The following is a 144,179-nucleotide window of genomic DNA, read 5'->3' as shown; positions in this document are numbered from 1 at the left end:
TTGTGTCTCCATAAGATACAGCGCCCCCCTCCAGCAGGAAGTAGTAAGAGAAGCTATGCCCAAATTCCCAAATTATATGTAATTTTACTTTGTTAAGGTTAAAACCTTCCTTTTTGAAAAAAAAAAGGGGGGAAGTGCTGTGGGATGTTCTGTATGGCAAATGTGTTGCTCTGATTGGTCAATAAATAAAACACTGATTGGCCAGTGGCTAGGCAGGAAGTATAGGTGGGACTAACAGAGAGGAGAAAAGAAAGAACAGGAAGGCAGAAGGAGTCACTGCCAGCCGCCACCAGGACAAGCAGCATGTGAAGATGCCGGTAAGTCACGAGCCACATGGCAAGGTATAGATTTATGGAAATGGATTAATTTAAGCTATAAGAACAGTTAGCAAGAAGCCTGCCATGGCCATACAGTTTGTAAGCAATATAAGTCTCTGTGTTTACTTGGTTGGGTCTGAGCGGCTATGGGACTGGCAGGTGACAAAGATTTGTCCTGACTGTGGGCCAGGCAGGAAAACTCTAGCTACAGGAGACATTAACAAACATGATGCTCTGAAGTTCTGGTGGTTAGAAGGAACAAGCTTAAGTTATTTGAAAAAAATTTCCTGACACGGAAAACACAGGTGCCTAATCATAAGTGAAAAGTTTCTGTATCCCGATATCAAGCCTCTCCACTGATGCAGTAATCCAAATCAAACCCAATCAGACAGAATTAAGAATTAAAAGTCCAGGTTTAATGAGTAAAGTGCTTCCAGATGATTTCTCAGCCCCCAGAGAGGAGACAGGGAGAAGAAACCGAAAAAGCCATGTGTCCATTCTCTGGTGTGCGTGTGGGGCAGTTTAAGTACCCTGTAGGAGTAGTCTTGTGCCTCTCTTGGTGGGTCTTCTAGATGAGGCAGAGTTGGAGTGAAAAAGATGGGGGAGGGATGCGGAGGTGGAACAACATGAGAAGGGGGAGTCAGGAGTCAGTGGGCTCACACTCAGCGGGAGGTGTGGGTGAAGAAGCATCTGGTTAACTGCCATCCTGGAGACCTCAGGCCTCTGTTCTTGAGGAAGCAGAGGAGGAAAGTTGCTAGAAAAAAAAAGATTGTTAACACCTGCCCTATGAATGGGCTATCTATGGGAAGAGTAATCAGATTGGCCCTTCATTGAGACATCTTGGAAAACTGGAGGGTGGAGAGTCCCACTGCTGGACAGGCCATGTATTCTGAATAGATGCCCTCTTGAGCCTGAAGAGATGGTGCCAGCATGGATGTCCCACGAGCTTGGCAGCCAAAGGGGTGGTGAGGACCACAGTGTAGGGTACTGTCCACTGGGGCTTGAGAGACTTAGGAGCTAGCTGTTTGAGGAGTACTTGGTATGCCTGGGAAAGTGGGGCAGGCTCAAGGGCAATTGGGTCTGTTGGTATGGGGACAGGGAGATAACTGTCAGCATGTGAACAGAGAAGGGACCTCAGAAGGGAGAGGTAGGGGAGGTACCCAGCCAGTGGAGGAGATTGGGCTGGGAGGTGATGATTGAGGAGGAAGGTCCTTCCATACAGGAGCTCAAAAGTGCTCAGACCTGTAGGAGAGAGTGGGGTGGCCTGGAGGTGGGTAAGGGCAATGGGAAGGACCAAGATAACTTGAGTTAAATGGAGAGTTTGGTGAGCTGTTGTTTGATGAGTCCATTGGCCTTCTCCTTTCCTGGATTGTGGATGGTAGGGGATGTGGAGCTTCCAGGAAATGTTGAGAGCTTTTGACATGAACTCCATGACTCTGGAAGTGAAGGCTACCCCATTGCCCATTTGTATAGTCTGTGACAGGCCAAATCGAGGGGTGATGTGGTCCAGGAGTACTTGAGCCACCACATTTTCTGTTTCTTTTCAGATAGTAAAGGCTATCTATCCTATAAAGGTGTCAATAAAAGTTAGGAGACAATGGCAGTTTTTATGGGTGGGAATGTGAGTGAAATCAACCTTCTAATCCTTGCCTGGTTGGTGTCCGTGAAGCTGGTACAGAAGCTGGTGCAGAGGCTGATATATCTAGAGGGGCCCCTGTGATTGGACTTGGCACACATCTAGCAAGAGGAGTGAACCTGTAAAATACAAGCTCAAAGATGGGTGGGGTCAAAGAGGAGCCCTAAGAAATGGAACAAGGCTTTGGAGCCTATGTGTAAGGTCTAATGGATGTCCAGGCATGGTCTTGAGGAAGGATGAGGTGGTTATTTAAGTAGACCAATCCATCGTTTATCTGCATGGCCCCTTTTTTCAGGAGTTCATCCTTCTCTTCTGGTTGATAACAAGGCTGATAAAAGGTGTCAAAAACAAAATATGTTCTGTTGATCCAGAGGAGCTGGAGGCCAGTCCCCAGGCTACTGAGTTAGTTCTAGCATTGCCTAAGGCTACTGGGTCCTTGGAGGACTGGCATCCCCAACAATGAATTATGGCTACTTCTGCAGGGAGCTGGAGGGCCTCCAAGAGCTTGGCTATAAGGGGTTCATTAACTATGGGGATGCCCCCAGTAGTGAGGCAGTCCCTTTCCCTCCAAAGGACAGAATGGGTATGGGTTATTGAAAAGGCATATTTAGAATCAGTATAGATGTTAGCCCATTGACCTTTGGCTATCTGGAGTGTTCTAGTCAAGGTGATTAATTTGGCCTTCTGTGAAGAGGTCTCCATTGGCAGGCAGGTTGCTTCAACTGTTTTAGTGGAAGTGACCACTGTATATACCACCTAGCCATTTCCTGATCTGTCTATAAGAGAACTTCCATCAAAAAACAGGGTGAGTTGGGGGTTTGTAAGGGGTTGGTCTAGGAGACCAAGCCAGGGTGAGAGTAAGGCTTCCATAGCTTCTGGGCAGGAGAAGAAACACCAGAGAAGGAAGAGACAGGAAGGAGAGTTACAGGGTTTAGAGCAGGGCTGGAGGCTAAGGTAATTTGAAGGTTTTCTAGAAACAGTAAGTGAAGGACTTGGAGTTGTGAGGGTCCAAGGAGGGAGAGAAGAATGTCTCAGAAGGTCTGAGAGGTGGTGGATGGATTGACTAGAACAGGGTGATCTTAAGAGCCTTCTGCATGAGTTCAGCTGCTGCTGCTAGGGCTTTCAAGCATGGCTGCCATCAGCAGGCAGTGGGGTGTAGTTGTTTGGACAGAAATGTGATGGCCTGGTTCAAAGGCCCAACAGAACTCCAGTGGCCACTCCTGATCTTTCATCTGTATAAAGGTGATAATAAGGTCAGGAGGAGTCTGGAAGACCATTAGAAGGGCATCTCACAGTAAAGAGTAGTGATGGTGGACAGTGGCCCGGTGGATGAGGGGCCCCTTGGGATTCTCTCTGGCTGCCTGGTATTGGGGCTTGGCCATAATGGCAGAGTTAGGGATACAGTGATGGAAGATCAGACCCAAAAATGAGAGACTCTGATCTGCAGTGGTCAGGGGCTGTAAATCCCGCAGGGCTTGAACCCTGTCAGAGGTGAGGGTCTTAGACCCTGAGCTGAGTTGAACACCCAAATACACCACAGTGGTAGAGCATAGATGAGCCTTAGATGGGGAAACATGATATCCCAGGGAACCAAGGTGGTTCAGGAGCGAAGAGGTGGCCTGTTGGGACAGAGGCAGGGTTGCGGAAAAGGAGGTCATCTACATGTTGAAGGAGTGTGTTAGCACCAGGGTCAAAGGTGGAAAGATCCTGAGCTAAGGCTCAAAGATATGAGGTCTCTCCTGAAAGCCCTGTGGGAGAACAGTCTATGTAAGCTGTCCGGAGGACTGGGTGTTAGGGTGAAGGCAAAGAGGAAGCATGAGTCAGGAGTCAGGGTGTAGAGGAACAGTAAAGAAGGCATCTTTCCAGTCCAGGACAGTAAAGTAGGATGTGGTAATATTTTATTTGTGCACCCAATAAAGCTTATCTGGGGATAAGAAGATAAAGCCAGCCACTATATTAAACATAGAGGTCAGGCAGTTGTAGCACATGCCTTTAATCCTAGCAATCGGGAGGCAGAGATTCATCCTGGATCTCTGTGAGTTCAAGGCAACACTGGGAACAGAGCCAGATGTGGTGGCACATGCCTTTAATCCCAACACTAGTTAACCACAGAGGTCTGGAGGTCTGTACAGACAGACAGGAAATGATAGAGCTGGGCAGAAAGAGAAAATGATGTAGTTGGGTGGAGAGAGGAAGTGAAATGGCAGGGCACAGAAAGGTATATAGGCATGAGTATACAGGAAGTAGCTCTCTCTGGAGGCTGAAGAGTTGGTAAGATGAGGTTGGCTGTGGCTTGTTCTATTTCTCTGACCTCTCAGTTTTCACCCCAATATCTGGCTCTGGGTTTTTTATTAATAAAATTATTTAGCAATTCATCTTACAGTGAGAGGTATCAGGAGGAATGTTAGACAGGAGGTTTTATGGGTTGTTAGCCACTGGGTGTGTTGAAATAACTGCCTCATTAATGAGGCAGAGGTCTTGAACTAAATGGAAAGCCCTGGAGGGCTTGCACACAGGAAGAATGGGTAAGTTGAGAGGAATTAAAAGTCCTTGAGCTAAAAGGTGGGTGATAATAGGCTTAAGGCCTTGGTGATCAGTTTCAGAAATAGGAAACCTGGGTCTTGAAGGGAAGGAGGAGGGGTCCTTAAGGCAAATTAGAACTGGCTGGTGGTGAGTAGCCACTACTGGAGTGGAGGTATACTTGGGGATCTACTGGATAAGGGAGGGTAGGGATAGGACAGTCTGGGGTAGGAATCTGTGAGACTATTAAGGGGAGAAGGTGGGAATAAGGAGAGGGTATGGGGGCCAAGGTGAGTGTGGCCCCAAAGTGGCTGAGAATATCACAACCAAGCAGAGGTGCGGAGCAAGCAGGCATGACTAGAAAAGAGCGTGAGAAGAATTGTCCTGCAAGTGGGCACAACACAAGAATGCAGGGAAGTGATAGGGTCTTCAGTGGGAAGGAGGAGGGTCTCATCCATTTCTGTGACAGAAATTGTCGGGGGAACTGTGGGACCTGAGTGAGAGGTTAAAACAGAATAGGTAGCTCCCATGTCCAATAGAAAGTTAACGAACTTACCCACTACTTGCACCATCACTGTTAGTTAATTGGCAGTGCTGTGCCCCTACCCTGCAAGGAAATGTCACAAAACACGACAGAATCTGCTAGTAAGAGTTTTATTAAAGACAAAGGGACAGAGAGTGCACAGGCCTGTAGGAAACACGTATGTGGAGAAGAAGAAGAACTGGGAACATGGCGCTGGATTTTAAAGGCTGGGCGTGCACAGGTCGACATCACTACTCCACACAAGCGCATAGATCACATGGCTATGCTGCGCACCTACGTAGCCATGCCACATCACGGATCCTGGTCACGCGAGACGCCTTGACCCGGAAATGGCTATCTTGACCTGGAACTGACTTGGCGGAAGTGTCCAGGTCCGCCAGGCATCCTGGTCACGTGAGATGCCCTGACCTGGAAATAGCTATCCTGATCTGGAACTGGCAAGGTGGAAGTGTCCACCGGGCATATGCAAACATGCCCAACCATGGGGGCGTGTTGTGAACCCTTCATCCCTGATTCTTTCCTTTTAAAAAAAGAAAAAATTGTGGTTGACTGGGTATGGGGGCGACGTTTCTCTCAAAGACTGCTTCCAGCTGAATAGTGGGCGTTGGTTGGCTCTGGGGCGGGGGGATGAGAGGGTATCTTGTCAAGTCCTGGGATGATGGGGGGAGGTCCTGGAATGATGTTCTACTGTCCCCTCATTCTGCAGCTGTCCATCCGTGCTGTGGCTGGGAACCTTCTGTGCTGTGGCTGGGAACCTTCTGTTTGACAAGCTACTGTTGACATAGAAAAAGCTTAGAGAGAAAAAAATCATTATTATTTTATTTTGGAGTTGGCATTTGTCTGAGGTAGATCTGGCCTGCCCAGATAGAGACATGTGACATTTACCTGAGGTAGATCTGGCCTTAGTACTCTGCTTAATTTTTATCTGAGACAAGCCTTATTAGAGGTAGTTTATTTAAGGCACCTGTTTCCCTTATTAGGTTAGCATTTAGGAAACGCAGGTGATCAGTTGCTGAGTATTGAACAATGATAGATTGTTGTATTACATTATTCCTTACTGCCTGGATGGTTTTAGATGAGACAGGTGGACCCAGTGAGGAAAGCCCTTGAGTTTAGCAGCTGTGGGGGTTACAAGAATGACCTTGAAGGGTCCCTGCCACTTAGGGGAAAGGGGTGAAGGGTGCTGGCCTGGAGGGAAGAGAAGAACCTGATCCCCAATGTGTATTGGAGGTGGACAATTATTGTCACACGGCTGAGGTAATGAACAGTCTGCATAGCTCCATAGAATAGACCTTAGGTGACATAAAAGAGGAGTTAACAGGCTATCTGGAATAGTTGGAGGTTTGGATAAAAGACCTGGTGTTAGAACTGGCCTTCCATACATTAGTTCAAATGGAGAGATTGAAAGAGGCTTTTTAGGGAGAGCCCTGAGCCTAAGGAGAGCTAGAGGCAATAATCTTACCCAGTCGAGATGAAGTTGCTGTGACATCTTAGTAAGAATAGTTTTTAAAGACCGGTTGGTACGCTCCACCTTTTTTGAGGATTGAGGGCGGTGTGGGATATGAAAAATAAAATCGAGCTGCCAGTCAGTCCCTTGAAGGGAATCTCTAGCCTGATGGGTGGGAAAAGGCTGACTCCTGTACTTGGTATTGGGATCTGTTTTTTGGCAGATCTCACAAGAGGCAGTAATAGTTCTTAAGAACTGTAAGTCCTCAGAGGTGGGCTGTAGGTGAGCTTTTACAAATTGAGACAGAGCAAGATTATTAGGATGAAAGAGCTGGTGTAGATAGGACAGAATTTGTCTAGTGTCTGGAGTTCCCTGTGAGGGTGTAGGCTGTACAGTATGGATTCCCTGTGGTGGGTGAGGTGAGACTTGGCCCTGGAGGGCCGCTGTTCTGGCTGCCTGGTCAGCCCGGTTGTTTCCCTTAGAGATGATGGAGCTATCGGTCTGATGAGACCGGCAGTGGACAATTCCTATAGCCCTGGGGAGGTGGGAAGCCTCCAGCATGGTCATTATTTGGCCTGAATTAGATATGGATCCCCCTTTTGCTGTGAGACGGCCATGTTCCCTCCAAATAGCAGCGTGGGACAGGAGGATATGAAAAGCATATTTGGAGTCTGTAGAGTGAGTGGCTAGGAGAAAGAGGAGAGGAGCTGCTGGTGCATCTGGGATGAGACGAATGTGTGGAACGAAAGAAATGGATGCTCCTACCTTAGCTAGGAGATCCCTCCCCATTAAAGGTACAGGGCAGCTTGGCACCACTAAGAATGTGTGTGTGAGAGGGATGCCTCTGAAAATACAATTGAGTGGTGGTGTCTGATGAGGTAGATAAGGCTGTCCCCCAACCCCTACAATAGGGAGATGAGCAGGAGAGGTGGGCCCCCAAAACTCTCTCAGGACAGAGTAGGTAGCTCCGGTGTCCAAAAGGAACGAGATGGGGCGCCCATTGACTTTTATTATTACCCTTGGTTCCCTGTGTGAGATGGGAGTGGCTGGGGCAGAAACCAGGCAGCGTCAGTCCTTGCTGTAGGCCAAGCCTAGAAAGTCAGCTGGAGGGTGGTCTTCGTCTGGCATTCCTATGTCACTTGGGACATTAGGACAGTCAGCTTTGACTGTGACCAGTGACCCTTTTGGTAACACTTTAGACAATGCTTTGTCGGTGCCCTTCGTGGGCCAGTGGTGCAAGCCTGGGCCCAATGGCCTTCTCTCCCACACTTGAAACAGGGACTGGACGGCTTTCAGGGAGCCAGTTGGACGGTGCTTGCCAGCATCTGGCAGCTCTTTTTATGGGCTTTTTCATCTCTACCATGGTACACCTTAAATGCTATTGCCAGCATTATCTGCCTGTGGAGTTAGAGGGCGGTTCTCCAAACGTTTAAGTTCATCCCTAATGTCAGGGAAGCTCTGTGAGACAAAGTGGGTCATTAGCAGCTGCCTGCCCTCAGGGCTCTCTGGGTCTAAGCTAGTGAACTGAAGTAGAGCTTTGGTGAGCCGCTCTAAGAAGTGAGACGGATTTTCGTCCTTATCTTGAATTACCATTTTTAGTTTTTCATAGTTTACTGGTTTTAGGGCAGCCTTATGGAGACCTGTCAGGAGACAGGTAATAAACCTATCTCTGGTGAGACAGCCACCCAGGGTGTTATAGTCCCAGTATGGTTCTTGGTCAAGAACCGCCTCAGCTCCTGGAGGGTGTGAAAGGTTAGTTTGATGAATTTCGTCTGCATGGGTCCTAGCCTGCTCCCATACCCGCCTGCGCTCCTCAGGAAGTAAGTTATTAGAAAGTATCATGAATATATCATGAAAGATTGAGTTATATATTGAAACTGTTTAATAAAGGAAGCAGAATTAGAAGTATAAGAACCCAGCTTACTTTCTATCTGAGAGAGTTCTGGTAGAGAGAATGGAACATGAACTTTAACTGGAGGTTCGTTAGCAGGATCTAGAGTCAGAGATTCTGAAGTCAGAGAATCTTCCAGTTTAGGCATAGCTAAGAGCATATGAGCAAGAGAGAAGGAATCTAGAAGAGACAGTTTAGCACTGAGAAAGAAGAAAGCAACTCTTTCCATTTGCCTGCACGCTTACAGAAATTAGAGAACTCCCGTAAAATATCGGGATCTAAGGAGCCGCTCGGCGGCCATTTTTTGTTGTTTTCTAAAGCATACTTTGGCCATTTTTTAGAACATAGACGAGTTAGCTCAGGAATCTTTATGTAAGGCATTAAACTGAGAGGTTTTAATGCTTCAACAAGACAGCCTAACGGAGAGGAAGGACTAACAGGGTTGGAAGCCTTGTTTCCCATGTCTGCATCGGAGAGGCAGAAAAATAAAAAAAGAAACGTGATCCGGAGCCAAGGCCCCAGGCGTCCCCAAGGCCAAGGACAGATACCGGGCACAGGCTGCTTCTCGGCTCGTCAGCCAGGGAAGCAGGGGCCCCGCCACGTGAGGCAAGGATTCCCCGGGAATCCGGACAGCCTTTGCCGCTTCGAACGTGTCGGCCCTCACGTGGCCCCCAGGATGCACCCAACTGCGGTGGTCCCAACGCGAGAAATATCTCAGGCTGCAGACGTGGGAGATGGCTAGAAATTTTGGGCCTGCGATAGGGGCCGACCATATTCAATGAAGACCGCGGCCGGGGGTTTCCCGTCTCAAGAATACTTGTGAGGTGAAACCGCTTGCGCTGGCCGAAAAGTGGGGGAACTCACCAATCGGAGAAAGCGGTATTGGATGGAGTTTGGATGCGGTCAGGCGAATGGAGAGCAGTCTGTCGAGTATGGAGCAGAGTCTCCAGTTTGTGTAAAGCAGTCCTCAGTTTACGAGTTTCCAGGCTCAGGGAGCCCGGAAGCACCCGCTCGGTTTTCAACACCAAATGTTAGTTAATTGGTGACCCTGTGCCCTTACCCTGCAAGGAAATGTCACAAATCATGACAGAATCCACTAGTAAGGGTTTTATTAAAGACAAAGGGACAGAGAGTGCACAGGCCTGTAGAAAACACATGTGTGGAGAAGAAGAAGAACTGGGAACATGGCCCTGGATTTTAAAGGCTGGGCGTGCACAGGTCGACGTCACTACTCCACGCAAGTGCGTAGATCACATGGCTATGCTGCGCGCCTATGCAGCCATGCCACGTCACGGATCCTGGTCACGCGAGACGCCTTGACCCGGAAATGGCTATCTTGACCTGGAACTGGCTTGGCGGAAGTGTCTGCCGGGCATATGCAAACACGCCCGACCGTGGGGGCGTGTTGTGAACCCTTCAATCACCCTAGGCTCAGAGAGGGCGATGGGAGTTATCAAGTCCAGGCTGTATCAGTTGTCCACCAGGCTGAGGAGTTTGAAGGCTGAATGAGTCTCAGATGCTGGTGTTGGTGAGGTTGGATCTCCATGGTGTGGCAAAAAGGACAAGCATGCCAAGGGGCATCCCGATTTCCAGTGTCCAGGCTGTCAGCAGATGGGCATGACTCCTTGGCAGCTGAGGGTCAGGGCAGTACTGTGACCAGTGGCTGCATTTGAAGCAGGCTCCTGGCAGAGTTGACTTGGGCTGAGCTCTGGTGGGGTGGAGCCTTGTGGTCAACTTCCCTTATCTTCTTTGTGGGGGCACTGATAGTCTCAGGGCAGCTGCCAATGTGTGGGCTTGGAGCCAAGCCTTCTGCTGTAGCCAAGCCTATCAGAAAGACTCAGCTGCCTCTTCTCTGGTGTTAAACGCCTTAGAAGCCATTTTCACCAATTCCTGGGATTTGGGGACTGTCCTCAGCCTTTTTAATTTCTTTCTAATATCTGGCACTGACTGAGAAATGAAATGGGTGGCCATGGCTCCCGCTGGGAAGGCTGGGTCAAGGAGGGTATACTGAACCATGGTCTCTTATAATCGATTTAGAAAAATGGCCAGATTTTGTCAGCTCACTGCGTAATCTCTCAGACCTTATCAAAATTAACAACTTTGTCCAAGACCTCCATACCATGGAGGAGGCAGCAGACTATGACGTCTTGCCTCTGGCAGCCATTTGACGTGGTTCATAGGTCCAGTAGGGCTCTGTAGCTGGCACCAACATGTCACCCACAGGGACTGTATTGTCCACTAGGTGGGTCTGGTCTGCATTCTGTGTAGCTGCTGCCTGAACTCAACCTCAATCCTCAGGCATGAGAGTGGAGGCCTGGATGATGTGGAGGTCAGATCATATGCTTGGGAAAGATAATGAAACTCCTTGATATAAACAGAAGGATTAGCAGAGAAGGAACCTAACTGTTTTTCTATCTGTGAGAGCTGCTAGAGGGAGAAGGGGGCATGGGCACAAACAATTCCATTGATTCCAGCTACCTCTTGGAGAGGGCAGAAGTGGGCAGGAGTCTGCCAAGACTGGGTGTGAGAAAAAAAGGTCTGGGGGGCGTGGTTAGGCCAGTGTGTGGAAGGGCACGGGGTGTGGGTTGTGACATTGAAGGACAGGGAGGGGCCATGGGAGGGAGAAGAGGAGAGGAAGTCGGGTAAGGAGGAAGAATTTGGTCATTGACATTTGTCCTGGAGGGTGAAAAAGGGAGGAGGGGCGGATTGAGGGAGGAATGTGAGGAATGTTGGCTACTGAATGGAACTGTGGCAGCGCAGGAGGGGGATGGGTAGGCAGAGTTGGGGGAGTGGGGGAGGGGTCAGTGTCTCCAACAGCATGGTCAGGGCAGAATGTTCTGGGTCCCGGTTCCCAGACAGGTGGGACCCTAGCCAACAAAACCTGAGCTGTGGGACATTGGCTGTTGAAGGGAGGGTAGGAACACAGAACAGAAAAACTGTGGGTGTAGGGCAGTTCTGTCCACTTATCTCTATGCTGAAAAAATTTTCAAGATCATGGAAGATAGTAAATTCAAAAGTTCCCTCCAAACTGGGTGGTGGTGATGCATGCCTTTAATCCCAGCACTTGGGAAGCAGAGGCAGGTGGATCGACGCCAGCCTGGTCTACAAAGCAAGTTCCAGGACAGCCAGAACTGTTAAACAGAGAAACCCTGTCTTGAAAGAAAAGAAAAAAATAAACCCAACAAAAGTTCCCGCCAGTGGCCATCTTGATTGGTTATTAAGAGTGTATTGTGGCCAGGCCTTAGTGCACAGAGAAATCAGGTATTCAGGATGTTAATATTCTGATTCTGCCTCTTGGCACCACCCTGTGTCCTGACATAAAAGTCTCTTTTTAAGAAAAAACTCCGCCCCTTTTCTCTCTCTTCCGCTTCCTTCCCTCTCCTTTCTGTCTTTTCCTATCTTTCTCTTTATCCTTTATTATAATAAACCATTTCCATGTGGATGCAGCCTCTGGGTTGTGATTGTCCACTCGGCACCCTGCCACCATGCCTGCATGGAGTGAGTCGTCCATCAGTCCACTGCTGCACCTGCCCAGCATGCCAGTATGTTTCCCTGTATGCATCAGACACCCTCCGGATCCCCCCACATAATAATTCATAACACAGGACATATGGTATCAGATAGCCCTAATTTGAATAGATTTTGTAAAAGACACCCCAAGGGTGTTTGGGGATCTGGCTTAAGAGTCAGGCAGCTGCCTGTTTTCACAAGTCTGTGCTGGGACTTGAAGTCTAATGCAACATGTCCACTGCTATTAGGCTTTGGGTCAGAGAAAGGGGTGTGTGGGATATGCCCTTGAGCTGAAGGGGTCCCACGGAACAAAGGTGGAACTTTGCTCCAGTAATGGTCAGGGGCCTGGTGTGGCTGAGTCTTTGGCAGGACAACCCCCAAATCGGAGGAGGCCCTGGGCCTCTAAGGCAATGACTTGGAAAGGACAACTTACCGTGCCAAAAGCCAATCTAGTGTGGCAGAGAGCATGTGTAGGGGAGAGGGGTGTTTTCCCACCACATAACCCATGGCTGATGGGAAAAATCAGACCTCCTGAACAACATACCAGATGAAAATTTCCATACTCCGATATTGAGCCTCTCCACTGATGCAGTAATCCAAATCAAACCAAATCAGATCATATTAAGAATTAAAAGTCCAGATTTAATGAGTAAAGTGCTCTTGGGTGATTTTCCAGCCCCCAGAGAGGAGAGGAGACCGAGAGGAGAGACTGAAAACCATGTGTCTGTTCTCTGTTGGGGGGCAGTTTAAGTACCCTGTAGGAGTGGTTTTGTGCATCTCTGGGGGAGAAACTGCCATTTTGTGGGTCTTCTGAGATGAGGTATGGTTTGGAGAGAGAGAGAGAGAGAGAGAGAAAGAGGGCTGAGGTGGAGCTTCCACTTGAACAATAGGTTTTACTGTAACCAATAGGAAAGGACTCAGCATTGGGACAAACAGGGTCCCACCTGAGTTCAGGCACTAATTTGATGAAAGACCTTGAGAAGTCACTGGAATTATCTTACTTACCTGTCTCCTGAAGAGAATGGAGCACTTTCTCATTTTTTTATTTTTTATTTTTATTTTTAGCTCTAAGATGTTGTGATTGCTTTCAAACATTTCTAAAAAAGAGTGCTTATTGTTGGAACACCACTAAGCAACAGCCTGAAATGAGAGCTAGAAATGAAACGAAGCTCACCAGAGTCATGAAGAAAGCTAATTCCATCATTATTGAATGATTATAATGCACGACACTATGAATCTCACACTGTGCAAAACACAACATCACATTTTATGGCTGGTACATCAGAAAATACAAATTAGCTAAAGTGCACCACTGTATCAATACAGCTGTAATTTGGTGTGCTACTGTGTACTTATCACCATCAATATTATAAACTGCTATCCATCCTGGATGTACACTAGTATTTTAGAAATGATAAACATACTCATAGCATTTTTTTGCACTTGAAATAATTCTACTAGCATAAAATTATAAATAAAAGTATAAAACGTTATATTATAAAAATTATAATTCCATAAACCTGGTATTACTGTATCAACCACTGTAACCAGAAGTAGGGAATCCTCTTGTGCCATAGAGTCTATGGGTTCAATAATATGGAAGTGGCTAAGTAAATTATGACTACAAATCTTAAAAAATATTTCCATTAAATTATAATTACTGGCAATACGTAAAAATAGGAAAATGAGTATAATATAATATTAAATGGGAAAACAACATAAAAAAGGTAAGAAATATTTATGGATACTATGTACATTGACTGGAAAATAATCCTTAGAAAAGACATCATAGTACATGGAAAGGTGATTTTTTTTCATAATACTATTTGAATATACTTACTGTTAGTATTTTATGTTTTTGTTATGTTACACAGACAACAAAGTATACAATTGTCATTCTTTAAGAGCATATTCTCTGTAGATGATGTTTGTAGCTTACTCAATAGGCGTTTTCAAAAGCCTTCTTTGCTTGTCTCAAACACAAAGTGTTGAGATGCTTTGAAGATTTCCTAGCCCCCTTGGGAGCCAGTTGTTGCTAAAGGACCAAATCCTGGTCAGGCTTCAAGGGGAAAACCTGTTGGAATGTTGTGAAAAACAGACAATTCTCTCCTCATAATGAGGTAAGATCTAAGAAGAGGATATGTATGTGTGGTATGTGTATGTATGTGTGTGTGCAGGCCAGAGTCTACATTAGGTATCTTTTTCAATTTTCTTTTCACATCACTTTTGGGAAAGATGGAGTCTCTCATTGACCCTAGAGCTCACTGCTAGTCTGGCTGGTTAGCAAGTCCCAGGAATTCTCCTGTCTCCACTTCCAGGGTGTTGAGATTATGAGCACATGCCCTCATGGGTGCTAGAGATCCAAACTCAGGTCCACATAGGTGGCAAGCATTTCACCAACTGAGCATCTTCCCAGCCACAGAGGAGAATCAGTTCTGTCCATATCTCTTTTGTTCTGCCTTTTTACCTTGAAGACTGTGTCTAGATGTTGTGCCAGCCATCTTGTAGCATAATTAATTCTTTGAGAAGGAACAGCTGAAATGATAGAACCTTAGTACTTGATGGTATTACCCACTCATTGAAGGAACCCCAAGACCTTTTAATAACCACATACACAAATGTATTTATGGTTTGACCCTTCATTATGTTTTCTAATACTTGCATCTTAATGCATACTAACTGATATAGTCAGACAAAAATGTTAGCATATAGTGTTGTCCAAGGATAAAGAAACCACAAAGTGAATAACTATCACAACACATATAGATGATATCATAAGAGATGATATCATAAGAGATATCATAAGAGAGTGATTTTTCACTCTCTCCTTTAAAAGAAGAGAGTGAAAAATCACTAAGTCAGTAAGTACTTATTTGCTGCAAGTTTCCCTGAATTTGCTGATATTTCTCGGTACAAAAATATTACTTAATATTTCTAATTAAAATAAAACAAAGATCCACCTTCTTTGACTTGTAATCTTTTTCAAGTATGTATGCCTCAGGAAGCCAAATATTTTGTTTTGGTGCTGCTTTTCATTCTCCTTGCAGCCTCCAACTTTCTTTCATTTATTACTCAAGTATGTAAGTTTGAGCTGTCTGGGATGTGAGGATACACTACCTAGGGGGTGAGAATGTGATTTCTTTATTGATCTAGTGTTCTTCAACTCAGCTTCAATCTGTTCAGTACAAATCTGATTTTGAAGATGATAATGAGTTATTGAATTTGAGAGAATGGAATGGATTGCCTTGAAGGTTGGAGAAGTTGATAACAAAATAGCTTGTTATAAATGGACTCTATTAAATCCCACATATTCTATTTTTTCCATGAGTACCACCCAGGCCAGACCTAGGACTCACTGAAATCCATCGTAGAGTGCACTCTCCTGTTTTCATTTTTAATCTGAGGGTCAACTAGCACTATGTCATCGACCAAACCAACATGTGAATGGTAGGAATGATCCATGATACTGATCCATATGGTAATATCTGATGGCAGTACGGGGAGAAGTGCCACCATGCGTCAACTCTATGATGACTTTTGTTGGTTTGGATGCTCTGACTGGCTGGGAACTGAGGGACAGAGTGGTGAGTGGCCTCTAAGATCTTCATGAAGCTTTTTGGGAAAACAGTGTTAGTTAGAAACCTCTTCTAACTAACCCTGTTAGTTGAGATCACAATATCTTCAAGTCGTGGAAAACATACCTCAAAGTGTCATACACATATGTTCTAGTTTTTGTTGGGCTCAGTTGGTAAAAAAGACTGGCTGTATTTGTGAACATTCTAATATCCCTGTATACATGAAGCCCTGTGCCTCAACCAACATGGCTTTGGGTTGCTCAAAGCTCCAATGATGCAAATTAGTAAAATTCACTGTGAAGATTACATCAAGAGACTTAACGTCCTTTAGTTGAGCAATGTTAGTCTTTCACTTCCATGGCCCTTTCTCAGTGGCACCGATCACTTGTAGACCTGCCTTGACTGATTACTCTCTCTGAACCCGGCAGAATTTAGCCAGGTCTGTGGGGACTGCTTCAAAATTCCTTCAAGTATTGATATTTTGAGCTAACAAAATAATTAGGTCTTCATTCTTGGATTGAGTGCAAAATAAACTCCAGAAGAATGAAAACAGTTTTCTGAAAATATCCTTTCCTTCTCACAGGAAGAGCTTGGCAGTGTCCACTGTCAGCAGCTGTGATCGGGAGGTGATCTTGTTGTCCATGTTTGTGGTTATTTAGGCTCCATAGAAGTCATGACCTATATACCTAACTTTTATCCAAAAGAAACTCTCAAAAGAAAAAAAAAAAGGAAAAGAAAACAGAAAAAGTTTAACACAAAGAACTTCCTTAACTGTGTTCCAGAACTCATCAGCTCTCTTTATAAGAATGCATGTAACCAAATTGTATTTTTGTGGTTTCTGGATAATTCTCATAATTGAAAACACATTCTTTAAAAGATCAACAGACCCACCCATGTAGGAGAATCCATTTAGCTCTCCCCAGTTGGCTGCATCATGGAATCACTGTCGTACCCCTCCCACCCCATGGAGAGGCCTGTTCTAATATGCCTTATCATGTGGTGAAAGACTGGCTGGGCAGACCAGAGTACTTCTGTGTGCCTGAACTACTCAGTTCTGGAGGGCTGGCAGCTGGGTAATATTCTGACCACCCAGTGCTCCATTAACTTATTCAGAGAACTTAAAACAAAGCTGAGAGTTCTCTGCACATTAGGACAGACTGTTGGTCCACATCCTAGACTTTTGACTCAACTCCATAGGTTAAATGCATCTGGGGATTTTTCCATCCAAGTGAGGCTGAGGCATCCTGACCTTATTAGTTGTAGCTTAAATTCTCTTTGCTGAATTTCACAAAATATAGTCAACCAAGGGAAGTCTGTGCATCCATCGGAATTTTATCAGCAGTAGAAGAGCTTCTCTGATAATAGATCTAACATTATATAAGTGTGGGAGTGGATTGGTTGACAAGACTGCCTCTGAAGCTGGAGCTTGAAGTCAGTAAGTTAGGGTTACAATGTGTATAAAGTGGAGGAAGCACAGCCATACTAGAGCATATGAAGGTGAGGGGGAAGAAGGGGTGGTGGTGGGACCTCACCACAGATTCTTGTGTTCCTAAAAACCTCTCACTTCTGTGGTGCAGCTGTCTTTTGGAAGAAGCTGGCCATTGCCTCCCACAGAGGGGAGGAAAATTTGCTCCAAAATCACAAACACTGATGGAGAAGAGTGGTTGTAGCTAGAGTTTTCCTGCCCGGCCCACAGTCAGGACAAATCTCTCTTACCTGCCAGTCCCACAGCCGCTCAGACCCAACCAAGTAGACACACAGAGACTTTTATATTGCTTACAAACTGTATGGCCGTGGCAGGCTTCTTGCTAACTGTTCTTATATCTTAAATTAACCCATTTCTATTAATCTATAAGTTGCCACATAGCTCGTGGCTTACCGGTATCTTAACATGTTGCTTCTTATCACGGCAGCTGGCAGTGTCTCTCTGCCTCAGCCTTCCACTTCCCAGAATTCTCTTCTCTGCTTGTCCTGCCTATACTTCCTGCCTGGCTACTGGCCAATCAGCATTTTATTTATACAGAGCGATATCCACAGCACTTCCCCTTTTCTTTTTTTTTAAAGATGGAAGGTTTTAACTTTCATATAGTAAAATTACATATGACAAAACAGTTATCTAGCAAGAATTACAGTTACAATATCTAGTCTATTTATAATATCTAGTCTATTTGTATTTGGCAAAATTAAAGAAGATATCCTATCTCTCATATTTGTGAGTCTAAGGTTTCATATCTAACTTATCTTTTATCATAACTGAGGAACAATCTAGAACTACTCAGTTCTGGAGGGCTGGCAGCTGGGTAATATTCTGACCACCCAGTGCTCCATTAACTTATTCAGAGAACTTAAAACAAAGCTGAGAGTTTTGACCACCCAGTGCTCAACTACATCAAAGACCGCAGAAGGATATACTATTACCTGAGAAACAGGAGAAGGATGCAAGCAACTTTCAGGAGTCTTGCAGGGTAGACAGAGACAGATGGCACCCTGGACAGTCACCTAATGTTCCTTTGTAAAGTTGGGGCATCTGTTTTCAACCCACAGGCCTAGAGTCTCTCAGTCATTTCTCTCTGTGTCCTGTAAAATGTCTGGCAGTTTCCTCTGTGAAGCAGGAACCTGAAGGACCATTTTGCCATACAAAGTTCAGTGGTCACCTTTCTATGGGTCTTGCATGTCCAAGTGATCAAGCAGTCCAGGCAAGAACAGTTTCTTGCCCAAATGGCTATTTTTGCCAAGGTGATGATAAACTCCATATAGAGTGTCTTCGATGTTCATCCTCCTTTCTGAAGTAAATCGGTGCTGCCAGGAGCAGACATGTCTTATTGTCCAGAAAGTCTAAATTTTTAAAACATTTTAAATGCCATATTCTGTAGGTCTTTGAAGTGTTTGAAGATTACCTACCTAATTGAATTATATCTATGTATACCTAGAAAACTTAACATGACTATAAGTTTGACTATCATAGAAGACTAATTGTTAATCTGTATTTCTTAATTATCCATCACAATCTAAATGAGATACATAAACATAATACCTCAAATGAGAATAGAAATATATATACAGTATAACAAAATCAACTCTAAATTTGTATCAATAAACTAAAATCCACAACAAAGTAAAACATTTTTAAACATGTTGTTACTATTTATCCTATCATATCTATATTTTCTTTTCATAATAAATTCAATAATCTACATTTTGTCATTTTTACATCTTCCCCTTTTTCTTCTTAGAGTAGATTTAATTATCTACCCATTTATCTTATTATTTCTTTATTTTTTTTCTCAGAGTATACTCAATGATCTACCTCATATCTATATTCTCTTTTTCCTTTTTCTTTTTCTTTTGGGTTAATTGTCAAATTCTAGGAAAGGTAGCTATATCCTCTGTGTTCCCCAAAATATTGTGCAGCCTAATAAACTTATCTGGGGTCAGAGAACAGCCACAATATTAAACATAGAGGATAGGCAGTGGTAGCACATGCCTTTAATCCTAGCATTCCAGAGGCAGAAATCCCTCTGGATCTCTGTGAGTTCAAGGCCACACTGGAAACAGCCAGGCATGGTGACACTTGCCTTTAATCCCAAGAAGTGAGCCTTTAATCCCAGGGAGTGATGGTAGAAGGCAGAAAGATATATAAGGCGTAAAGACCAGAAACTAGAAGCATTTGGCTGGTTAAGCTTTTAGGCTTTAAGCAGCACAGTTTAGCTGAGATTGATTCTGGATGAGGACTCAGAAGCTTCCAGTCTGAGGAAACAGGATCACTTGAGGAACTGGCTAGGTGAGGCAGCTGTGGCTTGTTCTGTTTCTCTGATCTTCCAGCATTCACCCCAATACCTGGCCCTGGGTTTGATTTTATTAATAAGACTCTTTAAGATTCATGCTACAAGTGGTGGTAGCTGGAATGCTCTCTCATCATTTCCAGTGGAGCCCATCTCAGCAATGGCATGTGTGAGTGGCAAGAGTACCCTATGTCTGCACCAACCTTGTCAGGATAAAAGTAATATGACTATATTATTTCTCTTCTAAGTAAGCCAGTTGGGCAAGAAAGAGAATTATGGGAAATGTAGTCTCAGCCTAGCTAACCAACATCTACCAAAGAAAAGAAAGAATAAGGTTAACTGATAAGTTAATAAGTCAGACTTATTCATGATGACAGGAAATCAGACACTTTAACTTATTTAACAGAGAGTCTGAGATGGAACATGTGAAAGCTGAAAGTTTGGGGCCTGAAGAGATGGCCCAGCAGTTAAGAATACTTATTTTCACACAAGACCAAAGTTTAGTTCCCAGCACCCATGTCAGCTGCCTGTAACTCTAGTTCCAGGGGATTGATACCCTCTTCTCACATCAGACAGACATATACAATATGCATCATTAAAAAGTTAAAAAAATAAGAAAAACTTTTTTTTTTTTTTTCAAAACAGGGTTTCACTGTGTAGCCCTGGCTGACTTAGAGCTCACTCTGTAGACCAGGCTGGCCTCGAATTCACAGAGATCTGCCTGCTTCTGCCTCCCCAGTGCTGGGATTAAAGGCGCGCACCACCACTGCCTGGCAAAAAAACAAAAAACAAAAAAAGAAAGAAAGAAAAACAAAACAACAACAAAAAAACAAAAGAAAACAAAACAAATATACAAAAAACACAACTTTTTTTTAAAGTAAAAGCCCAGCAAAGAGAAAATTAATAGACAATTTGGGCAAAGCTAGAAATGTTAGTCATACATGAGTCCTCCTCAGGGAAGGAAGAGGCTTGCCGGAGGGTCTCCATCAGCAATGGCAGTGACAACATCAGCGGTAGAGACTAGGTGTTCACTAACACGGCTGGAGTGAGAAGTGGGAAGGCACTCCGGAGAAAACCTGGGCCGCTGAGGATTCTCCAACACCCCGGAGAGGCTAGCTCAGCAATCCTGGTTCTTTCTCAGTGTCCCTGAAGAAAGTACCTCTGCCACATGAACCAAGGGGGAAGGGTGATGTTTTGGACCATGGCCTGTGATAGTCATTCTATTCTTAGCAGCTTGGGGGAGGAGCAGAGATCGAGTTCTCAGAGAGTTCCTAGAATTTGTTTTTGTTTCTAGACATGGTTTCACTATGTAGTTCACTCTGGTATGTAACTTGATATTCTCCTGCCTCAGCTTCCTGAGTTCTGGGATTCCAGGCACATGCCATCATGCCCACTGGGTTCCTGGAATTCTTAGGACTCTCTCACATCTTTTGACTCCTATAACTTTCTCTAAAGGAAGCCAGCACCTTGAGTCATGTCCAGATGGGCAGAATGAACCAGTGACAGTTTTTTAAAGCTACCATGGTGATAACTGCTAATGACAGACATTCTGAAAAATTTCACATTGGAAGATATCTACTTAGGCTCATATCATTAAGAACTGTCACTTTTTCTATACCTCATTAGCTTATGCATTTTGCTAATTGCATGCATACGATCACCCCCAAATGCACTTATCCTTGACCTGCTCATGTTATAAATATTTCAGTGTTTCCTGTCTGAGAAGATTGTCCATCCCTTCCTCTATGGATTTCAGAAAGAAATTCATTCTGGGCAAAACTAGGAGTGCTTCTTAGACTCTGAGGAAGTAGAAATGTAGGAAGTATTGTATTTTAGTTTTCACAATATTTTAAAGGAAGAAAAATGTTAGTCTGAATGATATACGTGCAAAGAATGTTTGAAAGGGGAATTAATGTTATGAAAAAAGCTAAAGGGGAAAAAGAAAGAAATGCTTTATTTAATTGATGAAAAAACTGGACTGTAAAGAAAGACAATGTCTCCCTGGATAACTGCATTACCCTCAAAATGTTATTTTCTGTGTTTGGTAGAAAGGAATAAGTGCCACTTGGATGGACTGTATTTCAGTGCTGTGATGTGAACTAGAAGCATCTTCAGAATGCAGAATACATCAATATTTGAACAGCTCAGCAACAAAAAGTGTTGAAATTGCTTTAATGCATGTACTATAGTGCTTAAAGTATCCCACAGATTATCTCAAGACCTATATAGCTTAAATCAGTTTCTATCAGAGATATTGACACTGAGAACCGAAATTATATAACAGGTCACAAAGAATGGGGCCTTAGCTACTTAGGGTTCCTAAATGGAACAGAAGTGAACTGCGGCGAGTGTGAAAGGCCTTTGAACAGGCCCAAAGAGCCAAAGCAGTCTGGTGCTTTATGTGAATGATGGCCTTTTTCAGGATAGCTTTCTCTCCAGGACAGAGTACTCACAGTGACCTTAGTAAATTGGAGCCCTATAACACAGGTCAGTCTAGCACAGGCTCACCACCCAAAGACAGATGGAAGTTGGGGGGTCTGGGCATAGTCAGGTGAGGGACCACCTTGCCTCCAGATGTAACTGATTTGTGATTCTCTTTCTTAGGGGAAAAACGGATTTCTGATTAGAAAAGACATGTCTTCTTTCCTCCCCATAGGCTAGGAGAACAACATTTCTGTGAATAAGTGTCTGACCACTTCTCCTTTTTGACATTACCACCTGGATTAGTAAGACCTATTTCTCTTTTTCCTTTTTCTCCTACCTCATCACTAAAGAGTCTTAATGCAGATATAATCAATTATTCATTGGAATTCATTGATCAGTCTTGACTAGAGTAGAACAGATTTATCTCAGGGTAAAAAACCAAGACTATAACAGGCTATATAGCATCCTTTTCCCTGGCAAACCCCTTAAGAAGAACTGAAGAAGTACCTGCCCGATACCTGTGGATGCTGTGGGAGAAATGAAGACAAGGTCTTTAGAAAATTCCTTTGGGGACACTGATTTCTAATTGTTCCAGGTACTATATAGCTACTTGGAGGCCTAATATTGACAGAGACTTCCAATTTCAGAAGGAATCATAAGCCAGTGTGGTACTGGCAATCCTCAGTCAAACAGAAGGCTATGAGCCATACACTTAAGTCTCCTCAGCCTCCTGTAACTTTTGTAGCTCACTATAACAGGGTTTGGCCATGAGAACTAGATCCGACACAGGTGCCAAATACCCTCCAAGCCTGCTTTGGGGGAAAGAGCAATGAATCCCTTATAAGATTAATTTATAGCAACTTGCAGTAACTACAAGTGACCCAAGAGACACCAAATCTGCTTGAACTAATACTAAGGGCTAGGAAGGGGTGATCTGACAGGACATTGTTGAAGGAAGTGACTTAATATGTACATAAAGCCATTTTCTTATATTGCTTCAACAAGTTGAGACTATTCAAATAAACTGATTACCTAAAATGTTACCTAAATGTTTAATAGTTTAGTTTCTGCAGATTTTTAAATCCAGAGGTAAAAATACAACCACAGGCTAAAAGGAGGTAAACTGTGTCGATCTTTTCTAATACTATCCCTGAGGATGTTCCCTCTGTCCATAACAGGAGTTCAGGGCAGCCCAGGTCTTCCAACACAGTATGAGCAGCAGAGAACCCCAGCTCTGGGCTCCGCATGGTAAAGCTACAGAAGCCCCATTCCCTCCCTCACTTTAGTTTCCTCATCCAGTAGATGCCCACGTTGGTTCTGGATTCTTAATTATTTTAGATTTTCTCGTTGCTTGCTCATTTTTGGTTCAGAACTCGAACTTTCATAGAATCCAGAGTGTTTGGTACACATTGAATGTAGGTTAAATACACTTCAATTAAGTAATTCCCACATAAAGCACCAACTATGTAAACAGATTCCCTTACTCCAGGGTTTGTGCATTACTCTAGCAGTCACATTTGCTCTTTTCCATATTCCAAAGGGGAGCTAATAAATGGATGTTGGTGATGTATTAGGAGCCTGATGTGGTGGTCCCTGGGATCGGTCACCTGGGATCCCAGAAGGTTCTGTCTCCATCAGTGAATGGATCTTGGTCACCAGCAGCTGGTTTCTCCACTGCAGCTATTTTGACACCTCAGTAGTAAAGGCAGAGAAGCAGTATATAAAAGCCTGTAAGATAGCAAATCCTTTCAACATGCCTAATTTATATCAGAAGTTGGAGACTGATCCCAGGGCAGTGCTAAGTGACCAATGTACCAGAAACTGACAGCAATGACAAAACATGCTATGAAATCTGGACACAAAACAACAAGATCCTCAATCATGACCACACTCAGTGTCCTCCTTGGGAAATATGGATAAAGAAGAAGAGGCTGCCACCTGCCCTTCTTCCATCTTCTCCCAGCAAGGAGATCAAGCAGAGCCAATAGAAGATCTTCCAGAGAATAAAAAAACAGGTACTGAAAGAGTTGGGGAATGATGCCTATGGGGAGAAAGACTTTGACATAGTCTTGAAGCATCATGACAGGGCCAAGGAACTGGGATGTGCCAGCATGACTGAGAACCAGTCAAGCAGCTGTGCACTTTGAAAAGGACGACCACAACAAATTCCTGGAGTTTGTGAGACCATTGCAATGGGCAGAGAGGATCAAGAAGACTACTAACAGATTTCCAAAGGTGCCCAAATTGGCACTTCCTATTTCAAAGAAGAAAAATACAAAGATACTGTCATTTCCATAAGTCTCTGACATAGAACTGAACCCCAAATAGGCTCACAAAAGGCCAGCAGGCAGAAAAATTCCTGAAGGAGCAAGAGTAGCTGGCCTACACCAACTCTGACTTGGCATTGGAGGAGACAAATATGGGCAACAAATGCTTCCCAAAAGGGGACTATCCCCACTCTATGAAGCATTATACAGAAACCATTAAATGGATCCAAAGAGATGCCAAACTGTACAGGAACCTAGAGTTACAGCTGGTGTTCCAGGATTGTGAGGAATGCAGCCAGCTGAAGCTGACATTGATCAAGAGTTAGAGGGAAACAATTGTCCTGGGACCAGGGAAGGCTATACCCAAGCTAGGGATGTGTACCAGAGGGTGCTGTACTCCAGTGGTAAGGAGACAGTGGATGGTTAACAGCATCATATGATGGTGCAGTACAATTGACAGGATAGTTCAGAGGATGTAAAGCAGAAGACCATGGCAAATCTCAAGGTGTGGGTTTTTCTTGCAGTAGATGGGAACAAACACAGAGACCTACAATTGGAGAATGTACAGACAGTGAGAGACTTTGGAACACTCAGTCCTAAATGAGATGTTTTCATCAAAGCCCTCCCCTCAAGGTCAGGGATCTATGCAGAAGAGGAGGAGAAAAGACTGTTACAAGCCAGAGGTGGTGGATGACTTCAAGGAAAGAGTGTCTTCCAGACACAACAGGACTCATACACATATGAACTCAGAGATGGTGGCAGCATTCACAAGACCTGCATCAGTTCGAGCCCGATAGGGTCCTAATACTGAGACAGGGAAGTGGACACAGGCTTCTATCCCTAACCAAGAAACTATCTGCAACTGACAATGGCTGGCAAAGGAAAAACCAGTTTTCTCCAGTGAGTCACCTTAGGCATATTAACCATACTTTAGGGTAGGCTACATGCCCAGGAACAGTTGGCCAATACAAAATGAACTCAACGATAATTTTGTGAACTTTCTGTCTCATTTATGTGTGTTCCCATACATATGCCAGTGCACATGTGGAAGTCTGAGGACAACTTTCAGGAGTCAGTTCTCTCCTTTACATCCTTTGGGTCCCATGGATGAAACTTAGGTGTCTGGCTTGGTGGGAAGCACCGTTATCAGCGGAGCCATCTCTCCAACACAAATTCCTCCGTTAATCACTCTTTCTCTCTCCTCATTTTGTCCTTTTTTCTCACATCCATTCTTTTAAGATAAACCTCTTACTCTTACCTTAAATGTCTATGCTAATGTCACTGAGATAGTCTTATTACCTACTGTTCTAATAGTTGACTTTTTCTCATTTATTGCCTTTCCTGATATGCCCTTGCTGTGGTTTATTAACCCACATGGCTTATAAATTAGTATTGGGAGCCATGTTTAGAAAGTGTATCACACTTTCCCACCTGGTATGTCTGTATTTACTAAGCTGTGGAAGGATCAGTCTAGGCCAGTTTGTGCTTGCTTCTGTGGCCTAGGAGTTTCACTGTACTGGATCCTAGTGATTAAAGTCAATTTCTTACACTCTTGTTTCTTAGGTCTCTTTGTGCATTTAAGTCCTTTGGAGGAACTTCTAAAAGTGATAGGATATTCTGCCCTCACCCCAGGACAATCCCATTGGAATTTCTGCGGTGGGCTACAATTATTAGCATTTTAAAGCTCCCACATCACTCTAACGTGCAACTTAGCACAGACTGAATTAGGTCAACACCCCCTTAATAACACCCCACAACTATTTTTCAAACTTAGAAGTTTAAATCAAGACACATGGCTAGGCATATGGGCACATACTTGTGATCCTATTTGTTTGGGAAGCCTGAAGAAAGATTACAAAATCAAGGCCTGCCTGAGCTACAAAGTGAATACAAGAGCAACCTGGGCAATTCAGAGAGATCCTGTCTCATAACTTTAAAAGGGCTAAGTATGTGTGAATAAATCTCTTGTGTTCTATTTGAGAGGCCCAGGGTTCAGGACACAGTATCCCAGAGTACTGGGGGGAAGACATCAGCTCGTCCTTGGAATAATTAAGCTCTGAGACAAAGTTAAGAAAGCTTTGTGTTTATATGAAATAACCATTAACATGCGTGTTTTAAGACTCCAGGATCCAAACCCCTTTCAAATCAGATGCCATGCTAAGGTCAATAAGCTAGGAGTCCATTTTCCTGCTCCTACCCCTGGGTAATGGTTTTTTTTTTTGTTTGTTTGTTTTTTTTTTTTGGTATTCTTAGGAGAGAAAGATTGTCAATTTGCAAAATTTTTGCAGCTGGGAGGGTGGTGAGTGGGGCCTTATTTTATTTGGGGTTACAGTGGTGGCCCTGCAGGACTTAGTAGTGTTCTTCTGTCTTTATTTCTCTTTTCTCATAGTCTCCAGTGAATCCATCTACTCACACTATTCCTTACTGTGTGTGCTACATGTTGATCCCACAAAGCCTTAGTGATGAAGGGCTCCTTTAGTGGTGGCCAGCCTTGCCCCCATTCTCCAGGAAACCTGGGAGATTTCCCAGCTTAGAAGGCTTCTGGAAGTTGCGGCTAACAATCTCAAGGAAGCACCCTGGGAGAGCATAGGTTCTTTGAAGATGTGAAGTCTCAGTGGACAGGCCACTGGACCCCTCTCTCCAGGGAAGGGCAAACATGGACCCCTCTCCAGTGAAGGGCAAACATGAACCTCTCTCCAGGGAAGGGCAAACGTGGACCCCTCTCTCCCCAGTGAAGGGCAAACATGGACTTCTCTCTCAGGGAAGGGCAAACATGGACCTCTCTCCAGGTAAGGGCAAACATGGACCTCTCTCTCCAGGGAAGGGCAAACATGGGCCCTTCTCTCCAGGGAAGGGCAAAGCTGTCCTTTTTGCATCTGCTGGATGTGCAGATGCCACCTGCAGCTAAAGAGCAAGAAGTAACTGGACTGCTTCCCAAGGACTTGTGAACAAATTCTTGAAATGTGTATCGAAATGAACCCATAGGGTTTGCTATTTTCCTATAACACTAAAAATCCACTGATGAGTTATGAACAGCCTTAATTTTCACATTGTTCCCTCTACAGTGCCCCTAAGACCTTTGGCTGGTTCCTCATCATTTCTACCTTGGCAGCATTAATTTAAAATTTCAAATACAACTATGCTATTTACCCTTCTGTAAGAGGACTCAAATCTTTCCATGCTTGTTCCCTTCATTTCTTAATTATTTGCTTTTCTCAAAAGATATTAGTCTTTACCTTCTGTTTATCTTTATCAGTTTGTTTTTAGTCAGGCTTCTCTTAAGGTGTTTCTAGGGCCCTCTCCAAAGGCCCCACACAGTGATGAACATTAGAGTTACCTTGTCAGGAAGGATTTGGAAGGAGCACTCCAAAAGCACTCATATTCTCTTTATAAAACTTTTCACTTTCTTAAACTAGAACATACTAACTTCATATTATTTTAAAATATTAAATAAATAAAGTCACAAAGACACTAAAAATGTTAAGATGTTTGCAACCTCTTACCATGCAGTTTCTTATAAATGTACTTGTGCACATAAATAGATACACAAAATAATGTTTGTAAGGAACATAAGATACTCCCTAGAATATTGTAAATCCATTGTTTAGTAAATAAAAAGTTCAATATATGTGCTTTAAGAAAGGATGAGCATTAAACCTTTTCCAAAAGGAAATTCTGAGTGTGGAGTATACCAGGCTGCTTGTGCATAACTTCTGGTATTTTCTTTGTTCTAAGAAACTGGAGTGAGTCAGAGTCGAGGTGCATGCTGAGTTTAACTCATTCCATAGCTCAAACTGACATGGGTATAATTTAAAGCTAGCAGGCTTGCCCAAAGTTTCAGCTCTTAGTGGAAGTTGTCTCATTTTGATTGATGGCATAGGACCAGGGGTTCTGAACACTCAATGTGACTGGCCCAGGCTGAACACTGCTAGGCAGATGGTATGCTGCATTCCTGTGATTTTTATGATTCTAGCTAAAGCCCTTGGACCTGAGTAGCTCTTGTATCCTGAACTCTTCAGTTGCTTCTGGACCCTATCCCTACTCCTATGACCCCAACACATCTGGCTATTTCCTCAGACCTCAAATCTCAAAATAGACAATACTAGACTTTGAACAGTATCTGAGACTTGGGTCACATGTGAAATTGGAGGTGGGGACTAATCTAAGACTGTGGAGAATAGGAGACAGGGCAAACCAGGGACCTCTTGTGGGAGTAACCAACCAATATCTGATTCTATGAGCTGGAACTCATAACCAGCTTGTGTGGCCAAGAACCTGAGACTAGATAGGCCAGGGACTGAGGGGAAAACCAAATGGTACTGTTTTAAAGCAGTGGTTCTCAAACTTCCTAATGTGGCAACCCTTTAATATAGTTCCTCATGTTGTGGTGACCCCCAACTATAATATATTTTTGTTATGACTTCATAATTGCTACTGTTATGAATCATAATATAAATATTTTTAGAAATATAGGTTTGCCAAATGTAGGTGGAAGTGTCTCTTCCACCTGCCTGTTCCCAAATACCCAGCAGCTACTTCTTAAATAATTTACTCAGAGGCTTAATATTATTTATAAGTGCTCAGCTGGTACCTCAGGCTTATTACTGACTAGCTCTTACACTTAAGTTAACCCATAATTCTTATCTATGTTTAGCCACGTAGCTTGGTACCTTTTCTCAGTGCGGCATTCTCATCTTGCTTCCTCTGCATCTGGCTGACGACTCCTGGACTCCACCTTTCTTCTTTCCATCATTATCAGTTTGTCTTTCCCACCTAAATTCCTGCCCAGCTACCAGCCAATCAGTGTTTTATTAAACCAATTTTAAGTGACAAATCTTTACAGCATACAAGAGGATTATTCCACAGCATTTCCCTCTTTTTGTCTAATTAAAAGGGAAGGTTTTAAATTTTTTAATTTATTTATTTTTATTTTATGTGCATTGGTATTTTGTCTGCATGTATGTCTGTGTAAGGATCCTCTGGAACTGGAGTTACAGACAGTTGTGAGCTGCCCTGTGGGTGCTGGGAATTGAACCTGGGTCCTCTGGAAGAGCAGTCAATGCTCTTAACCACTGAGCCATCTCTCCAGCCCCAAAGGTTTTAAATTTAACATAGTAAGATTATATACAACAAAACAGTTATTAAGTAACAATTATAGTAACACTATGTGATCCATTTGCATTTGGCAAAGTTAGAGAAAATACTTAATTATCTATCTTATCTTGGTGAGTCTAAAGTTTTGTATTTAATTTATCTTTTATTATAACTAATGCAAACTATAACTATCTAGTCTTCAATTCCATCCAAGACCCCAGAAGGATGTAATATTACCTAATGGCAAGAACATCAGGCTGCCTGGACAGTCACCCAAAATTCCTCTGCAACATTGGGGCATCCACCTTCGGCCTACAGGCCTAATATAGCTGACACATTTATCTGTGAAGCAGGATTTTTGAAGGACTGTCCCACCTTGTCTTGGCAAAGTTCTGCAGTCACTTTCTTTTGTGTCCTGCTTGTCCAATTTGTATAGCATATTGCCAGCAATTGAAGCAAGGACACTTTCTTTGCCCACAAGACTAGCTTTTGCCATAAAGAAAACAAACTCCATATGGAGTTTCTTCAATGTCTATCATCCTCTCTGAAGTAATTGGTGCTGCCAGAAGCAGACCCGTCTCACTGTCAAGAAAAGTCTAAGTTCTTAAAACATTTTAAATGCCATATTCTGTAGGTCTTTGAAGTGTTTGAAGATTGTCTGTCTATCTGAAATATATCTGTTTGACCTTGAAAAAATACATAATAAGACTATAGGTTTGCTATTATAGATGACTATTAGTCTGTATTTCTTAATTATATATTACATTTTTAAATGAGCTGCATAAGCATAATACCCTAAACAAGAGTAGAAAGATACATACAGAATAACAAAATTAACTTTAAATTTGTATCAATAAACTAAAATCTATACTGATATAAAATGTATAAGGTTAACAGTTTTTTTATTAAAGTAGATTTAATAATCTACTCTTTCCCCTCATCATTTCTATATTACATGCCCCTTTCTTCTTTTAGAAAGAGATTGAGTATGACCAATAACAATTTGTAACCAAACCCCCTAAACAAAGACAAACATCCATAACCCATTTTTTTGGGAATGTGAGTGTAGTTTTCTAGGCTACTTCCTTTTGATTGGATGCACTGTTAATCTTATGGGGACCTTGAGAAAATTTAGGACTATGGTCAAGTCCTGACTGGAGTAGTCTGTGAGGCTGGATCATCTCAGCCAGCAGCCTTGAAACCTTTCTGGAAGCTGAACTCAGAGGAAACTGCAACAGAGACACTCTGAAACATTGGATCATCTGGGCCATCTGTTCTCATTAGAGATTTTCCAGGGGGTCTTCCTTGATCAAATCTGATTTTTCTTAACATAGAATGAATCCACAGCCTCTCATTTCCACAGAAATAAAAAGCATAACCTCTTCGTCAAAGTAACTTTTGACTTAAATTTTGAAGTCAAGGCATTTTTAAAATATATAGGTTGGATTAATCCAGCAACATTTATAATCAAATGTCTCTCAGCAGCTGTTGCTCCTTCCTCAGCAGTCAAACAATTCAAAGACAACACAATAACATACAGTGTCCTGACTCTGTGTGTATTTTCCATCTTTATGTGGCTTTTTTTATATTACTTTACTCCCTTTTTGAGGACTTTATTATTTTAAAACTATGTATTTCTTTTTTATGACTATCTGTACCCTCTCTTTACTCTCCCAAGCCTACACATATTTTTAAACACACTGTAACCCACTTAGAGGTTTTTTTTGTTTTTGTTTTAACCTGTCTTTACTGTATATCTTTATTTTTTTCTGACCAGATGGGCATTTAAGCTGGTAATCAGGCACGGCTAGGACTAAAGCTGCAGCCTTGGCAGCTGGCTCTGTCCCAATCCTTGGTTCCTTGAGAAGCTAGTCTCATGGCAGAGACACCTTTACTGCCAACTCTGAAAGCCATGTTTACTGCTCCAACTCTAAGAAGTTTTTGGGTCCACACTGCCACCGAGTAGCATGATATACTCATAAACTCCATTTAAGTGTTTCATAGCAGAGCCTCTTAAAAGCACCACATGGGTTTTGCTGCTAATGCTGAGTCAGGAAGCCATCTCTTAAAGGAGCCATGCCTCTGCTCACTGCCAGCAAACAAAGCCTACTGGAGAAAAGACAGTTACCAAGAAGCTGTGTTTGACTCTGTTTTTTTTGTGTTTAGAATCCCTTTTTTTAAGCTTTCTCAAGTATTATGTGGCAATTCTTGCCAAATGTTTGGGTGCCACATGTAGGCAGAAGTTTCTCTCCTGCCTGCCTGTTCCCAAATACCCAGCAGTCACTTCTTAAATAATTGATTTGGAGGCTTATATTACTTATAAATGCTTGGTTGGTAGCTCACGCTTATTACTGACTAGCTCTTATACTTAAATTAACCCATAATCTTATTAGCCACGTGGTTTGCTACCTTTTCTCAGTGCGGCATGCTCATCTTACTTCCTCTGTGTCTGACTGGCAACTCCTTGACTCTGCCCTTTCACTTCCCAGCATTCTTAGTTTGGTCACCCTGCCTACACTTCCTGTCTGGCTACTGGCAGTGTTTCATTAAAGCAAGTGACAAATCTTTATAGTGTACAAAAGGATTATTCCACAACAGTCACATGATTCGTGACCCACAGGTTGAGAACCACTATGCTAGAGGAATGTAGCAATAAATGACTCCTAATGACATTCTGCTATACTTATAAATCAATGCCTTGCTCAGCCATCATCATAAGCTTCCTCTTGCAGCAAATGGAAACAAATACAGAGACCCATAGTCAGATATCATGCAGAGAGTGAGAGACTGTAGAATAATCAGTCCTAAAAGGGATGTCTCCATCAAGCCCCTCCCCTTGGGGCTCAGTGAACCCAAGAGAAGAGGAGGCAGAAAGATGTAAGAACCAAAGGGGATGGAGGCTTTCTACATACAAGAGGGCTCTGGTGCACTTAAGAACTCACAGAGACTGTGGTACCATGCACAGGGCCGCCATAGATCTTCACCAGATGGAGTTCCAGCATTGAGATGGAAAGTAGAGACGTGCCCCATTTCTAACCCAGAAGCTATCTCCAATTGATAGCCACTTGCAAATCAAAAGTAAGTTTTCTTTAAGAGAGTCTCAGTGAGGATACAAATCACTCTTAAGAATAGGCTGCATGTTCAGAAGTAGATGCCCTACACAAAATGAACTCAAGGTCATTTTTGGAAGTTCTTGTATCACAATGCTAAACGAAGGCTTTTTTTTTCCCTTACAGGACCTTTGCATATGTAAGTGCTTCTGGTTTTATGTTTTTATGGGATTCCTGTGTATGAATATGTGTGCCTCTGCATCTATATACATTTCTTGTGCTTTTTCTTCGGCTCTTTTTCTGATTTGGTTGTTTCATCCTATTCCAATTTGTTTTGTTTTATCTTATTTTATTCTATTATTTTTCCTTAGATACCTGTTAGTTTTCTAACAAGAGATGGAAAGGGTATGGATCTGGATGTGGGGAGAGGTGGGGAGGGACTGGGAGGAGAAGGAGGAGGAGGAGGAGGAGGAGCAGAAGGAGGAGGAGGAGGAGGAGGAGGAGCAGGAGGAGGAGGAGGGGAAATTGAAGTCAGAATGTATGTATAAAAAATTGATTTTCAATTAAAAAAATCATTCATCTTATGTGCTGGGTGTGGTGACACACACTCTGTTACCTAGCACCAGGAAGGTGCCACAGCTCTCCTGTTGTTATGAAAAATGACATTTTTTTATTGGAAGTGATATTTCTGAATTATAAACAAAGGAAGCTGTTATCAAGTACTTACAGTGATATTTCTGCTAAGTTCAAGAAGGAAGACCTGCTCCTGTTGGGAATGACAATTAGCCAGAGGCTTGTGAAAAAGTGCAAGGACTGCTTTTGTATTGTATTCAAAGAGTTTAATTCACTAGTCTACATGTTCATATGTTATAATGCTGCAAGTATTAGAAGTCCTGAGAGCACTGATCTTACTAAGGTCCCCCATCCCTGTCTGCTACACCCAAGCTGAACCACCAGCCTTCCTTTACACTTTATTTTGAGACAATATCTAACTAGTTGCTCAGATACTTCTGAACTTGTGACCTTCCTGCATTAGCCTCCCAAACTAGCTGGAATTACAGGCCTGAACAACCAGGCCTGGTAAAATTTCTTCAAGTAAAGATATTGTCACGGTCTTACTTTGATGAGGGAATTAAAAATGAATGGATTCATGACTAAGTGGGCAGGGACAGGTCAGGACCTTTCCCAGTGACTCTGTTCAAGTTGAAGAGCCAAGTTCAGTCCCCAGGGATGACACAGTCACGTCCTTCCTTCCGGCTATTCTTGCCCCAGAGGGAAGTCCCGGAGAACCTCCTGTTCTGAGGCAGATCATCAGGATAGGAGCCAGTCAGAAAGTTTAAAGATGACGTTCCAGAAGCTGCCACCACCCATATTCACAGTCTGGATTCTCACTCGTTAAGTCTCTTTCTAGTCCTTTGAATTGGTGTTGAAGTCTATGCTTGTCCATAGAGAATTAATTATATGCGTGTTTAATTTGTAAGGTGCCTAGACATTCCAGTTTTATTCTTGTTTCCTTTTAGTGTTTTAATAGCATTTCCTGGCCAAAATATTGATTGTGACATTTAGAAATAACCCAGGCACTGTTCTTTCTGACTAAGACAACAATGCTCATGTTTAAATAACCATTTGTCTTTGTGAGGTTTTGTTTCTTTTTGTTTTTTGAGACAGGGTCTCCCTATGTAGCTCTGGCATTTTGAAACTCACTATGTAAACCAGGCCGGCCTCGAATTCACAGAGATTCACTTTTTTCTGTTTCCCAGGTGCTAGGATTAAAGTCATGCACCACCATGCTTGGCAGAACAATTTGTCTGTCTACCTGATAGTACAGCAGATATTCAACAAATATTTATGAAATAAATGAAAAAGAAAGAATCAGGTTTTTATTTTATTTCACCTCACAGCATTTATTAAGTAGATTGCATATGCAGGAAGAATGGACATAAACACTGCCTGAGCTCTGGCTAATCTCAGCCCACGTGTGATGTGTCAGTCAAGCAATTAAGATCTCATTCCTTCCCTAACTGTGAGCATGACTTTCAGGCAAATTTCTATGTCAGAAAGGGTCAGGACATTTGAATAATGGTGCCTATGCACATCAATAGCACTAGTGATGTTTGGGCCAGATAGTCAGTCACTTGTTTGCAGGCTCTCATCTACTGAAGGATGTTGAGTAGCATTCTGGCCTGTACCATGTATACATATACATATCCATCAGCAGGAACCTTTCCCCATGCCCAGTTTTGATAAATGTTTTTAGATACTGTCATATATCCTCTGGGTAGAGAGGGGATATCCCTCAGAAACCAATTTTTATACTCACATAAAAGAGTAACATGGCTGGATTTAAGTCAATAGTCTGTGCTTGCCTAGCACGAGTGAAGCCCTGGCTTCAATTCTCAGCACTGCAGAAAATAAAAACAAATATAAATAAAACATGGGTAAGTTATTTTAAACAATATTAATGGGAAAAAGTAACTCATTTTGTGATGTGATGTGATGTGTGTGTTTGTTTCTGTTAACATTCTACTATAAGGAGCACACACTGAAGAGACTGGCCTTTCCCCTGAGAGGTAAGGCTTTTGTTTATGTGAACAATAGTTGTTATTTTGGAGCAGAGATTTCTAGTTATTAGAGTTTCCAAACATAATATTTGATTTCTTTTGAAACAGAATAATACAAAAGCAAAAGACTTAAATAGCCACAATCTCCACCTTCATGAAATCCGATGTTTGAAATTAATTAGAGTTGTTGAGATGCCTTTTGGGTAAATGGACTTATTGCCAAGGCTAGTGATCTCAGTTTGATCCCTGGGACCCATATGGTGGAATGAGACCAAATTTCTGAAGTTGTCCTCTGCATGTGTACCATGGTATGCTCATGCACACTACCTCTCCCCCATAACTGCAATAAAAAAATAAAATAGGGTTGACAAGATGGCTATGCAGGTCAAAACACTTGCTACACAAGCCAGATTACCTGAGTTCAATCCCAAGAACCCACATAAAGGTAGAAGGTGAGGGCTGACTCCATAAAGTGTTTTGACCTCCATATGTGTGCGCACACACACACACACACACACACACACACACACACACACACACACACACACACACGACAGAGAGAGAGAGAGAGAGTGAGAGAGAGAGAAAGAGAAGGAGAGAGAGAGGGAGAGAGGAAGAGAGAGAGAGAGAGAGAGAGAGAGAGAGAGAGAGAGAGAGACAGAAAGACAGAGAGACAGAGAGAATAAATACATCAGCATGGTAAAAAAACTAATTTGTGTAGGAAGATAAGAATGGGCAATATGTGTTGCTCTGGTTCCAATCACCAGTTTCCTCAAAAGCTAACTGTTGTTAACACTTCACTTGAAGGAAGAAAAAAATGTTTTTAGTACAGAAAACTCAAGCTTCCCTTCAGGAGAACTGAAATCATAGGGTGAACTTGATGTGGAAACAGATGGCTTGAGCCTAATGCTAGTTCCAAGCGGATCAGAAAGGAAGCCCTTTGCTTTCACTAAGAGCTCTGCTTTTTCCCAGGGTGCACTTGGCTGAATATTTTGGAAATTTAGCTGTTTTTAGTTTGAGTATGATAGAGTTTGAACTCAAAAGCAAGCCAGCTGAGACAAGTTCTTTGGCAGAAAGCTCTGTCCCCATCTTTGTCAAGGCTGACCTGTTGTGTCTGTGCCAGAGACTCATTTAGGGCCTTTTCCCTGGGCACACAGGCAGCCGCTCTCTCCCTGCATGGCCTGTTGTTCTGGAGGAACAATTCACCCTTTGTCACCATGCTGAGGTTCCCCAGGCAGGCCCTTGTGAATGGATACAGGTTTCTAGCGACCCCAGCACCCATCTGTACTCTGTCCTTACAAGGTGCTGGTGGGTTTCTGCAGCTTTCCTTAATGAGCTGTCTATTCACAGAAGTCCTAAATTTGTTTGATGTCCCAAAGCACTTGAGGCTTCTGATCTAAAAGTGTAGATGCAATGAAGAAGTGTTTTTTTTTTTTTTTTTTTTTTTTTTACTATTTTCTAAGCATGCTTTTCATCCAGTGAAAGAATCCCTTTATTTGTTCTAGGCACTGATACCCTAAAGTTCAGATGCACACAACTAAAAAGGGTCATTTGTATGAGGACAAAACTATTTTAGGACAACTGGATTTAAAAAAAAATTATTAACTGTGAACTTTTGTGACATTTTCCCTTTTGTTGCTGTTCGTTCATTCAGTTATGCAGAAACAGACATTAATTAAACAACAATGGCATGCCATTGTGGGAGTGACTGAGAGGTGTTCTCATAGCACAGCAGAATGGCTGAGACTTCATGTATCAGAACATGCAGCTGCTTGGCCTTCTCTGGGCCTGAATCAACTGAACCTCCTTCTAACCCAGAGTCTGTATCCCAAAACTCAGGATGACAATAGTATCTAGTACACAGGGTGAATGTGAGCACTGCCTGAGGCATGCTCGCATATACTACCAGGATCTTATGTTTCACTAATTTTGTTTACTAATCTGAAATCTATATAAGAAAAGAAGACTAGAGTTTTAAAAAGACTCTTCTTCAAATGATTATATGTAATAAAGAACACTAAATATGTTGGGAGGTAAAAGGAGGCTATATTACACAGAGGAAACATGAGCAAGTGACATGCAAGTCCCAAGTCTGTAATGGAGTGGCTTTCTAGGATCTCATGTCCAAGTAACTAAGGGATATTGGCTTCTTCCCTCGTGCCTTTCAAGAGTTTAGTAGCATTCATTTCAAGGCTTATAAACATGAATTTGCTGAAATATTACATGTATTACTTTATAGCTTAGCCTATGTATTAGTTATTCATGAATCTATAGTTAATCTGCTGGTATACTGAAAACAGTAAATATTAGTTCATTGTTTCTGTGAGTTAGGAATTAAGAACAGGATAGCTAGGTGGTTCTGGCTTTGCATTTCCCATTAGACTAAGATCAAGGTTTGCCAGTCTACAGTCACTTTGAAGGACTGAATGAGTCTGCAGGTCCTATCCTAAGCTGGCTCCCAAACATAGGTACAGTTTGTCAGCTAAATTCTTGACACATGGTCCTCTCCATTGAAGCTGATTTATTGTTCCTACAACATGGTAGTTAGTATCCTTCAGAGTCAGTTTGGAGTCCAGGAAAGTTGATGTTCCAGCCTTTTATGACCCAATCATAGAAGTTATATGTGACCACATCTGCCATGTTTGACCATCAGAAGAGAATCTTTCAATCAATCTAACTCTCACACAAGAGGAGGTCAATACATTTCTACTTTTTTTTTTTTTTTTTTTTTTTTTTTTTTTTTAGGGAATGACATCATAGAATGTGTGGGCATTTTTCAAACCACTCTAGCCAAGGAATGGCAAATATCACTTCTGTCTATATTCTACTGGCATAAATCAACACATGTTTAATTAGATGAAGCTCCTCACATGTTGACATGAGACACAATTGCTCCTGGCAGCACCAATTTGATCCTGAGAGAATTTTGGGCTTCTAAGACATTTCCATTTGGAAGTTTGTCTTTTTCTTGGCACAAAATGGCCTGCTGGGCAAAGAACTGCCCTTGCTTCAACTGCTGACAGTATGAATGCTCTCTTTTCTGGACAAGCGGGACACAAGGAAAAGCGACTACTGAACTCTGCCAAGAGAGGGTAAGATGGTCTTTCAGAATTCCTGCTTCTGAAAATGATCTGTCAGATACTCTAGGCCTGTAGCCAATTTGAATGCACCAACGATGCTGAGAAACATTAGGTGACTGTCCAGGCTGCCAGCTGTCTCAGTCTACTCTGGCAAGACTCCCGAAAGTTGCTTAAGTCCTTCTTTCTCAGGTATTATTATATCCCTTCTCAGGTCTTTGATGGGATTGAAGACTCAACAGTTACAGTTACAATCTTCTATCTTAGCTATAACATATTAAGTATTAGATTCAGGTTCTTCAGGATAGGGCACCATTTGGAATGATCTCTGTAACGTGCCATCTATGCATGCTCCAGACTTCTCTGGATCTTGGTATGTGTCTCTTATTTGATATTGTTCACGTTGGTTGTAGTTCCATCTTGTCTAGGTCATTATCCCTTATTCATCCTGGACAATATTTGATAATCTTTACTACTGTATATAGTTTTGTATTAGGTTAGAACTTTCTTATTTAGACAAAAGGGGGAGATGTAGTGGGTAGTGGTTCCACCTTTGACCTGGAAGTACCACCCCCATTGAGGCTTCCAGTAACTGTCACACCTACGAGGCAGGGCTGAGAGGGAGCCCTTAAGATCTGGATGTGCTGGCTCTCTTGGTTCCTGGATCCTGGATGCTGGAGGTAGACCGAGCAGAGTTCTCCAGAGAACACTGCTGGACTGAACTACACCTTTCCTGGACCCTGTAACCTATCCCTTCACTTGTAAGTTACCCCACAAAATAAACCTCCCTTTTAACTATGTAGAGTTGCCTTAATACTTTCACCAATACTCAGAAGTGGTTTATTTGTTATCATAGCAAGGAGAAGCAAATAAATACTGCATAGAAATCATCTGAATGCTTATTAGTGTGCATGGGTAGCTGTCACAGAGAGGAAGAAGGGAAGAGAAGACATGCTGGAAGTAGTGACATCAGAACACTGATAGTTCTGCAAGCAGAACAGGTAGGGAGGCTGCGTTTTGTGTGGGAAAACATAAACAGAAGGATGTGGAAGTGGGAAACATGAGATGCCTGTAGCATCAAAGTCTCTTTTCTCTATTTTGCTATGATAAAAACATTCTGACAAAAGCAACTTAAGGGAGGGAGGGCTTCTTTTGACTCACAGTTCCAAGTACAGTCCTTCTTATCAGGGAGTCCAGGCAGCAGGGCTAATTATATGTAGTCAAGAAGCAGAGAGTGGCTACTATCCAGGCCCAGATCTAGTGCTTTGAGTCTGTCTACCACAACATATACTCCATTTACGAGCTGCTGGAGTATATGGAGGAGCCAATCCTGCAGAATTGCCACTACTGAATAGAGTTGGTCCTATGCAGCTGCAACTGTGCTGCTTGCCCTACTGGGACACAGAGAGTTTAGTGCTGCCTGCAGGCTACAAGCACAAAGGTTGAGCCCATTGATCCTCAGGGCAGCAGACATCACCCCCTGGATGCCCTGCCTAACTGCAGAATCAGCCTGATTCTGGGCAACAGCAGGATATCCAAGAGGAGTGTTGGCAATGGTCCAGTATTTGTGTTTCAGAAGCTAGAAACCTTGAACCAGGCTAATGATTCATTGTAATGAATATTTGTATGTAAAGCTGTTTGGGATATATATATATATATAAAATGTGTGACACACTGCACTTTCCAGTGTCACTATGATGAATTAATATATGATAGAGAGGTGGGAAAGAAGAGGAACAGAGTGATGAGACATAATGGTGGCCATATTAGTGTCCATGATCCGGGTTGCCCCACTGTGGGCCATGTGAGTGGCCTGTGCTACCACAGGGGACAATGGTTGGGTCTGTGGTACTGCTGCAACCAGGGAAGTATTGATATCTGTGACCAGTGTTGCCACTGAGGGCCATGCAGATGTCTGCTGTCTATTCTGCTGCCTGAATCCATGTTGACATCCATGGGCCAAGCTGCTACCAGGGGCCATGTTGATGCCTGTGGTCCATACTACTTCCTAGGGCTATATTTGGGTACCTAGTTCTGCTGCAGATGGGGGTTATGCTAATGTCCATGGTCAGTGTTACCACCAAAGGCCATTTGGATATCTATGGGCCATGCTGCCATTGAGGGCCATATTGATATAAGCGGCCTGTGCAGCCACCTGAGGCCATGTTGATGTCCTTGGTCCATGCTGCCACAAAGGGCTATGTTGGGGTTCCTGTTCCTGATGCTGATGGGGGTCATGTTGATGTCTATGGCTAGTGTTACTGCCGAAGGCCTTGTGGATGTCTGTAGTCTGTGCTGCCGCCTAAATCCAGGTTGATGTCCATGGTCTGTACTGCCATGGGAGACTGTGTTATGGTGATGTTGGTGGCACATGCTGATGCCAGAGAACATGTGTATGTGTATGGTCCATGCTGTCACTAGAGACCATCTGGAAGTCCATGATCCATTCTCCAATGGACTGTAAAGGACAGGAAGCTACTTTTGCATTGTATCTATGACTGTAGACTCACCGTTGAGAAAGAGGGACATAGAAGGCTTCTGTGACAACCCCTTCCCTCACTTCCCCCAAAAGAAACAGCCTAGACAGAAAGCCATTGAATTGTGATAAGAATGCTGAAGTGTAGCCCTCTACAACTGATGACTTCTCTTGGGGTTATGGGTGGGGAAGGATTCAGTTTTCTGGGAATTTGACCATGCCCCAGTGGATATATGGGCAGCACTAATTGGACTTTTTTTTTTATTTCCTCTTTTTTTGGGCAGGGGAGGTCACAAGGTTGGGAGTGTGTTTGAGCCTGGGAGGACTGGGAAGTTAATGTGATCAGAGTACATATTGTGAAATTCCCAAATACTCAATAAAAATATTATGTTGGAAAAATTTAAAAAAGAAATAAAGGGAAAAAACAGAGAGTGATGAAGGCATGTTCATTTTGGGAAGTTTACTTCCTTTTTATGCATTCTTAAATCTCAATCCAGGGGATGGATTGAGATTTAAGAATGCATAAAAAGATCTTTCTATTTCAGTGAACCAAATTTAGATAATTCTCCATAGGCATGCCCAGAGGCCTATTTCCAGGGCAATTCTAGATCTGATCAAGTTGACAATTGAGATTAATCAGGACAGTGGTAAAATACAGTATTTGAGGATGTGCTGGGCCTACCAGGAATTGTGTATAGAAGTGGTTGCTTTTTTAAATTATTTCTTCATTAAGATTGCTCTCTAAGGCACATTTTACAATGGTGACATTATCAATAATTTTAATTAGTAAACATCTTACTGTACTGTCTCAGTTGATTGGATATTGATGACAGCATAACAGTTTACAATATAGTGTTGAATTGATTATACAAATGGTACTGATATTTAGAGGAATGGTTAAAAGAAAAAAGGAACTTATATTGTTTTTCAATTTGTTCTTTGAAATAAAATTAACTTTCTTAAGTTAATTTTCAACCACTTAATATGGAGGAAGTTATTTTCTCTCTCTGGGCCTCAGTCTCCTTACTAATAAAAACAACAATTAATATTTTCTCTGAGTGAGTTCTAAGAAGTCAGAAGACATGAAGACCTCTAGGATGGGAGTTCATAAACTTCAAGGAGTCAATAAATGGTTGTTGTTTCTCTGCCCAGAATGAAGTAGGAAATAGTCCCTTTGGCTTCTTTCCTCAAGGTGTCATCTAGAAAACAGCAATACCCCTCAAGGGATCATGGGTATACAGTACCCTGGTATAAAGTCACATGTTAAATCAGGTAGAGCTCTGAGATGGGGCGTGCTTTGTAAATTGAGAGAGCAGAAAGGCTAAGTTGGTTTCATAAAGCCATCAAGCCAGGGTTGGCAATGCCTCTGAAGTATGCATAGCTAACAGCACAAAGCATAACCTTGCTCCTCACTGGTTTTATATACCTTTTGGCAATTTACTTAGAGTTTCTCAGTCTCCATTTTCTCATCAGAGTTATGTTCCCTTTTCAGGGTGTTAGGTGGCTTTGAGAAAACAGGTAAAATGCTTGGGGTGGTTGGTCAAATTAAGCCTCAGTAAGTGGAAGTAGCTATGGTGAGGGAACTGGTGAAGAATCAGAACCCTGGTGGAACTAGCATGAACACAGGTACACAGGTTGGAGATGTCACAGAGCTGAACAAAGGCTGCAGAGGGAGGGTGCAAGCAGAGGGATGGAGAAACAGGGTTTGAAGGCAGAGAGCTAGGGGCTTGTGTCAGGTGGTAGTTTATGCAAATATATTCTGAGGTTCCAATGCTGAAGATGAATGATAGAATGAATACAATGGGCTGACTCAGGGCTAGGAATACAGTCATTCAGCCACTAAGCCCACTGAGACAGTTCTACTCAAAGGTATCCAGAGACTTTTCATCACTCTCAATCTGTAGTCAAGGAAACAGAAGGCTAAAAACAAAGTTGCAAAGAAACACTTACTTGAAAATATCTACCAAGGAAAGAGGAGAGCAGCTATGTATTCATTATGTGTGCTGGTTTCCATGGTAGCGCCTGTCTGTACAGAGTGCCAGGTGAGGCACAGGTGTAACGTGTATGTGTGTGTGTGTGTGTGTGTGTGTGTGTGTGTGTGTGTGTGTGTGTGTGAGAGAGAGAGAGAGAGAGAGAGAGAGAGAGAGATACATAACTCCAATTCACACCCTGGAAGAGAGGGTATAAGCACTGTTCTGGGCTCTGAGAACACAATTCTCAGGAGCTTTCTGAGCTCTTACTTTTGTGCCAAATGAGTTGTGACATAATACCTTAGAGGTCACTTGGGGTCAAAATGAGAAATTACCAGCTGAAATGTGGACTCTTGAAAGCATGCCAATAGACAGACACTGGGCAGGAACTTGATGGGGGCGGGGGGGGGGGGGGGGAACGACGACTCAGCCCTGAGGTTAGATGCACTTGCTGTAAAATCCAGGCTCAGTTGTAATTCATTGTAGGGCTTTTGGTGATTTGCTCATTGTCATATTAGTGTCTGAGACTCATCACTAAAAACCCTTAATGGTTCTGTGAAAATCAAACTAAGTAATACAAACACAAGAACCTGGCATATAGGAGACACAGAATATATTTATTGCCCTTCTTTTTCTTCTCTTTTCAAACTTTAGATGTAAGAATCTTTAGTATGTAAGACTCCCATTGGAGGCACATACCTTAATTCATCCCAGGAATCTGCTCCAAAGTGCACACTAGAGCCCAGAAATCCTTATATTTGAGTAGAGTCATAGGTGACCTATCAGGGTGGCCAATAGCTGCCTATGAGGGGACACTGCCCTAGAATGTGAAGAAGCAGAAGTCAAAGAATGCAGCCTGAAGTTGTAGGCAGAATTTCTCTGTGTCCCAGCAGCAGCTCTGAAATAACCATTTAGAGACTTATTATTAATTATAAATGCTCAGCTGATAGCTCAGGCTGGTTACTAGCTAACTCTTATATTTTATTTAATGCATATTTCTTATCTACTCTCTGCCATGTGGTGGTACCTTCTTTCAACACAGCATGTTCATCTGGCTTCTCTCTGTGTCTCTCGTGACTCCTGAGACTCTGCCCTTCTTCCCCACAGTGTCCTCTGTCTGGCTGTCCTGCCTATACCTCCTGCCTAGCTACTAGCCAGTCAGCTCTTTTATTAAACCAACCAGAAGGTGCCTTGGCAAAGACATATCTTCACAGTGTACAAAAAAGATTATTCCATAACATAAAGTGAATGCCAGGCATCCTTCTTTCCTTGGCTCTTATTGTCTTATGTGGATGAGGAGCTGTGTTTGGGAGCAGCCAGGCTGTTTTCCATAGATATCAGTCACGATGCCCAAGCTGGTAGAGAACATCAATAGTAAAAGGCTTTTATTTAAGTTGCATCAATGCAATTTTCTTGTAGACCAGCTGAAGAAATCAAGGTCCTCAAAGCTGTTTGCCTGTATCTAGAGTTTATTTACTTCATTGTAGCCTTACTGGTCTATTCTTTTTTCATTCATGGAGTACTTTTATGAGACAAAAATTCATAGTTCATGTCCTCAAAACCAGGAGAGGTTAGAATACACACTGTAAACCTCTGTGGGGGACAGCAGCACAGAGCATGATGGAGGTGCAGACTCACATGGAGTTGAGCTTTACAGTATGGGGATTCCAGAGATGTGGGTCCAGAAGGCTTGCTGGAGCCTTTGGGAAGTAGCTAGGACCTGATAAGGAGCTTGCCTTGCATGTGCAGAGAAGAGGAGGCCTTCCAGCTTCCTCCTTTCATTTACTGTGTCTTTTTCAAAACGTTTTTGTGAATTGCAATTTATTCTTCAGTTGTTTTTGTGGTTCAGATTGGTACCTCTGTACTTTGTCAAGTGTAAGGGAGTGAGAGGGTACCTGTGTTCCTTTTCTAGATGAGTTAAAAAAGTACCTGTGTATTTTCCCAAATGCATCTTTATAACAAAATTTTGGTTTAAAAAAGTCCTTCATTATGTAAAAAGCATATGATTTCATCAGTTAGGGAAGAAATTCAAAGTACTCTAGTAGTTTTCCTGTTTAAAAATGTTATTTTCATGGTCAGTGGTTTAGAAAATTTGCTGCTTTTGCAGAGGACTGGAGTTCAGATCTTAGCATCCATACTGTGTGACACACAACTGCCTGTAACTTCAGTTCCAGGAGATTTTTTTTTTTTCGAGACAGGGTTTCTCTGTGTAGCTTTGCTCCTTTTCCTGGAACTCACTTGGTAGCCCAGGCTGGCCTCGAACTCACAGAGATCTGCCTGGCTCTGCCTCCCGAGTGCTGGGATTAAAGGCGTGCGCCACCACCGCCCGGCCAGTTCCAGGAGATTTGATACCTCTTCTGATCTGTGGGGCACCCAACCATACACACACATCAGTACTTTATAAAAATACTTTAAATTTCTTTTGAACTAGTTCTAGTAAAGACCCCACACCCCGAATAAGCTGTGGAGGCTGGAAAGAAATGTTGGGATGGGATTTTCCCTGAGAATGCCTTGGTGATACTATCTCCACTAACCCAGGACAATTCTTTCTGTTGACACTTATGCCCAACCCTGGTAACTCAAATTGAAAGGGTTAAACTATAGATAACTGCAAGACACTAGGATGATTAATGTCTGTCCATTCTGATTTCTGGGTCAATTAAAAGGGAGGGAGGGCTGGGTCTAGCCAATTGGGTTCTGATATGTCAAACTCTAACAGTCTCTTTAAATAGGTTCTTTCTGTTTAAGTATATTTGCTGTCTGCTTTATTCCTTTTGCTTTTTACAATGATTCAGTAGGCAACAACTATTATTAAATGAAGGACCAAGGCAGGCCTGGTAGCTCATGCCTATAATCCCAATACTTAGGAAGCTGAGGGAGGTGAATTGCTGAGAATTTGAGGCCAGCTTTGGCTACAAAGTAAGATATTGTCTCAATAAATAAATATTTTTAAAATAAATAAATTAATAAAAGGCCAACTTGTTAAAGGCCAGTTATATATCAGTACAGACCCAGTTAGAAACTGATGTAGCTGTTGTCTATCTAATGTGTGTATCCACGGCTTTCCTCTTATACTATATACTGTGTAGCTTCTGCTCTAAACCCAAGGAAGTATGAGTACAGATTCTACAGATGCTGCACAAACATGCCTATGTGCTGTCCGTAACACTGGGAGAACTGGGATCCTGTTAAGTAGTGATCCTGGTTTTCCTTGTTCTACTTAGAATTCCAAAATTCTAATGACCAAAAGCAACTTTGGGTGTATTTGGTTTAAAAGTAATTGAGGAAAGTCAGGGCGGGAATTCAAGGCAGAAGTACTGTGGGATGGTCTGTATGTCAAATGTGTTGCTCTGATTGGTCAATAAATAAAACACTGATTGGCCAGTGGCCAGGCAGGAAGTATAGGCGGGACTAACAGAGGGGAGAATTGAGAGAACAGGAAGGCGGAGGGAGACACTACCGGCTGCCACCGTGACATGGTGCATCTTCACATGCAGCATGTGAAGATGCCGGTAAGCCACGAGCCACATGGCAAGGTATAGATTTATAGAAATGGATTAATTTAAGATGTAAGAACTAGATAGCTAGAAGCCTGAGCCATTAGGCCAAAGAGTTTAAATAATATAAGCATCTGTGTGTTTATTTTATAAGTGGGCTGTCGGACTGCTGGGGCTTGGCAGAGCCCGGAGAGAAAACTCTCCAGCTACAGCAGAAACCTGGAAATGGGAGCTGAAGCAGACACCATGGAGGTGTTTGCTTCCCAGGGTAATGGCTTGCTCCCAGGGTAATGCTCAGTACCTTTCTTCTACAGCCCAGGACCATCTATACAGGGATGGCACTGCCTGCAGCAGGCTGGGGATTACATCAACCGTCAATCAAGAAATGTTCCACAAAAGTGCCCAAAGGCCAGCTGTCAGTTGATTTCATTTCCCCAAATGTGTCAAGTTGACAATAAAAACTAAGTAGGACACTTCACACTTGTCAACTTGATGCAAAAACAGCACCAAAAGTTGTAACTTTTCCTTTTTTGTTTGTTCTCAAGATCTCACACTCACATCACAACATGGTTCAACTTTCAGAAAGTCCCACAATCTTTTTAAAATTCCAGTGATTTAAGAGTCCAAATTCCCTTTAAAACTCTAAAGACTTGGGGCTGGGGAGATAGCTTAGTTGTTAAGTACACTTGCTGCTCTAGCAGAGGACCCCGGTTCAATTCCAAGTACCTACATGGTGGTTCAGAACTATCTATAACTCCAGGTCTGGGGCAATCTAACACCCTCTTCTGACATCTGTGAGCACTGCATACAAGTGGTACATTCAGGGAAAATACCCATACACATAAAAATAAATCTTAAAAAAATAAAAATGCAAAGATTCTTAACTGTGGGCTACCATAAAATCCAAGTTAAGTTACATTCTTTTTATTCCAAGAGGAAAGAATCAGAGTACAGTTAGAATCAGATTAAAACAAACCCAAAATTCAACAGTATAAACAGCTCAATGTGTAACATCTGGAACTCACCCACGAGTTTCTGGACTCCAGTCCATCTGGAATCACAGTCCCATCTTTGTGATTCTGACATGCACACACACACACAGAGCTTGTCTCTAGGCTTAAGCTGACTCCATTCCATAACTACTACCACCCTTGGCATTTCCAATATCATGGGGTTGTTGCTGCAGCTAGGGCTTTGCCTTCACCAGTGACTTCTGATCTCTCAGGGTGCCAAGCCTCAACCTCTATCTACGACTCTTTCATTCCTTCAGCACCATGTGGGGGACTCTTACCCATTATTTGCCACATCAACTGCCAGCTTCTTGTGAAGCTTTGGTTCCCCTGGGCCACAGGCTCTGTGTGTTGACCTTGAGGAGATACGTTCCAGGAGACTTCACCTTAGCAATTTGTGTCTTATTCATCGTAGGGGATTTCTTAGCTTTAGCTGACCAGCATCAACTGTTTCAGTAAAGCAAAGGTTTCACTTCAGTGGTGCTGGTCTGTTGTTACCCACAGCTGATTCTTCAGGCCCATCTGACCAAAACCAACAGATTCTTCATTTAAAATATCACACAAATGGGAGTCTGAGAGATTCTCAAACTTCCGTCTGAAACTTTACAAAGCAGGTTTCTTCTGTCTGTTCTGCTCTCAGCATTCTTCCAGGTTCCCACAGCTCATTAAGCTCTGAGCACTCAGTGGCTTCTCCAGTCCAGCATTCCAAACGTTTCCAAGAACCCTCCCCTAAACCAACATGTCCAGGTCTGTCACTGCAATATCCCGCTCTGCTATGAATGTTTAGTTGCTTTCTCTGATAAAATACTGACCAAAACCAGAATGGGGAGGAAAGGGCTTAATTGGCTTATAGGTTATCATACAAAGAAAGCCAAAGCAGGAATCTTGAGGGGGAGGTGAGAGAGACCACGGGGGATCGCTGTTCTCTGGCTCATTTCCAAGGCTCATGCTCAGCTTACCTTTCTCCTACAGCCCTGGTCTCTTCCCACAGATGGCATTGCCCACAATGGGCTTGGCCATCCCAAACCTACTAGCAATAAAACAAAATGCCTCACAGGCATGCCCACCAGCCAATCCCATTGAGGCAATTCATCAACCTAGGGGCCTCTTTCCAGGTGGGTCAAGTTGACAACAAAACCAACCAGGACACTTGGGAAAATACATGTATAGCATCTTGCAATATAGTGATCTCTGGAGTGCTGGAGTCAGGCTCTACTGGCTTGCAGGAGTCAGTTGTTAAATTTTCCAAAATTTTCTGAGTTTGTCATAAAATCTGGCTATTATTAGAAATTAAATTATATAAATTAAGATTAAATTATGCCAAAAGCAAATGGCATCCATATTAGTAATATGTTACTACTTTTCACTATACTTTATTATCTCTGCCCTTGAGGTAGAAATACTTTATTATTATACTTATGTGCATCCCTTCCAAACTGATACCCAGTGATGTATTTTTGTAGCTTGAAATCAGCCGTGAGATTGTAACTCTATCAGAATTTTCAAGCATTACATACCAGGGTGATATTCTTTATGGGAGCTGGTTTTTAAAACATTTGCGAGGTGGTGGTAGCATACACCTTTAATCCCAGCACTCAGGAGGCAGAGGCAGGAGGAGCTGAATTCCAGGCCAACCTGGTCTACAGAGATCCAGGATAGCCAGGGCTACACAGAGAAATCCTGTCTCAGAAAACCAACCAACCAACCAACCCAAACTCAAAAAACAAAAACAAAACCCCCAGACATTTATCAACATACCACAGACAGTCTGAAGGTGGGCATTGTCATAAGTTTCCTTTATAAGGAAATAAACATATCAAAAGGTCTAATGAATTATCTTCTATAAGCCCAAGAGTCTATCCTCTCATTAGAGACTTGGCTAGGAGAGTGGATGTCTGGAAAATGGAGAGTGTTGAATGGAGGTTGAGTAGTAAAGACAGGAGGCTTACTGGGCCTCTCACCAAATTCCTGTGTGGAGACCCTTGTGTGTGCCTCATGGTGGTCCTGGAAGCAGTGCCTTTGTCCCCAAGAAAAAGCAATCTGACACAAGCCCTGGGTGTGAGTAATGCTTCTTCTAGAATATTCCAGTTTCCTGGGCCTCACTGCAAATGGCTAAGCAGTGGCAGGCCTGGCTGGGGGATATGTAAGCATACAGTCACTGTAAGGTGGCAGAGGGTAAGTCTGCCTGGCTTTCTTTCACTCTGTGTTATTCTGGGGACTGCCAGCCCTTTCCCTGGTGAGCATATACTGTTTTATTTTGGGCAATCACCACTGCAGGCCAAATTTATCCATGAGAATAGTTATCTGTAAATGAGAAGTGAGTCAGACACAGTAATTGAGAGAGTCAGAAGTGAATGTCAGGTAAGCAAAGAGACCATAAGGTGAAATTGTGGTTTCAAGATAAATATAAAATTTCAGTTTTTTTCCCCTTTAAGACAAGGTCTCGCTGTGCTGCTAGACTAGCCTTGTACTTGTGAGTTGCCTGGCTCAGCCTCCTCAGTAAGTTGGATTACAGGCAAGCCAGACTGTAATATGCCTCCTAAATATAATACTATGGGTTGATCATGGGAATAAAGCTGGAATTTCTTTGAGTATAATTTTTCTTATTCAATTTTTTATTTATTTACATTTTAGTTAAAATATCATTTCATCACTTCCCTCTTCTCTTTCTTTCCTCTAGCTCCTCCTATAACTCTTCCCTCCAAAGCCTCTCATGTTCCCCACTCTCAAATTGATAGTCTCTTTTGCATTATTGTTACACACACACACACACACACACACACACACACACACACACAGACACACTCAGACAAATATGTAAATACATCCTAATGAGGCTATTTTGTCATGTGTCATGATTTGGGGGCTGATTGCTTTGTATTGGATAACTAATCAGAGAGCTCATCCCTGGGAGTGGCTCATTTTCTCTCTCTCAGCAGTCATTAGTTGCCTATAGTTTTCCGTCTTTCTTGTTATCATGTCTCTTAATATTGTCATTATTCAAGTTTTGTTTATGAAGTCATTTCATACACAAGAGAGGCAAACATACAGCAGATTTCTTGGTTTCTTAAAATGTAAAGGTATTAAATAAATCCAAGTCACTGTAAAAAAATTAAACAAAATTGGAGCAAAGATCTAGCTTTGTTTTGAATATACAGTATTCAAATTATATCATGAGACATTTTGAGTTCCCTGCTACAGAACATTGAAGTTTTCTTCAATTATTTGCACTTTATGTAACATAGCAAGTGGAGTCCTTAAAAGATCTCACTGATTACTTGTAGTTATTTCTATAAATAGAAATAGAGCAAATGGTAGAGTGAATTTACAAAGCTGACAATTATTATAGCATTGCCCTTCTGAAAGGTTGCTTCTGGATTACAGCAAATTATTCTCCCTCATCCCTACCAATACTGTGTATGAACAATGTTATTTTAAAGTTGAGACAGGTTTTGCCATGTAGCTTTGACTGGCCTGAGAGTTGCTGTGTAACCAAGGCTGACTTTGAATTTGTGACCCTTCGTTTTAGATGCCTGAGTGTTGGGATTATAGACCTGTGCCACTACACCTGATAGAAATGTCAGAAAACGTAAAATACTTCTCTTTCTGAAACCGACTTATTTGCATACTATGATTTTCTTCATATATTTTAACATCTTAGTCAAAAATCAAGTGACTTATGGCTGTGTGGGTTTTTCTCTGGGCCCTCTGTCCTGCTCCATTGATCTACATGTCTGTTTTTGTACCAACACTAGCTTTTTTGCTACTGTAGCTCTGTAGTACAAATCGAAATCAGGTATGGTGATATTTCCAACACTGTTCTTTTTTTTTTTTGTCAGGATTGCTTTAGCTATCTGTGATCTTTTGTGCTCCATATGAATTTAAAGATTTTTTGCCTGTTTTTGAAGAATGGATCTGGAATTTTGACAGAGATTGTACTAAATCCATAGATTTCTTTTAGAAGGGTAGTTATTTTGTAATATGAATTCTTTCAATTTCATGAGCATGTAAGCTCTTTGCACAGTGTTTGTGTGGCAGTCAGAGGACAACCTGCAGGAGCTGGGTGTTTTTCCCACTGTGTCCACATGCATGTCCTCTGCTTGCCAATCTGCAGCTCTGACTGGCTCTGCCCCATCCACCTCTCACCCTCACAGTACGGGGATGACAGATACATGCCAATGGGACTGGCTTTTACATGGGTGTTCTCATGTTTTGTAGCAGTCACTTTATCAATGGAACCATCTCCCAATCCCCTGTAGAAAAGGGCATACTTGTTGCAGGCATGAGTGGAATTGTCTCCCTGCTTTATTTCTTACCATGTTTGTTGTTAGTATATCAGAAGACTACTGATTTTTACATGCAAATTTCATACCTTGTTTATTTTTGCTGAAAGAGTTTATCAGTTTTAAGACTTTTCTAGTGGAATCTTTAGGGTTTCTTGCATATAGAATCATATCTGCAAAAGAATATGAACTTTAACGTCTTTCTTTCCTATTTATGGCCTTTGATTTTTTTCTGTTGCCTTACTGCTCTAGCTAAAACTTCAAGTATTCCATTGGATAAGAAGAACCTTTGTCTTGTTTTTGGTTTTAATGGAAATACCTTGAATTTTTTTATATTTACTATAATGTAGTCTAGGGTGGTGATATGGAGCTTTATTATGTTGAGATATGTTCCTTTTATTCCTGGTATATTTCAAGGCTTTTATCAGGAAAGGATATTGGATTTTGTCAAAACCCTTTTCTGTGTCTATTGAGATGAATATATGATTTCAGCTCTTGAGTGCATTATGTGATGTATTACATTTATTGATTTGCATATCTTGAACCATCCTTGCATCTCTGGCATGAAGTTAACTTGATCACGGTGAATGACATTTTTGATATGTTCTTGAGTCTGTTTTACAAGTATTTAATTGAGAATTTTTGCAGCCATGTTCATTAGGGAGATTGGTCAGTAATTTCCTTTTTTCCATGTTTTTAATTGAATATTATTGCCTTTTCTTTTTTTAAATTTTATAATTAATTTAATTTTGCATATCAGCCACAGATTCCCCTGTCCTCTCTCCTCCCACCCCAGACCCCACCCTCCCCCAACTCACCCCCCATCCCCACCTCCTCCAAGGCAAGGACTCCCCTGGGGATTCAGCTCAGCCTGGTAGATTCAGTTAAGGCAGGTCCAGTCCCTTCCTCCCTTCACCTAGGCTGAGCAAAGTGTCCCAGCATAGGCCCTAGGTTCCAAAAAGCCAGCTCATGCACTAAGGACAGGTCCCAGTCCTACTGCATGGGGGCCTCCTAAATAGTTCAAGCTAATTGACTATCTCACTTATCCAGAGGGCCTGATCCAGTTGGGGGCTCCTCAGCTATTGGTTCATAGTTCATGTGTTTCCACTAGTTTGGCTACTTGTCCCTGTGTTTTTTCCAATCATGGTCTCAATATCTCTTGCTCATATAATCCCTCCTCTCTCTTGCCGATTAGACTCCTGGAGCTCCACCTGGGGCTTGGCTGTGTATCTCTGCATCTGCTTCCATCAGTCACTGGATGACAGTTCTATCATGACAGTTAGGGTGTTTGGCCTTCTGATCACCAGAGTAGGTCAGTTCGGGCTTTCTCTCAACAATTGCCAGTAGTCTACAGTGGAGGTATCTTTGTGGATTTCTGGGGACCTCTCTAGCACTTTGTTTCTTCCTATTCCCATGGGGTCTTCATTTATCATGGTATCTCTTTTCTTGTTCTCCCTCTCTGTTCTTGATCCAGCTGGGATCTCCCGCTTCCCTAAGCTCTCTTTCCCTCAACCCTTGCCCTTCATTTCCCTCCGCCCCGTCCAGTTTGCTCAAGTAGACCTCATCCATTTCTCTGTCCTTGGGTGATCCCTGTGTCTTTCTTAGGGTCCTCTTTACTAGGTAGCCTCCCTGGAGTTGTGAGTAGCAGTGTAGTCATCCTTTGCTTTGTATCTAGTATCCTCCTATGAGTGAGTACATACCATGTTTGTCTTTCTGAGTCTGGATCACCTCACTCAGGATGATTTTTTTCTAGATCTATCCATTTGCCTGCAAACCTCATGATGTCATTGTTTTTCTCTGCTGAGTAGTATTCCATTGTGTATATGTACCACATTTTATTTATCTATTCTTCAGTTGAAGGGCATCTGGGTTGTTTCCATGTTCTGGCTATTACAAACAATTCTGCTCTGAACATAGATGAGCATGTGCCCTTGTGGTATGATTAAGCATTCCTTAGGTGTATGCCCAGGAGTGGAATAGCTGGGTCTTGGGGGAGATTGATTCCCAATTTTCTAAGAAAGCGCCATATTGATTTCCAAAGCGGCCGTACAAGTTTGCATGCCCACCAACAGTGTAGGAGTGTTCCCCTTTGCTCCACATCCTCTCCAGCATATGGTGTCTTCAGTGTTTTTGATCTTAGCCATTCTGACAGGTGTAAGGTGGTATCTCAGAATCATTTTGATTTGCATTTCCCTGATGATTAGGGATGTTGAGCAATTCCTTAAATGTCTTTCAGCCATTTGAGCTTCCCCTGTTGAGAATTCTCTGTTTAGTTCTATAGCCCATTTCTTAATTGGACTGTTGTTGGGCATTTTGATGTCTAATTTCTTGAGTTCTTTATATATTCTGGATATCAGCCCTCTGTCAGATGTGGGGGGTTGGTGAAGACCTTTTCCCATTCTGTAGGCTGTCACTTTGTCTTGTTGACTGTGTCCTTTGCTCTACAAAAGCTTCTCAGTTTCAAGAGGTCCCATTTATTAATTGTTTCTCTCAGTGTCTGTGCTACTGGTGTTATATTTAGGAAGTGATCTCTAGTTCCAATGTGTTTAAGACTACTTCCTACTTTCTGTTCTATTAGGTTCAGAGTAACTGGATTTATGTTGAGGTCTTTGATCCACTTGGACTTAAGTTTTGTGCACGGTGACAGATATGGATCTATTTGCAGCCTTCTACATGTTGACATACAGTTATGCCAGCACCATTTGTTGAAGATGCTTTCTTTTTTCCATTGTACACTTTTGGCTTGTCAAAAATTATGTGTTCATAGGTGTGAGAGTTGATGTCAGGGTCTTCAATTCGATTCCATTGGTCCACATGTTGGTTTTTATGCCAGTACCAAGCTGTTTTTATTACTGTAGCTCTAAAGTAGAGCTTGAAGTCAGGGATTGTGATGCCTCCAGAGGTTGTTTTATTGTACAGGATTCTTTTGGCTATCCTGGGTTTTTTGTTTTTCCAGATGAAGTTGAGTATTATTCTTTCCAGGTCTGTGAAGAATTGTGTTGGGATTTTGATGGGGATTGCATTGAATCTGTAGATTGCTTTTGGTAAGATTGCCATTTTTACTATGTTAATCCTGCCTATCCATGAGCATGGGAGAGCTTTCCATTTTCTGACATCTTCAATTTCTTTTTTCAGGGACTTAAAGTTCTTGTCATACAGATCCTTTGCTTTCTTAGAGTTACCCCAAGGTATTTTATATCATTTGTGGCTGTTGTGAAGGGTGATGTATCTCTGATTTCCTTTTCAGCCTGTTTGTCAATTGTATAGAGGAGGGCTACTGATTTTTTTGAGTTAATCTTGTATCCTGCTACATTGCTGAAGGTGTTTATAAGCTGCATAAGTTCCTTGGTCGAATTTTTGGGGTCACTTATGTATACTATCATGTCATCTGCAAATAGCGAAAGCTTGACTTCTTCCTTTCCAATTTGTATCCCCTTGATCTCCTTATGTTGTCTTATTGCTCTGGTTAGAACTTCAAGTACTATATTGAATAAGTATGGGGAGAGCGGACAGCCTTGCTTCATTCCTGATTTTAGTGGAATCACTTTGAGTTTCTCTTCATTTACTTTGATGTTGGCTGTTGGCTTGCTGTAAATTGCCTTTATTGTGTTTAGGAATGTTCCCTGTATTCCTGATCTCTCCAAGACCTTTATCATGAAGGGGTGTTGGATTTTGTCAAATGCCTTTTCAGCATCTAGTGACATGATCATGTGGTTTTTTTCTTTCAGTTTGTTTATACGGTGTATTACATTGATGGACTTTTGTATGTTGAACCACCCTTGCATCCTTGGGATGAAGCCTACTTGATCATGGTGGATAATTGTTTTGATGTGTTCTTGGAGTCTCTTTGCCAGTATTTTATTGAGTATTTTTGCATCAATGGTCATGAGGGAGATCGGTCTGTAGTTCTCTTCCTTTGTTGTATCCTTGTTTGGTTTAGGAATCAGGGTAATTGTAGCCTCATAGAAGGAGTTTGGTAATGTTCCTTCTGTTTCTATTGTGTGGAACAATTTAAAGAGTATTGGTATTAACTCTTCTTTGAAGGTCTGGTAGAAAATCTAAGCTGAAACCATCTGGTCCTGGGCTTTTTTTTTTTTTTTTTTTTTTTTGGTTGGGAGATTTTAATGCCTGATTCTATTTCCTTAGGGGTTATTGGACTATTTAAATAGTTTATCTGGTCTTGATTTAAGTTAGGTGTGTGGTACCTATCCAGAAAATTATCCATTTCTTTTAGATTTTCCAGTTTTGTGGAGTAGAGGTTTTTGAAGTATGACCTGATGAATCTCTGGATTTCTTCAGTGTTAGTTATGTCTCCTTTTCATTTCTGATTTTGCTAATTTGGATGCTCTCTCTCTGCCTTTTGGTTAGTTTGGATAAGGGCTTGTCTATCTTGTAGATTTTCTCAAAGAACCAACTCTTTGTTTAATTGATTCTTTGTATTGTTCTCTTTGTTTCTATTTTATTGATTTCAGCTCTCAATTTATTTCCTGGCATCTATTCCTCCTGGGTGACTTTGCTTCTTCTTGTTCTAGAGCTTTCAGGTGTGCTGTTAAGTCACTAGTGTGAGATTTCTCCAACTTTTTTATGTGGGCATTTAGTGCTATGAATTTTCCTCTTAGCACTGCTTTCATAGTGTCCCATAAGTTTGGGTATGTGGTATATTAATTTTCATTGATCTCTAGGAAGTCTTTAATTTCTTTATTTCTTCATTGACCCATTGGTGATTCAGTTGAACATTATTCAGTTTCCATGAGATTGTAGGCTTTCAGTAGTTTTTGCTGTTGTTGAAATTTAACTTTAAACCATGGTGTTCTGATAGAACACAGGAGGTTATTCCAATTTTTTTGTATCTGTTGATATTTGCTTTGTGGCCAAGTATGTGGTCAATTTTAGAGAAGGTTCCATGGGGTGCTGAGAAGAAGGTATATTCTTTTTTGTTAGGATGGAATGTTCTGTAAATATTGATTAAGTCCATTTGAGTCATAACATCAGTTAAGTCCTTTATTTCTCTGTTAAGTTTTGACTTGGCATATCTGTCCAGTGGTGAGAGTGAGGTGTTGAAGTCTCCCACTATTAATATGTGGGGTTTTATATGTGATTTAAGCTTTAGTAATGTTTCTTTTACATATGTGGTTGCCCTTGTGTTTGGGGCATAAATGTTCAGAATTGAAACTTGATCTTGTTGGATCTTTCCTGTGATGAGTATGTAATGCCCTGCTTGATCTCATTTGATTGATTTTAGTTTGGTCTATTTTGCTGGATATTAGGATGGCTACACCAGCTTGCTTCTTAAGACCATTTGATTGGAAAGTCTTTCCCCAGCCTTTTATTGTTAGGTAGTGTCTATCTTTGAATTTGAGGTATGTTTCTTGTATGCAGCAGAAAGATGGGTCCTGCTTCTGTATCCATTCTGTTAGCCTGTGTCTTTTTATAGGTGAATTAAGTCCATTGATATTAAGGGATATTAATGACCAGTGATTGTTCATTCCTGTTATCTTTTGGTGGTAGTGTTGTGTACTTCTCTTCTTTGGGGTTTACTGCTGTGGTGTTATCTGTTGCCTGTGTTTTTGTGGGTGTATCTGACTTCCTTAGGTTGGAATTTTCCTTCTAGTGCTTTCTATAGGGTTGGGTTTGTGGATAAGTATTGTTTAAATCTGGTTTTGTCTTGGAATGTCTTGTTCACTCCATCTATGATGATTGAAAGTTTTGCTGGGTATATTAGTCTAGGCTGGTATCCATGGTCTCTTAGCGTCTGCATTACATCTGTCCAGGTCCTTCTGACTTTCAAAGTCTCCATTGAGAAATCGGGTGTTATTCTGATGGGTTTGCCTTTATAAGTCTCTTGGCCTTTTTCCTTTGCTGCTCTTAATATTCTTTCTTTATTCTGTACATTTAGTTGTTTAATTATTATGTGGCGAGGGGACTTCTTTGGGGGGTCTAGTCTGTTTGGTGTTCTATAGGCTTCTTGTATCTTCATAGGCATTTCCTTCTTTAAGTTGGGAAGGTTTGCTTCTATGATCTTGTTGAATATATTTTCTGTGCCTTTGAGTTGGTATTTTTCTCCTTCCTCTATCCCTATTATTCTTAGGTTTGGTTTTTTCATGGTGTCCCAGATTTCTTGGACATTTTGTGTTATGACTATTTTGGCTTTGGTGTTTTCTTTGACTGACAAATCCATTTCCTCTATTGTATCCTGTTGCTAGAGTTTTTCTGCCTTGCCCACAGTCAGGACAAATCTCTGACACCCGCCAGTCCCACAGCCACTCAAACCCGACCAAGTAAACACAGAGACTTATATTGGTTATAAACTGTATGGCCGTGGCAGGCTTCTTGCTAACTGTTCTTACAGCTTAAATTAATCCATTTCCATTAATCTATACCTTGCCACGTGGCTTGTGGCTTACCGGTACTTTACATCTTCCTTGTCCTGATGGTGGCTGGCAGTGTCTCTCTGACTCAGCCTTCCACTTCCCAGTTCTATTCTCCTCCTCGTCCCACCTATACTTCCTGCCTAGCCAATGGCCAATCAGTGTTTTATTTATTGACCAATCAGAGCAACACATTTGACATACAGAACATCTCACAGCACTTCCCCCCCTTTTTATTTTCAAAAAGGAAGGTTTTAACCTTAAAGTAAAGTTACATATAATTTGGGAATTTGGGCGTAGCTTTTCTTACTACTTTCTGCTGGAGGGGGGTGCTGTATCTTATGGGGACACAAAGAAAATTTTAGGATTATGAAATAGTCCATGAGGGTGTATCGTCTGAGCCAGTTGCCTTGAAATGATTCTGGATGTTGGATCATCTGGGCCATGGTGTCATTGGAGACCTTTCAGGTGGTCTTGGCAGGTCAAACCTGATGTGTCTTAATCTGGAACAAATCCATAGACTCTGGCTTTCTGTGGAAACAAAAGCAGAGCCTCCTTTCCAAAGCAACATATCCTTATATCCAAATTTTGAAGTCAAGGTACCTTTAAAATATATATTTTGGCATAACTCAACAGCTTTTGTAATCAAATGTTTTTCTTTAGTTACGAATATCAAAGAGAACATAATCCAGATTCTTTGTGTGGTAGCCATCTTTATGTGGCTTATTTTTTTTTATATTAGCTTGAGCCTATTGCTTTGAACTGAAGCCTTCTAAGCCTGAAACGGCGCTGGCTAGCTCAGTTGGTAGAGCATGAGACTCTTAATCTCAGGGTCGTGGGTTCGAGCCCCACGTTGGGCGCCATTTGTTGCTAGAGTTTTCCTGCCTTGCCCACAGTCAGGACAAATCTCTGACACCCGCCAGTCCCACAGCCACTCAAACCTGACCAAGTAAACACAGAGACTTATATTGGTTATAAACTGTATGGCCATGGCAGGCTTCTTGCTAACTGTTCTTACAGCTTAAATTAATCCATTTCCATTAATCTATACCTTGCCACGTGGCTTGTGGCTTACCGGTACTTTACATCTTCCTTGTCCTGATGACGGCTGGCAGTGTCTCTCTGACTCAGCCTTCCACTTCCCAGCTCTATTCTCCTCCTCGTCCCACCTATACTTCCTGCCTAGCCAATGGCCAATCAGTGTTTTATTTATTGACCAATCAGAGCAACACATTTGACATACAGAACATCTCACAGCAGTATCCTCTACACCAGAGATTCTATCTTCCATCTCTTGTATTCTGTTGGTTATGCTTGCATCTGTGTTTCCTGTTCATTTACTCAGATTTTCTATTTCCAGCGTTCCCTCTGTTTGTGTCTTCTTCATTGTTTCCATTTCCCTTTTCAGGTCTTGGACTGTTTCCCTCACCTCTTTCACTGCTTTTTCTTTAAGGGTTTATATATTGTTTTCTTCCACTTTTTTGTCTTTTCCTCTAGGTCTTTATAGATTTCTTCCCATTTTTTGTTTGACTTTTTCTCATTTTCTTTATTGATTTCCTCCACTTTTTTGTTTATTTTTTCCTCAATTTCATTTCTGATTTTTTTTCTTGAAAGGCTTCTAGCATCTTCATGATGCTATTCTTAAGGTTGCTTTCTTCTGCTTCTTCTGCCCTGTGATGTGAACACAGGTCTTGCTGTTGGAGGAGGGCTAGGTTCTGGTGATGCTGTATTGCTCTTTATGTTGTTGTATGTACTTCTGCCTTGACATCTGCCTATCTCCTTGTCTAATAGGTATGAGAGGTGCCTGTGTCTGAGCGAGTTGCTGTTGGTCCACTCTGTGTTTGTTGTGTCTGTGTCTCAGGGGGCCCTTCTGGGTCTAATCTTAGCTCTTGGTCTGATTGGAACAGGCAGCTTCTGTGTCTCAGCGAGCTGCTCTTGGGTCAACCCAAGCTAGTTGATTCGGTAACTCATGAATTTTTTCTTGGTCTTATCAGGGCTCTTGGTCCAGTCAGAGCTGACAGATTCTGTGTTTCAGGAAGCCTCTCTTGGTCCAATGAAAGGTGGCAGATTCTACTTCTCAGAAATCCACTCTTGGTCTAATCAGGGCTGGCAGAGTCCCTGTCTCCTGAGTTTACTCTTGGTCCAATGAGGGCTCTTTGTTCAATGAGAGCTCTCTCTTTCTCTGGGCTGGATGGGAGCTCTCTGGGCCAGATGGGAGCTCTCTGGGCTGGATGGGAGCTCTCTGGGCCAGATGAGAGCTGGGGGTTACACTCCTCAGGAAGTGGTGGGAGTCTCGGGCAGATGGGTGTGGGAGCAGTGCATGTAGATTGCAGGGTCCTTTGGGGGGTCTTGGAGAAGGGGAACCTTCCCACAGGAGCCCTGCCCACTGGCCAGCAACTGGGGCCAAGTTGGGCGGGTCTTCCCCGGGAATGGCTGGGGCCCAGGGATGGGACCTAAGGGCAGGCCTCCCTGGGTATGAAACAAGTCACTCACCTCTTATTGCCTTTTCATAGTGAGTCTTCAATTCGATAGTGATTGTTTTTGCAGAGAGTACTCCATTCTTAGAGAAGAGCCTCATGCCTCCAACGCTTGTCTAGGGTAGGAAAACAATACCTTCACTCTATGACTATCATAGGCCCCCAGATCTAAGCACAGCTGACTTCATGATGGACGTCAGCCCATAGACAGCACACCTGCCAAAATGAAAACAAAGACCTAATCCATCAAAGTCCACAGTTATAGGAACATCTCTAAATGTATGAACCTTGTCTTTTGGCTTCTGTCATTCTGCTTCTGGCTAACTGTTCTTGTTAACTGAGGTATGTCAACTCAGGATATGGTTTTTGTGCTTAAAAGCTCATCCTGAGGAAGGCTTGGCATTACACTGGGATCCCAAACATCCAGTGTAGTTTCTGGCTGGCTAATAAAGACTTTCTACTGGCTTAAACCCATGTCCAAGTAGTTTTTTCTAGTGGATACTGCACAACACCATATCCTAAACATTGCAAACCCTTCACTGAAAGGAGATATAACCAATGACCTAAGCCCAGGTACAGAAGTCCCAACACAGAAACACAAGAAACATGGAAAAATCAAGGCATGCACTATGACTCCTCCAAAAATTACTACTCCATAGTAATGACCCCAGTATTAGTTAGGGTTTCTGTTGCTGTGATGAAACACTATGACTAAAAGCAACATGGGATAGAAGGGGTTTGTTTGCTTACACTTCCACATCACTGCTCCTCATCAAAGGAAGTCAGGTCAGGAACTCAAGCAGGGCATGAACCTGGAGTCAGAGCTGATGCAGAGGCCATGGAGGAGTGCTGCTTACTGGCTTGCCCCTTGTGACTTGTTCAGTTCAGGGGTGGCACCACCCACAATGGGCTGTGTGCACATCATTAATTAAGAAAATGCTTTCCAGGCTTGCCTACAGCCCAATCTTATGAAGGCAATCTATCAACTGAAGGTTCCTCCCTCAGATGACTATAGCCTGCATCAAGTAAACATACAACTAGCCAGCACAACCTCCCAAGAGAGTAAATTAGATAAAATGTCAGGCAAAGAATTCAAAAGAATGATCAAATAAAGTTCAAATAAATGATGACACAATATATTTCCCAGTGTATTCCAAGAGAAGATAAAAAACTGATTGAAATAAGGAAGTCAATACAGATCATGAAAGTAGTGTTCAATAAAGAAAACTCCTAAAAAAGAACCCTGAAGTATTGGAATTTAATATTCAATAAATCAAATAAAGAGTTCTACGGAACGCTTCACTAATAGAGTAAATCAAGGGGAGGATAGACTACCAGGGCTTAAAGGCAAGGTAGAGGAATTGGACAATGACAATATAAACCAGTAGGAAAGGGAAAACAGACACTCAAGAGCTGTGCGACACTGGGAAAAATTGACAAATTTACAAATCATGAATATAGAGGAATAATTTCATGCTAAATGTATAGAAAACATTTTCAATTAAATCATAGTATAGGTGCTGCTGAGAGATGGCTCAGCAGTGAAGAGACTCCGCTGTTCTTTGAGAGATTCAGGTTCAGTTCCCAGCCCCTACATGTTGACTCACAATCATGTGTGACTCCAGTTCAGGGGGATTCAGTGCCCTATTCTAGCCTCCATGTGTAATGTGTAAGTTTAATGTAGGACAGCACAAAAGAAGAAGGAAAGTCGGTGCTGACCCATCAGACACACATGTGACACACAAATATACATGCAAAACAACCATGCACATAAAATAAAAAATTTAAAAATGTACAGTGAAAATAAATGGAAGGAAGGAATGGGGGGATATTGTAGAATATTAAGACATGTTGTTACATTTGTTTATGCTGTGGAACATTTGTTTAATGACGCAAAGCTGTGCTGCATTTTTTTAATGTTGCATTTGTTTAATACTGTGAAGCTGTGTTACTTTGCCTGTCTAAAACACCTGATGGTCTAATAAAGAGCTGGATGGCCAATAGCAAGGCAGGAGAAAGGATAGGTGGGGTTGGCAGGTAGAGAGAGTCAATAGGAGGAGAAATCTGGGAGCAAAAGAAGAAAGGGCAAGAGAACAAGGAGAAGAGGACACCAGCAGCCAATCATCCAGGCACACAGCCAGCCACAGAGTAAGATATACAGAAGTAAGAACAGGAAAAAGTCCAGAGGCAAAAGGTAGCTGGGACAATTTAAGAAAAGCTGGCAAGCTACAAGCCAAGCTAAGGCTGGAAATTTATAAATAATAATAAGTCTCTCTGTGTGTGATTTATTTGGGAGCTGGGTGGCAGGCCCCCAAAAGTGCCAAAGACCGAAGAGTCAAAAGAGTAAAACACAACCGACAACATTTTAGCATTCCAATGTGGGGCCATAGAAAGCTGAACAACAGGAGACAAGGGGAAAGGTAAGGCGATTTTGGTTAAGGGAGAATGAAAATATAGAAGTAAAGAAATGCAATCAAATGATGTAAAATAGTCTGTTGCATGCTATATGTTTGAAAGGTGACTACAGTCAAGCTTAGGCTTATGTCACATTTTTTTCTGATGCAGATTTAAAATGAAATGATATATATAGCATGGTCTAAAGAGACAAAAATGTGAATACCTGGTTTGTTCTACTGGTTACTACTACTACTACTTCTCCTCCTGCTCCTCCTCCTCTTTTTCTTGTTCCAGCACTCAGGATTGAACCCAGGATGTACACATGTTAGGTACACACACACTCTCTGTGTGTGTGTGTAACATCAGTTGCCTGCACTTGCAGACATTTGACATCTATCATCTAACTGTAACCCCTTCTTAGGTAACTAACACATTTTCTGAGAATCACTGGGAATGCAGCTTGGACCTAGTACAACCAAATGCTAAAAAGTACAGTTTAGACAGTCGGGCATCCATAGAGCAGATCCTGTCTATGTAAACATTGGTTTCTACTTCATAAAACAAGAATGATATAGTATCTCTGTTGAAGTTATGATTGACAACAAGGACTAAGAAAGATAAAAGGCGGTTGATTTGAAAGGGTGTTGCTGTGGTCTGAGGCTCTGAATCAACCCAAGCAGACACAAGAGGTTACTGCAAAGCAAGGTTTAATGTAGGACAGCACAACAGAAGAAGGAAAGTCGGTGCTGACCCATCAGACTCAGGAGCTGAACCGTGACCTCAAATGCCAGGTGAAGCAAATATTTAAGCATAAAACCCACAAACATTTGTTGCCAATAACAGTTACAATTTTCACCAATCAGAAATCAAAGATTAAGGGTTTTCCTCAAGTGTTCCATCACTGTCAACTGACATACAACGCAAGCTTTTCAGTCTAACCAATTAGATTCTTTTGTTCCTTCTGTTGTTAGGAACAGCCATGATGTTTCTAGAGAACTAAAGGTGCATACTGACTGTTTTATGGTTTAGGGAGGAGGTGGGTCAGCCTTTGGAAATTTCCTAGCTCTCACAGGGTTTGGGAACCTGAACTTTGTTTCACCCTCCAGGTAAAATGGAATCTGAAGTAAAAATGACAGCACTTAGGACAAGGTGCTTTTGCCTGTTTGATTTGCAAGTCAGAAGACATGGAATTTAATTATTCTGTCTTTGCAGTCAGGATCTTATGGAAAAGTTTTAATTTACTATTAGTGTGTGTGTGTGTGTGTGTGTGTGTGTGTGTGTGTGTGTGTGTGTGTGTCTGTGGGCCCTAACTTGCCACAACACATGTGTGGAGGTCAGAGGACAGTTTTGTGAAATGGGTTGTGACATGTCACCAGTTCCTCCATGCAAATTTTAATCAGCAAATTTAAGTGGTTATTTAAATAATAGCAATAACTCCTTAGTTCTGGTGAAACAGTGTTTTGAAGGAAAGGAAAAGCACACTAAATGCATTTGTTTTCTGCTTTTCTAGTGTAATATTTGCATTCTTAGGCTCCTGGGTAGCTTGTGCATCAGGGTCATGCTGATGTTTCTCATCATAGCATTCAGAAAATGATGCTGGAGTTATTGAGAGCCATGGAGGATGACCCTAGTTTAAAATAATTAATGTGATATTCTTTCATCTTATTTCAAGCACAGTTGGTGACTTCACCACAGCACAGAACAGTAGATCCATACTTCTTTATTGTGTATCTATATTGCCAGCTACATTTTTACAAAATTGAAATTATATTTTCATAAGGGGAAGAGGGTATTGTGGAAATTATGCATTGTGAATTAAAAAATGCTTTGACAATTCCTTTTAAGTTGTATTGTGGTTATTAGTCATTTTGGTGATTAAAATATGTAAAAACTAGTAAATCGGAAGTGCAGTTCTGTTGGTGTGCAATTAATAGGATGGATTTGGTTTTAACATCCAAAACTCCTATCCCTCTAGTTCTGCACTGAGCAGGTGTCAAGTAAACTTGTTGGAAACTCCAGTCTGTGAGAAGTTCTGCCCAGAGTTGTGGCAAGGTGAAGAGGCCCCACTGGGCTCCTTCTAGAACAAAGTCCTGTTGTGGTATTGTTGCGAAGGAAGCCTGGGGGTGGGGTGATCCCCAAGCCAGGACAGAGTTCCTGCTGTTCTCAGGAACTTCCTGAAAGTCTTGAGACACGGACCCCAGAGGGACAGTGTGCTTGGTTCTCTCGGCTCCACCCAGGGCCGCCTGCCAGCTTTACTGTCGTCATTGGTGGAAAATGTCACTCCACCCAAGGCAGGATTTTCAAAGATCCCTCAGATGAATGGAAATTTCTAACTACTCCTTGCTTTCTGAAGTGTGTTATGACAGGAATTTGATCTCTTCCTTCTTCATGATTCAGGAGAAATTCCTCAGAGCCTGGAGGGTGACCTTTAATGGGGAGCAGAAGACATGCTGCCCCTTGGCGGGCATGTGCAGGGTCTGATGGGTCAGTAGACAAATATTCCCAGAGACATGTCAGTGTTTTAGACTGTTCAGGAAGCAAGAAGTAACATGTCACTGTTTGAATATTTCTTTGTCTGATTTTGAACCCCCCTACCCTGAATAGAAAAAGGAGGCAGGCTGAGATGGGGAGGGTAGACATAGACAGAACTCCCAGGAAGCAAGAGCTTTTTTGGTCACAGGAAAAGTCATGGCTGTTTTTATTCAGCAGTCCTAGCAGCTGTCCTGGGCAGGCACAGCTGGGCCTGGTATGTTCTCTTGCAGTTTTCAAGGGAATGGCTGTCTCATGTTCTTCTTAGCCATGGAGAAAAGGCCTTACCCACTCCTTACATTCCAGAACAAGAGCGGCAGTCCCTATATTTCAAGCACAGAGGTTGGGTGCCTGCAGGCACATACCTGCTGTTACATCTAATACATTTCAGACATGCCCATGGTAGGTGAGGTGGAGGCAGCTTCAGTGGCATCTCCTAGGAGAACAATATAAATGCCAGCAACACAGTGCCTTTGCCGGGAGGCTGGTCCCACAGTGTGGATGAGCAAAGGACTGATCTCAAGCATGCTCCTATTTGGGGAGCAGCTGCATAGCTATGGGAAGAGTTGACTCTGTGGAAGCAGAAAAGCAAGTTTCTGAGTCTCCACTCTACCAGTTTCTAGCTGTGTGACATTCAAAGTGTTACCTGACCGCTCAGGGTCACAGTTCTTCATCTGTTACATGATGGTAATTTGAACAGCTATAACAGATGTATCTGGTGAGAAATAAATGAGATAATGTGTGTGGAAGTGCTTTGTAAACAGTAATTGCTGAAGTATATTCAATGGGACAATGTCTGGCACTGTAGTAGAATCCTTACATGTCTTAACAAAATCCTCACCGATCTTTGAAGTAGCTTATCATTGTACTTGTTAAGATGGGACAGTGGGTAAGAGGAACAGAGAACTCAGCTACCCATGACCCCATCACAAAGGCAATGTCTGCAGAATCCAGTGTCTGCATTTGCCTCAGGCTCCTCCCTCTTTGACCTAATGCCCAGCTCTGGAGACCTGGAGTCTTAGTATCTCCTAGCTGCCCTCTTTCACAGTGTTACATTCGGTGGCAGTTTGAAAACATTGCCTCGAGCCTTCTGACACTTCTATTGAATGATGGAGTCTTTGGGCCCACCCTTTGAATCTTGCAAGCTTTGTGACTATTTAGACAAACAAAGAAAGTCAGAAACAACAATTTGAGACTTCTAAGGCCAGGTCATAAGAGGTCACTTTGCACACTTTCAGTACATGTTCCTACAGACTTCTGTGGGAATTTACTCCCCTGAGGCTGCTGGGATGGAAAGGCCACGTGTGGGCATCTCACCTCGTAGTTCTCATTCAGTTCAGCCTTCTCATCTTGCCCACCTAGGCGTAGGCACACTAGTGGCTCCTGTAGCCCATTGTCCAGATCTAACCACCTAGTCACCCCTCATCTTTACACTGAAGCTTCACATAGGATGAAGACATGCCATCTCACAGCTAATAAAGTGGGGGTTGTTTGCCTTTGTATTTGGGGTTATTTATTTTACTGTGATAGATACCTGATATGCTTATAATGTCCCAAGCCAGAATTGCCTCAACTTGCCATGTACCTCCCCCTACAGCTCTGCTCTCCCTTCCAGCTAGGGCCATCTTAGGTCTTCCAAGGGATCAGAAATTTTCACACCCCACCACCAGTCATGATCCAAGTTGTAGTTCTCCATTCACTCCTTGTTTTCCACACCCATTGCCTGCCTTACTGAGTTCAGATGTTCACCATCCAGACAATGGTTTCCCAGGGGATCTCACTTTCCTGGACCCAATCCATTCTCCATGATGTAACTGGCTTTGGTTTTTCCAGATGCACCTAAGCCCAATCAGTCTCAATCTTACTTTGAAGTCTCTAAAGGCTGGTTGTTAGGATTCCACAGCTTCACAGCTGGATGCCCTCTCTCCAGCCACCCATACTGCTAGCCCTTTGTTTTGTGCCCTACCCAGAGTTACCTATTTTTCCCCAAACATGCCAGGCATGTTTATGCCCTTTCATCATCCCATTCCCACATCTGATGCCCACACCTCAATACTTCCTTCATGTCTATAACATTCTGCCACGCTCTTTGGAGCTCCTCCTTCATCAACAAGCAAGATCAATGTTCATGTGCATCAGAATGTCTGCTTGTCTGTGTCCCTCTTATAACATATTTGTCTCTATTCTGTGTCCAAGGCTTACCAGGCTGCCTGTAAGTGCTGCTGGAATTCCTTCTGCTGCCACACTCAGCCAGTGATCTCCACACTAACAAAAAGTCTTTTCTTAAAATTCAGTCACCAAAGCAGTGGTTCTCAACCTTCCTAATACTGAGACCCTTTAATACAGTCCTCACATTGTGGTGACCCCCAAGCATAAAATTATTTTTGATGCTACCTCATAAGTGTAAATTTGCTACTATCATGAATTGTAATGTAAATATTTTTGGAGATAGAGGGTTGACAAAGGGGTCAAGACTCACATGTTGAGAATCACTGCCCCAAAACTAAAATTCCCCAGAAATTTTATCTGGCTCTCCTTCAGTGAAAACAGAATTCCTTGATATCAGTAGTCTTTCGACTGAGGGAAGGCTGAGTAATGGTCAAATCAAGAAGTCTCCCAGTTATCAGGTGAGTTTGCACCTTGTCCACCTCTTGTCTGCTTCTGCCCTCCAGCATGGCACCATCCTCAGTATATAAAATACACTCAAGTATGCATCTTCCTAATCATCTGTTTCTCTTATATAAAGTCTACTTTCCTATCTCTCTATTCTGTCAACAAGTCTCTGCATCAAATCTCAGGACTGTCCATGTGGTCACATTTTTTTCTGAGTACTAAAATAGTGACTTCATTACCCATTGTCTAGGCAATAGCAGATAGCTGAGGTTAGCACCACTTGTGTTTTGGTTTGGGATTTGTGTGTGTTTGTAAGCAAAGTTTTCATCAGACTGCTATCAGCTCTGTTCCTTCAGCTTTCCAAATAACCACTCAGAGACTTATTATTAATTATTAATGCTCAGCCAATAGCCCAGGCTTATTACTAGCTCTTGCAACTTAAATTAACCCATTTCTATTAATGTATATGCTGTTCTGAGGCTCATGGCTTTTTACCTCTCCTGCCTGTCCTGCTTCCTTTCTGTCTGTCTGTCGACTCCTTACTTTGCTCTCCTTCTTCCCAGCATTCTCTCTGCCTTGAAAATCCTGCCTAGCCATCGGCCAATCAGCTTTTTATTAACAATGAGAGCAATACATATTTACAGTATACAAAGATTGTTCCACATCATGTGTTACCTTTCCAATTATCTTTGTAAGATTAAATTTAATCTTTGACAATTTTATATGTGTATGTACTGCATTCTAATCATACCTCCCCTTTCTCACTTGTCCCCCTCCCATCGTCATTAACCCATCCTCTTTCCTACAAGTCCCCCTCTCACTTTCATAACTTTTTGTTTTATTTTGTTGCTACCCATTGAGTTTAACCAGAGCAGTCCATGTGAGCGTGGGCATAAAGCTATCTACTGGAGCACAGAGAGATAAGCAGTGACTACACCACTGAAGACAATGACCCTCTCTCAGAAGCCATCAACAACAGCCAATAATAAAGTTCCTTAGGGAGAGCATGAGACTCTATTCTGTCATGACTGAATGTTGACAGGCCCAGCCTGCCACTGGCCCAGTGCAAGCAACCACAGCTGCTATGGTGTGGGAGCCCACAGAGGTTTCCTAGTGAGAGCTGAGGTTGCTCTATCAGCGGGGCTGCTTAAGAGGATGATTGGACCACGGGCCTGGGTACCAGGTATTTGGAAGGGTCTGCACTTGGTTGTATCTAGCAAGGGGGAGGTCGTTTGCCTCACCCCTTGGCATTGTTACAAAAAGCCTTTTGAAAAAAGTTCTGGGTTGGTGGTTAAGGATCCAGGCCCTCCTGAGGCTATCCTGTGTTTCTACCTGTTTCTCTCCCCTCTATATTTCTATCTAATTATCTTATCCCTCAGGAGTACCCTGGGGTAAAAAGTGGGAATGGGTCCTCCACACTATGGATTCATGATTGCCACAGTCATGTCATTCTCAGAAAATGGCCCTCCTCCCATCATAGATAGCTCTTCTTCTCCATCAGCCAACTTTTATATTATTTCTACCTCCTTCTTCTATGGTTTCCTTAACCTTGTGGGGATGGGGGATGATATAGGTGTCCTATTTAGGACTAAGCACTAAATAGCAACTTGTTCTCAGCACCTTGAGCAGCCATGAGTCCCTGCATTCACCATAGTTACTGCAAAAAACAAACTTCTCTGATCAAAGAATAGCACTTGTTTATGGGTGTATACATAAATATTTAGAAAGAAGCTTGACACCATGTCCATTTAACAGTCTAGCAATATTAGATTATTCCCCAGGGGGCTATGACCTTCCTAGCCATGGACTTTTGACTGTATTTACTGTATCAGGCATGAATTCCCTCCTGTGGAGTAGGCCTCAAATCCAGTCAGAAAGTAGTTGTTTTCCTCCATAACTGTCACGCCACTATTACAGTAGTGAGCACATCTTGCCATCATAACATGCAAGGCTCACTGCTGGGTAAGACTGTTGATGACTTACCCAGAGCTTCTTTCTTAGTACCATCAAGCACTATAAAAGCTATTCCAAAGGGAGGAAACATCTAGCTCAATTTCAGCTTTATTTCTTTATGTCCTGCAACCAAAGTGCATGCTGACCTCAGCAATACAGTCTTACCATCTAGTTCTGATGGGCCTCTAAGAGCAACAGCAATAGTTTACATTGTCTGGGGGGCCTCTGAGGCTTCCCCAAATAACAACTAATAGGGATGCATTCAACATTTGACACTAGAATTTTCACTTGACCTCCCATGTGTTTTACTCTCAAATAACTTGACCCTTGACTGTGAAACATGCCTTCCTGAAATGCCCCTTTCTTATATACCATACTCTCTACAGTAAATGATATTTCAGTTCTCTCTCACTCTCTGTGTGTGTCTGCATCTGTCTGTGTGTATTTGTGTGTGATATGTGCATTGTGGTATATGTATTTATGTGCAAATCAATGCACCTATGTATTTGTGGGAAGGTCACAGAATATTGGGTGTCCTCAAATTCTCTGTCTCATTTCTTTAAAATATAGTGAAAAACAATCAGGAGTAAAGGAGCATAAAGATTTCACTATTTTAAGCAAAGATAAAATATTTCTTAGAAAACAGTAAGTACACACTGTTTATCAAGGAGTAGTCATTTTATCCCACATTAACAGGATATTTTTGTCCTCATTAAAATAACTTAATTAGGTAGATATGTAGCTGTTTCAGAGCACAAATCAACTGCCTTTTATCTTCTTAGTCCTTGTTGTCAATCATGACTTCAACAGACTATATTGTTCTTGCTTTATGAAGTAGAAACCAGTGTTTACATAGACAGGATCTGCTCTATGGATGCCATGATGTCTAAACTGTATTTTTTAGTGTTTGGTTGTACTAGGTCTAAGCTGCATTCCCAGTGATTCTCAGAAAATGTGTTAGTTACCTAAGAAGGGGTTACAGTTAGATGATAGATGTCAAATGTCTACAAGTTCAGGCAACTGATGTTACATGCATACATATATACATACACACACACACACACACACACACACACACACACACACACACACACACACACACCTAACATATATTGCCTATGCTAGTTTTTATAAACTGAAGACATGAATGCTTACTATGAAAAGGGTATTGTTTTGTGGTCGAGTGTGATGGCTGAAGTTTCGTATGACCAGGTGTACTCTGCATGCATGATGCCTAAGGCCCCAATTAAGGTTTGAGATCTCCCTGACTACCCCCATTTGTTAAAAAGACCCAGACTCACTAAAACTCCAACCGACAGCTATAGCTTATGACAGTACAAGGACCAGACAGCAGAGGAGGATATGGGAAGGGTCCCAGTTCCTTCTCCAGTGGAATTGTGTGAGAACCACGCTGACAACAGGCATGGAACATCACAGAAACACACATGGCTGTTCACCTGTGCAGCTGACTTTAGTCTCCAGGGCACCCCCAGGCCAAGCTAACACTGTGTGGCCCAAGAGCCTCCATATTACTATGGACTATCAGCTGTGCTTCCCCCTTTTTTGAGACAGGGTCTCTCCACTTAACCCTAGCTGTCCTTGAACTCACTATGTAGACCAGGCTAGCGTAGAATTCACAGAAATCCCCATGCCTCTGAGTTTTAGGACTAAAGGTGTAAACCACCATAGAAGGCACAAAGACACTTTCACCTAGAAGGATATTCCAAGATTTTAGAAGTTATTTCGCAGAAGTCAAGTATGGTGATGCATGTCTATAAATCTAGCACTCATGCGGTAGAAGCATAGGAATCAGGAGTTCAAGGTCATCCTTGGCCATGTAGTCACTTTTAAAGCTAGCCTAGGCTACACTAGGCTCTGTCTCCAGAAAATAAAAGAAGAGGAGGAAGAGGAAAAGGAGGAGGAGGAAGTTATCTCATATGAGCCAAGAAAAATGTTCAGACTTCTTTTTCAGGAAGGCCAATCTTTTTCTGCAGAAGCATGTACTAGGGCTAAACAGCCTCAGACTGAAACAGGGTGGAAGAAACTCTGATAGCAGACAGACACTGGACAGGGCTTTTCTCTTTGTTTCTGATTTGGAGATGGTTAAGGATTATTGTACACAAATTGCATACAGGACAGCACAGACTAGGTAAGGCACTCTCAAGTGAACTACGAGTCTCTTAACAACATCTTTCCATCATTTTCAGTTCCTACCACATCAGAACACATAAGCTGCTGTTGCTTCTACTATTAATAGACAGAAGCAGCTGGGTGGTGGTGGCCCATGCACTCAGGAGGCAGAGCAGGCCAGTCTCTGTGAGTTTAAGACCAGCATGGTCTACAGAGGGAGTTCCAGGGCAGCTAGGGCTACATAGAGAAACCCTTTCTCGAAAAAACAAAAACCAAACCAAACCAAACCAAAAACAAAACCCCCCAAACAACAACAAACAAACAAACAAACCACAGAACAGCAACAACAACAAAAAGAAACAAAAGCAAAAGCAAACCAAATACCCTTAAATTAAGATGATTTAACAAAGAATTGAGTGTGGAAATGCAATTAACTTCATTTCTAAAATTAATATTCTACACACGGATACTTTGTTCAGTTATAACTTTGCTTAGGATTGTGAAATGAAGTCAGGATCTCTGGAGTCCACTTTGGGAACATCTCTTTCTAGTGCAGAGTTGATGCAAAAAGTTACTTACTAGTAAAATACAGTTGTCCTCTCTGCTCTGAGTACTCTGTATCTGATGGATCTAGCTGAATGAATCAAAAATACTTTAAAAATTGCACCTGTCCTGAACTTATACAGACTGCTTTCTTGTTTCCTAAACAACACAATATGACAACTATTTGCAAATCCCTTGCATTTTGTTAGTCATTATTAGTAGTTTAAAGTCTTAAATACACAGAATGGTGTGCATAAGGTGCATACAAACACTGCCATTTTCTAAAAGGCATACTCTCTGTAGGTTTTGTCATTCATGGGAGTTTAAGGACCTACCCTGGTGGATATTAAGGGATAGTTTGTATTAGGATTTTCCATTTACAGAGTAGTTGGAAGAAACCTTTATCATAAAGAAATTATTGCAAGTAAAATGTTTTATTCCTCATGCAAACTCCATCTTCGACTTTGATGGACACAGAACAGTCCTGGGCTGTTTTCCTGCACAAAATATTGCAAATCATTCTATTTTATCTTATTAATCTAAAAGCACGATCTCCACAAATCTTAATGGGTTGGCAATGGTCTCTGGTGGGAAGTTTTTCATTCTCCTTTCTTATGTTGATTTACAGCATGCCTTTGTGGGGCCCAAACACAGCCCCCTAATGGCTTTATGCAGCCTGTCTCTCTTATATTATGAATAACAAATCACAATAAGGTACTCTATTTCAACAAATACATATTTTTATATGATTCTTATTAATTTATCTTGCAAATCTACTTTTAGAAAACTTTTTATGTAATAGGTCCAATAATTTCCAGATTTTGGGAGACATTTCAACAGAATGATTACCAAATATTTTGGTGGGACCAACATCCGTTAACTGGTCAAGAAAGATGACATTACAGTGGGGGCAGGAACTTAGAATCTATTATGAGAATTGTTTCATAAAATAATATTTTCATAGATAATACACAAGTTAATAAATATGATTTCCTGATAAATCTCCCTTATTTTTCTGCTGTATCCTACTTTTTAAAAATTTATTTACTTTTAAAAATAATTATTTTTGTTTTATGTGCATTGGCATTTTGCCTGCATATATGTCTGTGTGAGGGTGTCAGATCTTAAGAGTTATAGACAGTTGTTAGTTGCCATGTGGGTGCTGGGAATCGAACCTGAGTCCTCTGGAAGAGCAGATGGTGCTCTTAATCACTTAACCATCTCTCCAGTCCCTGCTTTTAAAAATTTAATTTCTGTCTTTTAAATGTCGTCCTAGGGTGGTTGCTTAAGTGGAGACTTGGTCATGGAGGTGGGGTAGCATAGTAAATAACTATAGACTCTAGATTATTCCATTTGGGCCTGAATCCCAACTGGCCACACACTAGCTGTGTGACCTTGACCAAATCACTCTACACCCTAGTTTCACCTTTCCTGAGACTATAGTGTGGACAGTATCTATTTCACCCGGTTGTTGAGGGACTAGTAAATAAAACATGCAAAGTAGTCTGGCGGTGCTTTGCTCAGTTGTCTTATAGATATGCTTGATGTCACTCCAGATGTTCATACCTCACCCTCATTCATGCATGCGATTTTGGTGCTGGCTTTTATTGTCTAATTTTTGGCATTATTCCATTGTCTTTGCATCTCTTGATGTGGATGAAAAGTCTCCTGACACAGTGATTCTTTCTTTATAGGTGAGAATTCTTGGAGTGTTGTTCTTTATATTTGATGTTTATGCTTTCAGTATTGTCTATTTTGCTCTAATGCTTATTTGCATATTTAAAATGCTTTTACTGTATTTTCCACAGCATCTATGTGTGTTCGGAATGATGAGTTCCTCCCCAGGGTGGTTTGAATATCCCCTATAGGCTCGTATGTATTTGTATGCTTAGTCCCCCGTTGAAGGATTAGGAAGCATGATCTTATTGGAGTAGATGTGTCATTGTTGGAGGAGGTATGTCACTATGGTGTAGGTGTAGGTAGGTGTGGGCTTTGAGGTTTCAAAAGCCCATGCCAGGCCAGGCCCAGTCTCTCTCTTTCTGTGGATCAGGATGTGAAGTTCTCAACTACTCCTTCCAGTGCCATGCCTGTCTTCTTCCCACCATCATAAAGGACTAACCCTCTGAAACTGTTAACAAGCCTCCAACTAAATGCTTTCTTTTATAAGTGTTGCCTTGGCCACATTGTCTCTTCACAGCAATAGGATACTGATGAAGATACTGCTGCTTCAGTTAAGCCAATCAAAATTAAGAAGTCTAAAAGGGTTCTAAATTCCCAGAGCAGTAAAATCCAGTCTCTCAGAAGTCTTGTAATTAGTTGCTTTGGTAATTTTTACACTGTCCTTAGCTTTTTATTTGTAAGAAGGCAGCACTATCCTGAAGGTTGACCTCTGGAAATTAATGCACAGCTCATTGAGAAATTCTGGTTCCAGGCTAGCTCTGTTGCTTCTAACAATTCAGTTGGAGAAATTGCTTGTGTTTTCTGACCTTCTGTAGAATTGGACCATTATCCTTTGTCTACCTAGATAAGATTACTGTAAGGATTACATGAATTAATAGATTTAAAAATGTCTTAACATACAAATTTACATTAGTGCTAATAACAATCTTAGAGTTGAAAACAGTCATATATTCATTATGGCATCTTAAAATATTAAGTTATAAGAAACATCGTGGGTTTGATTTTGGTTTGGGGTAATTGAAAAAAACACTACATTCCAATAAAGTTTATCAACCCATGAAAGAACCTGGTTAGGAAATTAAGTAGAAAAATTCAAACACTCTGTGCAATGACAACATTTATCCTGAGACGCAATTGTGACTTTAGTAAACTGTGGAACCTGGAAATCATCATTTTTTATAATTTTCCATTTCCCAAACAGTGGATCCTGAAAGTTCAATTACTACTTTTGTAAGGAATCATAAATTTTTCTTTCTTAATGCAAAAAGATCTCATATTTGAAAAGATTAAGAACCAATCTAGCCTATGACAGCAAGAACCCACTATTGGGCTATTTACTCCAGTTTTTCGCCTTTCAGGAAAACATACTCTCCGGGTCGGAAAGACCATTTAAAAAATCTTCAGTGGTGTTTGTCAGTCGACGATGAGGTCCATGTCAGAGAATATGTTATTTACTAATGGGCAGTGTGCTAAGTTTGCAAATAATTTACTTAAAAGAGAATTAGAGATTGATTCAAGATGGCAGATTGATTATATATATCTGGTGCTTGTTGTCTCCTAGAGTTTATAAAAGTACATGTAGATAAATATAGATAATAAAATCCATTTTAAGAAAATTTAAAAAACATGGAATGGTATAATAAGAAAAAATAAATGTTTAACCAGTTTTGAAGGATATTACAAAAGAACAAAAGCCTAACATATGGATATAGAGAAGTGGTGGTAGATCTGATGTAGTGGCTCTCAATCTTCCCAACACTGCAACCCTTAATACAGTTCCTCATGTTGGGGTGAACCCCAACCATAAACTTATTTTCATTGCTATTTCATAACTGTAATTTTGCTCCTATTATGAATAGTATTGTAAATATCTGTGCTTTCCAGTGGTCTTAGGTGACCCCTGCGAAAGGGTTGTTTGATCCCCAAGTTGAGAACCACTGATCTAATGGACAATCAGCTAGGATTAATGGATACAATAAGTATGTGTTACTTTGGGGCATGTTTCAGTTCAAAAAACTAGATAATTGTACACAGAATAGCAAATTCTGCCATCTTACCCTATTCTCAAATGGGTTGAGAAATCGGAAGCTATGACAGAAACTGAGTCACGCAGTAGGGTTGCAGAGGTAGGTTATGCATAAGAAGCTGCTGATTGCCACTGGAGTCAGAACAGCCATTAGTCAAATCATCCTCAGGTTCTGCTTGTCTGTGTATCTCAACCCTGTTCCAAAGCCAGGCAGCAGTAAACAGAAACATTACACTGATGATGATCTAGAGATCACATCATCAAAGAAGAGCATGCAACCAAGAATGTAAGACATCTCACTCTATAAATTTAAGGAGGCAAATATAAGACACTCTGGGTGCTAAAACACAGTCATGTGTACTAAGGAAGCATGTGTAGGTATTGCACTATACGATAGGTTTAGTGGATGTTGTTTTATGTTTAAATTGAGAGCCTGACATAACAATGAATATGGCTGAAAACAAGTTAGCGGAAAGTTACTGTAAAAGAATTTATACATTACTGAGTGGTAAGTACCATGAGAAAGACAATGGGGGAAAGTTAAGTGACATAGATGACAGATCCAAATGTTGGAACTTCTGTTAGAAGCTGTTTCAAAAAAGAAGACAGGAAACAGAAGGGATAGAAGTAATATAGCAAACTTTCCTAAGCTGGGAGAAAGATAAGAATATTTAGGGTCTGGGCTCTGTGATAGAGCATGTGTCTTACTTACCATACAGTATATAATCCTCACCATCATCATCACACTACACAAACACATGTGCAGACACACATTCTCATGTGTATACACACACATACACATGTACAGATGCACATGTGCACACAAATATTCCCATACATGCACATACATAATACATGCACACATGCACACACACACGTATACACACATGCACACACACTTACATGCACATGTGCACACACAGAGATCTTCAAGGTGTTTTAATTCTACTATCTCCAGTTTTGAAGCTTTCATTGTTTTTGTTTTTTTTTTTTGTTTTTTTTTTTTTTTGCAGACTTTTGCTTGGTTTGCTTTTCTTCCTTGTATGATTTGTAATTTTATTTGGGAGAGTTGTACTTGAGGCAGGTCTCCCTAGGCTTGCCTCAAACTTGTAATCCTTCTGCCTCAGCTTCCCAAAATGCTAGGATCACAGACTTGAGACACCATTCCTGGCTCAGAGGTAAATTTTTTATTTGTGATCTAATCTTTTTTTTTCTCTTGAGAATCATGAAAATATCCTGGGGTGAGTGTTGCATTGGCTTTTCTTGGGCATCCCAGAAGCATCAGTAGTAGGATTTCGATTGTTACCTTTGTGAATTATGAGAAATATGAGTTTACATGTTACATATTGGAGTGTGGCACAAGCCTGGGCTCTACTTTCTCACTGGATTACTCACCATCTGTAGTTCAGACAGATGCAAACTTTCTTGCTGTCGTTTTCATTGTGAATGGAATGGAGTATGCATTGTATTGGCAGCAAGCCATTTGAGAGGCTGACTTCAAGATTTTAATTCTACCTTTTACTTTGGAGGTTATAAAGTTGCATATCTGCTCAAATGTGAATTCAAAATCAAGTCTTTAGGTCCTTTTTCAAATCTGATTACCACTTTTCCCTTTTTTCTCTCTTTATCAGAGTTCTTACTGACCTGATTTAACAGTGTTTGTTGAGTGAGATACCTCACATTCTTGGTTGCATGCTCTTCTTTGATTATGAGCTTGCTAGACCACCATCAGTATAATGTTTTAGTACTACAGCATTGCTTCAGAAGGGGGTTGAGATATGCAGGTAGGATCTGAGGATGATTTGACTAATGGTAACTGATGCAGTTAAAACTGAGCTGTTAAAATGACATGGTAATGTGTGTGTTTTGACAATGTTGTCAGATTACACACTGATGCAGAAGCAAGCACCTTTCCTAATTTGGAACATGGGAGTTTACTCCTTTATGATTGTCTATATTTGGTTGTTTTTTTTTATACCAAATTTTGGCAGCAACATGGTTCATCATCAGCCTTTATCCACCACGACAGAGGCAGAAATCCCCAACACACAAATATGGCACTTACTCTTTACAGTTTATTTTAATTCTCTTAGTGGAGATGAGGTGGAGGAATAAAGATAACCATTGTCTGAATTAGAAAAATTCATGTGCTTCTGCTCGTAAACAATACAACATATTCCCACCTAATTCTACATGTGTATATCATGGCACACCAAACAGAACAAATCAGAAGAACCATAGGAGCAAATTTTACCAAATGATCCAAACTAAGCTAGTGTGGTAAATGATACAGTTAAAACACTATTTAGGAGATCTTTCATTTCCTAAGCACTCAGGAGTCTTCAATTTGTGTTTGTGTGTGCAACTATACTAAACAAATGATTTTGGTTTTCACACTCCCAGTTGTAGCCAGAAGATTTCTCTGGTCTTGCCTGGCCCCACAATCCCACAGAAGCATATAAAATAATCATTCAGAGGCTTATATTAATTACCAATTGTATGACCTATGGCAGGCTTCTTGCTAGCTAGCTCTTATAACTTAACCCATTTCTATTAATCTATAAGTTGCCATGTGGTCATGACATTACCAGTCTGCTGGCCTCTTGCTGCTCCTTTGGTGGTGGCTGGCATCTCTTTCTTCTCTTCTTTCTTTTCTCTGTATATATATGCTTAGATTTCCCACCTGCCTCTAAGCTGCCTTGCCATAGGCCAATGCAGATTTGTATATCCACCAGTCAGATGTGGCAAGGTATAGATTTATAGAAATGGATTAATTTAAGCTGTAAAAACAGTTAGCAAGAAGCCTGCCACGGCCATACAGTTTGTAACCAATATAAGTCTCTGTGTTTACTTGGTTGGGTCTGAGCGGCTGTGGGACTGGCAGGTGAGAGAGATTTGTCCTGACCATGGGCCGGGCAGGAAAACTCTAGCTACAGAGCAACACATATTCACAGCATACAGAAAGACATCCCACAGCACTTCTCCTTTTCTGTCTAATCAAAAAGGAAGATTTTAACTTTAACATAGTAAAATTACATATAATAGAACAGTTATCAAGCAGGATTAGTTATAATATCTAGTCTATATATTTGACAAAATTTAAGAAAATATTCTAATTATCCTATATTTGTGAGCCTAGGGTTTCATATCTAATTTATCTTTTATTTTAACCAAGGAAAATAATAATTCTAACTATTTAGTCTTCAACTACATTAAAGACTCCAGAAGGATATAATATTACCTAAGTAAACAGGAAATGCATTGTAAGCAACTTCCAAAACTCTAGAATGACAGAGACAGCTGGCTGCCTGGACAGTTACCCAAAGTTCCTCTGCAACATTGGGGCATCCATCTTCAGCCTACAGGCCCAGAGTTTCTCAGTTGCTTCTCTCTGTGTCCTGCAGAATGTCTGGCAGTCTCCTCTGCAAAGCATGAACCTGAAGGACCATCTCACCTTATTTTGGCAAAATTTAGTGGTCATTTGTCCATGGGTCCTGCATGTCCAGTTGATAACAACATTTTGTCAAGCAGTCCAGGCAAGAACAGTTTCTTGCCCAAATGGCTAACTTTTGCCATAAGGAAAGCAAACTCCATATGGAGTTTCTTTGATGCCCATCTTTCTCTTTGAAGTAAATCAGTGCTGCCAGGAACAGACGTGTCTCATTGTCCAGAAAGTCTAAGTTTTTAAAACATTTTAAATGCCATATTCTGTAGGTCTTTGAAATGTTTGAAGATTACCCACCTAATTGAAATATTAACTAATTGAAAACTAATATGACTATAAGTTTGATTATCCTAGATGACTATTAATTTGTATTTCTTAATTATATATTATAATTTTAAAGGAGCTGCATAAACATAATACCTTAAACAAGAGTAGAAATATACATACAGTATAACAAAATTAACTTTAAATTTGTATCAATAAACCAAAATCCGTAGCAATGTAAAACATTTTAAACAAATTGTTGCTCTTTAAAAGTAGATTCAATAATCTACCCTTTTATCCTATCATATCTATACTATATCCTTTTCTTTTTTAGGAAGAAATTATATTTATAATTAACCCCCTTTTGTAGCTGAAGTTTTCCTGTGTCCCAGCCCATGCTTATATTATTTAAACTGTTTGGCCTAATGGCTCGGGCTTCTTGCTGTCTAGTTCTTACATCTTAAATTAACCCATTTCTATAAATCTATACCTTGCCACATGGCTCGTGGCTTACCAGTATCTTACATGTGGCTTCTCATGGCGGTGGCTGGCAGCGTCTCCTGACTCAGCCTTACTGCTCCCAGAATTCTCCTCTCTCTTTGTCCTGCCTATACTTCCTGCCTGGCTACTGGCCAATCTGTACTTTATTTATTAACCAATCAGAGCAACACATTCACAGCATACAGATATCCACAGCACTTCCCCTTTTCTTGATAGCAAAACAATTATCAAGCAAGAATTACAGTTACAATATTTAGTGTATTTATAATATCTAGTCTATTTGTATTTGGCAAAATTAAAGAAGATATCCTATCTATTCTATATTTGTGAGTCTAAGGTTTCATATCTAACTTGTCTTTTATCATAACTAAGGAAGTTATAACTATCTAGTCTTCAACTACATCAAAGACCTCAGAAGGATATAATATTACCTAAGAAATGGGAGAAGGATGCAAGCAACTTTTGGGAGTCTTGCGAGAGTAGACAGAGACAGTTGGCAGCCTAGACAGTCATCCAAAGTTCCTCTGTAAAGTTGGGGCATCTGTCTTCAGCCCACAGACCTAGAGTCTCTCAGTCACTTCTCTTTGTGTCCTGTAGAATGTCTGGCATTTTCCTCTGTGAAGCAGGAACCTGAAGGACAATTTTGCCATACAAAGTTCAGTGATCACCTTCCTATGGGTCCTTCATGTCCAGTTGATCAAGCAGTCTAGGCAAGAACAGTTTCTTGCCCAAATGGCTATTTTTGCCAAGAAAAAGATAAACTCCATATAGAGTGTCTTTGATGCCCATCTTCCTCTCTGAAGTAAATTGGTGCTGCCAGGAGCAGACATGTCTCACTGTCCAGAAAGTCTCAATTTTTAAAAACAGTTTAAATGCCATATTCTGTAGGTCTCCAAAAGGTTTGAAGATGACCTGTCTATCTAAAATATATCTGCTCGACCTTGAAAAAATACCTAATATGACTACAAGTTCAATTGTAATGTCTAACTACTAATTTTCATTTCTTTATATCCTAATAGTTGGTAATAATAACCTTCAAGGATTAGCAAATTGCATTACATTGTTAAATGAACAATGTAAGTACAATATCCTGAATAAGATTAGAAATATATGTACAGCATTTTCCAACAATATCAATCTCAATATATATAATTTGTATAAAATATACAAAAATCCAATACAATGTAAAGTATTTAAAACTAGTAATTGTCTTTTAAAAGTAGATTCAATAATTTTTCTTTTTATCTATATCATTTCTATATCTTCTCTTTACTTGTCAGAGTAGATTCAATAATCTACCCTCTATCATTTTTATATATCTTTTTTTTACAAGAACCTTAAATCTAGTCTCCTTTGCTTAGCCCTTTTCCTAACCATTAACAGCAACAACTTGTAACTGACCCTCCTAAACAATGAAAATTATCCCAAACCCAAAACCCACTGAAAGATAAAAAAACCACCCACCCCATACCACCTCTTTGGGAATGTGGGTGTCGTGTTCTTAAAATTGCTTTCTGCTGGTTATGGGTGATGGCATCTTTATTCTGAAAAGAAAATTTTGGGTTAATTGTCAAGTTCTAGGAAAGGTAGCTGTATCATTTGTTGTCCAGTCTCTGCATAATGCCAAAGTTCAGGGCTTATCTCAAGTCCTTGTTCAAGTAGTCTGTGAAACTAGATCATCTCAGCTAGCCATCTGGAAATTGTTCTGAGCAGTTTGTAGTCCAAAGCTGATCTGTGGGTGATGTTTGTCAGCTTAGTGGTATTATTATTGTCCACATGGAATTGTTGTGGGACCCCATCATCTTTCTGGAGACTTCAAATTCGATGTTAGGCCTGGTCATGATTTCCTGCAGGAAACTGATAGAGACTCACAAAAACATGTCTAGACAGCTAGTTGAAGCCTTTTTTCTAGAATTATTTAGTACTCTATATGACCATTAATATCATAGCAAAAGTTTAAAATATATATATTAATCTTATAAATTTTGATATAAAATTCATACCTTAAGAAAATTTTAAAGATTCAAAATGGATTCAAAGAATTGAGATAAGTAGCAATAGAATAGTCCCTTAATTTTTTTTTTGTTTTCTCCTGTCCCATATTAGAAGATGGCTCTTTCTTCTGGCATGATACAGAGAGTTTGCATTTTTCTTTTAACAACATGCTTGGGTTTAAAGAAGGAGAGATCCAGCTGGGATCTCCCGCTCCCCCAAGCTCTCTTTCCCTCGACCCTCGCCTTTCATTACCCCCACTCATGTCCAGGCTGTTCATGTAGATCTCATTCCATTTCTCTGTCATTGGGCGATCCCTGTGTCTTTCTTGGGGTCCTGTTTTCCGGGTAGCCTCCCTGGTGATGTGAGTAGCAGACAATTCATCCTTGTTTCATGTCTAGTATCCTGCTATGAGTGAGTACATACCATGTTTGTCTTTCTGAGTCTGGGTTACCTCACTCAGGATGATTTTTTCTAGATCCATCCATTTGTCTGCAAACCTCATGATGCCATTGTTTTTTTCTGCTGAGTAGTATTCCATTGTGTATATGTACCACATTTTGTTTATCCATTCTTCAGTTGAAGGGCATCTGGGTTGTTTCCATGTTCTGGCTATTACAAACAATGCTGATATGAACATAGCTGAACAAGTGCTCTTATGGTGTGGTTGAGCATTTCTTGGGTATATGCCCAAGAGTGGTATAGCTGGATCTTGGGGGAGATTGATTCCCAATTTTCTAAGAAAGCGCCATATTGATTTCCAAAGTGGTTGTACAAGCTTGCATTCCCACCAGCAGTGGAGGAGAGTTCCTCTAGCTCCACATCCTCTCCAGCATAAGGTGTCTTCAGTGTTTTTGATCTTAGCCATTCTGACAGGCGTAAGGTGGTATCTCAGAGTTGTTTTGATTTGCATTTCCCTGATGATTAGGGATGATGAGCAATTCCTTAAATGTCTTTCGGCCATTTGAGTTTCCTCTGTTGAGAATTCTCTGTTTAGTTCTATAGCCCATTTCTTAATTGGACTGTTGGGCATTTTGATGTCTAATTTCTTGAGTTCCTTATATATTCTGGATATCAGTCCTCTGTCAGATGTGGGGTTGGTGAAGATCTTTTCCCATTCTGTAGGCTGTCGCTTTGCCTTGTTGACCGTATCCTTTGCTCTACAAAAGCTTCTCAGTTTCAAAAGGTCCCATTGATTGATTATTTCTCTACAGAGAGGGAGAACAAGGAATAGGAGACCATGGTAAATGAAGACCACATGAGAACAGGAAGAAGCAAAGTGCTAGAGAGGCCCACAGAAATCCACAAAGATACCCACACAACAGACTGCCGGCAATGGTCGAGAGACAGCCCGAACTGACCTACTCTGGTGATGGGATGGCCAAACACCCTAATTGTTGTGCTAGAAACCTCATCCAACTACTGAGGGATCTGGATGCAGAGATCCATGACTAGGCCCTGGGTGGATCTCTGGGAGTCCAATTAGCGAGAATGAGGAGGGTTTATATGAGCGAGAATTGTTGAGACCAAGGTTGGATAAAGCACAGGGACAAATAGCCAAATGAATGGAAACACATGAACTATGAACCAATGGCTGAGGGGTCCACACTGGATCAGGCCCTCCGAATGGGTGAGACAGTTGATTGGCTTGATCTGTTTGGGAGGCATCCAGGCAGTGGGACCAGATCTTGTGCTCATTGCATGAGTTGGCTGTTTGAAACCTGGGGCCTATGCAGGATTGTTTGGCTTGGCCTGGGAGGAGGGGACTAGACCTACCTGGACTGAGTCTACCAGGTTGACCTCAGTCTATGGGGAAGGCTTTGCCCTGGAGGAGATGGGAATGGGGGGGGGCGTTGGGGGGAAGGTGAGGGGGACGGGAGGGGGGAGAACAAGGAAATCCGTGACCGATATGTAGAACTGAATTGTATTGCAAAATAAATTAAAATAAATTAAAAAAAAATAAAAAAAAAATAAATAAAAAAAAAAAAACTACACAGAGGGAAAAAAAAAAAATAAAGAAGGAGAGAGTCATTCTCCAACTCCAAAGCCAGTTTTAATTTTTAATTGTACTGGGACTACAAGAAGACCATTTGTGTTAAGTGTCTTTAGAGAAGAGCAGAAATAAACATTTAGGAAGACTTATGAAATTTTATATGTGATATACCAATAGGCCAATTTACTCCTTTTCTGGGGACATTTTTTCTAGATGATTTGTCATTTTTCTTCAGATGTTTCAATCTGTCCAGTGTTCTTCAGATTCCTTAGCCTTCATTCTCCTAAAAGACAAAAACAAAAACCTTTCCCCAAGATTAACTTTGGGGAGGTTCCCTATTGGCAAGTTATATCTGATTAAATGAAAATGCATGTGTTAATGGTATAAATTAGTTTAAATTGAATGGTCATGCTGGTTGATGAACTATTACCTCTTCTAATTAAGAGGTCTCTCGTTCAAATTGAACCTTTATCCATTTTGATGGTATCCACAGCTTATCTTCTTCTGTAGAAACAAAAGCAAAACCTCGTCCCCAACATAACACATCTCCTGGTTTCCATTTTGAGGTCAGCACATCCTTAAAGTATATAGGCTGATTTAATTCTGTAGTTTTTTCTATTATTCAATGTCTCTCTGCAGCTGTTGTTCCTTTCTCACTAGCATTGAGAAAATTCAAAGTTAATAGAGCATTATGTAATCTATTTCTGGGAGTTTTTGTTACCCCTTTCTGTTTATTTAGCATGTCCTTTAGAGTTCTGTTTGATCTTTCTATAACTGCTCGGCTGGTAGGATTGTGTAGTGTTGCCTGTAATATGCTTTATATTGTAATGAGCAAAAAAATGTTTCATTTTACAAGAAACATATGCTGGAGCATTGTCAGTTATAATTTGTGCAAGTATATCCATGATGGCCATAACTTCTAGTAAATGTGTGACTACAGAATCAGCTTTTTCAGAACTCAAAGCAGTTGCCCATTAAAATCCTGAATAAGTATCAATGGTATGGTGTACATATTTCAATTTTCCAAATTAAAAAAATAAATGAAAATAAGCAATATTTTGGGAATTTGAGTGCAGCTTCTTATACTACTTCCTGGTAATTGGGGGGCACTGGCATTCTTATGGGGATCCTGAGAAAATTAAGAATTGTAGTTAAATCATGGCTGTAGTAGTCTGTGAGGCTGTATCAACCTTTCAGGGGATTTTGGTTGATCAAACCATATTAGCCTAGAAGCAATCCATAGGTTCTCATCTTCTGTGGAAACAAAAGCAGAACCTCTTTTCCAAGGCAACATATCCTTAGACACATATTTTGAAGTCAAGATAGCTTTCAAATGTCCACACTGGTTTAACTGAGTAGCCTTTACAATCAAATGTCTCTCTGCAGTTAAAAATTCCAAAGACAATATAATCCAGACTCTGTGTGTGATTTCCATCTTTATGTGGCTTATTTTTATATTACTTTTACTGTCTCTTTAAAGACTGTATTTTTAAAAACTATCTATTTCTTTATATAACTGCATATATTCCTATTTCTTTATATAACTGCATATATTCTTTTTTCTCTCTCTTCCAAGTCTACCTACATTTTTACACACATTGTAAACAGTTTAGAGTTTTATTCCATCTGAATCTGTCTTATTGTGAATCTATAATCCTTCTCTGACCAGGAGAGATTTTAAACTGTTAAACTGCATGGCTAGGATGAAAAGTGGCCTTGGCTGCTGACTCCACCCACTGCAGCTTCTCAACATGGCAGAGGTACCTTTATCATCAGCTCTGGGGGAGTCATACTCTCTGCTGACTCTGGGAGGCAGTAGGTCTATGCCTCTATCAAGAAATGTGTAGCCCAGAAACCTTTTTTTCAAATTTTTTTTTTTTAACTAGCAAAAGCTAAATCCACTATACAGAGTGCTGCACAGCTTGGAGAAACCTCTGTGTAACTTGGTGGGAATTCTCCATGCTGTAGCTCAAGCCCACATGCTGTGAACCCACCATAGTGTAGCTCATGGCTTGCCTGAGAGACACATTTAGGAAGCTGCTTTTAGCTCTGTTTTAGAAATTTTTAAAAAGCTTTCTTAGGATTTTGGAGGAAATTCTTGCTACCATGTCTGGGTGCCAATTAGAGCTGGAAGATTTCTCCAGTTCCACTTGGCCCCATGGTCCCACAGCTGCTTATAAAATAATAATTGAGAGGCTTATATTAATTACCAATTGTATGACCTATGGCAGGCTTCTTGCTTGCTAGCTCTTGTAACTTAACCCATTTCTATTAATTTATAAATTGCCATGTGGTCGTGGCATTACCAGTCTGCTGGCCTCTTGCTGCTCCTTTGGTGGCAGCTGGCATCTCTCTCTCCTTTCCTTTCTTTTCTCCATATATATGCTTAGATTTCCCACCTGCCTCTAAGTTGCCTTGCCATAGGCCAATGCAGCTTTATTTATCCACCAATTAGAGCAACACATATTCACAGCATACAGAAAGACATCCCACATCACCCAGTTGTGTATAGAGGAGGTCTAAGTTTTAGAATAAGAAAGAAGAATTAAAATTTATAGAAAATTATCCTTAAATTGAACATTTAAGTAATGATGGGATTACAATGACCATATATTGATCAATGTGTACAATCTCGTGCTCAATAACTTTATGAAATCTAAAGAAGTTGTACTGGCTGGTTTTGTGTGCAAACTTGTTACAAGCTAGAGTCATCAGAGGAAGGAACCTCAGCTGAGGAAATGCCTCCATGAGATCCAGCTGTAAGGCATTTTCTTATTTAGTGATCAATGGGGGAAGGCCCAGCCCATAGTGTGTGGTGCCATCCCTAGGCTGCTAGTTCTGGGTTCTATAAGAAGTTCAGCTGAGCAAGCCATGGGAAGCAAGCCAGGATGCAGCTCCCCTCCAAGGCTTCTGCATCAGCTCCTGCTTCCAGGATCCTGCCCTGTCTTGAGTTCCTGTCCTGACTTCCTTCAGTGGTGAACAGCAATGCTGAAGTGTAAGTCTAATAAACCCTTTCCTCCCCAGCTTGCTTTTTGGTCATGGTTAAGTAACTTAGCCAAGGTCACACAACTTTCATGAAATACAGTCAACATTCCAGCCAGTTTGATTCCAGGGCTGTAACTAATGATTGTGTAAACTGGGCCTCTCCTTTAAGAGTTTGTTTTTCTATTAAGTTGTTTTGTTTATAAAAGAGACAGATACACTGTTTCCTAATCTATCACTCATTTGGACCGCTTAAAATTGAGGTGTATTATTTAATTTCCCCCCTATTTATGTAAATTCTGTGTTCTGAGGTTACTGATAACAACACCAAGTGCCCTCATGACACTGGGGAAATCTGCCTACATTCCAGGGATGACGCTTTCATCTGATACACCAGAATTTGTCCTCACCCTGACTTTATTATTAGCAGGTTCAAAGGCCTATGCCTGGTGAGAAGAGCTTGCCCACACCCCAGGCACTGGGCCTGCTGGGCTGGACTGCCTTCTGTTTCTGATAAGCTGTTTTAGGTCTGCAGCAGTTCTTGGGAATTCTGTCAGCACAGGCCGGGTGAGGTCACTCTATCTCCTGATGAATTTTCTTTTTCTGTATTTTGGGGCTGTCCTGATGAACATGACCCTGGAGTGTTTAGTAATACCTCTGGTCCCTTAGGAATTAATGGTGTAGTCCGTGGCTTTATTTCTCTCTGCACAAAGGTTCCATACCTCTGGAAAGGAAAACAAAGATGACATTATCCACAGAAGCATGAACTGTAGCTGAGTGTGTGGGTTAGTTCAAGTCCTGATGATGAAGGAACTTATTTGTCTGCCTTTCCATTGACTGTCACTTGAGTCCAAAACTAAAGATGCCACCAGAAGTTTTGGTGAGCCTTGTAAACAGAGAGAAAATAAATGAGAGCAGAGAAGTAAAAAGCAGACAGTCAAGGAAGCATCTGTGCTTTCCTATCACTGGAGTGTACACAACTATTTGTATCAAATTTTATTTTTTGCTTTGTAGGTTGCTATGACTGCAAATAAAACTACAATTTGTAGAATTGATGATTGTGTCCAAATGTCTGAAAGGATTACTTACAATGAACTATGAAAACAAACATCTGTATAGTTGAAAACATTCTAGCAACTACTATTGAATTCTGTTCTGTATATAAGAACATCTAAAATTTTACCAATATTGCTTTAAGCTAGTGCTCTCAATATATAAACAAAAACCCCTTTGGTTCAAAATCACAATACCGTCCTTGGTTTTTATATGACTTGTAGCTTCGACTAACCTACTGATGACTACCTTTGCTTAGATAAACTTTTAGAAAGACAAGTATGACTTAAAAGGCTTACAAGTTCTCCCATAAGTTTACTCAGTCCTACAGTATTAAGTAATTAGTTCTAAACACTGCCTCACCTTTCCCCGGATGGGCTCATTGGGAGTTTTCCTGGAATCATATTGATGTATAAAGGAGATGTATTCTACAAAATTTTTTTCATGTTCTGCTGATGAACTCAGACAGGTAAGTGGAACTAGGAAAAATGAGAGATATTTCAGTGAAATCAGTACAATAACTAGAGTTGTGTATGGAAATATAAATATTGTAATATTTATGCTTTATGAAACTATCAAAAAATGCCAGGCATGGTGGTAGACTCCTTCATGTCCTGATGCTTAGGAGGCAAAGGACAGCCTGCTGTACATAGTGAGTTCCAGGGCTGCAAGATAAGACCGTTTCTCAATTAAAAAAAGTCAACAGAAATTCCTTAAGTAAGTTACCTACCCATATTTCAATATTATGGATTCAGAATTTATTTTGCATGAAAAGATCTAAATCAAAACAAATTAGTTCCACACATGGAATTGATAAATTAAAAATATTTTTATTATATGTGTCTGAGTATTTTGCCTGCATATATGTATATGCACATGTGTGTCTGATACTTTCAAAGGCTGGAAGAGGGGGTCAAATCCCCTAGGACTGGAGTTACAGAAGGTTGTGGGCCACTATGTGGTGCTGAGAATAAAACCCAGGTCATCTAGAAGAGCAGCCAGTGCTTTTAACCACTAAGCCATTTCTTCAGCTCTTATTAGATATGCTTTTAAATAGAAACCAATATGCCTTAGTGAAAACATAAGTTGTTTGTCAAATTATTTTTGACAACTAGAAAGGGTATGAAAAGATTTCTGCTGGATATGTGGCCATGGCTGAGTGATTATGATGATGGCCAAAGACTTCTGTGCTGATGTCACTGGGACACCCAGGATGGCTGGCATTGCTGAACACAAATTCTTTACACTTCAATCCGATACCAGAGGTTCCACTCATTTGCAATGTCCACCTGCTGCTAACAATCAAAGAGTTGAATGAATTCTGTCAAAGAAAATACTTTTGATTCTCCTTTTAACAAATATAGACATGGATGTAATAATTTGCATATCCTTGACATATCTCTGGAATAATGTATAAGAAATTGATTCTGATAGTTCCTATAGGGGAGAGAATTTTGTGACTGAGGAAAGGTAGAGAGAGGTAAATTAAATTTTGATTATATATTTTATATTTTTCTAGCATTCAAATTATGTACCATATATATAATTATATATAATACCATATATATATATATATATAATTTCTAGGACTCATACCTTTATGCTGAAAGTGGTGGTATAAGCTTTAATCGCAACACTCAGACAGGAGGAGTGCCACAAGTTTGATGCCAGCCTGTGCTATAGAATGAGTTCAAGACTAAGCCTGGGATACACAGTGAGACTCTGTCTCAAACAAAGCAGAACAAAATAAAATAACATATGGCTTTCCCCAGTGTGACAGATTGTTGCTTGACATGATAGTGAACACCTTTACTGTGAGCACTCAGGAGGTAGAGGCAGGTGTAGCTCAGTCAGTATGAGGCTAGCCTGGTCTATATGGCAAATTTCAGGTCAGCAAAGGTGATATAATGAGACCCCGTCAAAAACAAGCAAAAGAACATGTTCTAATTTGGAGAAATAGGTAAGTATGGAAAATACATTAATAAATGATACTTATTAACATTTATGAATTCTATTTGATATTCAGATATTGACATAAAATACTTTTTCTAGTAAGAATGATGAATATTCAAGTACTTATAAAACTAGCAGATTTTATCCCCACATTTGACTTTCGAGTCTTTGTTGGTAAATAGAACTATAGAGGCTTACTTTAAACCTACATATCTCAGTTATAGAAGAGCTGGGGCCTTAGACCAGAAGTATCTCCAGGTCACAGCCTGAGTGGTGAGCAGGGCACTGACTTTGGGCCTGTGGGGAGTGAATGGTAATTAAAATATCAGTAGATTCATGTGTAGCCGCTAAGGTAACAGAAACACATTAGTAGGCTGCCGTTTTGTCCTTTTGAGAATGTCCTTTGCCTTACAGAAGCTTTTCAGTTTCATAAGGGCCCATTTATTAATTGTTGATCTTAGTGCCTGCACAATTGATGTTCCATTCAGGAGGTTGTCTCCTGTGCCAATGCATTCAAGGCTATTCCCCACTTTCTTTTCTGTCAGATTCAGTGTATCTGGTTAATATATATGTTGAGGCCTTTGAGCCCCTTGGTCTTGAATTTTGTGCAGGATGATAGATATAGATCTATTTGCATTCTTCTACATGCCGACATCTAGTTAGACTAACACCATTTTTTGAAGATGCTTTCTTTTTTTCCCATTGTATATTTCTGGCTTTTTTTAAAATAAAAAATCAGGTGTCCATAGGTATGTTGATTTATGTCTGGGTCTTCAGTTTGGTTCCATTGATCAACCTGTCTGTTTTTTATGCTAATACCATGCTGTTTTTATTACTATGGCTGTGTAGTATAGATTGAAATCAGGGATGGTGATACTTCCAGAAGCTCTTTTATTGTACAGGATTGTTTTAGCTATCCTGTTTTTTTCTTTTCCATATGAAACTGAGTATTGTCCTTTCAAGGTCTGTAAAGAATTATGTTGGAATTTTGATGGGAATTGCATTGAATCTATAGATTACTTTTGGTAATACGGTCATTTTTACCAGTTAATCCTACCAATCCATGAGGATGGGAGATCTTTCCATCTTCTGATATCTTCATCAAAGACTTAAAGTTCTTGCCATATAGGTCTTTCCTGGTAAGAGTTACACCAAGGTATTTTATACTATTTGTGGATATTGTAAAGGGTGACGTTTTTCTGATTTCTTTTTCAGCCTGTTTATCATATAGAAGGGCTACTGGTTTTTTTTTTTTTTAGTTAATCTTATATCCAGCTACTTCACTAAAGGTGTTTATCAGCTGTAGGAGTTCCCTGGTAGAGTTTTTTGGGTCACATGTATACTATCATATCATCTTCAAATATCAATACTTCTTCCTTTCCAATTTGTATCCCCTTGATCTCCTTTAGTTGTCTTATTGCTCTAGCTAGAACTTTGGGTACTATATTGAATACTGAATAGAGATAGAGAGAGTGGACAGTCTTTTTCCTGATTTTAGTGGAATTGCTTTGAGTTTCTCTTCATTTAATTTGATGTTGGCTATTGGCTTGCTGTATACTGCCTTTAATTTGTGTAGGTAGGATCCTAATCCTATGTTTAGGCTGTAACCCTGATCTCTCCAACACTTTTATCATGGTGGGATGTTCGATTTTGTCAAAGGCCTTTTCAGTATCTAATGAGATGATCATATGGATCCTTTCTTTCAGTTTGTTTATATGGTGGATTACATTCACAGATATTTGTATGTTGAACAATCCCTGCATCTCTGGGATGAAGCCTATTTGGTCATGGTGGATGATCTTTCTGATGTGTTCTTAGATTCAGTTTGTGGGTATTTTATTGGGTATTTTTGCATCAATGTTCATGAGTGAAATTGGTCTGTAATTCTCTTTCTTTGTTGGGTCTTTGCATGGTTTGGGAATCAGGGTGACAGTGGCTTCATAAAATGAATTTGGCAATGTTCCTTCTGGTTCTATTTTATGGAATAATTTGAGGGGTATTGGTATTAGCTCTTCTTTGAAAGTCTGGTAGAGTTCTATGCTAAAACCATCTGACTCTGAGCTTTTTTTTTTCTTGATTGGGAGATTTTGAATGACTGCTTCTATTTCCTTAGGGGTTATAGGTCTATTTAAATTGTTTATCTGATCTTGACTAAATTTTTGTAGCTGGTATATATGAAGAAATTGCCCATTTCTTTTGGATTTTCCAATTTTGTGACATACAAGTTTTGGAAGTATGAACTAATGATTCTCTGAATTTCCTTATTTTCTGTTGTCCTGTCTCCCTTTTCATTTTGTATTTTGTCAATTTATATATTTTATCTCTGCCTTTTAGTTAGTTTGGATAAGGGTTTGTCTATCTTGTTGATTTTCTCAAAGAACCAACCTTTTTAATCCCACATTTTTCAAGGATGCATTCAAATAAAAATATAAATAAATCAAGGAGAATGCCATATATATATGGCATTTCAGGGTATATATATATATATATATATATATATATATATATATATATATATATCCTGAAAAGACAAGATCTAAAGAATGGAAAAATAAGTATTATTCCTATGAAAAGTCAGAACATATTGTCAGTAAAAATGGTCAGGCCTTGTGATTAGCTGGGATCAATACAATGTGGCAGAAGGGACACAATGCAAGCTCCTAGCACACACCTCAAGGAGGCTTTGCAGCTTCTGCTTTTTGTATTCTGGGAAACTTGAGTTGCTGAATAAGAAGTCCAGCCACTTTGATAGGCAAACTACCTAAAGAGACCACAGGAGGAGAGGACCAGACATCCTAGGGTGCCTGCCTCTGAACAGAACACTGACACACAACCCAGGTCCAGATTGTAGAACACTGAGCAAATAAGATGTGTGTTCTTTTAAGCAATTAAATTAAGGTAGCTTGTTATGAAGATACTGAAATAGAAATGCATCAGAAGAATTAATTAGAATGAATTACCTGGTGTCCTACTTTGCTTTCTATTGCTATAATAAAGACCCTGACCAAAAACAACTTGGGGAAGAAAGGGTTTGTTTGGCTTACATGTCCTGATCATTGTCCATCATGAAGAGAAGCCAAGGCAGGAAATCAAGCTGGTCAGCAACTGAAGCAGAGACCATGGAGGAAGACTGCTTACTGACTTGTTTTTCATAGCATGCTTAGCCTGTGTTCTTATACAACCCAATACCACCTGCCCAGGGGTGGCACTGCCCACAATTGACTGTGCTGTGTAGAGATATTTTATTTGTGCTGAAATGTGGTGATATTTTATTTGTATGTTAATAAAGTTTGCCTGGAGATCAGAGGAAATAGCAAGCCATTAACATAAAAGTCAGGCAGTGGTAGCACATGCCCTTAATCTGATCACATGGCAGGCAGGGTCTCTGTGTGTTCAACAACACGCTAGGGAATAGCCAAGAGTGGTAACACATGCCTTTAATCCCAGTACCAACCATAGAGACCTGGAGGTTTGTACAGACAGGCAATGACAAGGAAGTGAGGTAGCTGGGCCGAGAGAGCAGAACAACAAGGCAATAAAAGCCTGGGTAGACAGGAAGTAGATCTCTTGGGAAGCTATGTCGGCATGGTGAGTTAAGGTTAGCTGGTAGCTCTCACTATTTCCCTGATCTCTAAAGCTTTCAGCCCTATATTTGACTCTGTGTTTCTTATTTAATAAGACCATTGAGAAATTTTCCTACAATTGGTGCCCACGTGGCAAGAATTCATTAAAAAGCATTGGTGGCCTTACAGGCCAGGGGTTATAGACCCACCTGGCCTGAGCTTATAGGCTCCTTGGCTCGGCCAGAGCTACAATCAATCTGGCTACATGCAGCTGGAGCTGCTTGCAGCCAGAAATCCAATTCATGTGGCCAGAGCTGCAAGGGGCTAGAGCTGCAAGTGGCCGGACTGCTTATGGGTGTAGTGGGTAGCCAAGAGCTCTCTGGTGTGGGACAGAAGAAAATCAATAAAAAGGGACCATTGTCTTTAAGATTCTAATTCTCTCCATGCTTACTCTTGATTTCTCAGAATCCTTTCTTACATGTCATGTCATCTTTAAATCTAAACTTTCCATTTTGATAAAAAATAAGTTTTTCCAATACCAATCTCTGAAGTCTCCAAAAGGAAGATGGGGCCCCAACGACAACAACTCTACCCAGTCCAGAATGATGCCATGGCAATCATCATCATACTACACTTCTTGCCAGAATTTCAGACAATCTTATCCATTACTCTAAGACTTGCTACGGAATCTACAGTTAGTCTAACTGAGATTCAATTATCTAAGCTTTCTCACAGTACCCAACAGAGATACTATCACCCCCTAAACAGTAGGAAGCAATTCTAAGAAAACGACGCCCCTTCTCCCTAAGGTTTCATATTTCTCAGGGTTATGGATGATGGTTATAGGGTTGGGGGTGGAATAAAATATTAAACTCAGTATTCTCCTGAAGAAAAGAAAAAGTGTCTCAAAAAAAGGGAAAAGAAGAAATGGAATGGATAGGTATAAGATATTATATGGTAGATTATTGTATATACTAGTAAACAAATTTAGTAAAAAAGCAGCCTTAGATAATTTGTACTGTAATTTGCACTGTTCTGGATTCTTATATGTTGATACAAATGTAAACCATTTCTATATTCCTGTTTAAGATAATTTGTATATTGATACAAATACAGAACTATATTGGTTATAATGTACATATATTTCTACTCTTATTGGAAATATTTGTATATTGATAGAAACGTAAATTTATATCTGTCATATTGTAAGTGATGTTCTACTTCTCTTTATGATATTCTGCATATTGATACATATTTAAGATTATTGTCATATTGCATATCACACTATACATTCCTACCTCTGTTATAAATATCTTGTGTATTGTCACAATTTTGAAGTCATCGTCCTTTACCGTACATTTGCTTATAGACTGTTTACCTTGTTTACATGAAGCCTTAGTCCTTAGGTTATTTCGGTAAATAAGACTTACAGATTTATAGTCACCTATGCTTGTCATCTCTATAGTTATGTTAGTTAGGTTTTCAAGATTTACAGATACATAGATCGGATGGACAGGTAATCTTCAAACACTTCATAGACCCTGAGAATATGACATTTAAATAACTTAGAATTCTGTTGATGTGAGACACAATTGCTCCTGGCAGCACCAATTTGATCCTGAGAGAACAATGGACTTCTAAGACATTTCCATTTGGAAGTTTGTCTTCTTCTTGGCACAAAATGGCCTGCTGGGCAAAGAACTGCCCTTGCCTCAACTGCTGACAATATGAGTGCTGTCCTTCTGGACAAGCGGGACACAAGGAAAAGTGACCTCTAAACTCTGCCAAGACAGGGTAAGATGGTCTTTCAGAATTCCTGCTTCTGAAAATGATCTGTCAGATACTCCAGGCCTGTAGCCAATTTGAATACACCAACAATGCTGAGAAACATTAGGTGACTGTCCAGGCTGCCAGCTGTCTCTGTCTACTCTTGCAAGACTCCCAAAAGTTGCTTGCATCCATCTTCCATTTCTCAGGTACCATTGTATTCCTTCTCAGGTCTTTGATTGGATTGAAGACTAGCAGTTATAGTTACAACTTAGTATATACATATAATATCTTAGAACATATTAAGTATTAGATTCAGGTTCTTTAGGATAGGACACCTTTTGGAATGATCTTTGTAACATGCCATTTACCTACGCTCTAGACTTCTCTGGATTTTAGTATGTGTTTCTTGCTTGATATTGTTCACATTGGTTGTAGTTCCATCTTATCTAGGTCATTATCCCTCATTACTCCTTGACAATAATTGGTAACCATTCCTTTGTATCTAGTCTTGTATTAGGTTAGAACCTTCTTATTTAGACAAAAGGGGGAGATGTAGTGGGTAGCCATTCCAGCTTTGATCTAAAAGTTCCAACCCCCATTGAGGCTTAGGTAACTGTCACACCTACAAGGCAGGGCCAAGAGAGGACCCAAGATCTGGATGAGTAGGCTCTCTTGGTTCCTGGACCCTGGACACTGGCGGTAAACCGAGCAGAGTTCTCCAGAGAACACTGCCGGACTGTGCCACACCTTTCCCAGACCATGTAAACTATCCCTTCACTTGTAAGTTACCCCACAAAATAAACCTCCCTTTTTTTTTTTTTTTTTTTTTTGGTTTTTCGAGACAGGGTTTCTCTGTGTAGCTTTGCGCCTTTCCTGGAACTCACTTGGTAGTCCAGGCTGGCCTCGAACTCACAGAGATCTGCCTGGCTCTGCCTCCCGAGTGCTGGGATTAAAGGCGTGCGCCACCACCGCCCGGCATAAACCTCCCTTTTAACTATGTGGAGTGGCCTAAATAATTTCAGCAATATATGGGTTTACAGAGCACTTGGCTCAGGCCAAATCACGTGGCTGAACTTGCTTTAGTTTTTAGCTTTTAGTAGGTTCTCTCTCTCTCTCTCTCTCTCTCTCTCTCTCTCTCTCTCGATTCCCATTTCAGACAGCCACCATGCTAGGTAGCTGTTTTGAAATTCTCTCGGACATCTACTGTTCTATGAAGACTTGGTAAGTCAATTAAGATATCAGATATCTTTTTTTTTTTTTTTTTTTTTTTTTGGTTTTTCGAGACAGGGTTTCTCTGTGTAGCTTTGAGCCTTTTCTGGCACTCACTTGGTAGCCCAGGCTGGCCTCAAACTCACAGAGATCCGCCTGGCTCTGCCTCCCGAGTGCTGGGATTAAAGGCGTGCGCCACCACCGCCCGGCCAAGATATCAGATATCTTAAAGGGAGAAACTAGTTAAAAAAGAAAAAAAATTTCCCACATTAAAAAATGGGAAATATTTTTACAATGTAAGGAAATTTGTCCTTGTTTGATAATACATTAGGAAGTCTGAAAATGGAACAATTAAATGAGAGGATAATTAATGTTGATGGGATGCACATAACATCAATTATGCATATTATTTGTTTAATTATCTTCATTTTAGTATTAAAAAGGTTGGTCAGTTCAAGGGCCAAGAGAAAAGCTTTAGAAAGACCTGTTAAAATGAATTATAGAGAAATTCAGACCCAGACAGAAGAATTTAAAGGTAAAATTATTACAGGATTGAATTATATAGTTACAGAAAGACAGCCTGTTTTCAAACAATCAAACTTAATTTATCTGGTAGCCTTACAGGAACTACCTGCTCAAGGGTATGTACAAGCTAATTAGACTCTGGTAGAAATGTTAGTTTTAAGGAGATTTAAGGAAGCTATACTATCATATGGCATGCATTCTCCATTTGTAAATCAAATGTTAAACTTGTGGTCAATTTGTAATTCCTCGGGACTGGAAATAATTGGTAACAGTTGTCCTGGAATCCAGAGCACAATTACAGTGGCACACCTGGCTTAAGGAGGAGGCTAAGACAATAAAACACCAGTGTAGAACCAGAGGTGTGGAAATTTCCCAGTATCAGTTTCTTGGAGAAGGCAAATATGCTGATATACAAAGACAATGTTTACATGATAACCAAACCTTAATTCTATGCTGCATGGAAGCCATGAATTCATGGGACAGAATTGAGGAAGCAGGAAAGAAAATTGAATCATTCACAAAAGTTATACAGGGCCCTAGAGAATCTTTCCTGGATTTCTTACAAAGGTTGTCTTCATCAGTAAATAGAATGATACCATATTCAGAAGTTAGACAGATAATAATTGAATCTTTGGCTTTTGAGAACATGAATGCAGCATGCAAAAGAATAATTAGGCCATTAAAGGCAATATCTGCACCCTTGGAGGACTGACTCAGTGACACAATTAATATTGAGTCTCATGACCATGATGATATGTGGATAGGAGAAGTAATTTCAAAAGCTTTGACAAAAAATGTCAGATGTTTTGGGTGTGGAAAACAAGGTCATTTAAAAATGGAGTGTAAACATGGCATTCCTAGAAAGAATGTTTATTCAAGGACCAATGCAGCAGAATGCCCCTCCTTTCTGGATTATGCAGAAGGTGTGGTAAGGGTAAACATTGGACCAACAAATGTAGATCAACAAGGGACAGACAGGTAATCCTTTGCCTCTGTCCTCAGGAACCTCCCAGAGGGGCCTCATGCAGGCCCCCACAGCAAATTCAGTTCAGACCTTTCCTGCCATCATAGAAGAAACCCCTTCTCAGAGCAATTAAATAACCAAATGCCTATTGGAATAAACCAGGCTGCTTGAGGTGATAGAACAGCTGTTGCAGAGAGAATAGAAAATTCAGGAGAAACCATAAAGTGAATTTTTGGGCAAACTTCTGTAAATGAACAAAGACCAAAATTTAAAATACAAATAAATGACGTTTTCTTGGAAAGTTTAGTAGACATGGGTGCAGATGTGACAATAATTGCACCAGAATTTTGGCATCCAAATTGGCCTCTTCAGGAGGTAAATGTTCAACTGTTAGGGATTGGAACACTATCTCTAGTGAAACAGAGTGCAAGATGGCTTGAAAGTATAGGTTCAGAAGGACAGAGAAGAAAATTAAAGCCATATGTGGCTAATATAGCTATGAACTTATGGGGCCCTGATCTATTACAACAATGGAATACTCAGATTAACATTCCTCCAACCTTAGAAACAAATCAAACTAACACATGTTTCTGAGGAAATATTAGGAGGTATTATTCTAAAGAGTCATCATCAGCCATCCAGATTGTACAAAAACAGGGCACAACAAGTGCTGATCTTCCAAAGACACAAACAGCTCTATCTTTAAAATGGTTAAAAGACAAGCCTGTATGGGTTCAGCAATGGTCTTTAACAACAGAGAAACTGCAGGCTTTAGAAGAGCTGGTACAAGAGCAGTTAAATGCTCAGCATATTGAAGAATCAACCAGCCCTTGGAATTCTCCTGTATTTGTTATTAAAAAGAAATCTGGTTAATGGAGAATGGTAACAGACTTAAGAGCAATTAACAAAGTAATTCAGTCAATGGGCTCTCTACAATCTGGAATTCCTTTGCCTACTCTGTTACCTAAAGGATGACCTCTTACAGTTATTGGTTTAAAAGACGGATTCTTTTCAATACCCTTACAAGAAACAGAAAGAGAAAGATTTGCCTTCATGGTGCCTACTTATAATAATTCTCAACCAGTTAAGAGATATCAATAGAGGATTCTCCCACAGGGAATGTTCAATATTGTACAGGAAACACCCATATCTTGAGCTCGTACATTTTATACAGATGCAAACAAAAAAGGAAAGGCAGGTTACAAATCAGAAAATTTAAGTAAAGTGGTTCAAAGTTCTTATAATTCAGTTAAAAAATCAGAATTGTATGCTATTCTGTTGGTATTAATGGGTTTTTCAGAATCTCTCAACATAGTTACTGACTCTCAGTATGCTAAAAGAGTGGTGTTACATGTTGAGATTGCAGAATTTATCCCTGATGAGTCAGAATTAACTTCACTATTTAATCAGTTACAAGATATAATCGGGACTAGGAAGCATCTCTTATAAATAACTCACATCTGATCCCAAATAGGTCTGCCAGGCCTTCTAGCACAAGGTAATGATGAGATTGATAAATTATTGATAGGAAATGTGCTGGAGGCCTCAGAATTTCATAAAAACATCATGTCAAAGTAAAGGTTTAAAAAAGAATTTTTCCATAACTTGGCAACAAGCCAAGGAAATTGTAAGGAAATATCCTACTTGTTCTTTTTAGAATCAGACTCCATTACCAGCAGGAGGTAACCCAAAGGGTACTCAGAGGAATGAAATCTTGCATAAAGATGTGTTTCACTTTGCATAATTTGGAAAATTGAAATATGTACATCACACCATTGATACTTATTCAGTATTTCAGTGGGCAACTGCTTTGAGTTCTCAAAAAGCTGATTTTGTAGTCACACATTTACTAGAAGTTATGGCCATCATGGGTATACCTGCACAAATTATAACTGACAATGCTCCAGCATATATTTCTTGTAAAATGAAACTTTTTTGCTCATTACAATATAAAGCATATTACAGGTATACCACACAATCCTACAGGTCAAGCAATCATAGAAAGGTCAAATCAAACTCTAAAGGACATGCTAAATAAACAGAAAGGGGTAACAAAAACCCCCAGAAATAGATTACATAATGCTCTATTAACTTTGAATTTTCTCAGTGCTAATGAGAAAGGAACAACAGCTGCAGAGAGACATTGGATAATAGAAAAAACTACAGAATTAAATCAGCCTATATACTTTACAGATGTGCTGACCTCAGAATGGAAACCAGGGTATGTGTTACGTTGGGGATGAGGTTTTGCTTTTGTTTTTACAGGAGAAGATAAGCTGTGGATACCATCAAAATGGATAAAGGTTCAATTTGAACTTGTATAAAGGGAACCTCCTTTTAGGGTTGGGGAAGGTTTTTGTTTTTGTCTTTTAGGAGAATGAAGGCTAAGGAATCTGAAGAACACTGGATAAATGAGACATCTGAAGGAAAAGGACAAATCATCTAGAAAAAAATGTCCCCAGAAAAGGAGTAATTTGACCTATTGGTATATCACATATAAAATTTCATAAGTCTTCCTAAATGTTTATTTCTGCTGTTCTCTATAGACACTTAACACAAATGGTCTTTTTGTAGTTCCAGTTCAATTAAAAATTAAATCTGGCTTTGGAGTTGGAGAATGACTCTCTCCTTCTTTAAACCCAAGCATGTTGTTAAAAGGAAAATGAAAATCTCTGTATCATGTCAGAAGAAAAGCCATCTTCTGATGTGGGACAGAAGAAAAATCAAAATTAAGGGACTATTCTGTTGCCACTAATCTCAATTCTTTGGTTCTATTTCTGATTCTTTAAACTTTTCTTAAGTTATAAATTTTATATCAAAATTTATAAGATTAATATATACATTAAACTTCCATTATAATATTAATGGTCATATAGAGTACTAATTAATTCTAAAAAAAAAAAGGCTTCATTTAGCTGCCTGTAAATGGTTTTGTGTTTGAGTCTCATTTTTCTGCAGGAAATTATGACCAGGCCTAAACAGCAAATTTGAAGTCTCCAGAAAGATAATGGACCCCCACAACAACGATTCCATGTGGACAATAATAATACCACTAAGCTGACAAACATCACCCAAAGATCAGCTTTGGACTACAAACTGCTCAGAACAATTTCAAGATGGCTAGCTGAGATGATCCAGCTTCACAGACTATTGGAGCAAGGACTTGAGATAAGCCCTGAACTTTGGCATTATGCAGAAACTGGACAACAAATGATATAGCTACCTTTCCTAGAACTTGACAATTAACCCCAAAATTTTCTTTTCAGGATCCCCTAAAGCTGCCTTTGCCCACAAATAGCAGGAAGTAATTTTAAGACCATGATGCCCACATTTCCAAGAGGTGGTATGGGGCAGGTGGTTTTTGGTCTTTCAGTGGGTTTTGGGTGTGGGATAGTTGTCATTGTTTAGGAGGGTTGGTCACCAGCTGTTGTTAATGATCAGGAAAAGGGCTAAACAAAGGAGATTAGATTTAAGTTTCTTGTTTGAAAAAAAAGAAAGAGATAGAAATGATATAATAAAGGGTAAGATTATTGAATCTACTCTGAAAAGAAAAAAGAGAGGCTATAAATATGATATAATTTAAAAGGTAGATTATCGAATCTCCTTTTAAAAGACAACTACTAGTTTTAAACACTTTACATTGGATTGGATTTTTATATATTGTATACAAATTATATATATTGAGATTGATAGTGTTAGAAAATGCTATATGTATATTTTTAATCTTGTTCAAGATTATGCAGTTCATTTAACAATGTAATACAATTTGCTAGTCCTTGAATGTTATTATTACCAACTATTAGGATATAAAGAAATGAAAGTAGTTAGACATTGCAATTGAACTTGTAGTCATATTAGGTATGTTTTCAAGGTTAAGCAGAGATATATTTTAGATAGACAGGTCATCTTCAAACTCTTCATAAATCTACAGAATATGGCATTTAACATGTTTTAATAACTTAGAATTTTTTCTTTTTTATCACTATGAGACATGTTGGCTCCTGGCAGCACCAATCTACTTCAGAGAAGATATGGGCAGTGAAGAAAACTGCATATGGAATTAACTTTCATTGTGGCAAAATTTAGTCACTTGGCAACGAAGTGCCCTCGTATCGACTGCTGAGAGTATGCTATCCAAAATGGACATACAGGACACAAAACAAAGGACTGCTGATCCTTGCCAAGACAAGTGTGGTTGCAGCTTTGGCAACAGGTGTCCTCTGAGGCCAGGACAATATTGCACTATCACTAAAGTGGCTTTGTAATCCAGAAAAGGTACAGTGCCCCTTTCTTCGAACGCCACTGAACAGACAGTGGACAGATGGTTTCTGGTGTGCAGTGGAATAGTAGCTGAAATAGTTATTCTTGAAAGAGTAACTAGGCTGATGGAGTATAATCTCTCAATGGTAGACTGGCATTTAATAAAGGAGATGAAGCCACCCACAAGCCAAGAAGAATAGGCAGCCGAATTCCAAAAACACCAGCAATTTCCAGAATTTGAAATCCTGAATCATGACAGGACACTGATGGAATTCAAGTTTATCTGGTACATGAAATACTCACACTGAATGTGAGGTCAAGCTGTAGGCCTTGTGTACATCCTACTTCATAAATGAGTCTGTCAGATACACTAATCCTATAGGCTGAAGATGATGCCCCAATGTTGCGGAGAAACCTTGGATGACTGTCCAGGCAGCTGGCTGTTTCTGTCAACTCACATTTTACTCCTGTTTTACTAGGTAATATTATTTCCTTCTTGGGTCTCTGAGGGAGTTGAAGATTAGATAGTCGTAGTTACAGTTTTCCTTGTTAAGAAATTCAAAAAAGAATCTCACTAAGAAGTGTAAAGTGTGTGAGTTTATACACTTTTGAAAGACATCATAGGATAGTTTTCTGTTGGTAATACAAGTTAGGATAGAAAGTGAATTAGGTACATTTTGGACTCACCAAAAAAGAATAGATAATGGAATATTTTCTCTGAATTTGTCAAATGCAAATGGACTAGACACTGTTGATGTATTTATTGCTTGTATATATTGTATATAGTTATTGTACTTATTGTATATAGTTTTTCTTATATTAGTTATAACTTTTTTATTCTTTTTTACTTTATTTAGACAAAAAAGGGGAAATGTGATGATATTTTTTTTTTTTTTTTTTTTTTTGGTTTTTCGAGACAGGGTTTCTCTGTGTAGCTTTGCGCCTTTCCTGGGACTCACTTGGTAGCCCAGGCTGGCCTCGAACTCACAGAGATCCGCCTGGCTCTGCCTCCCGAGTGCTGGGATTAAAGGCGTGCGCCACCACCGCCCGGCGATATTTTATTTGTATGATAATAAAGTTTGCCTGGAGATCAGAGGAAATAGCAAGCCATTAACATAAAAGTCAGGCAGTGGTAGCACATGCCCTTATTCTGATCATGTGGCAAGCAGGGTCTCTGTGTGTTCAATGACACGCTAGGGAATAGCCAAGTGTGGTGACACACACCTTTAATCCCAGTACCAACCATAGAGACCTGGAGGTTTGTACAGACAGGCAGTGACAAGGAAGTGAGGTAGCTGGGCTAAGAGCCAATGAGAGGGCAGAACAACAAGGCAATAAAGGCCTGGGTAGACAGGAAGTAGATCTCTTAGGAAGCTATGGCGGCATGGTGAGTTAAGGTTAGCCTGTGGCTCTCACTATTTCCCTGATCTCTAAGGCTTTTGCCCCTATATTTGGCTCCATGTTTGTTATTTAATAAGACCATTTAGAAATTCATCTAGGCCCACCCACATCAATCATTGATCAAGAAAATACACCATAGGCTTGCCTGCAGGCCAATCTGATGGAAGCTTTTTCTTAGTTGAGGTTCCCTTGTCCCAGACAACCCTAGCTTGTGTCAAGTTGACAAAAAACTACCCAGCACCTTGTAAACCCTGATCTAGAACCTTTTATATGTAAAAAACAATGGCTTTAAAAAGGATCCATTTCTCCACAGGGACAAATAAAGGGAGAGGAATGTCTCTCTTTTAATCTACTCAAACATTATATCTATTAATTACACATAACTACTAATCTCAACTGCGTGAACATATGAGAGTTTCTAAAAATTCACACAGTAGACAACACCTAAATGTGAAAAGATGAAAGAAGACATTCAGATTCTTGATGGTTATGATATGTAAGAATTCAAATTCAGTGCTGGAGAGATGACTTAGAGCTTAGGAGTACTTACTGTTCTAGGACCTGAGTTCAGTACCCAGCATCCACGTGGTGACTTACAACTATGTGTAACTCCAGTTCACGGGATATACAAATTCATGATGATATACATAAACTCACATAAGCAAACACACATAACATAAATAAAACACACCTTTAAAAAAGAATTCAAGAGGGCAGGAGATGGGTCATTGGTTAAGAGCACTTGTTGCTCTTGCAGAGAAAGAACCTGAATTTGGCTCCCAGTGCCCATGTCAAGAGGCTTACAACCCTCCATTACTCCAGCTCCAGAGAATCTGAGGACTCTGGCATTTATGGGCACTTACTCTCACATACCCACATGCAGGCACTCATACCTACATATAATTAAAAAAATACAAAGAAGCCTTTTAAAATAGAATTAAATTTGATTCAACTAATTTCTTGAATGAAGTCTTATAAAATGAAAACTATAAACACAAGTCAAAGTCCATGAAGAATGTTTGAAATCCATTCTTAGAACCTTAATTAAAATAAGAGTTGGTATCTAGCCATTGATATTTTACTAACAAAGCCAGGATTCATTCAAATGTGCAACTTGCTCTGTACATGGTGTTAACATAGCAAGTTTTGTCTTGTTTTTTGAGACAGGGTTTCTCTGTGTAGTCCTGGCTGTCCTGGAACTCACTCTGTAGACCAGGATGGCCTTGAACTCAGAGATTTGCCTGCCTATGCCTCCGAGTTCTGGGTTTAAAAAGGTGTATACCACCACTGCCCAACTGTAACTTAGCAGTTTTAATTTGAAAACATTTCTTAATTTTTTATGGTTACTTAGAAAACATCAGTAAATGTTTTCCTCTTGGAAATAGCACTCTTTTTAGCAGAATTCATTTAAGTCCTACATAAAAATATTACAAATGTAAAAACTGTAGCTCTCATAATATATTTTAGATGTTTTCATTTTATTTTTATTTGTGTACATATGTGTGTGTGTGTCAGTGTGTGTATGTATGGGTGTGTCAGTGTGTATGTGTTTGGTGTTTATATGTGTGTATGTATATGTATGTATGTGTGTATGTGTATATGTGTGTGTGTATGTATGTATGTGTGTGAGTATGTATGTGTATGTGCATGTGTGTGAGTGTGTGGGGGAGCATATGTATTCAGATGTCTATGGAGGCCACAGAAAGGTTTCAGATTCCACAGATGCTGATGTTACAGGTTGTGAGTGAGGAATATGGATGCCAGAAGTTGAACGCAGGTCCTTTGCAAGAGCAGTAAGTGCTTTTGACTGCTGAGCCATCTCTCCAGCTCTATGTAGTAGTTGAATAAAATTACCCCCAATAGGCTCATAGATTTGAATACTTGGTGGCCAGTTGGTGGACCTGTTTGGGAAGAATTAGGGGGTATGGTCTTGTTTGAGGAGATGTGCCCTGGGGGTTGGCTTTGAGTTTTCAAAAGCCCAAGCCATTTCCACTTAGCCCTCTCTCAGCCTTGTGGTAGTAAGAGGACCAGGCAGATGCTGCAACAGGCTGCTCAGTCTTCTCTTAGAGATCAGGCCTCAATTTCCATTTCCTGAGACTGAGCAAGCAGTTTCTGAGGAAGAGCCACAAAAAAAGGGCAATCAATCTCCAACACCCCCGACAGCAAGGAGGCCTGGTGGCCTAAGCCATAAACAGCTTAAGATGATAACCAAATAAGGACAAAGCCTGGGACTTGCCAAGACCTGTTCCAAAATGGAAAACTGTAGCCCTGACCAACCCTTAACTAACACCAACCAACTAGAAGTTACTAACGTGATTACCACTCACAATAGCCAATCACATCTAAGATGAACTAACTTCCTTGGACAGTCCCCTTAATTAGGCTTAAAAGGAGCCCCCACTTTCCTCTTTGGGTCTTTATCATCTTGCCTTTGTGTATGATGGCAGGCCCCAGCATGCTGGAATAATAAACACTCTTGTTGATTGCATATGTGGATGGTGGTCTTTTGCAGGACTTCTCCAGGACCCTAACAGTAGTTGTCTCAACATGTCTCTCAGCTATTGCTGCAGCACCAGGCCTGCTTGCCTGCTGCCATGTTCCATACCATGGTGGTCAGGAACTCACCTTTTGAATCTAAGACAAATTCTTTCTTCTATAAATTGCTTTGGTCATGATTTCTCTTCACAGCAACAGAAAAGTAACTAAGATGCTCCATATGCCAGATTTTAATAAACAAAAAAATAAATAAATGCAGCAAGAAAGCATATACCTTGGAGCAAAAGAAACAACAAACAAAAACTCTTCTTAGGAAAGTAATTTTACCACTGGGTCTGAACCTGTAACTCAAAACAACATTAAAATAAAACAAGTAGTAGGTTAGCAGCCAAGAGTTTGTTTAAACTTAAAATGCCACCCTTCACTGATTAGATTAACTTTTCCAAATTACAAAGTTTTATGATACAAATCCAATATATGACTGGTTCTTACAGGGACTCAGACATAATAAAGCATGGCCATTTGTTAACTGTGGATGGCAGCCAGGAAACTGTGTAGTGGTATAAAGGGCACTTTCACTGTCAGCACAAGATAACATTGCTGAAATGCCAAAGATGAGGCACAGTTAAGTGGGCTGGTGGAACAGAATGATGTGAGGTTGCTTTCCACTTGCCTTAGTACATGCTGTTATAGTTTGTATGTTGTAAAAGCCTGGTGCACAGCTGAAGTTTTACACAGTCTAAAATGTCACAGTAAATTTTTTTAAATTTTCATCTAATATCTAAACACCATCTGCATAGGAATTGTTTCAGGCCAATGTTGGGACTTTTTCTTTGTTAGTTTAAATTACATTATGACTTTAAATTAAATTTATTGAGTAATATGTAGTACCTATTTAAGAAGATATAGTCAGTAGTTTGACATTTAACTGCATATTCAGTTGTTTATTCAAACTATTGAATTTGATCACTATACTAGACCCTGGGATATAATAATGAACTTAGTAATGAGGAATACCAATAGAAGAGGGAGGGAGAGAAGGGGAGAAAGTAACACACACACACACACACACACACACACACACACATACACACACACACACACACAGAGAGAGAGAGAGAGAGAGAGAGAGAGAGAGAGAGAGAGAGAGAGAGAGAGAGAGAGAGAGAATGACAGGTTTTAAAAACTAAGTTCTAATCCAGTACCAATGCAATGATTAATGACTCACATACCCACCATTTATTATTACTATATAAACACTGTGGTAGAACTTCAAATTTTATTTTATTTAGTTTTAGTAACAATCCTACAATGTTATCTAATTATAGTGTTTTTGTCACTTAAGAGCCAAAGAGAACTTTGTTTCCTTCTTATTAAGTTCAATGGCTGATGCCACTAGAAAGTGTTCTAGTGCTGATGCCACTTAAACCTGCTAGGTTATGGTTTCCCTGAGAGTCTACAGAACCAAGCTTGCTGAGCATGTGCACCCGAGCTGCTTGACTTCACACGAATCATTTCTCAAATGGTGACTTTTTTAATGGGAAGTTTGAGAATCTTCTCTTCATAACTTCTTTTGCTATTTCATGATATGCAGGTGTGTGTCCTTTTTTTCAAGTCCAGTTATACTCAGTGAGCCCTTTGGATGCCTCTTATAGGGAGGTTTCCTTACCATTTCAGAGGCTGAGCAGGGTGTTAGCAAGCACAGGCACTGGAACCAGCTGCCTGCTGTGCCAATCATCTGCTGTATGGCCTTCAGCAAGTTACTTAAATTCTGTACTAGCTGAAGGAGCCATCCTGAAAAATGCTGCTCTCATATATTGATTATTGTAATAGAGCCTGAGAAACAATAGATTGTATGGAAATCAGTATGGAAGTGTGAGGAAAATTAAAAATGGAGCATTTACTCAAAGTTTTCTAAATCAGCACACCACAGAGACTCTTGCATATCCATGTTTATTGCTGCACATTCACAATAATCAGGAAATAATTGAACCCATCTAGCTATTATAGATGAATGCGTGATGAAGGTGTGGTACATACACACAAAGGAACATTATGCAGCCATGAAGAAAAATGAAATCATGACATTTGCAGCAAAGTGGATGGTATAGAAATCATAGAGTGAAGCAAGCCAAACTGAGAAAGACAAACACCTTGTGCTTTCTTTCATATGAGAAACTCAAATTTAAATTTTATATGCATGAGAGAATGACTGTGCATTATGTATGTAGATCATAAAATTAGAAAGGGGATCATAAAAGGAGAGATCTTAAGGGAAGGAGTGGAGAAGGTAATGGAATGGTTGAAAGCAAGGTGGGGACTATGTGGGAGAAAGGGAACTGGCTGGGGGGAGTAAAGGGGGAGGAGGGAAGCAAAAGAGACTAATTAGACAAATGCCATCATGAAACCCTTGATGTTGTATGAATGGATGTAAGAAAAACATTTTGAGCTTCCTTACACAGATTAATAAATATTTTCAGTCTAAAATGATTTTACCTGAAAATATCATTATAGTTAACTGAGTCACATTTTTTAAAACCATAATGCTAGTAAGAGTCAATAAAAGATTCCTTTTAGAGATCTTTAATTGACCTCTGTGATTTGGTCAATAAGTTGAAGATATATTTTCTATATATCTATGCAGAAAACAGAAAGTGATCACATGTAGTGTGAGATCAGATTCCAATGTATAAGAGGTCCTTTCTCTACCAGAAGGAAAGTCTAGGCTCCAGTAGTCTTCATTTAAAAAAAAAGAGTCCTCTATTATTTATACATATGTGTGTGCCTTTGTGAGTTTATGTGCCCCATGGCAGGGAAGGCATGTAGTCACACTGCATTGACAATTAGGAGGCAGACAGAGAAAACAAGAAGTTGGGTTGGGCTATCCTAAGGGGTGGGGTGTCCACATCCTGAAGGTTTTACAAACACATCAAGTGTTCAAACACAAAAGCTTATGAGGGACATTCCACCCCACAGCAACCAGCACCCCTCAGAGTAGACTTTCAGATTCTGCCATTTAGGGCTAGATGCTATTTTAATAGTTAAAGTTTTTAGAATTTGGTGGCAAAACTGAAGTTTCTGACTTTGAAGCTGTTGTAACTAATGCACAGTGTCTGGAGATCTGCTATCCACTGGAAAGTCTTTCAGAGGGTTATGTTGTCCATGTATTTTCAACTCCTGTAGAGAAGTCATTTTCTCAGAAGATGCCCACACATCTAATATATATTAACTCAACAGCAGAAAAGTGAGTAATAAAAAAGTTTTACCATGGCTGACATTACCTATTCCACAAGAAGGCTTTCGCATCCTGTTGTGTTTGACTGGCAAAACCAGCGGGCACGCTGGCTTTTGAAAATCACTCCTCTGGGTGCTGTTGGTGTCATAAGATGGTTGGGAGACAGGTTCTCCTGCTTCACTATGTAACCACCATTTTCTCTACATAGAAAACAAATGGAAACACACTGTTAAATAATGATAGAAATTTTCATTTGATGCTTAAAGTTTATCAATATTCAGTGATTTAATGAAACAAAGTATTAGTCTAGAATTAAAATATTAATTCACTTTTTATGTGTATGGTGTATGTGTGTGTGTGCATGTGTATATGTGTATACATACGGAGAACATGACATTGGGTGTCTTCTTCTGTTGCACTTCCATTTTATTTATTGAGACAGGGTCTGCCACTGAACCTGGAGCTCACTAATGCTGCTATACTGGCTGGCTAATGAGCTTCAGGAATCTGCCCATATCTGCTTCCTCCTCCCATCCCTTTTCTGTCCTGGCCCCCAGTGCTGAGATTACAGACATGCCCATCTTAGAGATCCAAGCTCTGGTTCTCATGGTAACACAGTGAGCACTTTACTGAGACTATCCCCTGGGATTCTTAAATATAGAAGTAAATGTTTTCACAAGGACACTAGCTTGTAAATGGTATCTAAAAACAGTCATATATTTTAGTTAAACTATATCTGCTCAATTATTACACTACTTTCTAGTAATAGAGCCATAAAAATTAATATAGTAGTTATATTTGTTCTTAATTCCTTATACTTATTTTATTTATAGACTATGTACACATATGTTAAACATGATTTAATCTAAAATTATATTCTTTTCTTTTTATTATTGCAAAACAAATAATGTACTGTCTAAAACGATATTTTGCAAACTTGCTAGTCCATAGCCCACCCTACATCATGGAATACATTTTAAATCCTACAAGAGCATATAATGCTATACATATATAAAAGTGAAACACAACTGTCATGAAATTTTTGTTATGATTATTGCAGGACACTTTCTATTTTACTGCTTTCTCTTCTATTTCATGTCACAATTCTGAGCATAACTCACACTGATTTATAATTCATAAACCTGTAAATTTTTCAAAAAAAAACTGCCCTAAGGGAAACTATCTCCAATGTTACTAAAATGTCAGTACTAAATGCTGTGTAGAAAAGAGAACTGATGGATTCTTAGCATCTGTGGCCTTTCAACCCTTAGAAATTGAGAGAGCAATGAACTGTTAGTCAACTCTGACGAAAACACTAAAACTGCTTGATCGAGGAGGAAAGGCTTGAAGGAAGGCAACTCCACACCTGGAAGTTCGGGATCTGATTAGGGTTCAATGTAATCTTGGGTGTAAGAAATTAAATGTTGGATTGGTGAGAAGGCTCAGCAAGTGAAAACACTTGCCAAGTGTGGAGTTTAAGAGAAAAATGTCCCACACAGACTCAGGAATTTGAATAGTTGGTCCTCAGTTGGTGGTGCCTTTTGGGGAGGCTTAGGAGGCACTGCCTTCCTGCAGGTGGTCCTGCTTGCTCTCTCTGCTTTGTGCTTTCCTTTGAAGATGCAGGCTCTCAGTTCCATGCTCCTGCTGCCATTCCTGCCACTGGCTGCCCTGCTTCCCTGCCCACAATAGGCTCTTATCTCTCTGGAACCATAAACCAAAATAAACTTTCATAAGTCACTTTTGGTTGTGGTGTTTTGTCACAGCAACAGAAACCAAGCAACCCTGGCAACCCGAGTTGGATCCCCAGAGCTCACAGTGGAGGGATAGAACTGGCTTTTGAAAGTTGCCCTCTGATCTCCACACATGCATTACAACACACCAACCTGCTCACACATACAAATAATAAAAATAAATGTCTTTAAAAATCAGCTATGAGTCTATAGTAAAAGATGTCTATGATTTAAGAGGAATGAACATGTGATTATAATAATTCTGACAATTAAGGCTCCACTGATACAAAGGAAGAGACATTTCTAGGCCCATCCCATGTAGCTGCACAGGAGTCTGCTCTCAAATAAGCTTAGCTTCTAAAAGGACAAGTATGTGTGAAAGAAGAGCATATTCAGAATACAGTCTAACAGGGTCAACTTGACAGACATTGTTGAGAAGTTTAGAAATAGAATAAAATTGTGAAAATGCTGAAGACAGAATAAATATTATTTTTGAGGGATGGGAAGCAAGAAATCAAGAAAGTGTAACAATATTGAAGGGAGCACTGTTCCAAGCTGAAGTCATAGCTACTAAGATCCAGGTGGTTTGTGAAGAGATAGTCTTAGACTGGAAAAGATGGGATGCACATATACCAGAGGATCAAGACCTGAACAGGACACAAGGGAAACAGATCTCAGTTTATTAAATCAGCACCAGTTTTAGGCCAACAACTTGTAGCCAATAGTAATGAAATGATGGGCAACTGTAAATACATTTCACAGAAACTGAGGAACTAGGAAATTCAGGACAATAGACTTTCAGTCTATTGTCTTATTTCATTGACTAATGTCTTATATTTCCAGGATTAACTAAAACATGGACTTTAAGTCAAGAATGCTTGGTATAGGTCTTAAGAAAATACTAGAACAGATTACAAACAGATGGTGTCTTCTCACTATCTGGCTAAAAAATAGTCATTTGCTACTGGTCTTGGACTTCCTGCTTTCTCCTCCATCCCATAATTATGACAGTGCTTATTATGCCCAAACTCTAGAATATATATGCCTTATTTTACTTACAGTCAGCACAATTCTGAGGTGGGTGCATCCCTTTACAGATGAGAAAAGTACAGAGAGAATAAGAAATACAGGTACAGCCGTCAGCCAACAGCCACCATCTGTACGTACCCTCAATTCTGTGCTTACCCACATCATCTCAAAGCACTAAGTGTCTTAGTCTGTGTTGCTGGACCATCATTGATAGGTAATTTATAATGTGTTTAAGTTTATTGGCTTTCAATTCTGGAGCCTATGAAGTGTAAGAAGAAGAGAGTCAGGTGAAAGGAAGGCTGAGAAGGCCAGCCTTGCCCTTGAAGACAGACTGGGCCTACCCATGAAGGCAATGCCTCTCAACATTGACAGTGACATTTAAACTTCAACATACATTTTAGAGGAGACATACTTTGAAACCATAACTGTAACTATCCTGAGGAAGTTTTCCTATAAAAAGATTGTAAGGCAGATAGTTATATCATCTACTTTGGGTGAGCAGAAACTTACTTTGCTAGTACTTATTTTGCTAGTGATTCTGGGCAAAGGATCCATTAGGGAATGTCTGAGGCTTTCATGTTTATCACTAGAGCATAATGCAAGCAGAGATCATGAGTTCACCTTCAAGCAAAATTCCTAAAGAATTTTACCAAAATCCTCTCTTTAATTTCACAAATATAGAGGAAATAATGAACACTTTTTCCTAATGTCTGATTGGTAAATTAAGACTCTTTAGAGTGCTTTCAATATTACTAAACACTAGTTGCATCTTCTCTTCAGTGGTACCTTCGTTACTTTCCTGTTTTGTTGAACTCTCTTCCCTATACCTGCAAAGTGTGGTCATGAGAACATGTATGTACCTGTGTATGTGTGCATGCCTTTTGGTCCAGGTAAAAGGTAATAGCAAACATCACTGTTCCATGGCCCACTCTAACCTTGCATTGCTTGTCTTTGGTATAGAATTATTTTATGGCAAAGTAAACCTAACTGGGAAATGTTGCAGAGTGGGCCAGCTTTGTTTAGGCTTTGTAGAGCAGGCTGTGTTTTGCAGGTTGTAAAGGGGATACTGCCTAAAAGAGTTGTTCCTCATCTGAAGCTTTGAGTGCTAAAAGGAAGCTCTCTCTCTTAGTCTAAGGCCTACCTCCTCTTAGGCCCCAGGATGCTAGTGCCTGGGGCTCTGTTTTGGGGAAATACGGACATATTCTTGATGATAAAAATCTCTCTAACCTCTGACTCTGGAAAACTTGATTGTTGCCTTGTGGGTCCAGTGGTCACATTTAGAAATCAGTCTAAGGAGATTACTGTTATAAAATACTGTGCTAATATATGTTACATGTTATCCCCAAGCTTTCAGATATGTTTTAGTAAACATTACTATCTTCCATTCCCTTGGTAAATCATAGGATTTTCCTCAGACAATAAGTGGTAAAAGCAAGACGAACATTCTAGAGAAACTAGTTGAGTGAATGCAAGAGGCTGTAGGCCTAGAAGCAGAACTGTAGCCACAGCTGCCTAAGACCACTGGTGGTGACAAAAGCCAGGTGGGGCAGGTTGTTGTGGTGCAACCCTTTAATCCCAGCACACAGGAGGCAAGGCCAGGCACATTTCTGTGAGTTCAAGGCCAGCCAGCCAGAACTACACAGCAATTTCCTGTCTAAAACAACAAAACCACCACCACCACCACCACCACCACCACCACCACCACCACCACCACCATATTCTGGGGTTCTTAAGGACATGGATTTCTGACAAAACCTTAAAAAGTCCATGGAATTTAATTGTAGAACTCAGTGTCTTTTTAAAAAAATGGACATTTTATCACAAACACCAGACAGCCAAGGTCATGTGAGGTACAATGTTCTCAAACTGTAGATACCAGGATATGGAAAAATAGCTTTTTAAAAGCAACTCTTAATGTCTCCTGTAACAGTTGCTTGTAATTTGTGTTCTGTGGAACCCCAGTTCTCTAATGTGTTTATTAATATAAGTTATGCAGAAGGAGTTCCCATAGAGAAAGCTATCTGGGAAATGGTAAGCATTTTCAAGCAAGTTCAAAGACACTTATCACAAGATTTCTTAGAAATTAGGGCATTTGCAAGTTCATTGTTGCTTTGTTTTTGTTTTTGAAATGTAAATGTTCCCTTCCCTGTGCATGCCAGTCCCTCTTTAGGGTGGTGCATCTCTCTCATCTGTGCTTTACTCCATTTCAGACTTACTTTGCCAGGGTCTTACTGGTCTAGCACCAACAAACAGTGAGTATACTGCACCTGCCAGCTAGCTTTGCTGATAGCATGTCCTAACATTTGTGTTGTTGTTTTTCACAATACCTGTAAACTAGAGTAAATTATTTGGGATTAATTTTTTCAAGCTTCTACTTTTCTATTTTCTGACCCACCTTTGTTCTCTTAGTGTCTCCACTGTATGTGTGTGTGTGTGTGTGTGTGTGTGTGTGTGTGTGTGTGTGTGTGTGTGTGTGTGTGTGTTGGCGGGGGTGGGGGTGGAGTGGGGGGTGAGTTAGATTCAATTCTGAGCTAGTACTCAGTCACAGTTAACATAGGAACAGTAGATGGCATTAGTATGGAGAGTCCCCCACACAATCTCCATTTAAATTTGATGTGAAAGCAGGACTCCAACTAATCAGAGAGGAGAAAGAAGTAGAACAGGGTGAGATGTCTGAGGCCATTCAGATGGCACATTTCTCCTTCCACAAATGGCATGATGGAAAACACATACATGAGAAACTGCAATCATTTCTGCAGCAGCAGACGATGAATAGCATCTGTGACTCAACACTGTTAGGTCTCCTACTACAGAAACCAGCTGTCAGTAGGATACGGTAGGCTCCTCAGTCCCATAATTGTGTGGATCAGACTCTGCCACTAAGAACAATTACTTATACAATGCTTCCTTTGTCTATCACGAATGTTCTATATGGTGGCCACTTTGTCACTCAAAACCTTTATGAGACTTTTTCTGATCACCTATTTAACACCACAACTCTGGGCCAGTAAGATGGCTCAGCAGATAAAGGCACCTGAGTCTGATGACCTGAGGTTGCTCCCCACAGGACTCAATGGAAGAAGAAAGTTACACATACATACACACATACACACACACACACACACACACACACACACACACACACACACAGAGAGAGAGAGAGAGAGAGAGAGAGAGAGAGAGAGAGAGAGAATTAAAAGAAAAATAAAATTGTGACTCTCCTGCCAGGAGCCCTTCTGTCTTTTATGTCAGTCCATGCCATCCAACACCCTAGTTAGCTGACTTATGTTGCCATTCCTCCAATACAATATAAGCAGTCTAAGTCAGGGCATTTCCCACATTTATTTGGCTCACTCCTGAATCCACAGCATCTAGAAAAGGGCTTGACCAAGGTCTCTACCTTAACTCTGTTGTGTAGCAGTTTCCTCAGAGATTAAAGCACTACATCCTACAGGAAGCTCTTTAAGCAGGAAGATAAAGAACTCAAAATAGCTCCAGGAAGTCTCTGAAACTCACCAGGTTCACTAGGCCCCTCCCTGCCAGAGTAAGCAATAAAGACAGCTAAGAGTCCCTCTCAGAAGGAAAGAAGCTGAGCTGGGACAAAAAAAAAAAAAAAAAAAAGACCCAGACCAGACCAGCTGCCTGGAAGAGATTTAGACCAGAGTCTCCTGGAAACCAGGACACTCTCTAACCTGTTGAGCTGCCTGCAGCCTGCACAGTGTGTTCCTGGTTTCCCAGCTTTGGTGAGCTGTGAGCCATGCTGGGGTGGACCTTGCTGGGGTGGACCTTGTTAGGGTAGACCTTGCTGGGGTAGACCTTGCTGGGGTTGACCATGCGGGGTGGACCATGTGGGGTGGACCATGTGGGGTGGACCTTGCTGGGGTGGACCTTGCTGGGGTGGACCTTGCTGGGGTGGACCATGCGGGGTGGACCATGTGGGGTGGACCTTGCTGGGGTGGACCATGCGGGGTGGACCTTGCTGGGGTGGACCTTGCTGGAGTGGACCATGCGGGGTGGACCTTGTTGGTAAAGCTGCCTTTGTGTCATCTCTGCTCCTGTAGCTAGCCCATCACTCACACTCCTGTGACTAACCTGTCACTCACACTCCTGTAAGTAACCCCAAGAAAACTCACTGGTTCACTAAGTTGGACTTTGATAGTATCTGTACTTTGGTCTGTCACAGGTTCTCTATCTGGGACCAGTAGATGTGTGTGTTGCATCTCCCCAGGAAATGTTTTGTCATACAACAAATCCTCACAAAAAACCCTCTGAGAGATAATTACTATTGTTGCTCCATAGATAAGGATGTCAAAGCTTATTTGCTCAGAGTCAGAAAACACACAGTGGTAGAGAGAGGGTGAACAAGTACAGCATATGACAAACTATAAATGCTTTTTTTTTCTGAGAGGGTTTTTTTTTAAAGCCACAAACTGTACATATTATTTTGTATGGCTTGCTAGAAATGGTAAAATTACAGAAACAGGTCAGTTTTGTAATTGTCATCCTGGGGGAAAGAGAATGTACACAAATAAGCTCAGAAAGTTTGCAGGCAAAGGCAGCATTCCACAGCTGGCTTATGGTGGGTAACACGTCTTACATGCTAGACTGGGTGAAATCTGCAGTGTAAACACCATAGTCAGAAAAATGTTCCTCTGATCAGCCAAATACTCTCATGTCTTAACCTCTGAATGTGTGAACAATTGCTTCACATTGCACAGGGACTCTGCATGCCAGAGTTTTGAGATGAGGGATTACCCTGGAGTATTGGATGGGCCCACAGTTATCCCACAGGTCCTTCTAAGAGGAAGGCAGAGCAGCTGTCAGGAGGAAGGGGCTGAAGTGTGATGCTGCTGGCTCTGAAGAGGAAGGTGCCATGAGCCGAAGTAGAAAGGCAGCCTCTCCAAGCTGGGATAGGCAAGGAACAGATTCTCTCTTAGGACTCTTACAAGGAGCCAGTGAGACTGACTTGGGACTTCCAAACTTCAGGACTGCCTAAAGTGGCTTTGAGCCGGTACTGAGGCTTGCAATTGATAACAACAGCAATAGGAGACAAATACAGCAAACTATCCTTCAACAAAACTGACTTCAGAAATAATCTACTATATTTATGGTATATAGAGTGAGAGGAGTTTGGCTCAGCCAATAGTTCTGGGGTCAGAAAAAAGCTGTTATATCTGCTTACTTTGTAACCACACTGTAATATCTGCAAAATATTTCCAATTATACCTCATAGAAATTGTTGTAGAGATTAAAGAATATACTTTACATAAAATATAGCCTATTCCTAGCAATTTTTTTCTTAAAGTTTTTACTTTGAGGCATCATCAAAAAAAAAAAAAAACATACAGATACACATGGAGAAGACATGATCACAGAATAAAGACAACACAATTAGAAGCATCAATGCCTGTCAGCTAATGTTGAAATGTGCGTTAAATAAGTGGATCTGAATGTCATGGGAAATGCTATATTAGCACATGTCACAAACACAACCCTATAGAGAGTTTTTTCTGCAATCCTCAAGTAGCACTACAGTGCTACAGTGTGATTCTCTGGAAACATGACTGGTTGAATTCTTCCCATATACACAAAGAGAGCTTAGATGCCCCAGTTCTCTGCCAGAAGAGCTCCAGGTTACTGCTTTAACCACTGGTTACAGCAACACTATTCTGAGATGTATCATGTCCTTAAAATAGACTGTGATCAAATTGTCCTGCAAAACAGCTTTCAAGTCTAACTCTATATTTGTACATAACAAACATCTGTCTAACCTGCTTTGCTGGCCCTTTATTCTCAATGTAGGGAACTGGTTCATTGTATGTTCTTGCATTTGTGTTAATGAATTTAGCATAGTTCACACGTCTTCTGTCCACACAAAGTTTTGAGTGTTGTGTGATTTTTCCAGGATTTTTTTCATGTTTGATTTCTTCTTTTTTTTCAGTTATGCATGCTATACCAGCATCTTCTATTTTATGCTGTCTGAAAAACATAATTAAGTAGTAAATAATTTATCACAATAAGCATCTCATTAGTTACAATTAAGGGAGATAAAGTCTAAATATATTTCAAGCATTAGTGAAGACAATTTAGTTTTGATAGGTTCATGCTATTAAAATTTGACATTGGAGTATTTTCTCACTCTAAATCATGTAGGAAATGAAGAATCTGTGTTAACAATGATTATTCATCAGGGCACACTAGTATAGTGAACAGATTCATTTTCTTGGAGTAAAGAGTAGTGACATGATTGTGTTTATAAATCATGTTTAGAGTATTTATGCATGTGGGTAGGTTATATGCTAATGTGAACACATCTTTAAAAGCTTTATTATTGGACTGGGGTGACATCTGAATGGGCAAGAGCAGGTACTTGCCTCATGTGTACCTGAGTTCAAATCTCAGCACCCATGTAAAAAGAAGAATATGCAAGTACCTCCAGCCCCAAGGCTGTGGGAGGTAGAGACAGAAGGATCACTGGGGCTTGCTGGCAGCCAGCCCAGTTCCAGGTTCAATGAGAGACTTTTCTCAAGGCAATAAGACAGAGAATGGTGGAATTGTCACCCAACATCCTCCTCTGACTTCCAATCCCACATTGGCACATTTAACCCATCCCCACAGGTACATATAACATACACAAGATAGACAAGCAGATAGATAGACAGACAGACAGATAGAAAGATAGATAGATAGATAGATAGATAGATAGATAGATAGATAGATAGATAGATAGATGTATGGATGTATAGATAGATAATAGATGATAGACAGATGATAGGTAGATAGGTGATAAATAGAGATAGATAATGGATAGATGATAGATGGATGATAGATGATATATATAGACAGATGATAAATAGGTAGGTAGGTAGGTAGGCAGGTAGGTAGATAGACAAATAGATAAAGCTAAAACGTTTCTATGTTAAGAGCTGCCTTTTTCACAGTCTATGCCTACATAGTTCAAGCATCTGGACAAGAATAATGACTTAATGTTAAAAGTTCACTTGGAAAACTTATCACCAAATGTCTTTATAATTTTGAGAAAATACCACTATGCAGGTGAAACAATCATTTTAGTCTCAATGTTCTTTGCTTCTAATACTGCTATAAAAATAAAAATTGCTAGATGAGGTGGCACATACTTGTTATTCCAGCACAGGCAGAGACAGGTGGATCTCTGTGATTTCAAGGCCAGCCTGGTCTATACAACAAGATCCAGGCCAGTTAGAGGTACTATCTTGAAAAAAAATTATTGCAAGGAAAATCTTAAAGGTATGCTTAAAATATTTCATAGATTATAGGGAAAGAAAACTTTTCAAAGCTCAAGGACCATTAGAATCTGAATGAAAAATGAGAGAGACAACTAGGCCGGGTGGTGGTGGTGCACACCTTTAATCCCAGCCAAGCAGATCTTTGTGAGTTTGAGGCCAGCCTGGTCTAGAGAACGAGATCCAGGAGAGGCACCAAGACTACACAGAGAAATCCTGTCTCAAAAAAGAGATAGAGAGAAAGAGAGAGAGAGAAAATTTAAATATTGGCAGTATAAGGAAGATGCAGTATTTATAAGAGAAGGAAGTCAAACTTTCTGAGCTAGAGATAAGTGTGCAAGCAGCTGCATTCAGGGACTGCAGGAGCAGGAGAATATCCTAAGAGAAAGAGTATGCTTAGGACTCATCTACTTCTATCTGAGAATGGTGTGGCATCCTATGCCCTGTCCCATGGAGTACCTTTACTTTCATTGTGATTCCATCCTCTGCCACTCAAGGATCACTTGAAAACTCCACTGAGCCCTCCATAGACACCTGGAGATCAGCAGCAAGAATCTTTTAAATTACTCCTAGGCTAAGAAGTTGTGCCTATGCCTAATTGTACTGAGGTCACTTCTGACACTCCACTTGTACATTAATACATAGTGGCCTCAAGACTGAATACCAAGAAACATTTAGTTGGGGTAACAACAAAGATCTAAATACCCACTCAAGAATGACCATATATCTATATCAAGAAATACCATCAATGACTAAATTCCAGATACCTTGATCCCATTACAAACACACAAACATGAATAGCCAAGATAATATGTCTTTTCCAAAAATTAGAACCCACATCATAGCAATCCCTGAGAAAATCAACTTAGCTGATACAGAAGGAAATCATTTCAAAATAGCAATTGTAAATATGTTCAAGGAACTCATAGAAGGTATGAGTAAATGCCTGAATTAATACCTAGGAAACACAAACAGCTGGAGCAATCATGCAAACAATTCAAGATATGAAAAGAGACTAGAATAAGGAGATGGACTCTGAAGAATAAACTGAAATAAAACAAAATGAAAACTCAGAAAGTCAAACAAAAAGCTCAGAGGAAAGCCTGATCCATGGATCATATAGAAGAGAGAATATCAGGTCTTGAAGACAAGGTAGAGAAACTCAGTCTAAGAAAATGTTAAATCCAACATGCAGAAACTCTGTCACTATAAAAAAAATGCAAATGTATGAATAATAGGTATAGAACAGATCCTCATGTTGTGGTGGCCCCAACCATAAAATTATTTTCATTGCTACTTCATAACTGTAATTTTGCTATTATTATGAATTGTAATGTAAATATCTATGTTTCCCGATAGTCATAGGCAACCCCTGTGAAAGGGTCATTTGCTACTGCCACTACCCCCAGGAGCTTGAAACCCCACAGGTGAAGAACCATTGAATATAGAAGAATGAGAGGAGACTCATCACAGAGGATAGAAAACATCTCAACAAAAATCATAAACAATTTACTAAATCTAAGAAAAAAGATGTTTATTAAGATGTAACAGGGATACAGAACACCAAATAGACAAGACCAGAAAAGAAAGTCCAAATACACAGAACAAAGACTGTGTATAAAAAGTTGCAAGAGAGGAAAGCCAAGTGACGTATAAAAGCATTGACATTGGAATAACAACTGACTTTTCAGTGGAGGCTTTGAAAGCCAGAAGGACCCTAGACTAATGTCCTATGCTTTCTGAAAGACTCACATGCCAGCCCAGAGTATAATATCCAGAAAAATTATCAGTCATAGTCAATCCCCCACCCCCTCCAATAAATACAGAATAACGGACTGGATTAAAAAACAGGATCCATCTTTGTACTGCTTCTGCCTCTAAAAAACACATCTCATCATCAGTGACAGATACCACCTGTAGTATTTTGAATGTAATTGGCTCCCATAAAGTCATAAGGAGTGGCACTGTTAGAAGGTGTGGCTTTATTGGAGTAGATATGACCTTGTTGGAGGAAATGCATCACTGTGGGGGCAGGCTTTGAGTCCCTTTTGCTCAAGCTTTACTCAGTGTGACCCTCAGACCATTTTTTGTTGCCTTCTGATCAAGATGTAGCCAGCAGCATGTCTGCCTGCATGCCACCATGCTCCCTGCCATGATGATAATGGACAGAACCTCTGAAACTGTAAGTGATCCACCTCAGTTAAATGTTCTCCTTTATAAGAGTTGGGTCATGGTGTCTTTTCACAGCAATAGAAACTCTAAGACACCACCTTATGGTAAAAAGGTGGCAAAAGGTAATCCTAACAAATGGAGTTAAATACAAGTAGGCATCATTATTCTAATATATGACAAGTAGACTTCAAACAAAAACTCATCAGAAATGGGAGAGAAGGACATTTCATGACTATTTAAAAAAATCAACCAAGAGTATATTATAATTCTGAACATTTATGTACGCAGCACAGGGGCAACCAATAGTGTTTCATAAAAGAAACACTATTAAACCTAAAATCACAACCAACACAGTGATAGTAGTTAACTTCAACACTGCATTCTCATTAATAGACAGATCACCCAGACAAAAACTAAGTAGAAAAACTCTAAAGAAACTGAACGATATCATAGATCAGATAGCTCTAACATCCACAGCCAAGCATCAGGCCGTGCTCTGGGAGTCCAGTTGAAGAGAGGGAAGAGTGATTATATGAGGAAGGGGGGGGGGTCAAGATCATGATGAGGAATCTACCTAAACAACTAAACCAAGCTTGTAGGAACTAACAAACTTGAGACAGACAGCTGCAGAACCTGCATGGGACCAGACTAAGCCCTCTGCATACAGGAGATAGTTGTGTAATTTGGTCTGTTTGAGGGGCCCTGGCAGTGTGATCAGGATCTATCCCTGGTGTATGTACTAACTTTCTGGAGTCCATTACTTAATGGTGGGATGCCTTGCTCAGCCTTGATGCAGTGGGGAGGAGCTTGGTCCTGCCTCAACCGAATGTACCAGGCTTTGCTAACTCCCCATGGGAGGCATTACTCTTTTGGAGGAGGGGATGGGGATAATTGAGGGAGGGAAGGCTTGGCAGAGAGCAGAAGGAGGGATGAGAGGGGGATCTGTGGTTGGTATATAAAATAAATAAAAAATATTTTAAATAAAAACAAAACAAAAACCAAATGGATCTAACAGACATTTATAGAGCATTCAATGTCCAATTAAAGAACATATTTTCTTTTTAGATGTTCATTGAACTTACTCTAAAGTTGACTACATATTTGGGCACAAACTATGTTTTAGCAACTTTAGAAAAATTAAAATAATACCTTGCATTCTATCTGACCACAAAGGAATAAAGCTGGATGTCAACAAAAGTAGAATGGTAAGAGGTACACAAACTCATGAAAACCAAACAAGGAAAAAATCAAGAATGAAATTTTAAAATTCTTCAAATTGAATGAAAATGGAAAAAATAAGATATGAAAATCTGTTGGGACACAATGAAGACAGTCATAAGAACAAACTTTACAGTTCTAGGAAGTGCCCACATGGGAAAAAAAAGACCTGAAGAGATCTTACATTAATAATTTAATGATGTACCAGAAAGCCTTGGAAAGGGGGCAAACAATACCCAGAATGGAGAGATGGGAAGAGAAAATCAAAATCACAGCTGAAATTAGTGAAATAGCAATAAAAAATATAATTAATCAAAGAAACCAAAAGTTTGTTCTTTGAAAAGATTGACAAGATTGGCACACATTTATCCAAATAAACCCAAATAGAGAGATGACACAAATTAATAAAATCAGAGATCAAAGGGAAACATTACAGAAGATAGAGGAAATTAAAAAAATCTCTATACCACCAAACTGAAAAATCTAAAAGAAATAGATGAAGCTGAGACATATGTGACCTACCAAAGCTAAATAAAATGAAGCAAATAATTTAAATACACCCATAACACCTGAGATAAAAGCAGTAATTAAAGATTCCCTCAAATGACAAAACCCAGTAACATCTGGATAAATCTCAAAAGTCCACCAGAGCTTCAAAGAAGAACCCTCTAAATTATTCTGTATAATACAAGAGGAAAGAACAAATCTGAATTTTTTAAAAAAAAATTTAAAAAACTTAAAAAAACCAAAGATTTAATAAAAAAAAAGAAAGAAAGAAAATTATAGGCCAATATGAAGAACACAGACACTAAAATTCCCAATAAAACATTTTTGCAACAAAATTCAAAAGTACATCAAAAAGATTATCCACCATGATCAACTTGGCTTCATTCCAGAGGTGCAGGAATGGTTCAACATACATAAATCAATAAATGTAATCTTAGCCAGGCATGATGGCACATGACTTCAGGAAGGCAGAGGAAGGCAGATCTCTGAGTTTGAGACTAGTCTAGCCTTCATAATGAGTTCCAGGGCAACCAGAGCTACATTTTTTGCTGTTTCAAAACAAGCAAAACATAAAAATAAACAAACACATATAATCCACCACATAAATTGACTTAAGAATAAAACCCCACATGATCATCTCATTGGATTTAGAAAAGATCTTTTGTAAAATTCAAAATCCCTTCATGACAAAAGTTTTGAAAAGTCTATGGATAAAGGGGACATATCTCAACATATTAAAGGCAATATATGTGGTGATATATTGTGTACCCCAATAAAACTTATCTGGGGATCAGAGGACAGAGTCAGCTGCTACATTAGACATAGAGGCCAGAGAGTGATGGCACATATGACTTTAATCCTATCACTCAGGAGGCAGAGATCCATCTGGATCTCTTTTTTTTTTTTTTGGTTTTTCGAGACAGGGTTTCTCTGTGTAGCTTTGCGCCTTTTCCTGGAACTCACTTGGTAGCCCAGGCTGGCCTCGAACTCACAGAGATCCGCCTGGCTCTGCCTCCCGAGTGCTGGGATTAAAGGCGTGCGCCACCACCGCCCGGCTCCATCTGGATCTCTTTGAGTTCAAGTCTACACTGGGAACAGAGTCAGGCGTGGTGGCACACACCTTTAATCCTAGCACTTGAGATCTCTTTGCTTGGGAAGGACACATACCTTTAATCCCAGGAAGTAATATGGCAGGACACAGAAAGGTATATAAGGCATGAGGAAACAGGAACTCGCTCTCTTGAGGCTGAGGATTTCATAGAGGTAAGAACATGGCTGGCTTGTTCTGTTTCTCTGATCTTTCAGCTTTCATCCCAATATCTGGCTCTGTTTTTTTAGTTAATTAGACAATTTAGCAATTCATGTTACAAATATATAAGAAGCCCACCCAACATCAAGTTAGAGATAAACACAAAGATTTCTACTAAAATCAAGAACACAACAAGGATGACCATTCTCACCATCCCTGTTAAACATAGGCCTCAAAGTTTTAACTAGACCAATAATACATGTGAAGAAGATAAAAGGGATGATATAAAAGAAGTCAAAGTATCCTTATTTGCAGATATGATTCTATAAGGAAAGACCCTAAGGATGCCTCTAGAAAACTTCTAAAGCTGATGGACACATTTAAAATTAACACACACAAATCAGTAGCCTTCCTATATACAAACAGAAATTTCAGTATGTACTAAGTATTTCTTTCTTAGTATGTACTGAGAAAGAAAACTTGGAAGCAATCCCATTCACCTACAGTGTGTGTGTGTGTGTGTGTTGTATAGAATAACATATAAATAAATTTAACTAAGGAAGTAAAAGACTTGTATAATAAAAACTGTAAGATATTGAAGAAATAAACTGAAGAAGATGGAAAGAGCTCCCATGTTCATGGATTGGCAGGATTAATAGAGTGAAAATTGTCACCCTACAAAAAGCAATTTACAAATTAAATGCAATCTCCATCAAAATTCCAACACAATTCTTCAGAGAAATTGAATAAATAATCTTAAAATTTATATGGAAACACCTGCACACGCAAACCAGGACAATAAAAAAAATTCTAAATAATAAAAGAACTGCTGAGGGTATCACCATCCCTAATTTTAAGCTATACTACAGAGCTATAGTAATAAAAACAGAATATCACTGTTTTAAAGCCAGACATGATCAGTGAAATAGAATTGAGGACCCCAATATAAGTCCACACAATAAGTCCAATATATGGCCACTTGATTTTTGACCAAGAGGCCAAAGTTACACACTGAAGATACCACCATCAAAAAATTGTGCTGGTAAAATTGGATAGTAGCATATCGAAACTAACTAGATCCTTATCTCTAAACCTACACAAAGCTCAACTCCAAATGAATCAAGTACATTAACATAAGACCCAGTACCCTAAATCTGATAGAAGAGAAAGTGGGCAATAAGTTTGAACTTACTGGCACAAGAAAGGACTTTCTGATCAGGAGAGAGCTAGAAATAAAGGACATGAAAAAAAGTACTTCTATACAGCAAAGGACACCATCATTCAAGTGAAGAAGCAGCTTACAGAATGGAGGAAAAATTTTTACCAGCTACATATCTGACAAAGGATTAGTATCTAGAAGATAAAAAACTAAAAGAGCTAAACATGAAGAAAGTAAACATCCCAATTTAAAAAAATAGGACATGAATGTAAACAGTTCTCAAAAGATGAAATACAAATGACTGAGAAACATTTCAAAAAAATAGTTCAACATCCCTAGAAAATTAAATCTACTTTGAGATATCATCTTATCCTAGTCAGAATAAAAATAAAATGACAAAAGAGCTAAGATTAAAAAAAGACAGAAGAGCTATTGTAGATGTAGAGAGAGGGGAACACTTAATTAACTGCTGGTGGGAGTGGGAACTGGTAAAGCCACTCTGGAAATCACCATAGAGCTTCATCAAAAACTGAGAAGTAGACCTACTACACAATTTAGCTCTACCACTCTTGGGCATATATCATACAAAGTACCCTGCTAATATCATACAGAGTGACCTGCTAACTCATGTTTAGTGCTACTCTATTCATAATAGCCAGGAAATGGAAATAGCTTAGATATCCATCAACTGATAAATGGATAATTGAAAATTTACACAGTGGAATATTATTCAGCTGTTAAGAAAAAATAAAATTTGCAAGTAAATATATATAATTAGAAACAATCATTCTGAGTTGGGTAACTCAGACTCAGAAAGAGAAGTATGGCATATTGTCTCTCATATGTGGATGTTGACTTTGAATCTTTAGATATGTATGTTTTGTTTGGAATACTCTTTGAGGTTAAGAAACTGCTGTGGATATTGTTCTGTATAAATAAAACACTGATTGGCCAGTAGCCAGATAGGAAGTATAGGCGAGACTAACAGAGAGGAGAATTGAGGGAACAGGAAGGCAGAGGGAGAGACTGCAGCTGCCGCCAGGACAAGGAAGATGTAAGGTACCAGTAAGCCACAAGCCACATGGCAAAGTATAGATTAATAGAAATGGGCTGAATATAAAAGTAAGAGCTAGATAATGATAGGCCTGAGCTAATGGCCAAGCAGTTTAAATAATATAAGCGTCTGTGTGTTTATTTTAAAGTGGGCTGTCAGATTGCTGGGGCTTGGTGGGACCAGGAGAGAAAATTCTCCATCTACAAGAAACCAGTAAGGGGTCTACAGGGTAGGGATAAATGTTTCTTTGGGGGCAGGGGGAAGACAGAATACAGTGAAATAAGGGGAGAAAGGAGAATAGTAAAACAGGAAGGATTAAATGGGGTGATGCGAGGATAGAGTAGAGGTGGGATTATGAGGAGAGATCACTAAGGCTAAAGGCCTTTTAGAAAAGTCATATTATCACCTACTTATATTAGTTTGCTTTTCTATTGCTGTAAGAGGACATTTTGACAAAACCAACTTGGGGAGGAAAGGGTTTATTTCAGCTTACACATCACAGTCCATCATTGGAAGAGGCCAAGATAGTAGCTCAAGCTGGAACCTGGAGGCAGGAAGTGAAGCAGAGACTATGGAGGAACTGTTTACTGACTTGCTTTCCATGGCTTGCTCAGTCTGTTTTCTTATACAACCAGGACCAGCTGCTCCACCCACAGTGACCTGAGCCCTTCTACATCAACCATTAATCAAGAAAATGCCCAATAGAAATGCCTACATTGATGGAGGCAGTTCCTCAGTTAAGGCATCCTCTTCCTTTGTGAATCTGTTGGTGTCAAGTTGGCAAAACAAACCAGTACACTACCCAGAGTGTCCATGGTAAAGCAATAACCCAATACCACATGCTAGCAAAGAAAATCCCAGTACCAGTAATGGATTATCTCTTCTTTATTTGTGTTTTTGGCCAGTGGGATTGCATAGACCCCCCCCCCAAACATTACAGGTTATTGCCATGACTCTTTTTACCCACCAGAGCTTGATGATAAGACCATATTGCTCAAGACACCACATACTTGAGTCACAAAACGGAAGAATTAAGTTCATATTGACTTGGAAGCTTTATCCCTACTGGCTAGCTTTTATAGTGCAGGAAGGTGCTATGTATGAAACTAGAGGAGAAAAGTAACTATCAATATTACTCCACTTCTAATTCTGTGAGCTATAATAATGACTGTCTTGTCAAGGTATACCTGCAGGCTCAAGGGCATAAATATTATAGGAGTGTGGTAGTTGGAATGCAAATGGCTCCAATAGGCTCCAGTTGGTTGGAACTGTTTAGAAAGGATTAGAAGGTGTAGTGTTGTTGGAGAAGGTATGTTATTGGGGGCAGGCTCAGAGGTTTTGAAAGACCTGTTCCATTCCCAGTGTGCTTTTGTTCTGCCTTCTACTTGTGGGGCAACATGTGAACTTGAAGCCATTCCTGCTGCCCTACCTTTGCTCTGCCACCAATGACTCCAACACTCTGAAACTGTAAGCCTGATTAAATGCTTTCTTGTATAAATTGCCTTAGAGTTTTGTCATAACAATAGAAAAGTAACTAATATAAGGAGTAACTGACCACTTTCTGACTGGATTTAATGTCCACTCCAAGACATAGAACCCATACCTGGTACCTTCAATGGAGTCAATAACATGTGACTAAATAAATCTGGTAGAATCTATTATTCTGCTAAATGGACATAATTTAAAATGATTTCTAATTAGTTGCTATACCTGTAGATCTGGGCATCTCTTATCAGAGAAGCTATTTCCTGCAATAATTGGCAATTAAAACAAAGACTCACAATTGGTCAATGTACAGAGAATAAGAAACTTCAAAATACTTAACACTAAATTGGCATCTATACCAGACCCTTGCATTCAAGGCTCAAGGATTTTCACAGGGAGTTGAAAGATTATTAATAGCCAGAAATGTTGGACGACTACAAGCAAACAGTATTTCCTAGCCATAACAGGAGAGTTGCACATATGAACTCACGGTGATTGTGACAGCATACATAAGACCAGTGCAAACTCAATCCAGGCAAATGCCAGCATGGACAAGGGTATATGGGCACAAAATCTAACCTCTACCTAAGGAGCTTTGGTATATGATAGCAGCTAGGATTGAACAGTCAGGATTTTAGTTTAGTTTAGTTTTAATGGTGTGATTCTGGTAAGATGACTAGGCTTCAGGGCAGGCCCCACATTCAAGAGTATTTGGCTAACAGGAATGGGATTCAATAGGTTAAAAAAGAGAAGAAAAAGGGCTAGAGAGATGGCTCAGAGGTTAAGAGCACTGGCTGCTCTTCCAGAGGTACTGAGTTCAATTCCCAGCAACGACATGGTGGCTCACAACCATCTGTAATGAGATCTGGTGTCCTCTTCTGGAGTGCAGGTAGAACACTGTATACATAATAAATGAATAAATATTTTTAAAAAAGAGAAGAAAAAGAAATAGAGTGAATATGAAGTTGGGTAGATAGGAAGATAAGGGTGGGTATAGCAGGAATTGAGGGAGGGGGATGATGATCAAAATACATTGTATGGAATTTTCAAAAGAATAAAAACATTATTGTTGTGGGAGAATCTTTTTGTACATTGTGAAGATGTGTCTTTGCTAAGGTGCCTTCTGATTAGTTTAATAAAGAGCTGAAAGGCCAATAGCTAGGCAGGAGAGAATAGGTTGAGACTTTCAGGGAGAGAAAGGAACTCAGGATGAATCTAGGTATGGCAGGAGATGCCAGCAAGACACAGAGGGAGTTAGACTGACAATACTGAAGAGAGGTAAAGAACCATGTGGCATAATGCAGATTAATAGAAACAGGTTAATTTAAATTATAAGAGCTAGTTGGGAACAAGCCTAAGGTAAAAGCCAAGCTTTCATAATTAATAAAAAGTCTATATGTAATTATTTGGGGTTGGTGGTACCAAAAGGAAGTCCAATGAGAAAGACCAATTATAGCTGGCACCCAATGTGGGGCACATAAATCCACATTGGGCCCGAGAAAGCTGGAAAAAGTTACAAACATGGAGACAGATTTGGCTTCCTGGTGACTGTGGTCCCTCAGGCAGACCCAGTGCTTGCTGTGTACAGAGGCACAGCTCCTTTAAGAGGCCCTGCTATGCAGCTGAGCACTTGAACAGCCAGCTTACTACTCACTACTCAGTACTAGATTCAAGCACTTGCTGCAGGGTGACCAGAGCTGGAATAGTTAGGCACAGCTGGGATGGTTAGGTGTTGCTCTTACTGCTGCTGCCTGAGGACCTGAAGAGGGCAGAGCCAGTCACTAACACCATGAGATAAATAGAGCCTTGTGGCAGCTGTCATGGCTTTTTAAGACTTGGCTCATATGGTCAAAGAAACACTGCAGAGGTGCAAAAAAGCCAGATCCAGACAGAAAAAAAAAATACCCTCTAAACAGGTACAGTATGTTTAAAAATGTGCTTAGATGCTAAAGAAAGAAAAGAAAATGGGGAACAGACAGTCATAGAAAAAATAGTTTAAAAATCAAAGTCTTTAAAGAAAGAGTAAAGTAATATAAAAAAAAAGTAAGCCATGAAAAGATTGAAAATATACAGTGTCTGGATCCTGTATAGTGCTTTGTTGACTGAACTTTTTAAATGCTAATGACCAAAAAAATGACAGCTACTGAGAGATATTGGATTGTGGGAAAAAAACCTGCTAAATTAAACAAAACTATATATTTTAAGGATGTCTTTACTTCAGAATGGAAGTCAGGAAATGTGTTGAGTTGCAGGAGAGGGTATGCCTTTATTCCCACAGGAAACAAAAATCTATAGATTCCTTCAAAACTAATGAAGATTAGATTTGATTGGGGGAGAACTTCTTAGGATCTTGGTTGCAGACATAAAAGAAGAAAAAAAACCCTACAAGACAGGCTACATATAAGTTGATCCCTCTACATGGAAACAGCTCTGAAACTAGATGAGACATGATAAATCTTATTAGCTACATAGACAGTTTAGTTATGAAGTCCAAACAGACTTATAAAGTTGACAGATGGCTTTTGCCTGCTCAAATATAAAACAAAAAAATCATCTTTAGCTGATTTAAACACACAGCACATTCCATAATTGTGTTAGGACAGATATGTATTTTCAGAAAAAATAAAATCAGCCAGACATCAATGAAGACAGATAGTCCAGATGATACAGCTTCTCAGAATGCCCCTGTTTGCAGTTTCCTCAGCAATCTACATCCAGAACAACTTCAAAGTAGCTAGCTAAAATAGTCCAGCCTCACAGACTACTACAGCCAGGACTTCAGATAAGCCCTGCACTTTCCCATTACACAGAGACTGAACAACAAATGATACAGCTAGCTCTCTCAGGGCTTGACCATTATCTTAATTCTCTCAGGGTCCCCTAACGATGTAATTGTCCACAAACAACAGGAAGTATTTTAAGAACATGATGTTTGGCCATCCCATCACCAGAGTAGGTCAGTTCGGGCTGTATCTCAACCACTGCCAGCCTATGCAGGATTGCTTGGCTCGGCCTGGGAGGAGGGGACTGAGCCTGCCTGGACTGAGTCTACCAGGTTGATCTCAGTCCATGGGGGAGGCTTTGCCCTGGAGGAGGTGGGAGTGGGGGGTGGGCTGGGGGGAAGGTAGAGGGGGCGGGAGGGGGGAGAACAGGGGAATCCGTGGCTGATGTGTGGAACTGAATTGTATTGCAAAATAAAAATAAAAAAATAATAATTAAAAAAAAGAACATGATGCCCACATTCCCAAGAGGCAGAATGGATGGCTTTTAGTATTTGATGGGTTATGGATGTTTATCATAATTTAGGAGGGTTGGTTAATGTTGTGTGATATATTGATCATATTCTGACAATAAAACTTGCTTGGAGTCAGAGGGCAGAGCTAGCCACTATCTGACCAAAACTAACTTCTTGGATTGAAGCACAGAGTCAGGAAACAGTTAAGGCAGGACTGAGAGAAGATCTCAAGTCTTTTGATTGAGGAATGGAAGAGAGAGATGGTGATTGGTGACTTCTCCACTTCTCTGATCATTCAGGATCTTACCCCGATATCTGAATCCTGATTTTTTTATTGATAAAGAATAATTGGATAAATGCATCACCTGGCATCCGACTTGAGGTGTAAAAACATGAGCTATATGCTCACTCCTGGCTTTGTAGCTGCCAGAGTTGGCTGGCTTTTCTTCCTTTGCTCCAAGCCCTCTGAGCAAATCTGGGATTTTTCTATTGTAGCCTCTCTACAACAGTCTCTAGCTGCCACCCAAACTCCACAGGCCCCAAACACCACAGGTGCCAGGGCTCTAAATGCAGGAGTTACCAACCCATGATGGGCTGGCTCTGCCTTCAGGTAGCTCCCACCACACATGTTTCTTCTACACATTCCCATGTCCACTTTTCAGATGGCTGGCTCCTTGACTCCTTCTCCCATGGGTTGCAGGCTTTTCTTGGACCCCCTCCTTGGGCTGCTGCCACACTAGGATAGCCACCTCAGCACCTGCTTGGGATTCTATTGTTGTTGCAATTGTCACACACTCTCAGCTCACAGCTACATTTAAGCAGCTGCAGCTGCCCTCAGCCAGGCTGTACACCATCTGTGTTCTCTGCCTATCTGTGCTACACAGTGACAGCCAGACTCACACTTCACTGTCATCATAATCAGATCTGATGAGGTAACTGGGAATTCGTAAAGGGAGAAATTGATTTAAAAAAAAGTTTTTTCCCACATTAAAAATTGGAAATATTATCATGCACAGAGTTAGTTCTCTGTATAGTTCTATAATGTATGGTTTGAAAATGAAACAAGTAAATGAAGGGAAAATCAACTCATTTGGGATCCATAGATGAATGGATTAGATATACATCTGATATTTGTAGCATGACTTTTAAAAGGTCTTATTAATAAAAACAACCTGAAGCCAGGTATTGGGGTGAATGCTGGAAGATCAGAGAAGCAGAACAAGCCACAGCCACCTCACCTTGCCAATTCCTCAGCTGATTCTGTTTCCTCAGACTGGAAGCCTTTGAGTCCTCATCCAAATGGATCTCAGATGAACTGCTGCTAAAAGCCTAAAAGCTTAACCAGGCTAGTTCCTGGTCCTCACACCTTATATACTTTTTTGCTTCCTGCCATCACTTCCTGAGATTAAAGGCATGAGTCCCCATGCCTGGCTGTTTCCAGTATGACTTTGAACTCACAGAGATCTGGATGGATCTCTGCCTTCAGAATGCTAGGATTAAAGGTGTGTGTGGCATCATTTTCTAGTGGCTGTTTTGTTCTCTGACCCCAGATAAGTTTATTAGGGTGCACAGTATTTTGGGGAACACAATATCACACAGATATTGGATCTCACGCTTATGACAATACTTAGATAGGAGGAGTGACTTCTTAAAATTCGAAGAAAAATCAAAGGGTTAAATGTCTTAATTGTGGTAAATCAGATCATCTGAAAAGGAATTGTAGGCAGGGCATTCCTAGGAACAATGTCTTTTTCTAAAGAAAATCCAAACAGAAGGCCTCAGCCTTCTGTAATATACAGAAGGTGTAGCAAAGGCGGACACTGGACTGATGAATGTAGATCAACATGAGACAAGCAAGGTAGCCCTTTGCCATCAGGAAATGCCATAGGGGGCCTCTCACAGGCCCCCATATCAAACTTAATTCAGTCATTTCCTGTGAGCATTGGGAAAACTCCTCCCACAGAGCAATTAAAAGACTTAATGCCTGTTATTAAAAAACCATACTGCTTTGGATGTCAGAACAGCTTTAGAAGATAAAACAAAAATTTCAGGAGAAACCATAAAGTGAATATTTTGGCAAACTTCTGTAAATGATCAAAGACCAAAGTTAAAAATGTGAATAAATGACATTGTAATTGAGGGTTTGGTAAGACACAGAGGCAGATGTAACAATAATTGTACCAAAATCTTGGCATCCAAATTGGCCTCTTCAGGAGGTAAATGTTCAGATTTTAGGGATTGGAACTTTATATCAGGAAAAACAAAGCTCAAGATGGGTCAAATGCATAGGGCCACAAGGACAGAGAGGAAAATTAAAGCCATGTGTGGTTAATGTAGCAATGAATTTATGGGGACACAATTTGTTACAGCAATGGAATACTCAGATTAACATTCCTCCCATATCAGAAACAAACCATAAACTAAGGTATGTTTCTGGGAAAAATATTAAAAGGTATTAAAATAACAGTCACTAACCATTCAGGTTGTATATAAACAGGTCACAACAGCTGCTGATCTTTCAAAGGTACCGACAGCCCTCCTTTAAAATGGTCAGTGGACAAACTTGTCTGGGTGGAACAATGGCCTTTGACATCAGAAAAATTACTGGCCTTAAAACAACTGGTACAGGAGTAGCTATATGCTCAACATATTGAAGAATCAACCAGTCCTTGGAATTCTCCTGTATTTGCAATAAAAAAGAAATCTGGAAAATGGAGAATGGTAACAGATAAAAGAGCCCCTAATAAGGTGATTGAGCCAATGGGCTCTTTAAAGCCTGGAATTCCCCTGCCTTCTTTATTACCTAAAGGATGGTCTATTATAGTGATTGATTTAAAAGATTGCTTTTTTGCTATACCTTTGCAAGAACAGCATAGAGAAAAATTCGCCTTCACAGTGCCTACCTATAATTCCCAGCCTGTTAAAAGATACCAGTGGAAAATTCTTCCACAAGGAATGTTAAATAGCCCTGCTTTGTGTCAATATTTTGTACAACAGCCATTGGTAATAATTTGTAATCAGTTTCCTCAATCTATAGTTTACCATTATATGGATGATAGCTTACTAGCTGATTCAGATGCAGATACCTTAGAGAAAATGTTTGGAGAAGCAAAGGAAATTTTGCCTTGTTTGGGATTACAAATGGCTCCTGAAAAAATACAAAGAGGGATTCTATTAATTACCTGGGATATAAAATAGGTTTACAAAAACTTCAATCACAAAAAGTACAAACCAGGAGAGATCAATTATGAACTCTTAATGATTTTCAAACTGCTGGGAGATATTAACTGGCTATGGCCCACAATTGGATTGACAATTCAAGAACTATGTAATTTGTTTCAAACTTTACAAGGTGATAAGGACTTAAATAATCCAAGAAAACTATCAGCTGAGGCTGAAAGAGAACTGGGTTTGGTAGGAAAGAAATTACAGAATGAACATATGGATCATTTGGGTCTACAGCTTGATTGTATTCTGGTTATTTTACCTTCTATGCATTCTCCTACTGGATTTATTATGCAGAGAGAAGACAATATCTTAGACTGGATATTTTTTACCACACAAACAGAGGAAAAAAATTAAAGACCTATGTAGAAAAGTTTTCTGAGTTGATTCTGCAAGGAAAATGAAGACTTCATCAATTAGCAGGAATAGACCTAGCAGAAATTGTAGTAGCTTTTACTAATGCTGAAATTTCCTCATTATGGACAGAAAATGAACATTGATAAAGAGCTTGCAGAACTTTTTTGGGAGAGAGTAGCAACAAATATCCTAAAATCAAGAGACTGCAGTTTATAAAGAGAACTAATTGGATCCTTCCTCACATTGTACAGGGAACACCAATTTCTGAACCCCCTACATTCTACACTGATGCCCAAAAAAGGCAGGTTATAAGTCATGAAATGTAAGTAAAGTGGTTCAAAGCCCTTATGATTCTGTTCAAATGTCAGAATTATATGCTATTCTCATAGTATTACTAGATGACTCTCAATATGCAGAAAGAGTTGTTTTACATATTGAAACTGCTGAACTTATTCCAGATGATTCCGAATTAATTTTGTTATTTATTCAATTAAAAGAAATAATCAGAAACAGAAATCATCCCTTGTATATAAGACATATTAGGTCCCCTATGAGCCTACCAGTCTCTCCAGCACAAGGTAATGATGAAACTGATCAACTATTGGTAGGAAATGTGTGAAAAGCTTCAGAATTTCATAAAAAAAATACCATGCTAATAGCAAAGGTTTGAAAAAAGATGTCTCCATCACTTGGTAACAAGCCAAGGAAATTATAAGGAAATGTCTTACTTGTTCTTTGTATAACCAAACTCCACTACCTGCATGAAGTAACCCAAAGGGTACTTAGAGAAATTTGGAAGTTGGATGTGTTTCATTTTGCAGCATTTGGAAAATTAAAATATGTATGCCATATCTGTAGGGAAAAGAGGCTGGCTAAAGAAACCTACCATGACCCTGGAGACCAGAACTAGGGAAAGATGGCTCAGATCAGGGCAGAAAGAAACACAGTTTGGCTCAGTCAGATCAGAGTCATCCCTGCCCCTGGCCAACTGACTTGTGAAACCAACCAATCACAGAGCAGGATAGTAGAACCCTGGGCCCGGGGTTGACTGCACCCCCTAGACTTCCTGTGAAAACCGCCCTGCCTAGTCAGTTAGAAAAAAAGGCTTTTCTCTCCATCCTGGTAGAAGCAGCTACTCTCCTGGACTCCTCCTTCCCAAATAAAAGAGTTTTTTGGGTGTGAAGATCTTCATTCACTGGCATGGAGAAGATCCTTGCTGAGACATCCATCAGTGGATAGAGCAATAAAAAGAGAGCTAATAAGTAACACTTTTTTCCAGAGCTGGAGGAGATTGCTATATTTCTGCAGGGGTTTCCCCTTCACAGAGTGAAGCAAAAGAAGCAACATCTTAGGTGGGAGAAGCAGAGCTCTGCTAGGAAGCTCCCTTAAGTGGGACTGAGCAAAGGTCAGCTGTAGAGGCTCTCCAGGAAAGGAGCAGGATTGCTATATCCTGCAGGGAGACCATCCCCCATCACACCAAGTGTACCTTGACTTTCCCAAAGAGTCAGGATACCCTTCCCTGCTGAAGCAGTTCCAGGCCTGACTCTCCCAAAAAGTCAGAAAAATTTCCCTTCCAGGGTTGGGCTGCTTCTTTGCAGTTCCAGCCATCAGAGCTGTGCTACACAACTCCAGGTGTCCAGGACACCTTCAGGGCAGAGCTGTTGTTCTGAGCAGCTTGAGGTGTCTGGAATACCTCACCCTTCAGTGCTGAACTGTCTCCTTGCAGTTCAGCCATCAGAGCTGTCCTAAGCAGCTTAAGGTGTTGCCTAACTCCTCAGACAGTCAGGACACCAAACCCACAGAGTTGCAAAACTCACCTTTTGCAACCAATTTACCTACATTTTTGGTGCCAAAATCCAGGACACCAAATCCACAGAGTTGCAAAACTCATCTTTTGCAATCAGTTTACTGACAATATTATAGATACTTATTCAGGATTTAAATGGACATAGATACTTATTCAGGATTTCAATGGGCAACTGCTTTGAATTCTGCAAAGGGTGATTCTATAATTACACATTTATTACAAGTTGTGGCCATTATGGGGATATCTGTACAAATAAGACTGACAACGTTCCAGCATATGTCTCTAGTAAAATGAAACCATTTTTTGCATATTAAAACATAAAGCATATTACAAGTATACCATACAATCCTACAGGAAAAGCAGTTATAGAAAGATCTAATTGCACTTTAAAAGATATGCTTAATAAACAGAAAGGGGTAATAAAGACCCTCAGAGATAGATTACATGATGCCTTATTAACTTTAAATTTTCTAAATGCTAATGAGAAAGAAATGACAGCTGTGGAGAGACATTGGATAATAGGAAAAAACTACTGAATTAAATCATTCTGTATATCTTAAAGATGTGTTGACCTCAGAATGGAAACCAGGATATGTGTTACATTGGGGAAGAGGTTTTGCTTTTGTTTCCACAGGAGAAGAAAAACTACAAATACCATTAAAATTGATAAAGATAAGGTTTGACCAAGAGAGACCTCTTGATTAGAAGAGTTGATAGTTCATCAAGCAGTAGGACCATTCATTCTAAACAAACTTTTAAGACTAACAAATGCCTTTCATTTGATCAGATATAACTTGCCAAAAAGGAAACTCCACCAAGTTAGGGTTGGGGCACATTTTTGTTTTTGTCTTTCCAGGAGAATGAAGGCTAAGGAATCTGAAGACCACTGGGAAAATGATATATCTAAAGCAAAGGGATGAATCATCCAGAGAAAATGTCCAAAGAAAAAGAGTAAATTAGCCTATTGGTTTATCACATTTCCAACAGGATAAAATTTCATAAATCTTTCCAAATGTTTGTTTCTACTGTTCTTACAGACATATAAAGCAAACTGTAGTCCCAGTTTCATTAAAAATTAAAGCTGACTTTGGAATTGCAGCATGGCCCTCTCCTTCTATAGAACCCAAACATGCTTGTTAAAAGGATAATCCAAAATCTCTGTATCAGGTCAGAAGAGCTACCTGATATGGGACAGAAGAAAAACCAAAATTAAGGTATTATTGCCACTAATCTCATGATTCTTTGGTTTTATTTTGACTCTTTGACATTTTTTTAAAGGTATAAATATTATCTCAAAATTTATAATATATAAATATATATATATTAAACTTTCTGTCATGATGTTAATGGCCATATAGAGTACTAATTTTAGAAAAAGGCTTAATCTAGTTTTCTGTAGATAATTTTGGGTTTGAGTCTCTATCAGATAACTAGGAATTAAGTTTCTGTACTCTGGATGTACTTAACAAATTGTGGTCCTTTAACCTTCAAGATCTGCTACATGTGACATTTAAAATGTTTGAGTTTTCTGCAGTGAACCATGCTCATTCCTAATAGCAACCTTTGAAGTCTCCAAAAGGAGGATGGGGCCCCACATCAATAATTCCACTTGGATTGTGATAACACCATTAAGCTGACAAACACCACCCAAAGATGAGCTTTGGACTGCAAACTGCTCAGGACAATTTCAAAGTGGCTGGCTGAGATGGTTCAGCCTCACAAACTACTTTAGCCATGACTTGAGACAAGCCCTGCACTTTCTCATTACATAGAGATTGGACAACAAATGATACAGCTAGCTCTTCCAAGACTTGACCATTATTTCAATTTTCTCAGGATCCCCTAGAGATGCCACTTCCCCCTAGACAACAGGAAGTAATTTTAAGAACATGATGCCCACATTCCCAAGAGGTGGGGTGGATGGTTTTTGGTCATTCAATGGGTTATGGATATTTGTCATTGTTTAGGGGGTTGGTTACAAATTGTTATTGGTAATGGTCAGAAAAAAAGCTGAACAAAGTTGATTATATTAAGGGATCTCATTTTTGAAAAGAAAAAAGGGGGATACAGAAGTGATAGGATAAAAAGAGTAGATTATTGAATCTACTTTTAACCAAAAAAGTAATTACTAGTCTTAACTATTACATTGGTATGGTTTTTTGTATATTGATACAAATTTGAGGTTATTTTTATTAGAATATACTGTACATATGTTTCTACTCTTGTTTAAGGTATTTTATCTATGCATCTCATTTAACAATATAATTTAAATTTCTAGTTCTTGAAAGTTATTATTAAAAACTATTCAAGATAATAAAAAATGTAGATAAGTAGTTAGTCACCTATTATAATCAAACTTGTTAGGTATGTCTTCGAGGTCAAACATATATTTTTAGATATACAGGTGGTCTTCAAACACTTCAGAGATCTACAGAATATGGCATTTAAGATGCTTTAATAATATAAGTTTTTTTTAATGACAATGAGACATGTCTGTTTGTAGCAGCACCAATCTACTTCAGAGAGGATGATGAGCATCAAAGAAACTCCACATGGATTTTACTTTCTTTGTGGCAAAAGTTAGTCATGGGGCAAGAAAGTGCCCTTGCCTCGACTGCTGACAGTATGCTGTCCAAACTGGATAAGCAGGACATAAAAGAAAGTGACTGCCAAACTTTTCCAAGTGAAGGAATAGACAGTCCTTCAAAATTCCTGCTTCATAGAAAAGTCTGTCAGATATTCTAGGCCTGTAGGTCAAAGATGGATGGCCCATCATTGCAGAGGAACCTTGGTTGACTGTCCAGGCAGCCAGATATCTCTGTCATTTCTACTGGAATTTGTTTGCTCTGTACTTTCTGTTTACTCAGGTAATGTTTTATCTTCCTTGAGTCTCTGATGAGGGTTGAAAACTAGATAGTTATAGCATTTTCTTTGTTATCAAATTAAGAAAACTTACAAAAGAGATATAAAGTTTACAAAGTTTGTGAGACATAAAAGTTATTTACCTAAGAAAATGTTTTAATGTCTAAAAAGAGATTTTTAGGTTGGTAATACAAGTTATGACAGGAAATGGTTTAGGTTCACAACTTTGGACTCACCAAGATAGGATAGATAACAGAGTATTTTCTCTGAATTTGCCAAATACAAATGGACTAGACATTGTGAATGTAATTTTTACTTGGTCATTGTTCAAATTGCATATAATTTTACTGTGTTAAAGTCTTTCCTTTTTATTTAGACAAAAGGGGAAAAATGTTGTGGGATAATCTTTTTGTACACTGTGAAGATGTGTCTTTGCCAAGGTGCTTTCTGATTGCTTTAATAAAAAGATGAATGGCCAATAGCTTGGCAGGAGCAAATAAGTGTGATTTCTGGGGAGAGAGGGGAACTCAGGATAAATGAACAACAATAGCAAAGATTCCAGATTTATAGTGAACAATGGGTAGTTATGCTTTGCCTTATATACAACTCTTAAAATATACCCCCTACCTTATTTCAAATCAAAGCCAGCCCATTCTTTCTATTGTATAATTTTTCAATTAAAAGCCTCAAATGGATTTCCATTGCATTTACCATAGAATCTAGTGGCCTAATCTCAATCTTATCCAAGTGTCTTTGTCTCTTGTTTTCATTGTCTCTTCTCCTCAGGGTACCTACTCATTCTCTTCCTTATCCAACACTAGTGCTCTTTCCTTGCTCCCTAAGCAGCTGAAAAGTCACTTTCCCAGACACTTCCTAGATTTCCCTCTTCATGATTCTCTAGGCTTGTACAATCTCTTCAGGGTACTTACTATAACTCAAATTGCATGCATCTAGTTCTTTGCTGTGAGTAAGCACCAGAAATACCTGTATGAATCAGTAAGTTCCATGCAGGCGAGGTTATTTCATTGATCACTGTTTGCCTGACACCCAGGTGAGTGTCCAGTTGAGATTTATGTTGCACCGTTTACATATTTCAGGCATTTGCACTAGTATTGTTTTCCACGCTGGCTTTGTTTGAGCTGTACACCTTTAGCCCTCACTCCTCTATCCACATAAAAACACAATTCAGATTCTTTGTGATTTTAGTTCCTTGCTTTGTAACAAAAATGTCTTTCTGCAAAGGATTTTAAAAAACTGATTACTTGCCGGGCGGTGGTGGCGCACGCCTTTAATCCCAGCACTCGGGAGGCAGAGGCCGGCAGATCTCTGTGAGTTCGAGGCCAGCCTGGGCTACCAAGTGAGTTCCAGGAAAGGCGCAAAGCTACACAGAGAAACCCTGTCTCGAAAAACCAAAAAAAAAAACAAAAAAACAAAAAAAAAACCTGATTACTTGAAAAGTATAAATGACTTCTAAGATGTTTCTAGTACATTCTTAGAGATGCATATTTATTTAAAATTTGTGACTTTCCAGTTAATGAATTTATCACTGTGAATTCCTTGGCATCAGTTTTCTCCATCTATTTCTCATTGTCATAACCCATCAACAGAGTTGTTCTAGAATTATATCCTTGAAGGAAAGAACTATGGATGTTGGCTTACATGTGTATGCATTTACTGAGTTCTGCATTGCATGGTATGAATGGCTAGAGATAACAAATGTGAAATACATGATTCTGTAGAAACATCTTTGTACAAGGAAAATACAAATAAAACACTAACGTGCCTGAGACCCTGGGTTCTATACCAGCAATGCAAACAATAGAGAAAAGCAAAACCAAACGAAACCAAAAAAACCAAAAACACTAATAGGCTCTGAAGCAGTAAGGCTTGGATTGGAATCCCAACTCTGCCATTTAATATCTAAGTTTCCATTCCTTTATTTATATGAAAGAACAATAGCTATTGTAAGGATTTGAGAGGAAGAATAATGCTAAATCATTCAGCAGGTATTTACATGCCCAGTGCTGTGTGAGGCACCGAGGATATAATAGGAACAAAACAGATGAAATTCCTGATTTCACAGGGCTTACATTCTGGTGAAAGCAGATCAGAAATAAAACAGGGACATACTTATATAATCTGCTAGATTACATGGTAAAGACAATACCCAGAAAGAAAAGGCATGCACGTATGTGGGAGGAGAGAGTGCGTATTTAGGAAGGGTGGGGGCTGTATTATGCAGGTGGTAATTGAAAGAGAAAGGGGCACAACTGAGTGGATATTTGAGGAAAGAGCATTCCAGCAGAGCCAACTGTAACTGTTGGAGCTCTGTATCAGAAATGTATCCATCCTTAGGACATAAAGCATGGTCTCCAAAGTGAACAGCCCTGGCATCAGTGGTGACCTTGTTAAACATACGAATCTGTAGGTGTAATTCACCCTAGTAATCCGGAGGCTTGTTACTAGGGACTTATTTCAACTAGTTCTCTAGCTGGCCCACAATAAGAGCCACTATTCTAATAACAAAAATACTGCTTTGGAAACAGGTATACTTGGCAGCACATCACCTCTACTGGCTATACTGCCTCCAAGGTACAGGTCAGCAGATTGTTGGGGTCCCAGAGTTCCCAATTCAGTGTGTTTGGTGTGAGGAGACTCTGAGAGTTTTCATTTCCACACATTCTTAGGTGATGCTGATTCTTGCCCTGGTGTTACTCTGAGGATCACTAGAGATAACTTGCAAATGAGCTGCATGCAGGAGCAGTCCTGCCAGAGGAAGGTAGTAGGTGCGGCAAGCAAAGAGGAGGCAGTACTTACGAAGATGGCACACAGCGCCCTGTGCAAAACATTTTCTTAAAGAGGCCATGTTAAGAAGGCTACAGAGAGATTAGGGAAGCAAAGTGAAACCAAAGCTGACCTCTGTACTATGAGGTACCTGACTCTGGGTGAGGACAAGAGGAAGTGATGAACAGCAGTAGAGTCTGGATAATTTCATAACTAAAGCCCACACATTTTGCCTATGTGTTAAATGTGGGGTGTAAGGAGTGATTATTTCAAGTTTCAAGATGGCCTCAAGAATCCTAGACCAGGAGACAGCGCATAAAGTCCCTGGCACAGTATGTGCTCAGTAAACGGTGCATTTAAAAAAGAATATTGTAATCACTCAACCCTTGGAAAGCAGCGAGGGAACCTATTGGATGAAGTGTCCTGAATCATAGGTGCTGAGCCACTCCTTGGGTCTTGCTTCACATTTTGCAAGAAGGGAAATGGTTTTCAGAAGGAGAAACAGAAAGTCGAACCCTAGCACTTACTGCTGCTTCTCCTCTCCGTCCATGGCCTCCTCCGCCTGGCACGCGGCAGCCAGGAACGTTAGGAGAGAACACTGACCAACCCTTGCTCCAAGAGGGGATCCAGGGCGCTGCCATTGTGACTCCAGTGTTGCTAAGCGACTGAAGCCTCAGGGAAAAGCTGCAGGAGGCTGGGACCTGAGCGCAGGCGCAGTAAAGGGAGCTTTGCTGGGCGTTCGCAGTCGGGCGTGGCTGGCCCCAAGCTGGAGGGAGGGAAAGAGCCAGCAAGTCTCTTGTTCCTATCTCTGGCCTCAGGTTGGACAATAAGTTTGAACTTAGCCAGTCCTAGAGCCACATAGAGCCAGCCTCGTGGGGACCAGGATGGTCTTGAGGAGTGAGCGAGGATGGCTTCCAGGCCTTCCCCGCTGCCTGGGAAACCTGCTTTCCATGATTCTGCGCTGTGCAAGTCCTAATTCCCGTGGGGAAGCTTGGCTGCCACTTTACCGTGGTTACTGACCGAATCTCTGTCGCCAGACCTGTGGCGAGCTTTAAAACAGAACAAAGAAACACTCCTCTGCAAATGAGGCTCCCTGTGGTGCGTGCATCTGCGCTATCTGAGCGGAGTGGTTGCAGGGGACTGCAGGTTTCTGCAGAGTCGGGCTTGCATGCCTGCACTTTCCCCAAAGCGCAAGCTCCCGGGAAAAGACTTGACATTCACCTTGGACCTGGAATTTCTTACTTCATTTTACCATTGCTTCCTAGTTTCCACTACCAGAGCCAAACGTCTTTGGCACATGTGATAACTGAAGTGTTTTCCTGCATAGAAAAGGAAATGGGATTACAGAGGTTTCTGTTGAACTGAGCTCTCCTGTGTATGAGGAGTTTGTGTAATCATGGGACACCAAAGTCAGTTTGCGTATTTCTATTCGCTTGGGACAGATGTGGTTTAGTGGAGACTGACCCTAGACCTTTGTACGCATGTCCTAAAGTCCGGTCAGACTTAGGAAAATAGATTGTGGATAGATTTGACATTCCGCAACCTACATACTTGAGTGTGGACTGTGTTGTTAAAAAGCTGGGAGGGTGTGTGAATATGTGATGGTGTGTGTGTTTTTGGAGGAGGGAGTGGGTGGGTAAGCAAATATGAGGAAAATGGGTTGGAGAACTGGAAAGCTAGGAAGGGAAGGGTCATATAACGATCAAACTGACTAGGCACAAAGGCCCTGGGAGCAGTAGGTGTTTGCATTGTGGATGTGTCTCTTATTAGCTTGTGTTTACGGAAGAT

The 144,179-nt window shown here is 40.4% G+C and overlaps 1 protein-coding gene, 1 non-coding gene and 1 pseudogene across 3 annotated transcripts; 2 read left to right on the top strand and 1 right to left on the bottom strand.

The window, feature by feature from the left end:
• The first annotated feature begins 23,228 nt into the window (after positions 1–23,228).
• LOC128109014 (stress-induced-phosphoprotein 1-like) lies at positions 23,229–25,285 on the top strand (annotated as a pseudogene).
• A 32,800-nt stretch (positions 25,286–58,085) lies between these two features.
• Positions 58,086–58,159, top strand: Trnak-cuu (transfer RNA lysine (anticodon CUU)). Its single transcript has one exon. It is a non-coding gene; the product is annotated as a tRNA-Lys (tRNA).
• A 24,259-nt stretch (positions 58,160–82,418) lies between these two features.
• On the bottom strand, positions 82,419–143,853 carry CUNH2orf73 (chromosome unknown C2orf73 homolog). 2 transcript variants are annotated; one of them, XR_008217390.1, is made up of 5 exons: positions 142,919–143,853; positions 109,300–109,453; positions 88,241–88,356; positions 84,014–87,548; positions 82,419–83,057 (listed from the first exon to the last, which is right to left on the bottom strand). XR_008217390.1 is itself a non-coding variant. In XM_052734568.1 (4 exons), the coding sequence occupies exons 1-4, from the start codon at positions 143,030–143,032 to the stop codon at positions 87,378–87,380; spliced, it is 555 nt and encodes a 184-aa protein (XP_052590528.1). In that variant the 5' UTR covers positions 143,033–143,853; the 3' UTR covers positions 83,918–87,377. The 2 variants fall into 2 exon arrangements, 1 of the variants encoding a protein (XP_052590528.1); XM_052734568.1 differs by lacking the exon at positions 82,419–83,057 and having other exon boundaries at positions 83,918–87,548.
• Between the last annotated feature and the right edge of the window lie 326 nt (positions 143,854–144,179).

This window comes from Peromyscus californicus, unplaced genomic scaffold, assembly GCF_007827085.1.
Source record: "Peromyscus californicus insignis strain IS unplaced genomic scaffold, ASM782708v3 Scaffold_13__1_contigs__length_99412109, whole genome shotgun sequence".
Lineage (NCBI taxonomy): Eukaryota > Metazoa > Chordata > Mammalia > Rodentia > Cricetidae > Peromyscus > Peromyscus californicus.
This window is presented reverse-complemented; position numbering and strand designations above follow the sequence as displayed.

Excerpts from the sequence above, each read along its gene's own strand:
- CUNH2orf73 (XM_052734568.1), bottom strand. The coding sequence starts at position 143,032 with ATGGCAGCGCCCTGGATCCCCTCTTGGAGCAAGGGTTGGTCAGTGTTC. Across the intron at positions 109,454-142,918 it reads GACGGAGAGGAGAAGCAGCA|AGAAAATGGTGGTTACATAG; the intron begins GTAAGTGCTAGG and ends TTTTCTATGTAG. Across the intron at positions 88,357-109,299 it reads AAAGCCTTCTTGTGGAATAG|TTCCACTTACCTGTCTGAGT; the intron begins GTAATGTCAGCC and ends CATTTTTCCTAG.